Source organism: Rhea pennata, chromosome Z (assembly GCF_028389875.1).
Source record: "Rhea pennata isolate bPtePen1 chromosome Z, bPtePen1.pri, whole genome shotgun sequence".
Lineage (NCBI taxonomy): Eukaryota > Metazoa > Chordata > Aves > Rheiformes > Rheidae > Rhea > Rhea pennata.
In genome coordinates, this window is record NC_084702.1 from 79,555,442 (window position 1) to 79,696,960 (window position 141,519).

Consider the following 141,519-nt stretch of genomic DNA (forward strand, 5'->3'; position numbering starts at 1 on the left):
CCATTTAAAATCCAAGGCAAACATGTATTTGCACAGTTTCATGATACCAACTACATTTTTGCACGCTTGCGGTAAGAATTCTGTATAATTTTGCATGCTGCCATTTCAGATCTGAAATGAGTTTTTTCCCATTGATTGTAAGAGGAATTGAAGGGGACCAATAAATCATATGGTGTTTGATATTTTCAAAGGCTGAATCTGAGGTTAGTTTCCTGGCAAACGTAGTCATCCCAAAGTGTATCTTAAGTTTCCGAGCCCACAAGCAGCACGTTGGTTTGAACTACTCTCTGGCAGCTGTTGGAGTTCGTTTATAACAATCACATTGCTAAATTCAAAGTGTAGGAGTAGTTTGTCAAAAAGAAAAAAAAAAAGGAAAATCTGTCTTAAAAAAGACAGCCTTTTCGCACAGAGGCTTATTCCACTGTTTTGTGTTGCAGCAGAATAGATTGTAATGAAAGGATTTCAAGGGGTTGCTGTGGTTAATTGCACACGGAAAATAAGCAGGTGTTTTAGGAAGTCTGTATGAATTTTTGTTAAGTTTTGGAGAGAATATACCCAAGCACATCTCAGGACTATACCTAAAACCACCGTTACCTCTCGCAATGTTTCACTGTTGCGTGAAGCACTTATGTGTATACACATACAGCATGTAAATGTAAGGTAGGGGAAGAGGGCCCGAGCGTGCGGAGCAGATGGGTGCCCCAGCAGCAGCTGGTGTGCTGCACGCAATACGGCTCTAGCGCAGCTTCTGCACATGTGTCCCCAGCACTTACTGCTTCTTCCAGCTCCAGTTCACCTCCAGTCAGGGCTCCCCGAAGCGGCGGATGTGGTGGGGCTCCGAGCTGCATCCAGTCGTGAGACCTCCCCACAGGGCTGTCTAATCTTTTCTATATCAAAAATAAAGTATTTTATGTACTTCCACTGCCTAGTCCCCTTCAGCTTCAGCTTCAGGCCAAGCACCCCTAGGCCTGAGGAGGGCTAAGCAGCACCCAGTCTCCTCTGCTGCTAGTGCCAGGTAGATAAATTCTCCATGGAGGTCTGGAAACCCAAGACAACCCTCCTGGAAACAGTTAAAAATGATCTGGAGGAGCTACAGATTTTGCTTGTTTAATGCCACGCAACTGTCAGCTATGAAAGGGAGGTAAAAGAAAAGCCTCTCTCTCCAGAGAAGATGTTATATGATGGTTATTCATTGCAGGCTGAAAAAGCTGTCACTGTACCAAAATACGAGCTTACATCCGAGTGTGTCTGCCTTTAACTCAGAGCACGCAGCAGCCAGCACCCACAGCGTGATGGATGCGGTCGCGTTAGTCTCTCCCTACGAAAGGATGTGGTGGGATTAGTTTCTCTGGCCAAAATTAGCAGCAAATCAATGACTGAAGCCATCTCCCGGCCGCGCACCGTGGCCTCGCTTTTTGCTCTCAGAGCACGTGTCAGCACCCCGACGTGCGGCCCGACTCCCACCGGCTCTCCGGGGGCCTCCCCGAAGCTGGGCAAGCAGCAAGGCAGCGGATGCTTACTGTCTCGTCCTGTGCACGCATGTGGTGCTTGCAGCCTTCTCCCAGCACTCGCTTTCCTTTAGACAACCCGTATTTCCCGGTTATGTGATGAGGAGCAACCCAGCTTCTTGTGCGGCGCTGCACGGGGCTGGGGTGGATGTCCAGACTCCCATGTGGTTTGGGAGGCCTGGTCCAGGGAAACGGCGATGTGCCAGGAGCAGATGAGGAGCACAGGTCTGGACCTCATTGGCAAAGGGGAATATGGAGGGAAACGAGTGTTAAGATAGCAAAATTCAGGTCAAATGTGAGCTGTTTAGGGGTGGGACTTACTTTAGTTTTATGGAGTGTCTGTTTCTAAAACTTGGTATTGGGTTTGCATTTTACATGCCCATCAGTTTTCAACACTCAGATCTAGAGGCACTACTGGTAAAACAGAAACAAAAGCTCTGAGCTGTCCTGTTCACATTCTAGTAGCACATTCAGCATCTCTTCATGCTCATGAAACAAAGTTACGGGCCCAAAGGCAGTCTGGCCTGAGATAAACCATCCAACCTGAGAGCCACAGAGAGGAATTTTCTCTAGCTCTCCAAAATCCATCTTGCTACAATAGTTTTCTTCTGCACAGGTCTGACTCTAGGCACTGATAGACAAGGTTACATTTTGCAGATGACAACACTGCTTTTTTGCTTCTAGCAAGCAGCAGCAGCAGCAACCTTTAGTTTTTCCACGACAGTAGTGTTTCTAGGCAGCAGAAACAGTTAAGGTGCTGGACTTGGTGGGAGACTGGCTGGACCTAAAGAGTTTCTGGGCGCTAAAGGGAAGGGGTGCAAGACCACAGCCTTGTAGCCAAATGCTCCTTTGGGATCGTGCCCCAAAGGAGACCTGCCCTCTGGTTGCCAGGACTGTGGCTCTGGAGGGCAGCTCTTGGCCAGGTGGGAAGAATTGTGTTTCTTGGTTAAAATTGTATCATCTGATGAATCGTCTGATTTTTGCAGCTCTTGGAAATGTAACTTGTGTTGGGTGAGGAAGGACTGCCCTCTGCAGGGGAGCTGATAAAAGTGGATTTTGTCCTTTCCAAAGTCTGTTCTTTGTCCATGCACTGCCTGGATTAAACCCACAAATTGAACCCATAGGGGATGTAAACCAACAGCATTACCCAGGGAGAATGTCCAGCGCCAAACTTATGGTCTCCCTCCACCAACAGGCTTCCATTTGTATTACTCGTGTGCAGAGAACTGCAAGGTGAGGAGGTACCTGCAGCTGTTGATATGACATCAGGCTTTTCCCTCTGCAGGGAGAAAAAAATACATGTGAACAGTGAGCAGAGGCTGTAGGTCCAGCCTGCAAGGTGGTGACCATCCCCCCCACCTGCGAATGAAGCCCACAGATGCGTTGCCTTGCTGAATTGCATCCTGCAGGTTTTCTCCAGCAAAGCATTTAAGCACTGTATCATCAGGCAGGTCAGCAGAGTCATTTAAGTCAAGGGGGGATTACTCCCACGCTTTGCTGAGTGTGTATAGCTAAGCATGTTGTTAGCCTGGATTGGCATTTAAGTAACAGGCTGGAACAGAAAGGGAAACTTTCTCGGTTCTAGTGCCGCGATTCCATGCTGTGGGTTGTACCAATGTGTTCAACAAAATGCGAATTCCCAACTTCGGCTTTGACAATATCTTCATCACCCTCTCTGACAAAGCAGGCGGGGAGAAACCTCGTCCCATGTAAGACCGAGCTCTTCGGCCATGCCTGCAAAATTCACTGGCTTTTAGAACTCAGAAAAGCTCATGCTTTGTAGCAATATTTAAAAATTGATGTTGGAAATGCTTTATCTGTCATAGAGAGAAGCATGTGATCCAATGGGCTGAGTTCAGCAGAAGTCAGAATCTCTCCGAATGGTAACCAGCTGCTGCCACCAATTTCCTGGTTAACTCTTGCTCTCCCCCAGATGCCTGGGACACAGCTAGCAGTGCAGCAATTCACATGAGCTTGTCGGGCCTTGAAAAGTGCTGTCTTGCTCTTCAGGCCTTTGTATGCAACACTGGAAGAGAAGAATATATCCGAAAAGCTGCTACCCCTGTTTGTATTCTCCAATTTCCAGTTGGCAGGAGCAACTGAGAGGGGAGCACGAGGAATGGACTCTCCTGGGCTCAATCATGCAGACAAATACTCCCTGACCAGAGGCTCGTGTGCACCTGCTCCCAACCACAGCAAACGGCTCCCTTTGGGGACGCAGCAGGCCACTGCGGTGAGTGTGAGCTTCTGCAGGCTTTCGCTTCTGGCAGTCTCCAACAGCTTCAGCTGCACTTTCCTGACCGGGGAGCACCAACATCTTCTGTCTTCAACTGCGCCTCCTCCCCCCGAACCGCGCGGCAGAGGAGCAACTCTAGGTGTGTTTCCTTGGAGTTTCCTCCTGTCTTTTGCCCAGAATTTCTTTACCACAACAACTAACTTTCTCCTAACTTTATAACCTGGCAATTTTTAGCAGAAATGCCCCACAGTGGGGCTCAACTTTTGACTTAAGAGTGACCCTATTGAAGTTGCTCATTCACTGATCTCTTCTCTTCAGGTCACGCTTCCTCTGTGGGATGCTAATTCAACATCCCTGCCCCTTTGGGTTTCTACTCCTCCAGAGACTTCAGGAAGTCCTACTGCTGTTGGAGCTGTCAACCAGGCCCAGGGTAGAGGTAAGATCTGTGGTTTCTGCAGCAAAAAAATGTCATGCCATCTTCTGTCCTTGAATGCCTTCCAGCAGAGGTTTCATTCAACCTCAGTCCATCTGATGCAAGACAGAGGAAAATAAACTCAAGCTGGAAACCCCTGTTAGTTGAATACATTGGGTTTTTTAAGAGTCAAATTCCCTTACTCTCAGAAAACAACAGAAAAGACTTGTTTGCGAAAGCTATTGAGAATCTGAGCCATAAATTCACACTGATATTGAAATCTTGATGAAGTTAGAGTATCCATAATGTAATCTACAGAAGTTCTTCAGTATAAATGCAAAAGCTCTTCTTATAGCAGAGATTTTGCAGTTGCCTCATAACTCTCTGCCCAGCCATCTCAGAGTTAAGATATGTTAAGCTATTCTAAATCCAGATGTCTGCACATTCTGAAGAGTGATGTGAATTAGTCACCAACTGATGTAAAGAATTTGTGTTTTTTTCCTTCATTTGAGAGGTTGGGCCATGTCATTGTTTTTCTTCAAGCATCTTTTCAAAAATCAACCTTCTGCTGCAGGAGGAACAAGATTTTATGATTCAGCTAGCAATAATATGACCAATAAGAGTACATGGTGAATGACCTTAAAAGCAAAGGAGTCTAAACACGAGATGGATGAAATACTGTGGGTGTCAGTAGCTATAATACAGCTTTGTGACTATGTCATGTTAAACTGTTAATCTCTTCAATCCTCTGTCAATTCTCTTCTTCCTTCCTAGTTTTTAAACCAATTTGCCAACTTTAGCCAAATTTGACAAAGGACTAAAGATCTCAAATCTATTCAATTCCTATGAGTTCTGTGAAAATTGAGAGCTTGGTGAAGAAGAAAGACCTAAATCAAAATCTTTACTGTGGGAAAGGCAGACTAAGAGAAAAAAAAAAACTTTCATCTGTTCTTTAGGGGAAACAGGGTTCCTTGTCAGCCTAGCAGAGAGCCTGAAAGGTTGATCATTAGTGCAAGTGTAATTAGTCCCCTAGCAGAAACCTGAGCAGGCTGTGTCACACACACGTTAATTTTAGCAGAGTCCCACAGACTGCTTTCCCTTCAGCAGGCAAATGGTTGTTCCCAAAAGAAAAGCTATGACTCTGCAGTGTGGGGCCTTTCCACTTTTTGCTTCATTTCCCCACTCTTGTTTTTTGTTCACTATTGGCAGGTCTCACCAGTGTTTTTCTCTGTCAGTGCCATTCTGAAACAAAAGCCAACTCCAGTCATTTGAGATGGTTTCATGGTGAGGCACCAGTTTAATTGCCTGGGATCCAGCCCAAGAGGGTGGGATTCACCAATTTAAGGCAGCAGCAAAAGTCCTCAAGTGCAGATGCAGCAGGCTGAAGAGCCTCACCTTTTAACACATTCTTTTCAAGTCCTGACACTGGCTCTGATCAGTCCCTGTAAGGTCTGTTCTCATTCTGCAGTTCACATGCACACATGCATATTACATATAAGGTGCTGTATGCTCATTTCTAGACCTTAAAACCAGATGCTATTTCCCCGAGCACATGCAGACAGAGCAGACTCTCCTCTGAGGTGTCTGAGTGACACCTCTTTCCAGTTTAACTGAAGTCAGTGAGGTTTTAAGATTTCTAAGTTTATTGTGAGCTTAGTATCAAGACTTTAGTGGATTTTTTTTTCATACTAGCAATGATCAAACAAAGGAATGGCAATCCTAACATTATACAGAGTGATCAGAAGAGGGCAGTCCTTCTCTTCTGGACTTGCTGTATTATACTTGAAAAGTTAACAGTCTCAGAGTCACAAGTTGATGCTGCGGACTTGTGCTGGTATGGTTACACTGCTGAGGGATATGAATAGATGCAACCCTTGACTGACATGGCGACGCTGGAGTAAGGCCAGGGTCAGCACAGTCCTGTCAACAAGACGGCACTTTTGCCTCACTAGCTATTTTCACTGTTTGGTGCTGCAAAGTGTGGCTGCACATTTACGGCTGCATTTCTGCAAAACTGTGTGTGCTTTGCCAAAATTACGTCAGTATTACTTTATGGGTAGAGCTTTCTCGGTGAAGATTGTTTCAAGATTGCATATGCTTGATCGTATGTTCTTTCCATGGGTTTATTGTCCAGTGGAGGTGCATATTTCCAGATTATTAATAGTAATTAAGATGTTATTAACATTATTAATTATTTGTCTCTTCTAATTGCAATGCCTTTCGTAAGGTTGGGAAGGCACCAGCCTGAGTCTACCTGCGCTAATTTTAATCCAATTAACATAACAATGGAATATGAAGGTATTTCCCTGGGTTCCCAGCAGAAAAGTCGAATTACTAGCGGATGAAGTCACCAGGAAGGCTACGGGCTCCTCCCATGAAAACCACTCATTGCAGCTGGTACTTGTGCTCTCTGGCTCAGCTGATAGGGTGGAAGTAGTACAGTTGCTTCTGGCCCTCCACAGCAAACACATTAGTTCTACTACAGATAAGTTTGTGCAAACTGCAATTGTATCTTCCACTTGCAGCATGGCTGTATTTTAGAACTATGACGATAAAGGAAAAACAGTAAGAAGGTCGTTGGGCAGGATAATTAAAGCAGGTGGCAGAGTGACAGAGTGCTGAAGGTGAACTGAAGAAACTAGAAACTGAAGGAGGTGGAGGCAGAGGCAGGAGAGCGAGAGGCAATGCCACCTGGCTGGAGAATCTCAGGTTTTGTCACCACGGCCCAGCCCCTTCAGGAGCTCGGCAGAGCAGAAGCAACTGATGATCTGGTGTCAAACCGGTCGCTAGCCTAAGAAGACGTTTCAGATCAAAGACAGACAAAGTAAACGTAAGTTAAAATGCAGCATGTGCCAGACCAGGCTGAAAGGAACATGTTACCTTACAGTTACAGTTAGGAGTTATTGACAAAGGAATTGACTGAAATTAAGGAAGATGAAGGGACCTGTATCAATGCACAACCAAAATTCCCAAACAGGGAACACTTACAGAAATGTATGGGTATATATTTAAGTGACATCGTTCTCAGTCTCTGTAGAATGCTGTCCAAGGGCAAGCCAAAATGCTTTCCAGATGGTTGGCAGAGGAAGGGTCTTTTCATAAGGGAAAGAAAAGGTTTGTATAAAAGCATCAATTCTGAAATAGACTAACCAAAAGCTTTCTTTCTCTGTCAAGCAGACAGCATGAGTAAAGCCCCTTTAGGGCAAGCAATAGAGGTAATAGCCTGAAGCCACCTCCTTCCTTATGCCACAGTTTGAGCTAGGTAACAAAATAGGCCTTCAAGCCTTGTAACTTTAACTCGCAAATTTAACAGTGCTGCAAAATATTTCCAGGGCCTAGACCTCAATCATCTATACTGCTTAACTGTTAGCACAATTCCAGGCATGGTTCTGGACCAGAACTTTATCTTCCCAAACAGTTCCTGGAGGCAGCTGGGGTAACAGCGCAGGACACACTCTTTCCAACATGTAGCCTGCCTGGGAGCATTGTTTTGGATGGCAAAACACTTTAAAAGCAGGGCTGTGCGTTGTTCCCATGCAGGCTGGTCTCAGAGCCAGAGAATAGCCCTGCCACATTTATTTGCTAAAATGATGAGAAAGTTTAAGCAGAATAACTTTAAAAGATAGAGTAAAGTTATTAGACAGAAGTAAAATCAAAATTAGGGAAGCAATGTGAAGGTAATTGCCAGTGTTTGTTATAAAGATGTAAGAGAGGTAAGGTTTGTGGGTAGAGGTAGTATCTTTAATGGAATTGGTATAATAAAAGATACTTTATCTCTTTGCAAACCTTGCCTTGAGGTAACAATCACCTTTACTGCACAATTCTAGCTATAGTAGCATATTGTAAATAGGAAGAGTAATTAGGGTCATCTCTATATTTGAGGATTAGTCCAACCATATGATTAATTCTCAACCCATTTTACCAGAAATAAGGAGTGGAAGATGAAGATGCCTGTCTTCATCAAGCTGTAGGTACTTTCTTCCTGAGAGATGGCTTGTCTGCTTGGATCTGCACTGTAAAGATTGTCTTAGATTGGATGTAGATAAAAGCTAATGTGATTATGCTTAAATAATCATTTATTCATTTCTGTATTTTTTGTAACTTGTTCCTAATGGTAAAAACGCATACTTAAATAACCTTTCTTAGCGTTTCCCACAGAATTCAGATTAAGTCTGGTCGTAATCCATATTTTGCTTTTCCTTATACTGATGCACACCTTAATACAAGTTTCCTGATTCTGTTCAGCAGCTGTGTGTATATATATGTCTATAGCTACATTATCAGTACATATATGGGGGTAATAGTGTACATGTTAGGGCAACATTACGGAGGAAAGAAAAAGAGCCCTAAATTCAGGAGAGCAGAACACCAGAGTAATTTTTTTTTTACTTGCATTCAGTGTCAGTGAGATAAAAACAAGAACACTGAGTCTTGGTCTGGTATTATTACTGCTTTAAATAGACTATTTGGAAAATAGGAAGTATTACAGAAAGGAGAGGCAAAACTATCTGACAGATGGAAAAAAAATTATTTAAGCCTTCTGTTTAATTTCTGAGACAGACCTCATTACAATCAGTAAGTAACAGCATAAGTAAAACAGAAAAGCAAGTATCAGATTGCAGTTTAGCAAAGAGATACGTAACAAAGGGCAATGATCAAGAAAACCAAAATGAGAAATACGGCACAGTTTTAAGAGCGTGCAAGTGATTTATCACTGAAAGGAAAAAAAAACATCCTGATATATACCTCCAGATTCAGATCAGATGCCTTTTGGGATATGCATTTTAGTTCAGCACAAACTGTTGGCTTCCTCTGAAGGGGAACCCGAGTGAAACACAGTGGTCTGTATGCACAGCAAATCTGCTATCACAATCCAACAGTCTCTTCTTGTATTAGAAATTTATGAATGAATTTCTGCCCTGGAGTGAGCGAGCCATGAAACTTTTTGAGGCTGGTCCGAAGCAGTGGAAAGAGACAGCAGAGCCGTGACAGCTGGATTTAAGGAATTCAGGAATGCCAAGGGCTTCCAGGGGTTCTCCTGGCAACAGCAAAGCAACAACATCATGTGAGCCAAAAGAAACTCTTCTGTGTTGAGCACCAAATATGGGGATTGAATGTTCTCAGGAGGAGGAAGAAATGACAGCTTTGCTTGTTTTATAGCACAGGCAGTTGCATGAATCAGATGTAAATCTAACAGTCACTCAAAGGCTCGACGCAGTGATCCTTCGTACTTCATGGACTTACCAAACAACTACGGAGAGACACCACTGACGCCAGAGTGGTGGATGTGCAGTTCTTAAGTCCTCCCTTCCATTAAAAACTTCCTGGAAGTTTCAGACCCCGAAGCCCTGACAAATATCATCTGCTGGGGTGGGGATTTTTCTTTTCTGGCATTAACTACAACACAGCTTTTAAGACAGACATTCTCTCACGAGGAAGAGTTTCGCAGTGTGTTTCAGCATTCAGTATAAATGTCCACTAGACACACTGGACAGGAGCCTCAACCAGTTTAAAACATGGGTTTACAGCAAGGCTGATTTATGCTGTTTTGGTATTAAGTGCAGTGTTTTTAAATGCTTTTCATTTGGGCTGTTTTTAGCTGGGCACAAAGTCATGACCTTTCATGCTATTTTTGCAATTTTCTCTGTTTTATGGGTGCAGTATCACACTATTCAGGGATGTTTCAAAGCCGTCACAGTTGTGCTGGTACAGGGGAAGGCAACTGAGTATGTAATTCATGACAGGCCTTAAAATGATGATCAGAAGAGGAGGTTTTGGTTAAGCAGGTTCCTACATTTTTTGTTACTGCTACCATAGCAACCCTGCTTCTTTTAAGGGTACAGTGCTCATTCACATCGCTAATGATTAGAATCATCCAAAGTACCAGAAAAGAATTAACAGCCTCATAATTTTTAACCCCCGGAAAATATGTTAGAATATGGACTAAAGAAGTGATACCCCCCCCGCCAAGGGCGAGGAGATGGAAGAAGCAAGCTGAGTTCATACAATCTTACCTCCAAACAGCAGGAGAGCTTTGCTGGAGGACAAACTGCATCTCCTCTGTTAAGAAGGCTAGAAAAGTTAGAATATTAGGAACAGTTTTATGTTATTATGAGGGGATATTTTATCACCCTGCAGTTCCTCTCTGGGTCTGATTTTCTTGTTGACCTGCAGCATTAGGTCCCTGTTAGTCTCTTGCCAAGTCTTACGTTTTAACCAAACACGCTGTATATTATTGGGGGGTATATCCCAGCTCTTCAGGGAAGGGAAATGCCCCTATGGGGGTTATTTCCCGATGGATAACAGCGTTTCTCCGCCGGCATCCAGCGCCTCCGCCCAGGAGGACCGAGGCCGCCGCCCGCCCCTAACCGCCGGCCGCCGCGCGCGCTCCCCCGCCCGCGTCTCCGCTCGCCTCACGGCTCGCCCCGCCCCGCCTCACGGCGCCGAGCTTCCCGCCCCGCCCCCTCCACGCCGATTCGCCGCCTACTCTCGACCTCATTAGCATATTACCGGCCCGCTTTCCTCTCCGCCGCGAGGAAGAAGGTTCATTGGCCGAGCGCCGCCGCCGCCGGCCGGCCGGCTTCCTTCTCATTGGCCGCGCGCCGCTGTCAGTCACGGGGGACGCCCCGCCCTCCGGGGTGTCCCTCCCCGGCGCAGCCTTGTTTGCTTCATTCAGCGGTGGGCGCCGGGCGGGGCGGAGCTGCGCCGGATGGGAGCGGCTGCGGCACAATAGAACCGGCTCCGCGGGCGGCATCGCGCAGAGGGCAGCAGCGGGAGCGGGAGCCCGTTCCGGTAACCTTGCCGCAATTGCGGCGGCGTGTGAGGGGCCTCCGTCTCCTTAAAAACGCGTTGTTTGGGGGGGGGGGGGGGCGTGTTTTCTTCCCAGTGCAGATCCGTGTGCCTTTCCTCCTCCTCGAGTGCCCGTGCCCTCGGCGTGTGCTGTGCTGCGCGGCCGGGCCGGGCCCCGAGGGCCCCGAGGGCGCCGCGTTGCCGGGTGCTGCCTCGCCGCGGCCCGCTGCCCTGCCCGGCGGGCGCCCCGCGGCCGGTGAGCCGGGGTGCGGCCCGGCGCGGCCTCGCTCCGTCCCTCCGGGCGAGGCGAGGCGAGGCGGCCGTTTCCACGAGTTCCTCCCCCCGCTCCATCCCCGTTTCTCGGCAGATTTTGGGGCTTTTTTTTTTTTTTTTTTTTAAGGAGGGGGGAGCGGCGCAAACTGCTAAAATTGAGGGTGCAGCAGCTCCCACGCCTTGGTGCAGCCGTAAAACAGGGAGCGAAAGTTGGGAGACAGCAGAGTTTGAGCAGGAAACGCTGATATAACCGCTTGGTATTTTTAGAACCAGTTTCTGTGTTGGGGGTTGTTTTATTTTTTTATTTTCGCTTTTTTTTTTTGTTTTGGTCCTCTTGGCTATTTGGAAGAAGACGTGACGGTGGCTCTTTGAAATGCCGCCTTCGCCTTCGGTCCCGCTTTCATCTCGGTTTCGCTGCACCTGCAATATCGAGAGCTGCTGGGTACCAGCTTGACTCTACGAGCAGCTCGATACCTTATATAATAACGGCACGGTTTAGCTGGCTGAGGAAACCCTAAAACGTGCGGTGCGTTGGTGAACAGGTGGTTGAAAAAGGGCAGTCTTGCAGCCAAGGAGACTCCTCTGGAATTACCCTTATCGTCGTGTTCTTAGTTCCAAAAAGTTAGTAACAAACGGTACGGGGGAGTCTCCTATAGATGTAAATACCCATGCATAATTCAAAGAACTGTGCAAACTCCAAGACCCGGTGGGTAGTTGATTTGTGTGTCCGGCCATGAGCGTCCAGCGCGGAGTTAGCTCTGTTGCGTGTAGTTTGGTCTACGTGAAGTTAGGCTGTGCATGTATTTTTAAGGAAAAGCATGTGTTATCATCTCAGGACAGGATCCCTGATAAAACCGTGCGTTAGTGCTGTGAGTCAGCGGCCAGGAGCACCAGCAAGATGTGAAGCTGCTTCTTGTGCAAACTAAGAAACAAGAGACGCCGCCGTCATGCGTGGTAGGATGCTCTGCTCGGGGTGAATGCTCATCGGGTGTTCATCCTCCCTGCTAACGGCCTTCGTGCTGAAGGCACCTTTATTGCAGCAGAAGCAACGTTGCACTATTGCTTGGGCTGATAACAAACTGCGTATGTACGATTTTTCAGATTCTTCTGCAATTTAGGAAGGAAGTTTTTTTAAAGTCCCTACTGAAGTACACAACAAGATTATCAGTGGTTGACAAGCTTATACTTTGCATTATCTCCGCTAAATTAGCCAGTAGCACAATTTCTCCATGTTTATTGCTGAGTTATCCTCCCAGAAGGAATCACCCTTTTGTAAGTGTGCAGCTGTAGTTGAGAACAGCCCTGTTTCTGTCTCAGCTGATGTCCAAAAACCCTTGGAATGACGAAACTCTTGGAATGAAGAGCCGTAAGATAGCTGTGTACCTGCTCTCCAGAGTAAAGCAACAGTGTCTTTCTGTGTATTTAGAGGAATTTAATATTCAGTGTTCTTTATGAGGCATCTGCAGGATAGGGCGTGCATACATGTGGTTACCTTTACTACCATGAGTCTTCCCACTAAAACAAGTGGAACCACTTGTGGGAATAAAATCAGGATCTGACTATATTTTTTCAGACTACACCAAAAATATTGCTACTGTACTTTCCATTGCGCAGGTTAATGGCCTTTCTGGTGCTTAAGAAGAATATTCAAGTCAGATCCACTCTTGTGTAGAAAAATAGCTTTCTGAAGTTATGTGATGAGATCTTTTATGAACCAAAATTCCAATACCAAACAATTTGGTACTATTTTCCAGTTGTATCGCGTGCAGTTTGCTGATATTTTAAGTTGTTTTTAAAAAGAGGTTCTGGAATTATTCTCATTTGAACTCAGCTAAGTGTGCGTTATTTGCTGAATGCTTCAAACCTCAAAATGTGAACTGACCAAATCTGCTTAAGTACTGTAGATCCAGTTTTTCTTCCTGTTGGATTGGTTGCTTGAGGATGAGAGGGAAGAAAAGTAGTTCCAAGATGTTAAAGATCTGCTTCCAAAATGGCCAAGTTTCCACTGTTGAACGTATTGTTATTAACACTTGCCAATGTGATTGTATCTTTTAATCTGCAGATCTCAAGGTACTTCAGAAACGTCATTTAAAATGATGGCTTGGGGTGTTGCTGGAAGGAAGCCAAAATATCATTGTCACCGTTTTCTATTAACTATACCCAACAGTGTTTTGAGCACGCAGGGAATTGGAGGTGCTGCGTTACTGTGCAGAGCCTTGTGTTGTCCAGCTCTGTTGCTCAAACAAGTGTGCTGACGGGCTCCTGTTACAAACTGGAAATGCCCCCCTTTTCCTCTTCTCTCTGCAAAGCACTTACTGCAATGCTGTAGGGTAGCAGGCAAAGGGAAACCTTTCTTTGAGAAGCTCCTGTTGGGGAACACATTTGTAGTTGATATTTGCGTAGTGGAATAATTTTAGACTGCTTTATCACTACTGAAGTGATGAAACCAGTGAGTGTGTGCCTGGTTTGTGTCATGCTTGGCTAGGCAAGGCTTGGGTTTTTTATTAAAAAAAAAGAGAGAGAGAGAGAGCATAACCGTGTCGAGTTCAGAATGTGCAGACTCCCAGAACGGTTGTGATGTGCGTATGAAAGAAAAGGTTTGGTGGTCCTAGAGTAGTCGTGCATAGGAAACCAAAACCATTCTTGACCAGAAAGGTGGGAAACTCTAGGAGGCTTTAGAGTCTTCAATTAACAATTCTAGCTTGTGTTATCAAGAACAAGCTCCTGATAGCACAGAGGTCTCCATAAGTTCACTACCTGGGGAAAAAAAAAAGGTTGGAACCATTCATTTATGGAGAATTTCAAGAATACTTGAAATATTTTTGTTTAAGCATCATTCAAACTGAAGGAAGACTGCAAAGTCATCAAGCATAAATTGCTGTCCACTGAGAAATATTCCTCAGTATTAGGTATAATCCACAACTCAGGCTGTGTAGTAATTGAGGCGGATCTTGCTCTAATTGATGCTGAGCTTCCTGACTCTCTGAGCAATGTAATTGTACATTTTAAAAGTATGACGAGCCTTTCCCTTAAAAGTAGCTTTTGCAATTTAACAAATCTGTAATTGCAGCAGGAAAACATTTGCTTCCAGATAAGGGCACTTGTACAGAATTAGTAATTAGTTTGAACTGGCCAGATGCCTCCTGATAAGGTACAGCAGAAAGCTGTCATCTGGTTTGCTGAAGAATTTAATTCCCTTAAATTGTGACACAGCATGGATGTAGTAATAAGTCAAAAACTACTGGTTGTAATGAGTTGAATCTAGTGGTGTACCACAGGCTTGTTTATTCCTTACGTTGTCAAATACTGTAAGTAAAAGAAGAAAGAAAAAATCTTCATTCTCATTATGCTGACACATGTTTTAGCAAAAATTTTATTCCTCCTTCAATGCCTCTGCTTTCTTCCTAATTCCTGCTGACAGGACATTGCGTAACCTCGGAGCTCTGTGCATCTCTGGTCTCGCATCCTCCCAGCCCGCTCTTGCCCTCGGTTGACATCCTTCCCTCTTCTCTATCAGCCTCTACTCTTAAAATCACTTCTGCTTTTCCTTATGGCTAAAATACCACCATCTCAGGCCTAATCTTTTTCTAGGTAGCATTTCTACAAAACCCCTCATGACTACTTAAAAATCTTCCTGCAAAGAAGCATGACCCAATCTTTTATTTTGCTGGAAGCCAGGTATCAGTTCGGGGGCCTTTCCTGCAGACCTGTTGTTGAGCTCTTCCCTCAAATAGGCAGGATAAATATGAGCTGCTGTGGCATTAAGCCTCATGTCCTTTCCTCCTTCCCTTGAGGCCAGAGGAGAAGCGGCGGTGGCCAGGCCAGCCTATTTGCCGTTGATTGGACCGTGCTGCATCTAGAGTACTTTTATTGTCTGGTGGAATCTTTCATCTGAGAAGCTCTTGGCTGTAATTCCAAATTCTTGGTGTGAGCTATTTTTATAGCTACCCAGGGCTGCACTGGGCTCAGGCGCACGCTCCGTGGATGAGATCTTGTGGATCTCGTTGGGGCGTGCGGGGTTGGGCTGGGAGCTCTATTTCAAAAAGCATTAACCCACCCAATGGCGTGTATAGATGTAGCCTTGATTTTGAATCTAACAGGTTAAATTCTGTCAGAGGGTTAAATTTTCTGTCAGCTGTAAATCAACAGGGATCATATCTCTTGGATCTAAACTAAGGGAATGGGAGGAAAATAAAGCCCAGATTCCTTCCACTTAGCTGTAAGCATCTGAGATACCACAACTAAGAGACTAGTTTTAGGTCCCTCTAGGGCACCTCTGAGGAGAGGAGCACTTCCAGAAAGTAATCTGGCCCATGTAAGATTTGACTCCTACCCAAGAAAAGCCTCTTTTTCTTGTTGATTAGAGAGTTAATTGATGTAAAGTTAGTTAGGAGAAATCTGGGCCACAGTCTTGTTTGGTTCATAAATGCAGCAGAGTAAAGGGGTGATGTTTGGCCTACTTCTTAGTTCCTTCTTTAAGGAATCCTCCCTAAAACCAGATTGAGAAGATGCCTGCTGAGTTTTACTGGGATTGTGTGATCACGGATCATTTTTGGCTCCATATGCATAAGGACATGGACTTACAATTGCATGATAGCATGAGCTATCAGAATTAAAATCAGTTAAGACTGAATTCCTAAAGGCTGATTGTTTTGTAGCACAAATTTAATTTTGCTTATCTGATCCTGCTGTATGTATTTTCATCTGCCTTAACTCTGGCAAACCATCTGTGTTCAGTCCACTACTAGCTAGTTTAGGGAGGAATTATCGTGTTAAAAGCAACATTTGGTTGTCATGCTGGCATGACTTCCATTTGTCCTGTCTCCACGCAGTAAATTTATGTTCTGTACTGCAAAACAACTAACCACGTGAGTTTTGATCGGAACTTTCTGAAACTGGAAGGCCAAAACGAACAAGAGAGTGAACCTGCTGAATGTCAGCGTTGCTGTCCTCTGGAATTTGCAGTGGGTAAAAAAGAAACCAAGATATACTGATGATGAAAAATAGCAGATTTATACATATTCTTTAAATGCTTTGAAAGATTTTGAAGCACATTCTCAGATAATAACTTCTAAAATCAGTCTGCTGTCTTAAAAGTTGATTATGTGTAACTTTGATTGTAGCAAGGTCTTTTAAAGTACTCAATCTATTTTTAAGATAATGTAATTTTACTCCTTAATCTAATTTTTGTCTTCCATCTGGAAGAAATTAAAAATCCAAACCATGCATCTTTGCAGTCCTTAAAAATATCTCGTACCTGTTTTACTGTTCATGCATGTGTCTAGGATTTGAAGGTAGAGCTGGGGCAGGGAACCCTGGAGCACCAGCTGCGAAAGGCTGGGGCCAGCGGGGACGGGGTTGTCCGAACAGCCTAACTGCATGCCCTGGAGACCCCTTCCCTGAGGCCCTGCAAAGGAGGGAGAAGAGTTCCCTGCCGTCCCGTCCCGGGGTCTCTCTCTCTCTCTCTCTCTCTCTTTTTTTTTTTTTTTTTTTTTTTTCCCCCTCCTCTCCCATCCTCCTTGTGCCTGTATTCTGCATGATACTACACCCGGGTGATGCACACCTCGTCCTTGCCGGGCAGCAATCTTAATGAGGGTTTATAGAAGCCTACGGCTGCGGTCCTGCGTAAGGTCCTGAGCTGTGACTGCTCTTCTGTCTCTGAACGTTGTTGAAATAGCATTTAGAGACGAGTCCCTTGTGCCACTGTGTTATACAAGCTTGTAATAAATAATAATTTCTGCTCCAAAGAGCTTTCCGTTAAAAAGAATTGAATAAAATAGATTTGAAAGTGGTCATCACCTGACAGTGTTAAGAACTAGGCTTTTGAGTGGCTCTAAGAAATTTTTGAATCTATTTAGGGAAGGATTTCCTTTACTGAAAAGAGTATGCTTCCTCTGAAAATAACTTTTTTTTTCTTCTTTTTAGAATTGGAAGTCTGAAAAATTGAGGAATGGAATCCAGGTGTTCAATAATCATTTGACTGTTTTACAATTTTTGTCTAATCTAGTTGTAATAGGCCAAGAGACACGTATTCTTTCCTTTCTGTTGTCCCAGCCAGTAGATTTTGTTGTCAGAAAGGTATTGGAGAAACGCAACTTCAGTTTTCTTGCTGTACTGGCCCAAGTTGTTCTGTCCTCCCTGGCAGTTGTACTGGTGCCAGTTATGCGGGTCACCATAGAAGGATAATATTTGCGAGTGGCTATTTTCCACCCTAGGTCTAGGGTGCAGCTACAAGACAATACCTAATAAATGCCGGCTCACTGCAGCTCACAGCACAATGCTAATTACACTAGTTTCTCTGTATGTACTCTCTACTCATTAGCACACTCTGTGTATTGTAAAGACTTCTGTCTCTTTTGTCGTCCTGGCCCCAACAAGGCAATTTTAGGTGATTAGCACAATGTTGGAGTGAGGAGCCTTATCTAACATGTACCTATTTCTCTTACAACAGATAACGCAGAAATATGAATATTAGTTCAACGACATCTGTATCTCAGTGATTGTCTTTTCTCCTTCCCAGGTGCAGAATACAAAAAAAAAATGTTCTCCCGATTAAGAGTAGCTGCCGCTCCCTGCGCAACGGTGTGTCGCAGTGCACATACGAAAGAAAAAGGGAAGCCACTGATGTTAAACCCACGAACAAACAAGGTTGGTAGCGCCTATTTATCCAGCATTTTATCTTCAGCTGGTAACAGTGCAGTGAACCTTGTTCTAAGATTGAAGCAGTGTTCAGTGTTAAGGTCAAGGAACTGTACTGAGCCTCAGCCAAAAAAAAAAAGGTGCAGAAGATGGAGGAACCAGTGATTGTTTGAAGTTTGCTACCTGGAGAACTACAGTGCAGGGACTTGCAATGACACTTGCTGCTTCTGTCAGCCTGCACTTCTCTCAATTTGCTGTGGTTTACACATCTGATCTTGCTGCTCTCTTGTGGCAAGTTAAGAATTGGTGATTCTTGCTGATTACTGGCTTAATTTTCTGGCTGGTTGAATTCCAAGAACATTTTAGCAGATTAAGAGCTTTATTGCATAGTTCACAAAAGTAATTTTGAATTCAAACTTGCTAATGATAGAACGGGTTAGCCTCTGAGTCCTAGTCCTGGATTTCACCTGACAGACTGTGAATGGGAACCAAGCCACATCAGTTAGAAACATCCCTGGTCAGAGAGAGCGCATCTGAAAATAAGGTATCTGGGAGGTAGAGACGTTATATTGGTTCCATGCATTGGGAGAAATTTCTCTTCATTGGGGAAAAAAAGCTACTTTCTTAGAAGATTCCCTTTTCCAACTCTGTACCCCAATCTCCCCCTTTTTTTTGTAGAGCAGTAGTCATCTTTGGGATTATGAAATGATCAATCTTTAAACTAAAGCTAAAGAGAAATGAGATGAGATCTCTTGGCAGTTAATCCAAGCCATCTCAAGTGGTCAAGAAAAGTGACAAACCTAGCTGCCTTGAATAGGGGGTTTTATGAGGAAAGGAACTAGAAGAGCTGGACTTTCATGGTTTTGTCCTGTGCTTTTTGATGTCTTGTTTTTCTCTTCTGCTCCATTCTGTTTCCCCCTGCCCCCCCCCCTGTCATGCTTCAAATTTCTCCTCCTCTGTAAACTTCCTTCCCTTCGTCCCTGTGACCTTGGCTCCTTCTCTGCCCCGGTAATCATTGGCTCCTTTGCGTGTCCCCTGCCCAGACACGAAGCAGCACGTGCTGCCGTGAAGTGGCCAGCTGGCAGCCTAACGCCGGTGCTCAGTGTAGCTCTTCTCTCGGTGGGATCCCTAGGCTGGCTCGCTCTTCTAAGTGGCAGTTTTTTTAAAATGAAACTTGTGGGAATTTCTTTTATTTGGCTCTCTTTTTCTGTCAAAATTAGTAGAGGTTTGGCAGTGGGTTTGAAAGTTATGCGGGAACGAGGGAGGGAATCAGGCTAAGAAATACAAGCTGCATCTCTGTGGGTCCTGCCCGTAACTCTAGTGAGAATTGCTCCAGTTCTTCTTTGGGAAAGAGTGACTCCGCAGTGTCCTGAGAAGAAGGAAAGAAGACAGAAAGTTGCTTGCATTGTTTTGTACAGTATGAGACGCCCCAATATTGTATGAATGTGGGTTGCACAAATACAGCAACCCGACTGCTTGCAAAAACAAATTTGAGATAAAAGTGTTGCAGGGAGGGAAAAAGGAGGATAGACTGGTGTGATTTGGTTGTCTCAAGATTGGGTGTCTCAAAACTTTCCTGACCTATAAGCACTCTGACGTGCTAGAGGAAATTATTTCAAGCCGTGAAAGCTTTTCCAAGTGCTGATTATGCAGCAGTGGTCAGAAGCAAAAACAATAGGTCATTTCTTACTGTTTTTCTGGTGATAGCTTTTTTCTTTTTTAAAGCCTGGAGTATTTTTGTGGGGGACTGAGCACAATGCAGTATTTTTTATGTTTTTTTTGAGGAGGAGGAGGGAAGAGCAGAGAGGTACTTATTAATAGCAGATGATCTTTTTTATCTTTTTTTTTTTTTTGATTTTTATTGGCTCCAAGAAATGATACTGGCCAGAGGAAAAAACTTCCTGCCTGTTTGTTCAGCTCTGCTTTAGTCAGTCTGTCACTAAGGCAGACACCTGTTTGAACGGATCTATAAAGTGCTTAAGTGATACTGCTTGGTGGTTGGATGTAGTATGTATGTTGAAACTTAATTTGGAAATTCAGCAGAGAAATAAGTGATTGACTAAATATGAAAACTGCCTTTCCCCCTCTTCTTGTCCTGATTGTTTCGTATGTGTGTCTGTGTTCATGTGTGTATATACATATGTAAGTGTGTGTGTGTGTGTATACATATATATATATATATATATATGTATACACACACACACACACACACAGAAAGATAACGGGCTTTATCTCCTGCTGATGACTTGAGATCAGCATTTTATAACTTGTTTTTAATTGTTTATGCTTAGTTTTTATAATCTATATTGAGTTACTCTGCAAAACACGTGGACTCCATTAATGTACATGGGCCCTAAAATAAGAGCTGTAAGATGCCAGCATCACTGATAGAAATCCCCTTCCCCATCTGTAAATTAATCTGCTTTTCTACTTTACTCTCGGAGTTGGGTTTTGTTTTTTTTGCCCTTGTCTTTCCCAGCCTTAACTGGCTCCTGCAAGATGCATCCTGCCTGCATGAACTGTCTTAGGCATTTATGTTTCAAAACCAGATTTCAAATATTTATTGTCAGAGCAGCTCAGAAAAGGTCATGAGCTATATCAGTAATGCCCTTGCTGTTGCAGCCAAACAATTGTAGAACATACTGTAACTGCATTCCTGGCATCAAGTATACTTATAGTCTCCCATGATGTTTGATTTCTGTTGAACTGCTCTGTGACAGGGATTCAAATTATAGTTAATTGGCTTCAGGACCTTATATTGTGCTGGTGATCCCTACTGTGTAGAAGCAGTATTTTAAGCTTGTTTGGCACTTAGACAATTTCATTTGTTTAGTACTGGCGAATAAAATGCTATTTATGTTGTAGTAATGTGTGGGGTTCTCACTTATAGGCCAGCATTCCTCCTCCAGCACAGAGCAGGTGATAATCCTGATGTTGGTGATGTCCATGCTGCCATGTAGAATGGCATCAGTATGTCTTTATCTTCAGTGGAAATATGTGACCTATAATGTTATTCATCCATTTGTTTTCTTTTGCCTGGGGTAAATTTGAGACTTTGCATAGTTTGTGATACTTTTTGTATTTTAGTTGCTGTCTATTGGCAGTTTTCTACCTTGTGGTGTTAATTCTTGTTAATCTCTTCGTGTGTGACTGTTGTGTGCAGCTGGTTGCATTACCCCTTTTATATTACTTTGCTCCTCAATCTTGTGTAGTTACTTCATTCTTTGGTATTGCTCTTGTATCCTGACAGTGCTTCCTAAATTTTTCCCTTCATCAAATATCTTTAGTACATTTTGTATGTCCACACATATTTTTATATATATGTGCCTGGGCACATGTATATGTGAGTATGTGACACATTTTAAAAAATAAATTAAGAATTTGCTGATGGTGTCATGAATTTAAGATTTAAGATTTATCCCCAGAACGATTACTGAAGAACTCTTCTAGTGCCTGTTATCCAGATTGGCAGTCATCTTTTCATAGTATCTGTTGTCTTGTCTTTAGCTATCACATTAATTGCATTTTCATTTTTGTTCATTTCCAGCTTTTTCAGCCCAATTTATTATCCTCTATGCCTTGTTCAGTACATCACTAAAACTCTGACAGATTATCTTTGTTTAAAAAAATCAGCCTCTTACAAAGATATACGTGGTCTGACTGACTTCTGGCAAGTATCCAGACAGTGTATTTCCAATTCAGAATAAAAAAAGAAAACAAAGCTACTTGGGCAAAATAAGTAGGGCAGGACAAGAGGATGTGAGGAAAGGTCATGTAAAAAATAAAGCTCTAAACAGAAATGCTCCGTTTCTCCTTCCACTGCTCATTTCCACTGCACTGGTCTAGACATGTTTGGTTTCTTTTATTCGGAAATTTTGTAGACTGTAGCTGCTTGGTTTAGCAGCCATGGTGTAGAATAAGCAATGCCCATCTGCCTTCCTGGTTTTCTTAGGAAACCAAGATAAGTAGAATATGTAGATGTACTGAAAGTGGTGATATTTATCTTGCTGGGAATTGCAGTGTTTGAAATATTACTGGCAGTTTCTGGTCAGTGACAAAGAAATGTCCTAGAAGGCAGGAAACATTGACAGGAACTACTAGAAAGAGATTACTAGACACTTTGCATGCACACACACGGAGCCCGGAAGAAGAGTGTCACCACAAGTCTTGTGGGCTGCCCAACTGGTTTGGGGATGGAGAGGTTGTTGTAAGGAGGTCACATGGCCACACATCTGCAGCTTCTAAGGCTATTACCCGCTTCCTTGAAGATCTGCCTGCTTTTAAGAGGATTTAAATGTGGAAAGAAGATGGATCTGTTTAATCCGTAACTAGCTCTCATCATCTCCCTGTAAAGGTGCTACATGTGCCAAAATTGGTAGGGGATACTACACCTCACATAACCTCGATCAGTTACTGTGCTCGCAGCTCGTGAGTCCTTGGGGTTGCAGGTGAGGGAAGGAAGGCAGTTGTCTTGGTTTTGAGATTCATAGGGTTAACGCCACTAAAAGGGAACAAAAGCAATGGCATCTGTTCAGTTACGGATAGCAGGTCATGAGGTGTCTCTGCGGTGCTCACTAATGCTGTGCAGTTGAGATGAAACGATGGGTGATCCATTGCAATCCATTATGCTCATGATTTGCAAAGTACAGCTTTCCCGTAACCATTCGTGCTTGGAAGCAAACCCCAAAGGGGCTGGATGACCTGCTTGCTTGTTTGTAAAGGCTTCTGTTTGGGGGAGAAAAAGCTCCAGCAGAACGCAGATCATCCGTAAATGCTGGTTAGCCAAGTCTGGACAGCAGCTGCAGTGACTTACACCTGGTTCCCTGCATACAGATGTGGTACAAGAACTGCAGGTGTATTTGCCTGCAGATGCTAAGCCCTTTAAAAGCATAATAACGTAAGAACTGGGTCATTTTACAGCTCAACAGGGAGTAAGTAGATCACTGTGCCATGTCAGCTGCGTCTTGCAAGCTGTCTTGCCAGGAGATTCTGCCGGGCCCTGCTCATGGAGAGGCAAGGACAGTAAGACTCAAAATCTCAAAGAAACACAGGCGACTATGGTGTAAGAGAGCTCTAAGTATACAATTTTATTGCAATTAATATCTAGACTGCAGCTGGCCATTTTAGTAGCCCTGCTCTTGATGGGGAAAATTTAAAAAGCTTTCACTTTATGTTGTACTTGAGCCCCCTGCCTCCTGCCAGTATGAAGTGCTGTTTGTGGAAGATGAAAGATGTTAAATTCTGTTTAAAAAATGAAAGAGGAAAGAAATCGAAGGAGATCCGCATATTATATACTATGTATATAAACACAGATAAACTTTGGATCTATGTTTCTGATAGCAAGTACACCTTTGATTCTTATGAGTGAACATATTAATTTGCACTGGAGACATGTTGTGCAATAGTGAACTTTGAGATTTAGCAAAGGGAAGCACACTTAAGAAAAAGCCCGCAATCCCAAGTAAAATCTACTTTATTTTGAAAATGTAGTTTATGGTACTACTTCAAAGCCTAGGATACACTGCTGAGTGTTATGACAATGATTAGTAGTTACATGAGATCCATTTTATTAAATCTTCCCTGTGAAGTAGGCTAATTCATAGCTTCCAAACAGTATCTGCATTTGGATATATTCTGCATTTACATCTTTATCAAGGGCTTTGAATGGGATTGTTATAAACTATACTATTTTTTAAAAATGCTTCAAAGCATTTATGAGAACAGGTAAAAATATCTCTTCCTATACAGTTTTCCCTCAAGCCTTATTATTAAATTTTGTCTCACCTGATACTTTTCTGCTCAGAAACCTCACAGTACTATTTACCAGTAGTGCTATGAAGGTCCTGGCAAGGTTCTGGTCTCCTACTCGCCTTCATGTGAAGTGGGCAACTGGATTTTTTTTTTTATTTTGGTATTTATCGCACCATTAGCTTTGTGTAGCGAAGTCCACTGGTTAGGCCAAAGTAAGATCCTTGTGCCAGATAACTAGTGCATTAAAGGCACAGTATGCAATGATTAAATGGGAGCTTGTCCTGTCTTAAAAATAAATAAATAAAAGGAAAGACCATCAACACTTCTTTTTCTTTTTTTTTTCTGTAGCGTTATGTTGATTTTAGTGTGATAAATTTGTCTATATTAATTATTTAACTTGTAGTCTTTGAATGTGCTGTTTTTTTTCCTAGGTACAGTCCATGCCTTGTCTGTGTTGTCCAAAAAGGACACCTGTTACTTCTAAGCTGTAAAGAGGATTAAGGAAACTAATCTAAGCGAAAGTCAGTGCAAAACACACTGAAAAAGCCCACCCAACACTGTGGGTCAAATGAAATGAAAAAATGATTCCTATGACCTAAGCCCAAATCGTTAGAGTATTTATGTGCTTAATTGCAGCTGAAACCAATGGAAATTGGGCAGTGGAGTAGGTGGTGGGATCTTCAGTGCCTTTGAGAACATCAGTCCCAGCATTGCAAATGCCCGCGTGCCCCCTGATTGCCTGGCGGCTGACAAACAGCACTGGAGATGCTAGAAGGAGGGGAGGAGGCTAAAAAATTTGTGTAATACTGTAGCTCTTAGGCAGAGCACGTTTGAGGAAGATCTCCATCGTGCCGGGTGCTACACGGGGAGCAACCCCTGAGTCCCAAATGCAAACCAAGAAGCAGCTGATGGTCGTGGACCAAGATAATGAATAGGAATACAGCAAGCCTAGGAAAGGGCTCTGGGTATTTTATAGTGCTCTTCTGGACTAAATTTGTTATGTTCTAGTTGGAAGGAGGATTAAATTTGTGTAGGGAGGCTGATGGCATTCGGAAATTAAAATGCATCTTTTAACATAGTGTGGCTTAATTGTCATACTCACAAACCAACAGCTGGCAGTACTTAGTACCACCTAAAGAATTCATTGTGTTTAAAGTTCCTGTGACTCCAGGTACGCTGAAAATCTAGGTTGCCTGTAGGCTGAAAAAATCTGAATAAATTGAATAAACGTGACATTAGCTGTTCTGCTAATACAAACCTGAGGGCTCATTTGGTAGTATTATTGAGGACCCAGGTGGTTTATTTTCACTGGGTTTTAGTGTACAGGGAAGTTAAGAGAAAGTCATCTTGCAGTGTCTGTGCCAATAATGGAGATTAAACAGATTTTATTTTAAGGGATTTTATGAACAATTTCTGAAAGGGAGGCTTTAGGTTTTGCTAGTGAGATGTTTCAGCTGGTTTAGAGTAAAATGTTAGCTTGGTAAGTGAAGTACCACTAATAGGATTCTGGCTTTTAGCGTATCTTAGACCAGATAGATACTAATAACTTTATTGACAAGTGTTTATATATCTCCTGATAAGAGGCTAACTTTTTTTTCTTCTTAACAGCATAAATCTTTTGGCATTTCTATTTTTTGTAGTGCCTAAAGTAACCGTTAAAATACTACAGATGTTTCCCAGCTGTGTTTAGCTCCATATCCTGAATATGGCATGCATTGAGAAATGGTTGTTTTTAAAAGGTGTAAACTGATGGTGGTAACAAACTTAGGTAAGGAAAAATGGAAGACAGCTGATGCATATTTTTGCCTATTTCAGTTTCATGCAACTGTAACAAATGTGTTTACGTTCCTCGAGAATCTTCTAATGACTCTTGTGAAGGATGTAGAAATGGAACTGAAGTAAATTCTTTATAATAATTGAATTATAGTGGTAGTAGGAATTTTTCTGCTTTGGAAATAAATAGTGTAATTTGGAAATAAAAGTAACGTATCACTGGTTCAGTTGACTAGCTTCTTGATGAGTTTTTGTTTGCCTGTTTCAACTCTCAAGATAAGCTAGTGCCACAATTAATTATTTATATACTGAGTTCCAAAGATTAAAAAAAAATATCTGGAGAAAAAAAATCCCTTGAACTTCTTCAAAAACTGTTTGAAAACTGGTCAAAAAATCCCTTGAAATATATTTCGATTCAGCGATGTTCAGCTAATTTATTTGTATCCATCTGAATACTTACGGTCTTGCTGAAGAAGTGTGTCTGAACTGCGGGGAGAAGATGGCATTTGCTGTCTGTTCCCCTTGGCTTGTTCCTCGTGCCTCTGCTGCTTGCTGATTCTGTTCCCATCTGCAATGTTTTATTCCTCAATTTGTTTATCAGGAAAAGGCATCACGAGGCTACAGTGGCTGCGACCACTACACGTGACCTACAAATGACAAGCACCCAGGGTAAAAAGATGAGGAATAAGCGACAATCTGCAGTTTGCTTACAGAAAGTAGCGGAAGAATACATGAGCATAACAAGTACATGAGGGGAAAAAAAAAAAAAGACTTGCAAGTGACTCACAGATAATTAAAAAAAGAATAAATTGGATTTAATATTAAATGTCAAGTCTGTTACATTGGAAGCTAAATCTTAGACATGTATGGGATCAGTCTATTTTGGGGATAAATACTTCAAGCTTTTCTAATTTTATTTTTCATTTTTGATCTATTTTTTTCCTCCTTGAGGTAGACTAGCTTGCTTTCTGAACCTTCAGATATTTTATTACTTTAGATTATAGTGTGCAGTTAGTACCAGAAAGCAGGTGGAGTGCTTAAAACAGTATAGTCAGAATGAATGATAGTAATGACTTTGAATAAATAAAGAGAAAAATGATATAAATCAAAATCAACTGTATTTAATTATGGATTTCCTAAGGTGTAGTTGATCTGCGTTGTTTATAAACAATTCAAGTATGCTAAATTACAATGAATTATAGCCTCTTAAAACCACGTTTTCTCTTTGTAAGAAATATATATACTTTATATAAATACAAAGGTGCAAGTACTTTTACAAATACATATGAAAATCTATTCAACCATCTACAGAGGTGAAAATACATATATTCTAATTGCTAATTTTATTTTTTGTTATTCTGAAATGGGCAAATGTTTCATTAAAACTTTTTCTTACGATTTGTCTGACTGCAGATGGAATTTATAGGGTAGTTGACATAAAACAACATTTTAAAATGTTTTTTTTTTCTTTTAACATGGCAGTTAATCTGCTTTAGGTGTGGGTAAATTTGAGAAAGCGTGCTTTTGTTTTTTAATCTAGCTGCTTTAGCAAACAAAGGAATCTCAGTTTGTTAGTAGATCTGATGTTTCTTGTTTCCTTTGCTTTCAAAACATTTGGAGGAACAGCCCTCTCCCTTTGAGGTTCTGCTTTTACTGATGGATTGATAGGGCACAGAGGCACAGGGAAGTCTTTCCTGCATTTTCAGCTCCTACTTTCTCAAATACTGATTAACCATTCACTAAACCAACCCAGCTGAATAAATTCAAGTAAAGAAAATTTATTGTTTTTCTTTTGGCAGGAGCAAACTTAAATTGGAGTCAGTTACGGCCAGAATGAGGTTTGCATTTAAGCAGCTTTGGCTCTGAGGTCAGGTTTTGTATCAGCTAAGTTTTGCAAAGTTATGCCTAGGACATAATTGCCCTGTGATGGTACCTCTTTATCTACAGGTAGCTCACAGCAGGCCGTTAAGTATATTAAGTGAAGTGCCAGTCGTTAATGCCTGCTTGAATATTATTGTTAAATAACTCAAAATGTCTTAAGGATTAGAGTCATGTTAGGACCTAATGTATACTGCAATTAATTTTAAAATCAGAATATTAAAAGGTTTTAAATTATTTTTTCTTTCAGCAGTGATCTTCAGCTTTTAAAGTAAAACTCAATCCACCTTGCAACAGAGAAGAATGGCAATGGTGGGGTATTTTTGTGATTTAACTCTTTTGAGACTTAATTTGTTACAGAAAAGACCATTTGGTAGTAGAAAAATGAAGATATTAAGAAATTAGCACTTGCCCTAATTAAAGAGGAAGGACTGGTTGTGATCTCAGTAGAAGCATTAGGGCAATTCAGTAACCTTCTAGGGTCTGGCTAGATTATTAGAAATATGGACAAAAATGGAGCAATTTGGAGAAAGCTGTCATGATTCAGTGTTACTGGCTGTGATTGCAGGGACAGGGTTAGGTGACCTGTATGTTCCTGGTCAGCCTTTGAAACATTCCAGTAACCACCTGTCTTTGTTTTTTCTTTTTACTTTTAAATCTCAGCATACCTGCCGTGGAATCTCTTAGTTGTTTCCAGTTTTACAGAGGACAGTGAGACCTAGGGAAGGTGTGAGGACCCAGAGCTACAGCGAGCCGGCGGTCAGAAGGGCACCAATGGATGAGGAGAGCCCAGACAGGGGCAGCTATATCCCACCTCTGCTAACTGTGGCTCCTGCAACACGAGAGGGATGCAGGGCCGCCACAGCTGGCGGGAAACGCAGCAACCAAATTTTCTCGCTATGATTTTGCATGAGCTGGTGGTTGAAGGACAGAAGCGAGGTCTGGGTTCAGTGCTGCTGTTTGCCAAACAATGTAATAATTGCTTCTTTGTTCAGTTCTCCAGCCTGTAAAATAGGACAAGATGTCTTTTTTCTCCAAAGAGACATTGGTCCAATAATATTTGGTGTACTCTGAGCAGTGTGCATGGGTATCCTGGAAGTGGATAGTCAGAAATGACAAATACATTATAAATAGAACTGCTAGAAAAAAACTAAGTGTTTCTCACCTCTCTTTTGTTTTCAGGGCATGGCCTTCACGCTACAGGAACGACAGATGCTTGGGTTGCAAGGACTTCTACCTCCTAAAATAGAGACACAAGACATTCAAGCCTTACGCTTCCATAAGAATTTGGCAAAAATGAATGACCCCCTGGAAAAGTAAGCACTCCTCCAGCCTTGCTTTGTCAGGCTGGTAGAGGAATTGGTGTAAAAATACTTCATTGGGATGACCACACACGCTTTCTTGGCCTCCACTAAGTTTTCCGGTTGTTGGATGTTATTTTCAATTTTGTACAAACTTCGTTCATTAGTGCCTTATGTAACTAAATGAGGTTGGGGAGCAATTTTGTAACATTGCATAGTCATGAGGCAACAAAAAAGAATGTACACAGATTTGCCAGTAGCTGAGCTGCAGACTTAGGAGCAGCAGCTTTCTGAAGACCTTGCTGTTATGGTTCTATAGTAGGTAAGATTTGGCTGGCAGGTTGTCAGAGCACAGAATTATTTTTTAGCTCTGGAGAACACCAGAAAAACTTGTGTGAGTTTAGGTAACTTGCTAATTAGATGTGAAAAGTAATGTTTATCTTGTATTGTAATTGTTGCTAGAAGGAAAATACAACCGTAATATTTTGAGGCTCTTAATGAGTAGTTCTTTGAGATCAATTTTTTTTTAAACCCACTATTTGGATGGAAAAAGTATAGGATGTTTTATTTTGTTAAAATGGCATGTTCTGTTACCATTTTCATATAAATATGTGAATATTTGCACAGAAAATATGCAGCCTCGTAAAGGCAAGAGTAGCATTAGGATGATTTGAAGCATACTGGACCATGTAAAAACTCTGTCCTCATGGCAACTGAAAGATAACTTCTAAATCCATGTCATTTCACCTGCTGATCTGAAATGATCAAATCAAAGTATGCAGTAGCTGTAACCTAAGATAATCCCTAATTAATGGTCTATACACCGCCAGTCAGCTAAGCTGGATGTGAATTGGTACCTGATCGGCTGGTATATAAATTGGCAAAAATGAAGGCTTAATGTACACACTGAGTTGTGTCCTTCAAAGCGGACTTCTGCTAGGAGCTGATTAGTTTTGCAGCTGTGTTAATGTTATGATTAAGAAGATTTTACTGTAAAGACCTCCTTTTTTAGCTGAAATATTCTTTCACTGATATATTTTTTTAAGCAGTAATGAGACTCCCAGCTGTATCCTGTAATAAATCCATGGGCTATCTTATATCATAATGCATATTTGTGCCTTAATTTGTTAGCATCCATGGTATGTCATTATCAGTTATTTTTATTGCCGCTTTTTAGTACTGCTACTCTTTCCTTTACAACTTTTGTGTAGTTCTCAAAGCCTGACTTGAGAGGAGGAAGGAATTTTATGAAGATATAGTGTGAAGCAAGATTGTTTTTTTGCTTTGCCATTTTTCACATTATTTTACATAAGCATAAATGTGAAACATATTTTTTTTCCTTTGCTTTATTGCAGGTATATCTACATAATGGGAATCCAAGAGAGAAATGAAAAATTATTCTATAGGGTATTACAAGATGATATTGAGCGGTTAATGCCCATTGTATATACACCAACAGTAGGCCTTGCCTGCTCCCAGTATGGACACATCTTCAGGCGACCAAAGTAAGAATGATACATATATATATACACTGCTACTACTTTTATTATCACTTTCTCTATATACTTCTCTGAGGTTTGGAAATGCTTTATTTCATTTTCATTTGGATTCAGGTACATTAAAGTTAGGCTGGTTCACTAATAACAACTGAAGAGCCAGATTATTTGGGAAAAAAAGAACAAAAGTGAAGGGCTTCAGCCCTATTTCCGGCTCTCCCCAGGAGGCCATGCTGCACTTGCATTCCCAGGATATTGCTGTGGTTTTCTCCAGCTCTTGAAATCACATCTGTGGAGCTGGGAATCTGGAGAGGAGCAGCACATTCAGAGAAAAATATAGATTGAAAGGGTCTCTGGAAGTCATCTGGTCTGACACTCTGCTAAGGAGGGCAAACTTCAGTTAGGTTCATTAGATATATTCCTCTGCACTTCACCAGTCAAGGCAAACCTGCTTGCAGCCTGCTCGGAGACACAGAAACATGAGCACATGCACATTGGCAGATTTGCTGTAAGAAGCTCAGGGCAACGACGACTGTGTCAGAATCGAAGCTGTGACCAGTGTTTTCCCACTAGAAGTGGCCAAAGCTCGCCACGTTGGAGAGACTTACGGTGGTCTACGGAGCAGTAAGTCATTACATCTTGGATGCAGAGGCTGGTGAGCTGTGGTTTAGGGAGAGTCCTTGGCAAAGCAGGGAAGGAGAGACTGCAGCTTGAGGTGGCTCAGCATACCCTGTTGAGTGCAATATTCCTTGTATTAAAGTGATTGCTACTGGGAGCCCTTTTCAGTGATGTTGAAGCAGTAAGTGTGCTTGGTTGGGGTCTGAATTGGGTTCAGCAGTGATTCAAAATAGCAGTTCAGGTTATTAGCTCCGTGTTGAGGAAAGCAATTCAGATTGTCATTCATTTCAGCTCATTTCCATGATATTTCTATGTATTTCAAGAGCCCTCTTACTTGAGGGTTTCAGTGCAGTGCAGAAAAGGGCTAATCTTTCACTTCCCTAAGGACTGCACTGCACAGTGCAGCTGCTGTGATAGACAGTAAAAAGCTGACAGTTTTTGTTCCTAATCTAGGGCAGAGAATGTGATACATGTACATTTAGCTCTTATGTGCTTCCTCCCTGTTTCCTCTCCTCCATGTGTATTGCAGGCCAGTTTGAAAACTGTCCTCTAGAAGTTGTTTATCTGTGAATGGCAACATGTACGGGAGCTCAGGATGTGCTCCCTTTCTTTCCAGAACCAGCGCTGTCCAAGTTATATTATCTGTTACAGTCCCCGCCTTTCCCCCTAACTACAAATGTCTTGCAGCAAGTGGAATAGCTATGGTCGATTCTGTGCTTCACCTCTGCTCCTTGCTGCCTCTTTTTCTCCCCTCCCTTTTTCCTGCAGTTTGGGGAATGCTGTTCTTCTCTTCCCAGAGCAGACAGTGTGGTCAGTCCCTGCCTTTCCTTGCTTTCCCCTCTTCTCTCCTTCTGTAATGTTGTGAAGAGAGATGCACCAAGGTAAAACCAGGCTTAGGGTCATATTCCCTTCTTGCATCCTTTCAGGGAGAGTAGGTCCTGTCCCGTCTTGCTGAAACAAACACCAGAGGTGTTTTGCCCTAGTGGAGTATTTGAGCTGGCTCTCTGTAGGACTTTAAAATCCAAGTAGCATCATGACCAGTATTTTCTCTGCTTCTGATTTTGTTTTAAAGTGATAGAGTAGCCAGATAGACTTAAGCTTGTTAGAAAATTAATTGTCTTTTCACTGTTTTATGTAATTGATTTCCAGACTTATAATTTATTTTCATGAAAATTTTACTGTTCAAAATTTTGTTTTAGAAAGCAAGGTGAAATTTCTAATTACCACCTATAAAATATTTCTGGTTTGTTTTTTTCTTACAGAGGATTATTTATTTCTATCTCAGACAGAGGTCATATAAGATCAATTGTGAACAACTGGCCAGAGAATGACGTTAAGGTACTATCACTATATAATTCTTTTTTTTCTAATTGTTATTTGATCTGAGTTGAGTTCCCAGAATTGGTTGATATTTCATGGAAAAATTAACGCTAAATCAGGCATCCTTGGCAGTTGTTTGACAATGATGGCAAATATAGTTAATGAAAACAAAACATCTCTTGAACTGTGTTTTGTTATAAATATGAGGTTTACAGTTTGAGTAAACAGTGATGATCAGAACTAGGTTTGCCGGTCTTTTGTTTTACTTTATCATTCCATCTGGGAGGTGCTAGCGGGTGCACCTCTGGGTCTTATTTACTATATTACATAGCTTTGGGAGAGGTGATCGTGTCCTCAGATAAGAAGATAGAAGTGATAGCTGGGAGACCCAGGTTTTACCATTAAATCTATGTGACCCAGCTGGATCCGAAACCAGAAAAGCAGATGAGGTGGATAATACTCATCCAGACTTCTTGCTGTCCGGATTTAGGAGTGGAAATCATATACCTGAGTTACAAGCTGCTCCTGGATTCTTCTGGCCTGGATTCTTCCCACTTTGCTTTCAGGAATTTAGGCAGTAGCTTTCAGCAGACAAAAAGGAGCTCAGCAGATTCTGGTATTATCTTGTCTACTTTCTGCTTGGGTAAAATGGGCAAGCAGTAAAATGTTATCATTTCAGATTTAAAAAAATAAAAATTATTTGTAATCTATTCATACTTGGTTTAACTGTATAAACATACTTGAATTTTTGCCTGGAAAAAGCACAGTTAACATTACTCTAAGCTTTATAAATTCCAGAAATCATATATGACTTCACTTGTTTTTGTTTGCAGGCCGTTGTTGTCACGGACGGAGAAAGAATACTGGGTCTTGGAGACCTAGGTGTCTATGGAATGGGAATTCCAGTAGGAAAACTGTGTCTGTATACGGCGTGTGCAGGTATACATCCAGATAAATGCTTGCCTGTATGTATCGACGTTGGAACTGATAATACAGTGAGTTTGACTAAACTTCACCTGCCATAAACTCTTGCTATAATTGTTAAAAGTATTTAGTACTAAGAGGAGATTTTTATTTGAGCGCTTTGTTTTAAAATGAAATCAAATATTTTATTTAAAGGCAATTTGCTTTGTAGCTATATATCAGTTACTGAAAAACTCCAGTTAATGTGACAGTGAAATGGTGCATTTGGAAGTAATTTGAATGCTGGTACACTGTAAAATAGACAGGCAAATTGACCTGACTTTGAGAGGCTGGAAATGTGAATCCAATTTATTAAAGCAGTTTATTGTTCACAGTATTGATTTGTTCCATTGTAAAAGCAGCCATCACCAACCCCAAGTGCCAGCTGATATTTCTGAGTGTTGATATAGACTGGAGGCAGTTAAAGTGGCTATATAAATGCAGTATCTTTGAGAAAGGTGCAAAATGTGTTACTGTGAACACTGGGAAGTGTATACTGAGGAGGTGACTCATCTTGCTGCTCTCTCTGATTTATGCTTTTCAGACACTCTTAAAAGACCCATTTTATATGGGCCTGTACCAAAAAAGGGATCGCTCGCAGGTCTATGATGACCTAATTGATGAATTTATGGAAGCCATTACAGACAGGTATGACACTGGATTTTCCACGCAAGAATATGGCCAAAACTACTGGCAGAAAGAGTCCATGACACACTGTCCTTGAAAGTCATTTACGAAAGATAAAAAGTCATTTACTGAAGATAGGACTAGATGACAGGAGACATAGGCTGTATTTCTGGCTCTAGTCATTTTCTCTGTGACTTGGAATATGCTGTTTGTAGTTATCTTTAAGTACACACAGAACAGAGATGGAACTGTTTTAAGCAGTGAAAAGCCTGAGGGGATTTTCTGTCCAGAGATAATTGATTAAGTGCAGGATTTGTTTTAAAATAATTTGTTCATGCATCTAATGATAAGAATATTTGCCGTGTTCTGTAGGTATGGCCAGAACACGCTTATCCAGTTTGAAGACTTCGGAAATCACAATGCTTTTCGTTTTTTGAGAAAATACAGAGAGAAATACTGTACCTTCAATGATGATATTCAAGGTATGAGCTTTGTTTATGTTTGTTAACATATATGCAAAAACATTGCCTGAAAGAATAATCTGCCATGTAGATCTGTTCAGCTCTTCTCAGGTTTGTATTGCTTTTGTAGGAACAGCTTCAGTGGCCTTAGCAGGACTGTTGGCAGCACAGAGAGCCACTGGTAAACCAATTGCAGAGCAGAAAGTGCTGTTCCTAGGAGCAGGAGAGGTGAGTTCTCCTAAGGTCTCTAGGACAACAAAAGATTGTATTGTGTTATATTTTCTGGTTCTGTAAAATCTGGATGTTCACATCCTTTGAAATTTATTGTAGAACTCTTTATGTAAGGTCAGCTAAAATACATTAACAGAAGGGAGAACCTGCTTGAAGAAGACTATTTGAAAGGCACTTAACATTTGCTAGGGCTCAGTCTTTCATGTTGTTACATGGACTTCTCAAATCATCAGAGACTTGTATGTAGTAGAAGGAGATTTTACCATGAAATTATGATTCAGTGAGAAAGGTGGAAAGAAGGGGAAGCGTTGCCAGCATCTACTTTCTGCCCTGTTGCCTTCTCTGTCCACGTGGCCTCTATGACCAGCAGCAAGAGCAGAGAGGGGTACAGAAAGCAGCTGGGCACAAAACGCTAGGCCATGATTTCTTGGAAGGAGGGCTGCAGCAAATAGCTCATTCTGAGTGTCCAGCTGGATCACTTTGCTGTAGCTGCTGAACGGGTACAGGCCCAGCACGGGGCACAGTACCCAAAAGAGCTGCCTCTCTTCTTGCTTAAAGGCACGACGCTGTTGATCCCAGGAATGTGCCCCCATCTACGCAAACATTGCTTGTGTTTCAGAGCTGACCTAACAAATAATTTTTGTGGGAATCTAGAGTGGGGTGGTGTTTGTGATGACAGACCCATTTTGTGGCTCATTAAAAACAGAAGTCCTTTAATCTGTCAGGCTGCCCTGGGAATTGCAAACCTCATAGTTATGGCTATGATGGAAAGCGGTATTTCTGCTGAGGAAGCCTACAAGAAAATATGGATGTTTGACAAATATGGTTTGCTGATTCAGGTAAGAATGCATCAGGCCTGGAAATACCACAATACACATCACCACTGCTCTCTGTGGCCTTCTCACAAACAGCATCAACTTTAATGTGTAGGGCCGAGAACACACAGTAGATTCCAATCAAGAACCATTTACGCACCAGGCTCCAGAGAAGATACCAAAGACATTTGTAGAGGCAGTGAATGTACTTCAGCCTTCAGCTATCATTGGTAAGTAAGGTTATTTTCATTTCTGTATTTCCACAACTTGGTTATTTGCTGTGTTTGCTTTCGGTAATGTGGTCCCAAGGAGGTTGGTGATGATGATCTGCATTTCTGTTGGGGTAAAAAAGAAAAACCAAGGGCTATTTTCTGCTTGGAAATACATAGAGCTGAAAGTTATCTCTCAGTGTATCTTTCGCTGGAGCTGTGCTGCTCCTTCTGTGCCTTGTGTGGTTGTTAGCTGCTTGCTCCAGTCCTTGTCCTGCCCATCGGTGACCTTGCTCAGAACAACGCTGAGCATGTTCTGAGAGACTGCGTGGCCGCAATGAACCAAAACTCCAGTGAAGGGCAATAAAAATCATGTATCAGAATACGCTTCTCAAGGGAAAGAACAGAGGCAGGAACCACTGTATTTTCTGATAGACAAGAGTCTCCTAATTTGAGTAATTTTTTTTTTTTTTTTGGCCATCCTCCCTTCCTCTAGTCAGCTTTTCTGCCAGCAGCCTGACTTGAAGAAGTTGTCTGGTACTGCGGTCCCTGGTCACCAGTACCTATAAGGTCACTGACATGTATGCCATACCTATATATGTATCGATTTATAACTGTGGCTGTCCCCAGAGGCCAGATGGGATTACAAGTATTTCCTGTTACAACTCCCTTTACACGGAATCATTTCCGGGAGGGATGAGGGAAACGTTTTCTGGACTGAGTAGCTGTCCTTAAGTCTACATCTGGTGTGTATTCATTTTTATGTATTTATATCTATGTGTTTAGGTGTGGTTAGAAATGCCAATGTGAAAGGAAAGTGCGTTGTACAGTTAACACCCAACTTGGATGAATCATCCTCAGAGAGCTGCAGTCACCTCTTGCTTATCCAGGGCAATGATAAGCATTCTTTACGCACATCAATACAAAAAAGCATGTAAAACAGGCTTTTGGAGCACATTAATTAGGTGTTCCTACGAAGAATGAGATTTTTCAAGCAGCCGATATCAGAGCAGTGCTTGGTCTCTGTCTCCTGTGCAATGACAAGGCTGTGCTGGTTTGCTCAGTCTTTGGGAGTGGCAGTGGACTTCATCTATAATCGTCATCTGACCTGGGGAAGTTGAGAATTGATTCCATTTTTGTGTGTTCCTGTATACTCCAGGGGTTGCAGGAGCTGGACGGCTTTTCTCGCATGACGTGATCAAAGCGATGGGCTCTATCAACGAGCGACCCATCATATTTGCACTGAGTAACCCCACAGTGAAAGCTGAATGCACGGCAGAGGAAGCATATACGTTAACAGAGGTATGTGACGTTTTGAAACGTTGACCTATTGGGCACTTGATGATAGAACTGCTTGCTGACAGTGAGAGTGCAAAAACTCCTCAGATTATTACATGAAATTTCTTCCTGTAATAATAGATTTCTTTCTTGTTGTCTTAAAGTAACTGGAGGTGATTTGAAAAGAAATTTTGATTATTAAATAATTACATGCTGATAAACTTAAAATAGCCTAAATCCTGTTGCTTCTTTTTTTAGGAAGAGACCATTAGTTACTAAGTGTTTAGTAGCTTTGACCAATTTCATCTTTCCCACCAAATTTTTATTGTTTTAATTTCTAAAGAAACAGCTTATGTTAATAGCAAAATAGAGATTAGATACAACCTTTAAAATATAATAGCTGACACGTTCTAGATAAAGTTCTTAAGGCAGCACAAGTCCTTGTTTCTAATCAAGACTTCTGCTTTGCACTCAGTCATTTCCTAGTGTTTGCAGGTCAGTTGTTATCATTAACAGTGACCCGAGAAGACCTGTGCTTCAAGCACAGGTCTCTGCTGGTGACCCTGTGTCCTCATGTTCCTCTGTCACCACGCCTGAATCTCATACCCTGGCGCCACCACAAGTCCAAAGCAGTGAACTAAGTATAAATGCATCTCATTTTGCACTCTGATCCCAAAGTAATAACGCTGCGAGTTTGGGGGGGGGCATTTTTTTTTGTTTGTTTTTTGGTTTTTTTTAGAATGGCATTATCACCAGCATATTTCAGGGCAGGTGTATTCAAATCTAGGGCTTGTCTTTAATAGTAAGTCTTTATTCTTCTGCACAGCTTTTATATAAAACCAACCTTCTTTGAAGAGAGCCTAAGGGGAAAGAGATGGGAGGCAAGGAGGAAGTATGAAGCAGACAGTACTAGCTTTAAAACTTTGAACTGGCTGCTGATTCCTTTCCTTTAAATCTTAGGCTCGAGCTCGCAGTGAACTCACCCCTGTCCACAGGCCCCGCCTGAAGATTTCAGGGATGGGGCTTTATTTTTGTTAATACAGCCCCAAATCGAGTGACTCGTATATGTAAAAGTGAGTGGGTGGATATCTTCCCTTGTTTCTTGATGCAGAAATGTGAATTACTTCCTTCCAGTATTAGTGCAGTTCTTAACATTAAAATCGCATACGTGGTGTGGTATTACCTTCAGAGAAAAAATGGTAGAGCTTTCCCCTACAGCCAGAGCTCGGACTCGTCTGTGTTAGTGGGCACATCAGTTTGGAGGGAACTACTGCTGCGGAGATGTGCAGGCCAGGAGGGAGCTCTGGGCAGAAGTAACAGCCTCTGGACAAAATCTAGACCTTAGCTTTAAACAGTAAACGATGTTGCTTTTAAATGAAGATTGTTTAATCTCTCTCAGATATTTTGCATCTGGGGATTAGCCAGAATAGTACAAATTACTTTAGCAGTGTTTCAGGATATAAAATTCATGGTTCCAATATCTTGGTCTGAAAGTAAACAGAAGTTAATTACAGAGCCAAGCCATTAGCTGGCGAAAGAGCTGCGCTGCTGGCATCTCTGATGGTCACAGGGGGAAACTTACTGGAAAACTGTTTGAGGGAGGGTCAGCCTCAGCTTTATTTGCACATTTACAAAAGCTCAACAGAACGATGAATGTTTCCTGGGAGCAGACTTGGTTTTCCTTCATCCCATCGCTGTGTGCTGAGTCTCCAGGAGGAGGACGTATACTTCAGGGTGTCTGTCACCAGCAGGTGCAGAAGCAAGACAGATCTCGTTAGGTTCAGGTGTGGTAAAACATCTTTACTGTGTAAGCATAGCGGCGAGAGGGTCTTTGCTTTTTCTGTATTGAGTTCATACGTCCTTTCAGTCATGATTTTCCATAAACTATTGTTTGTACACGTGGGTCATTTGGGTTGCAAGTATTCCTGGTCAGTAAATGAAAGGGTGTAACTTTATTCTAGTCTTATTAGTAAATTTTCTAATGTTTTTGACTTTTTCGATTTGTCTCTATATCCAATGTTTGTTTTTATAGTGCTCTTTAGTTCTCTGAAATGTGCTCAATACAACACAAATGTACTCAGTTTACCCACAATTCACCCTTCAAAATGTAATAATATCCTTCCCTTCAAGATACAGTATCTGTATCTTGATACAGAAAATCTTCTCTAACTTTGCTTACTTTGTCATTTAACTAACAAAGTTTGGCAATTAATGATGAGAAATGTCATCCCGAAGTGTCCCCCAACCTCAGAAACAGCCTAGTCCTGGTTGGCTTGAAATCTTAGCTAAGATGGGAGGTCACTAATGAAATGAAGATACCATCACCAACCTCCTTTCGCTTACTCTTCTTCCACTAGATGGCACCTGTAAAAGCATGCCGTGCCCTCTGCCACTCTGCGGGGAGTGTGGGCTTCTTCTGTGTTTTGGTGGTCGCTGGCTTTTGATCCTGTCCTCAGCTGCATCCATGTATTCTGCACGTTGTCATTACACCCTAACGTTCAGGCCTGCTCCATGAGTCTTTAGCTTCTTCAGTAGTTTATTCTCATATGTAGTGATCATGAGGAGACTTAAATATTTTAAAATAGTGTTATCTTCATTATGCAAGAGAAATTCAATTTTTTTTCATTTACGGGCATTTGCTGCTTGAGGAAAGGGTTGTTTAGCTGGAGGATGGATTTCACGTTCAAAACTCTGGATTGGTTTTAATATTTCATGCTGATAAATATTATTTTCAAACTGCATTATTAACTCCTCTCAGAGCTCTCATTTCTCAAAGACAGTATGATATAGTAGTCCTCTCCTTGCCCCCCGCCCCGACCATCAGGTAACAAGTGACCTTTTGTACTGTACTTATATTTCAGTCTCCTGGAAGTGGCCATTACTCCGCTCTTTTTGTTCGATGTTTAAGGTGGTGGGTCCTGACTTGTGGCCGTGTTTTTTGATTAACGCTCTTATACTTAAAACATAAGTAAATTGTTTTGTATGCAAGTAATTCCTCCAGGTTTTTGCTGTCTTAAACAACAATGAATGTTAAAACAAATAGGTATCTCTCATTGCCTAGAGAGCTGCACAATTAAATGGGCATGCTTTCTTCTTTTGCCTTCCAGAGATTTGCAGGAGGAAGAGGTGCTCACTGCTTCTCTTACCTCTTCCAGGCTGTGCTGTGCTCTACTGGGAAGCATGGGTTTGGTTGTTGTCATTCAAGGATTGGAGAGATTTGAGTCAGCAAGGCATTTAAAGATGCACTTTTGTCTGGTTGCATTCAGGAGCGCTGTTTTGCCTTTTCCAGTTCGGCTGTGTGCTTGGTACATTGCTGAATAAGTCCTAAAGCTGACTGGGAGCTGCAGGACTCCGGCATCCCTGTATTTCGTAACGACGTTATTGCTCCATAGTGCAGGCTCTTTGGGAGCTGACTGGCAAAAGATGTGATTAGTCTTTCTGCCTCCGCAGGGACGATGCTTGTTTGCCAGTGGCAGTCCCTTCGACCTGGTGACCTTGAAGGATGGACGAACCTTCAAAGCAGGCCAGGGAAACAATGCTTATATTTTTCCAGGTAATAAAGAAAATTCTCTTCTGCTGGTCTTTGAAACTAGGCTGCTCGCACCTCTAATCAGACTCACTTGCTGCACTAGGCAGTGGGTGAAGCTGTACAGAGACAAGTTTCCAGCACTAAGAAGTGTAACTAAAGATGAGAAGAATGAATGAAAGACAGTCAGTTAAGGGTGGGTGCCAGGCATGGGGGACTATATATGTCACATATACATATAATTGCTCACGCAACTGGAAGTTTTTAGGAAGAGGGTGTTATTAAAGGTCTCGCTCCTGCTGCACGAGTCTCCCTGCTTGTGTTGGGGGGAAGGAGAAAGTAAGTGTCAATACACTCATCTGTGAGTTACGTCTGCGTGAGTGAGGGTGCAAAAAAAGGTAATAGGGATATTTCCCTGCCTTCCTCTATCCTTTCTCTCCCTTTCTTCCTCCAGCTCCTAAGCTCCAACCCCCTGTCAAAAGCCACTCATTATGCTAAATGACTGGCACACATGGTCTTGTGAACGTGTGTAGAAGGCCGTGGGAAGACTTTTAAAAATAACATTCTGGATGACTTTCAGCTTCTCAGCAGCAGGGTGCGTAATTTAAAACGATGTGGCCCTAATTGGCGGTAATTTTATTGTAGGCGTGGCTCTCGCTGTGGTCCTCAGCAGTGTTCGACATATTAGTGATAAGGTTTTCCTAGAGGCTGCTAAGGTAAGTGTGGAAGCAGAGTAGGCTGTAGCTTCTGACACAGGGGTGGTTGATGTGACAGGTTTTCTGAGATATCTCAAATCTTGCTGAAAAATGTATGATTTTTCTGTTTCCTTTTAGGGGGTATAAAATCAAAAAAATGTTTTTTGATCAAGCAAAATGGTGGGAAGTGACTGCTTCCTGTGAAAATTTAATATTTTTCATCCATAAACTGAACACCCAAATGCGAAATCTGTCCATGTGTAAAGGCAGCTCCCTGCCTGCCAGGAGTGAGGGCATTCCTGCCCTCCTCCTCGTTGTCCCCTCGGGGCCCCACGGCAGGCCGGGTGCTCAGGGACACGCGTGGCCCCGGGGCTCCCGTGCTGTACGGCCTTTCTGCTCTGGAGCAGGAGCTCCTGCCACGTCGGAGCAGCCGCTGAATCAAGTGACCAAACGCACGGGCGCCCCTGCAGTCGTGTTGCACTCTTGTAACTTCCACTGTTAATAGGTAACTTGGCCTCAAAAATAGGATCTCATTTCTGCTGAATGCTTACGAGCAGAATTTGCTGATCCGGACATAGATTGCTGTGTCAGCCTTTGAGAATATTGAGACTTGAGGTGTCACATTCTACTGTTTTGGGAGAGCTGTAGTAGCAAAGAATGCTCCAGCTGATTTCTCTCTTGCACCTTAGCGTGTTATTCATCCCGTTCAGGATGCAGTAAGTAGGAACTTGTTCGTTTTTCTAATTCAGGCATTGACAGAACAATTGACTGATGAAGAACTTGCACAGGGAAGACTTTATCCTCCACTGTCTAATATCAGGGAAGTTTCTATTTATATTGCTGTCAAGGTGAGTATGAAGCATAAAAGTGGACTGCACTATGTGTTTTATGTGTATATTAACTTAGTGAGTTGTACAGCATGATACTTGGACACTAGGTACTTAGGCACAAAGCACCCAGACCTATCTTTGTGCTATTAATAACACTTACAAAAATGTTGATTTTGCTGGATGCTTCAGTTTGGCGGTGATGGTTGGTCAAAATTACTCTCCTTTGATTTTTGAAATGAAGTTTCCAGATTCCTGATAAGGCATTCAGGAATTGTAAATTCCTGAATTTGTAACTGTAAAAAGACTTTGGTATTTATCTTTGTTCGAGCTGTAGAGTCCTAAACATTTTTCAGTGGAAGCACAAATTTTACATGAATATAGTAAAAGGCACAACTGCATGGTGATTTAACTTTTCAGGTTATGGAATTTTTGTACACGAACAACATGGCTTTCCACTATCCTGAACCTGCAGACAAGAACCGTTACATTCGATCAAAAGTTTGGACCTATGAGTATGAGTCCTTCATGCCAGATGTGTATGACTGGCCTGAGTCCAAGGTACACTGATGCACCGGAAGATACACTCCTCAGACAGCATCTTCTACTCTGCAGGGATCCCCTTTTCAGACCAATTTAAATCGTGACTTTTGAGACTTGTAATTTATTTTCTCTCATTTTGTTGTCTGTTTGCCTCTCCCTTGTTTTTGATTTGACATAGATTTCTCCCCATCTTCCCAAGTATCTGATGAACCATATGGGTGATAGCATCCGTCACATAACTGATAGAGCTCTCTCAAATTAATTTGAATAATGATGTTGCATTTCTACCGTAGAGCCCTCACCGCACTAAAGAATTCCAATAATGATGTTTTAGCTGCATGCATATTTTAATGAATTATAGCACTCTCCTCACTGCTGATTTGCAGAATCATTTATTTCTGCTTTTAATAATCAGCCTTCTGTCTAATTCTCCTGGTATTGTCACACTGCATCATTTGTGACATTGTAAGAGAATTTGTCAAGAAAAAATAAGGACGTCTTAAGACAAATCCAACAGTCTAATGGGCTGTTTGGTCTGATGATTAAAGAGGCGTGTGTCCGGAGTTCCTTGCTTCATTGGCTACTCTGTTTTTCAAATGTGCTTTGAGGAGCAGTGTGATGTGCACGTGTAGAATCTGCAGCAATATTTGTATTCTGAATTTTCATCACTGTGTGAAATCTTTTATTAGGAGAAATATGAACTAGTTAAAATATATTCTTGGAAAGTCTGAAAATTAATATTAATCACTTGCTGACTTTAAAAAACAAAGCTATGCTATATCCTGTAAAGCATAAATTATCCTATAAATCCTATAAATTATATCCTATAAAGGCAGACTCTGAAGTAATCTACAGAAATCTTTTAGAGGAACATCTGTGGTAGACTCCAAGGTGATGTGAAACAAAAGTCCTTGGGCACTTGTTAATTTTTTTCAGGTTCTGTTTCCTTTAAGTAAATCAGCAAGATCGTTTTCTCCCTTTAGTTTGCATAACTTTGTTTTCACAGAAGGACTTGCTTTTAATGTTTTTATGATACCTCTGACTTGAAGGGCTCCTAAATGGACTTAGTTGCCACTTTGAACAAAAGACTCCTCCCCACAAGCTTTTGAAGCTAAACCCGGAGGTGTTACAGGCAGCTGTTGACACGCACATGTACAGAAGTTTGACTGAATGTTTCTTGTGATCTCGGTTCGGCATACTCCTAGTTTGAAAACAGTAAATAGGAGACTTGAAAGATCGAATGCTTAGAAATTGTAAGTTGATCACTTGAGCCTCCCTCTCCCTGTGCAGGTTTAATTTCTCGGGTGTTTTGTATGAAGACAAAAATTGCTAGTGTAATTTTGGCTCTATTTCCTCACAGTGATAGTACTACACATTTGATACCAATATCACAATGTGCATTGTTTTTCATTTTGTTCACATCTGCTTTCGATGCCCTTCGTTACTTTATATTAGTGTGCAACAACAAATTTTCCTAGCGGCAGTCTGTGACTTCTCTAAATCTAGTCTCTATAAAAGACGATGGTATGTCAGGAACAGAAGTGAAGATGATATGCCCTCTCGTCCTTTGCTGCGTAAAGACAAAAACCTGACAAAAATGAATAAATACATATTGAAAAAGTTGTACTGGCAAAAAAAAAATAGGTTTAAAACCTGACGCCATAAACCAAAGAGATGAAGTAAATCTTGCTCAGAATTTACCCATGGCAGGCATATGCCTTGTGCCCTTTATTTACATTGGAAAATGCAATCTCTTCTGAAGTATGTAAAGTATGGCCAGCACAGAACAGGAAACACAGACTTCGTACCCCCTTAAAAAGACACCGGCTCTTGCTTATTGCCTAGTCTCTGATTTTAATATAAAAAAGTATTAGGGAAAAAAGACAGTAAACTTTTGGAAGATTTCACCTGAGCAAGGAAAGAAGACTGATTATACGAACCCAGAAAGCAGTGATGTGAGGGAAAAACAAACATATTCAAAATGGTGAAGAGCTGTCTTGTGGGGCTCTAGATGCTGCATTGCCAAGTTGTGTGATTTTATGTGGTTTGCAACGTATATATAAGTATATATACAGAAGAAAAGACCAACACACACACAATGTTTTTACAAAGAATTTTTTTCATCTATTTTTGCTATGCTTAGTTTTTAGTATATTTAAATATATGATCTTACTAAAAATTATTTATTTAGTGTACAAATTATTTTTACCTTCTGAAAATTCAACTCTTGCTGAAGCACGGACTGAAAGCCTGTTGTAGTGCGTCAGTGAGGTTCTGCATCGTTGTATTAAAGCCTATCAGCCAACGCACGCTTCCTCGCCTCTGGCAAAATCCTAATTACGTAGAGGAGTAACAGATACCCCATGCACTGATCCTGAGTGCTGGCTAAGACTGACTGCAGAGGCAGGGCAGTCAGTAAATGCAGCTCCGTGTTGCAAAATAAAGATCTACATCCATCTACTGAGCCTGATCCTTTTTCAGGCAGCGAGCGCAGCCATCGTTTATAATGAAAGGGCACTGACGGTACTCAGGGTTTCAGAACATCTGCACTTGGGAAAATAATATTCCCCGCTTGCAACAGGAGTCCTGTGTGGGGCGAGAGTGGTTTCGGTTCCCAGAGGAAGCCACCAAACAGGCAGCTGGCAGTGGCTTGTGTCAAGGACTGGGAAGATGCCTGTTTTGTGAAATGCCGTTCTTTCTCCTCCTGGCGTGGGTTGCCTGCTGTCCTCTCTACGCAGAGGCCAACAGACGCTGTTCAGAACTAGCTGATAGCGGGATTTTCCTAGCTATAAGCGTTACTAGATAATTTTTATGTAATCCCACTGCATAGGTGAGGAGAAACTCCTCATGTTTTTACTGTATCTTTGACTGTGAGGCTCCGTGACAGTCACCTCACGATGTGGCTGTAGATGTTCCCGAGGTCTGGAGTAGCACAGTCCTCACTGTGTCTCCCTAATCCGTCCCAGTTACATCAGCTGAGAGGTCCCAGTAGGCTTCGTCTGCACGCACATCTGTCTCCAGCATGTAGCAGGCTCTGTTGGTCATCTATAGCTTGAAATAGTGACACTGTAGGATTTTTGCCTTCAACTTACAGCCGTTGTTTTCCGTTTGCAACAGGTAGCGTCAGCTCACAAACGTCTGAGTGTGTCACTCTTCCATCTTTTTCAGAGTATTTTTAAGTACATAGATTCATCTTCAGCTTTGATGAACTCTTCAAATCTAATAAATCTTTGAATCAATTAGCTAGCTGTTAATTGACAGTTAACTAACTAACTAACTAACTAACTGCTCATCTTGCCACTTAGGAAGGATCCCTTTTCATATTCTACTTAAGCTGATATTTTTTTCTTTGCAGGCTTTATCAAAAGCATTTATTAGTCTGTATCAGTACAGAAAATTTTCTCAGGCAGCATGCAAAAGCAAAGAGCTTTCACCAGGATGCATTTTGTAACGCTACATAGAGTAAGTTAAGCTTATATAGGTTTTTGAAAATGTTTGCCTAAACGACGACTAGTGTTGTAGCTCTTCACACAGCCCTAGTGACTTTTGCCCTCTGAATGGTATAGAAATGTCTGTCATGTCTCTTCTGTTAGGATGCTATTCTGGAGGTACAGAACACTTCAGAGAAAATACTAAGCATCAAAAACTCCTATAAAAGTCAGCAGAGCTGAGGATGCTTAGTCTTTTTCAGGATTCATCCAAGACTTGCTTCCTTAAAATCAGCTGGAGCAAGACTGGGTCTTTTGACAGCAACGTACAGAGACATCTAGGTGAGGAGAAGCAGAAGGTCTTTAAAAAGAAAAGCAGCTAAGGGAGCATAACCTCACTTATGAAATATGCATGTTCTCCTTCAAAGATTACAGAGGTTTGTGTATTCCAAGCGTATGCCAGTGTGCCAACAGCTGACACACAGAGGAAGACTATTAAAATATAGTGTCTGATATATTTAAAACCAAAAGTGTGACTTGCCACATAAGTTGTTCTTGGATATGTTAGTTAATGGTGATGTTTCATGATGCTGTGTTTGTTTTCCAAGCTTAAAATGAAGTGATGCTTTACATGCAGATCACTGTTTAACAGGTTTCCCTGCGGTAGGTGTATGTGTTCTCTGTACTGTTTTTTCCAGCACGTTGTTTTGCAGGAGGGGGTGAAGTAATCCTATGTCACGCTCTTCTGGTAGAAACTGTAAGTAAGGGACGAAGACAGTATACCTTGTGTTTTTTTCACTAGCAGCCCTGTTTAGTGAATACTCCTGTAGGAGAACTGGGATCAGTACTGTTGTGTAGCTACAACTTTGAATTTTAGTTCAGCTGACTCTGGATTTAATTAAAATTCAAGTTGTCATCTTTCATTTGGGGTTTGCTGCAGCCTTCCTCGATGTTAAAGGTGCAGATGTTAGTCTCTCTGTGATTTAGATGAAGTAATCAACCAACTTTCAGATGGGGACAGTAAGAACAAAACAGTTTGGGCTTCAGTTCTCTCTTGGTTATAAATGCTATTCTTGAATTTAAGAAGAAAACCACTGTCATTTTAGGACTTTTTTAAAGTTGATGCTCACTGTTGCAAAGCGTACTGCTATCCTGTTTTGTAGCAAATGTACGTAATATGCAAGGACTGGTATCGTGTTGAATACTAGAGCAAGGAGAAAATCTAGAGCAAAGCTCTAGTTACACCCACTTGGCAGCTGAATTTAATTAATGCAATTCAGTTGCCTCTGGTGAAGGGACATCTAATTCTGTATGTATCTACCTTGACCTTCCTACCTACCTGTGAAATATGATGTTACCGTGGTATCAGAAAGTCTGCAGATGTTCTCGGTGGAACACGAAGCAAACTCGACACACTTTAGGCCTCTGCTTCCCGTCATCGCCTCCCCGAAGCGCAGCACTCGGTGACGATACAGCTTGCTCGTGCCTGCTCCAGAGGGATGTGTGCTAACAGCCAGGTCGCACGCGGAGAATTCGGTATCGTGTGGTGTAGTGAACCACGGCTAGAACTCATTAAAACCTCTCTTGGGTCAGGTGTTCGACTTGCCGGCACTCCGAGAGCTCTCTGCATGGTGTGCACATACACTCCGCACGCGCAAAATGGGCACTGGACTGAACTGAACGTAACCCTCCGAGTACCTCAGGCTTGGACTCACCTATCTTTTAAATAGCTCCTTTTTATTAAAAACAGAAATAACAATGCTTTTCAGACTACGCAAACATAGCAAGTTTGTCATTTTTTTCAGGAAATAGAGTAGCAAAATAATTTCTGTCTTAAGCACATCTGTCTTACCCAAGTAAAAGTAACTCTGTATTGCAATGCTTGTGAGAACAATTCCAGTCTAATCTGTTGAGGGTTGACTTAATCTAGGAGGGTCATTGCTCAGCTGAAACTAAAATTGTATTTAAATGTGAACTTGTTTTATTTCTTCTTTATAATATTGTAATTGTTGAAATGTATGTTCTGGTCTTCTATTTTCTTAGTAAAATGCATTCTCTTTGCCTAAATGACATTTGATTTTATTTATTCTCAAACAGTGATGTTTGGCCTATACAAAATTGGTAAGAAATTACCTACAGTAGCCACTTTTTTCTCATTTTTCCCTTAATCTGTTTAAAGACATTCCTGTCCCTTGTAAGTGATCAAGAAACAAAACAGGTACTTAAGACTGTTGACTAAACAAATAAATTTTTTTCTCGCAGCGGGTTTTCTAGAAATAGCACATCTAGCTGTTTTACAATACTTTAACTGGCCTCCTTAAAAGCGGACTTGAGTGCTATTTTCTGTGCTTTACCAGAGAAATTGAGTCTTACAGGGGAAGTAGTTTGTCCCTCGCCATGTGCATGCTGGAGTCCCAGGTGCTGCACTCTACCCACGAGACCACTAGTTTCTCCGTTAATACATCTGACGCCTCATGAGATAGATGTTCTGATGACAAAACATGTCTTGTGTCGTCGTACCTGCATAGTCCTACAACATCAAGAAGGGAGGAGGAGTTGGTTAGGGAGTGAAAGCTGCTGTGAATTACCAGAGCTTGTTTATTTGTGCTCTTTGCGCCTATCACTTAGTGTTTTGGAGTTTTTGCTCGTATAAAAGGAGCGCTCAGTCTGCTCGCGTTCAGCAGGGGAGCGGACAGCAAACGCCACCGCTGCGCATAGCAGGGAGTCCCTGCGATGGCAGTTGCCTTTCCAGCATCATCGTAGGTAACTGGAGATCCTTCAAAAGGGAAGTTTTAACAGGCCCTAACTTAGCTGAAACTGCAGCTGTGCGCACTCGTTTGGCTTCCCTAAATCCAGTTTGGAATAGATACAAATTCAGACAAACTGATCCGTGAGCTGGGGGTCTGGTGTGCTGGAAATGCTCCGGATCCACGGAGCACATCCCACGGGGATCAGGATAGCCGTGTGGTCGTCGTCGGGATGCAACAGCCAAGGCAGCAGTACGAGATCCCCGTTGTGGCTCGAGCGCGGGGGGTGGATGCACAGGGCGTCCGCGGGCCTCTGCTAGCGCCACCGGCCTCACCTGGGCTCACCCGTGTCCAGCTGTCCTTCCTGCGCCGCGAACGAGCGCCGGCACGGACGCCGCGGGGAGCTGACGCGATCCTCTCCCGTCCGACGGCGACGGCTCGCCCTCGCGCCCGCGGTCCGCGGAGAAGAGCCAGCGCGGCCGGGGAGAGCATCAACCCCGTGCTAAAGAAATAAAAGAGCAACGCGGGAATCGCAGCGCCCCGGGCTGCCTGCCAGAACGCGGCGCGGGCAGCGGGCGCCAACGCCAGCTCCGCACTGCAATTGCAGAGGCGGAAGGGCAGAGGCAGGGAGCGCCGGGAGGGGAGGCCGGGCCTGCGCCGCCGCCGCCACCGCCACCTCCAGCTGCAGCCGGGTAGGCGCTGAGCGCGGGAGGGAGCGGGGGGGAGGCCGAGGGGAGGCTGGGGAAGGCCGAGGGGAACCAGGGAAGGCTGGAGGGAGCCGGAGGAGGCTGAGGGGAGCCTGAGGGGAGCTGGGAGAGGCCAGTGGGGATGGCAGGGGGCGAGGGGAGGCTAGGGGGAGCCAAAGGAGGCCGGGGCAGGCCGAGGGAGGCCAGGAGAGCCGGAGGAGGCTGGGGGGAGTTGGGGGAGGCTGGCAGGGGGGCGAGGGGAGCCTGGGGGGAGCCAAAGGAGGCCAGGGCAGGCCGAGGGAGGCCAGGAGAGCCAGAGGAGGCTGGGGGGAGCTGGGAGAGGCCGGCAGGGGGGCGAGGGGAGCCTGGGGGGAGCCAAAGGAGGCCGGGGCAGGCCGAGGGAGGCCAGGAGAGCCGGAGGAGGCTGGGGGGAGTTGGGGGAGGCTGGCAGGGGGGCGAGGGGAGCCTGGGGGGAGCCAAAGGAGGCTGGGGCAGGCCGAGGGAGGCCAGGAGAGCCGGAGGAGGCTGGGGGGAGCTGGGAGAGGCCGGCAGGGGGGCGAGGGGAGCCTGGGGGGAGCCAAAGGAGGCCAGGGCAGGCCGAGGGAGGCCAGGAGAGCCGGAGGAGGCTGGGGGGAGCTGGGAGAGGCTGGCAGGGGGGCGAGGGGAGCCTGGGGGGAGCCAAAGGAGGCCGGGGCAGGCCGAGGGAGGCCAGGAGAGCCGGAGGAGGCTGGGGGGAGCTGGGAGAGGCCGGCAGGGGGGCGAAGGGAGCCTGGGGGGAGCCAAAGGAGGCCAGGGCAGGCCGAGGGAGGCCAGGAGAGCCGGAGGAGGCTGGGGGGAGCTGGGAGAGGCTGGCAGGGGGGCGAGGGGAGCCTGGGGGGTGCCAAAGGAGGCCGGGGCAGGCCGAGGGAGGCCAGGAGAGCCGGAGGAGGCTGGGGGGAGCTGGGAGAGGCTGGCGGTGGGGGTGAAGGGAGCCTGGGGGGAGCCAAAGGAGGCCAGGGCAGGCCGAGGGAGGCCAGGAGAGCCGGAGGAGGCTGGGGGGAGCTGGGAGAGGCCGGCAGGGGGGCGAGGGGAGCCTGGGGGGAGCCAAAGGAGGCCAGGGCAGGCCGAGGGAGGCCAGGAGAGCCAGAGGAGGCTGGGGGGAGCTGGGAGAGGCTGGCAGGGGGGCGAGGGGAGCCTGGGGGGAGCCAAAGGAGGCCAGGGCAGGCCGAGGGAGGCCAGGAGAGCCGGAGGAGGCTGGGGGGAGCTGGGAGAGGCTGGCAGGGGGGCGAGGGGAGCCTGGGGGGAGCCAAAGGAGGCCGGGGCAGGCCGAGGGAGGCCAGGAGAGCCGGAGGAGGCTGGGGGGAGCTGGGAGAGGCTGGCAGGGGGGCGAGGGGAGCCTGGGGGGAGCCAAAGGAGGCCGGGGCAGGCCGAGGGAGGCCAGGAGAGCCGGAGGAGGCTGGGGGGAGCTGGGAGAGGCCGGCAGGGGGGCGAAGGGAGCCTGGGGGGAGCCAAAGGAGGCCAGGGCAGGCCGAGGGAGGCCAGGAGAGCCGGAGGAGGCTGGGGGGAGCTGGGAGAGGCCGGCAGGGGGGCGAGGGGAGCCTGGGGGGAGCCAAAGGAGGCCGGGGCAGGCCGAGGGAGGCCAGGAGAGCCGGAGGAGGCTGGGGGGAGCTGGGAGAGGCTGGCAGGGGGGCGAGGGGAGCCTGGGGGGAGCCAAAGGAGGCCGGGGCAGGCCGAGGGAGGCCAGGAGAGCCGGAGGAGGCTGGGGGGAGCTGGGAGAGGCTGGCGGTGGGGGTGAAGGGAGCCTGGGGGGAGCCAAAGGAGGCCAGGGCAGGCCGAGGGAGGCCAGGAGAGCCGGAGGAGGCTGGGGGGAGCTGGGAGAGGCCGGCAGGGGGGCGAGGGGAGCCTGGGGGGAGCCAAAGGAGGCCAGGGCAGGCCGAGGGAGGCCAGGAGAGCCAGAGGAGGCTGGGGGGAGCTGGGAGAGGCTGGCAGGGGGGCGAGGGGAGCCTGGGGGGAGCCAAAGGAGGCCAGGGCAGGCCGAGGGAGGCCAGGAGAGCCGGAGGAGGCTGGGGGGAGCTGGGAGAGGCTGGCAGGGGGGCGAGGGGAGCCTGGGGGGAGCCAAAGGAGGCCGGGGCAGGCCGAGGGAGGCCAGGAGAGCCGGAGGAGGCTGGGGGGAGCTGGGAGAGGCTGGCAGGGGGGCGAGGGGAGCCTGGGGGGAGCCAAAGGAGGCCGGGGCAGGCCGAGGGAGGCCAGGAGAGCCGGAGGAGGCTGGGGGGAGCTGGGAGAGGCTGGCGGTGGGGGTGAAGGGAGCCTGGGGGGTGCCAAAGGAGGCCGGGGCAGGCCGAGGGAGGCCAGGAGAGCCGGAGGAGGCTGGGGGGAGCTGGGAGAGGCCGGCAGGGGGGCGAGGGGAGCCTGGGGGGAGCCAAAGGAGGCCGGGGCAGGCCGAGGGAGGCCAGGAGAGCCGGAGGAGGCTGGGGGGAGTTGGGGGAGGCCGGGGGAGCCAGCGGAGCTGCTTCGAGGGCCGGGGCTCTCTCCCCTCACTTGTACTGGCCCGTCTGCTTCTGCGGCCTCCACGTTGGTCCTTTGAGAGGGACTTTTACCAGGGAAGTGCCTGCCCCTCGGGAGGGAAAAACGGTAGAAGGAGCACTCCGGCAATGGGAAAACGTAAGGTTAGAAATAGAGAAGAGAGACGTAGTCGCAGTTTCAGAGACCAGAGGATTTCCGGCTGGTTAGGGTTTCGTTTTGCTTTACTATCCAGGTCACGGGCAGAGGTCCCACGCACCAGCCGGCGTGCACGTTTGCAAACCTTCCCCTGGCGTAGGAAGGGAACCTGCTGCTGGTGGCCGCCGCGTTGTCCCTTCGAGGGAAGGGGAATTTGGTCTTCCCACGAAAGCAAGGTGGATACCTGCACTTACAGCACAGATGTTTCTTTCCCAGCAGAAATAAGCACGTTCAGCGGCTTAAAACATCAGTTGCAGGTGGCAAACTGACCCGTGTAAAATGTCCATGGAAGTAACTTTCCTTGGGACGGGCTCAGCGTTCCCGTCTCCGGCGAGAGGCGCGTCAGCGCTGGCGCTTCGCCGCGACGGGGAGTCCTGGCTCTTCGACTGCGGCGAGGGGACCCAGACGCAGCTCATGAAAAGCCACCTGAGAGCAGGTTAGCGCTGCCGGGAGGCGCCGCGACGAGCGGAGGGGGAAAGGCGCCGGGAGGCTCACGCGAGGCGCTTGGTCCCGCCGCTCGCGGGGTTCGAGATCGTGCCGAGGGTCTGCGTTCGTCTGCAGGCAGCGCCGGGCGATAGGCGTGTGCCTGTCCAGAGAGATTTTTGCTGGTGTTTTTGAATAAAATCGGGTGCGTGCGGTCCTATTCGCTTCTTCGTTGTAGCAAATAACAGCAACAACCTCCCGCTCCCCCAAAATCTGAAGCTACTGTCAGATTTAATGTCAAAGTGAAGAAACAAAGTACTGATTTTTACTATTTTTTTTAAGAAATTAGGTAAGAACTGTGGGGTTCTGGCTCTTTAAAGAAGTTTGAATCCCCCCAGAATCTTTGGGGGGAAATTGCAATCATTTCATGTCTTAAATTCAAAACACGAATTCCAGCTGATGTTTCTCATTAGTCCACAGTTTCCATGTGATGTATCAACATGCAGCCACTCTCCCGAACTGCTGTGCATTTTAATGCCGCAGATGTCACCAGCTGATCCTGTTCCTTGCTCTTAGCACATTTTGCTTAGAATTAGGTAAAACTCATATCTCAACAGTCTTTTTTGACTTGTCTTTTTGATGTGTAAGTCAAAATAAGACTTGAGTGGAAGGTTATCACTATAGTGGAAACAAATGCTTAGTGGTTTGGGATTTAGTTCTTAAATATTGGTTTTATTTTCATTTCCTGCCTTCCTTTCATTTCCTTCTCTCCTTTTTGTCAAAAAGTAAGTGATTCATTTTTGAGTTGCCATGGTGTTTGCTTATTTTCTTCTTTTTTTTTTTCTGTTGTGCTAATCAATAGGTAGAATTACAAAGATTTTCATAACCCATCTTCATGGTGACCATTTTTTTGGACTTCCTGGCCTACTGTGCACACTGAGCCTCCAAAGTAGCCCTGACCCAAACAAACCACCTCTTGACATTTATGGACCATTAGGACTCCGAAACTTTATATGGAGGACTATGGAGCTCTCCCACTCACAGCTTCTGTTTCCTTACGTTGTTCATGAACTGGTACCGACACGGGACCAGTGTCCTCCAGAAGAGTTTAAAGAACTTTCTTATCTGGACAGAGAAGTACCTTCAGAGGAAGCACGAGGGAGAATACTCCACTTGGATCCTGTAGAAAACTCTTACTTGCTGGTTGATGATGAGCAGTTTGTTGTGAAAGCGTTTCGTCTCTTCCACCGCATTCCTTCGTTTGGCTTTGTAGTGGAGGAGAAGCCACGGACGGGTAAACTCAATGTACAAAAGCTAAAAGAAATTGGTAACTACTTTGACTTATCTCTTCCTCTTTAAAATTAGCTAATGCTTTGGAGACTGGTATTTTGTGGAAATTATTCCTGAATGCCTCTACAGTATCACTGCTTTTTGCTGCGTTTGCCTTGGAGGTCTAACAGCCTTTCTTACACCTGTCGGACCTGTTATATGCCTTTGTTAGACCAAAGGGGTATGTTCTGATAGCAGATGTGTTCATATTGCAGCTTCAGATGCTGAGAAGTCATCAGGAGGCAGCAGATGTCTAAGTGCATGTGTTCAAGCTGAGTGCTGACTGCAGTTTTCAACAATTGCAACAAAATCGGGTTCGCTAGCAGCAGAAACCTTTTTATGGCTGCCTTTCTAGGTATTCTAGCAAATTAGAGCTGTGTTTATGTCTCCATAATTCATTTTAATTCCATTCTCTAGTAAAAGCGTTCTAATAGATTATACCAATGCAGCAGTCTGAATCAGTGTGTCATGCTACTGCGTGTTAATATTGCAGACTACTCTCATACTGAGAAGAGCAAACAAATTCAGAAGGTAAGGTTTAAAAAGCATAACATGGCTTTCAGAGAAAGGTATGGCAGTGTATTTGCATGACTTTGTTCACTCTAATATGAAGAATGAAGCTTTTTTCAAAAGAACCTTCTATTAGTTACAAGCTTTTTATTTGTATGAAGTATGTGAACTGTCAATTGCTACTTATATTGAGGTTGTATTTTTTCAGTGAGACAGCTCTATGTGTAATGTATCTCCTTTTAAAAGATTTTGAAACCCAGCAATGATCTTAGCACTTATTGACTCTTTTATTTACCAGGAGTTCATCCAGGTCCTCTATATGGAAAACTGAAGAATGGTATTACAGTTGTTCTAGAAAATGGAGTAACTATTTGTCCTTCAGATGTCTTAGAAGACCCTATTCCTGGAAGAAAAATTTGCATTTTAGGGGACTGTTCGGGGGTGGTTGGAGATGCAGCCATGAAACTTTGCTATGAAGCAGATATATTGATTCATGAAGCCACATTGGATGATACGCAAGAGGAGAAGGCCAGAGAGCATGGTCATAGCACTCCAAAAATGGCATCTGATTTTGCAAAATTATGTAAAGTTAAGAAGCTGGTTTTGACTCACTTTAGTCAACGATACAAACCAGCTACTCAAACAAGTGAAGGAGACACTGATGTAACAGAACTGAAGAGACAGGCAGAGTCAGTGTTAGGTGGTCAAGAAGTAACACTAGCTGAGGATTTTATGACAATAGAAGTTCCACTGAAAAAGCAAAAATTGTAGTATTAGCAGGCTCTACATGAAGATATAAAGTGTGCTGGTGTTCAATGACACTTAAAACTAACGGTAGGGTTTCTGGTATCCAAATTAGTTCTGTGGTTCATGGAGAAGAGCTGCAAACTTGAGAGTGGTAGAGAGTACCAGGTACAGTTATCACCACTTTTGTACAGAAAGAAAAAAGGTACTAGGAAATCTGGAGCGTGGAATAAATCCTTAAGTGATTGCTGTAGGCACCTAGGCTGGCCAGAAATTGAGATGCATAGGCATAAGTCTTCTGAGCCTAGATGTTTCACTTACACAAAAGACTCCTGGAGCAGACCACTGCATTATTTCACTTAATACAGTCTTCAGGAAGGTTATATTCTACACGGAATTTAAAATATCTTGCCTCCGTTACAAGTCTTTGAATAACATCTATTTCAAACTTGTATACATTATTTTGTAACTATTTATCTGATTTCTATGTAAGAGGGCTATTACACTAAAACTAATAAAGCATTTATAACTCTGCTAAATATTTGTGACTGGTGATGTTGCTATACTCAAGCTGAGGAGTTTTTACAAATACTCCCGTCGCTTGTAAAGCTTTCACATAAGTAACTGTATTTTAGGCCTCCTGTCAGAGGTGAATCACTCTTAGTTTGATTCATTTAAAACTCTGAAGTGCGAGTCCTAGGTTTGCGTACCTGTTCCTGCATCACTGAAGTTTTGGAAGTGTACTCCGGTGGTCTTTAGGGAGATGAAAAGCAATCTTTCCGAATGTGTGCCTCCAAGTGTGTTTTCAAAGGCAAATTGTTCTGATAATAATCATACTATTCTGATAAAAGCATATTTCTATTGGTAGAAATACATCTAGAGGAGGAATTTCCCTTGTGTTTAGCTAGATCTGTGTCTGCAATGACTTTATTCTTTCAGTTTAAGTGATGTGTAGACTAACTTTAAATCTCTCTCCCCTTCCTCAAAGCTAATCAGACTTCAGAGACTACCACTTTCCTATATTTTAGCTCAATTTTGTGTTCAAAAATTAAATGACTGTTTTTGAAAAGTCTGCCCTAGATATGTATCCCTTAGCACGCATTCCTGAGAGCTGAAATGCTTCCTAGCTTTCTAGTAAACACTTAAAACTTTGGCAGGTATAAGTGCAGCTGCTAGAGTTTATGCTTGTGCTTTTGTTGAATTGATGATGATACATATGGAAACCAAATTTGTTTTAATTGACCATTTACCTCCCAGCTTTAAATCTGGAATAATAAAGCTATAAACATGAAAACAGTGCTACGCTTTGAAGATCTCTCATTTGTAAATGAGGTACCACTTTGCACTATCTGTTTTTAGGCAGTGGTAATCTTGACCCAGACCAAGATGGTGAAATGAGAAAGTTAAATCCTGCCTATAACGCACTATACTATTCACATTCTCTTCATTTAAAAAGTGTGTGTGGCTGTAATGAACAGCAAGCTTTGAAGAAAAATAAAAGGAGTGTGATTTCCTAATATTTGTCTAAACTGATCAAACTGAATCTTACCCTTCTAACAGACTCTTTGCCTTACTGCGATTACTGTAACTCTGAACTAAATTACACCAATGATAATGTTTTGTAACAATATTTCAAATACAGATATACGGTCTTCAGAGGAATGCTTTGATTTCTTTAACAATTGAAGCAGATCCTGACTGGAAAGACTGCAGACTTGAACAACATGGCATTTGGAGCAGAAAGTCACTGATCTCTATGACTTTTCCCTTAAAAAATGGTGTAAAGCTAGAAGAGGCTGTAGAATGCAGCAGCACGTTCTTTCCAAGCAGAAGTTGTTTTTCTTTTGGAAGATCATATGCTGGACATCAACAATAACAGCAGGTGCAAAGAGCTTGTTATCACCCTCTACTTTACGTAGTCAAAAGCAGAACAGTTTTCAGCCACTGTGTGCCTTCATACAGTGAGAGAACAACGCTGGCCCTCTCGAGCACGAGCGGCGCTCAGCTGCCTGTCCCTCCGCGCTGGAACGGCTGTAGATTTGTACCTGTAAGCTGTTCACAGCTGTGATGTGAAATTTAGGAAACAACTTCAAGGCTGTGTAGAAATCCACTGGATATGGTGCGCAAATGACAGAACCAAAGAATGGAAACGATAACAAAGCCCCAAAGCCTTTGCAGCCTAAAATATATGTCTGAGCGCTACAGCTCATCTTGCTTCGGGGCTGGATACTACCTCTCAGGAGAGGGTTTATCCACCCTAGAGGTGCATAAGGTTTGGCATTCATGTGGTTTGTTAATTGCTGAGAATTCAGGAATATCCTCGATTGCTATTCAAGTCATGGAAGGTGTGGATAGACGATACGGATGAATCAATGTCCCAGTTTGCTGCCATTGAGGAGGAGAGGCTCGTCCCTCCGTGCCCAGCTTTCCTGGTGCCCACCCAACTCGCTAGCTCAGAAGAAAGCTCCCTGCTGGGCTGGTTCGCAGCTGGGTTGTGGAGCTGAACTGTCTTGCTATGGGGCTAGTTCAAGAGCTGAACGAAGGAGCGAGCAGACGTGCTTGACCACAAATGGAGAGCTGGCTTTGGGCTTCCTTTTTTTTAAGTAGTAAGCAAGACAGCAGATTAGCTTGATCATACCACATAACTATGTCCTAAATAAATTCCTATGAGAGCAATTTTGGAGGGATAATAAGAGCAAGAATATATCTAATTGAGGCAGTAGGCCAGATCTGCTCCAACTATTAGGTGTGGGGCCTTTCTTATGTTGCATGGAGTTGACATTAGTGCTTTTTTGATGGCAATTTGTTCTCTGCAGGCCATCACATAAGGAAATACTCTTCGCAGAAAGTGGGAAGAGATGTTGCAAGTTACTTGACCTATACGCAAGGCCAGATATGGCTGTCATTTTTTAAAGACAATTTATTTTGTGTATGTTTGTGAACAAGGGTATGTTTAGTACTGAAGTTGTGTGAAATTCCTATTTTTATTTTGGATTTGATTTCTTTTAGTAATTGTAATTAAATTATAGTTTCCTATTTTTGTCAGATCTACTTCCTATGGCCTCCTTTTCTCTTTTGTGTACATAAGGGCGGATACCAATTTTTAAAAATTGACCACTAGTGAGACTTGAATTAAATGAATGGAATTACGTGTGCCAATAAGGACAGAAGAATTTGGATGATAAAATGACTCTTTTCCCTATTAATGGGTTCATCTTTCCATTAAGCATACGTTAATTATTGGAGAAGAAAGCTCCTAAGGGTTCAAGCATATATGCAGGAAATATTTTGTTTGACAGCAAGTAAGTAATGTGATAATATACTAGAAAGCTTGTTAGCGTTGCAGATGGAGGTTTGGGCAATCTCTTTTATTTGTGCAGCTTCTCAAATGGAGAGAAATTTGAGATCCTTGATTTCCCTTTTTAGTTTTGTCTTTAAACATGTTCAAAGTTAAAAATACTTCACCCTGGAGAGAGAAAAAAAGTCACAAAAACTTGTGGAACTCAGAAGTCAGTATTCTCCTTTTAACCTTAATAGGCATTTCAAGGTACAAAGGATGAATTCCTCCCATACACAAGCAAATATTGAACAGCACAGATTAAAATTTGCAGCTGTGCAAATCGCCCTTTGAGCAGCACAAGCTGCCTCAGAGGCTCAGGTAACGTTTCCTGTTCTTTAAGAGTTTTAGGCCAAGCAAAACAGTCTCTAGCATTTAGTACTCTCGTTAAGTAACTGGCTGCTGCTGGCTGATGTGCAACGATAGCATGTGGATTTGGTGTTCCAGCAAATGAAGAGACCTAATTAAAGGTCTAATTCTGCAGAACGTGAGTTACCCTCGGCTCCTAAATGAAAATGACTTACGGGCTGCTCCTGTTAAATGCTGATGGCCTGGCACTGCAGGTGGGTTATCCTGCATTTGGTTCTGTGAGGGCTGTATAATACAAAACCAGGGATTTTTATGGTGCCTAGATAGCTGTGGGGGAGAGAAAAGGGCAAGCAGGGAGGAGTTCTGCTTTTCTGATTCTTCCCTTTCCTCTCCTCTTTGTCTAATTGAGAAAATTAGGAAACATCTGCCATGACTCCCTTCAGAACTCTCTTATGCCAAAATGCAAGACCTGAGCTAAAGAAAGAAAATGTTACATGCTTTCACTTCTGAAAGTAATACTGTGGAAATGTATGCCTGCAGTCAAGGCAAGGAGAGTTTGGGGGTAAAGCAGGGAGGAAGAAATTCTGTTTACTTACATATAGGTAAAGATTTTTAAGCTTTAAAAGCTTGTTTTAAAATTTTTCTATTTGAATGTTTCCTCTAGTTTGCTTTCTTTTCAGCTGGTACCACCAGAGGGATTGCAAAAGAAGTTTATTATATTATGGGAAAGAGGAGGAGGGACGATACAATACCTGGAGATTTTTTTAACACCACAGTTGCTATGTAGTTTTACATGTAGTTGCTAACTGAATTGATGAACTTTGATAAAAGAGAATTAGGTTAAATCTTTTGTCTGTTGGGATCTGCATGAACTTGCAAAAATAGAAAAAAGCTCATGAATTGATAACCTGAAGCTCAAAAACGTTTAGCTGTTCCAAGGGTGATACAGTCTTTGTAGGAGGTGGATTCTGCTTTCAATGGATCTCTATACAGCCTGTGATCAAGTCTGGGCTCTAAATCTAGCTGTGGGAAGGGATTCAATTTTTGATAACTACTATCCAAACCATATACGTGACTATTTGTCTGTCTATGCTGAGCAAGCTGGATACATAATCTTCATTTACAAGCTTTGTTTTTAAACAGACTTTTAAAATAATTTTATATTACTGAATTATGTTCATTTATAAGGAAAATACATTAATTATTTACTTACTATGTTTTCATTCTATAAATCTAATTTCTGGCAAGATAAGACTGACTGAAATCAGTGGTTTGGCACGTAGTCACTAGAACAACTTAATACATTTGTTATTAATAATAAAATATATTGACTGGGATCTTGAGATAAAACAAGTTACAGAAGTTTGATCAAAGTAACAATTTGGGGTGAAGGAGAAATGTTGAAATACGATGTGTTAATTTAATCTCACTGCTACCAGTATATTTCAAAAATAAGTTTAAGTTCAAGGGAGTTTTGGTAGCTGGAAAATGTACCGTTTTGTTGGACATAGTATTTCTGCAGGCTTTCAAATTTGCTTTAAAGCTACAAACATCCTTCCTAATATTAGCTGTTCTTACAGCTAATGACATAATGAGCTCAGTATATTTCCTGGTGAAGTTTCTACCTGATAGCTAATTATACTTAACTTACAACTCTTCCGTGTACATCTAACCAAGTCCTTCATTCACATGTCAGTGCAGTCCGTTACGTGATTTTGCCGTGCGCCTCCAGAAGCTGCTGTGCCCAGCGACGCTGCTGGAACATCTGGAGGCTCAAATGAACCTTGGTGCAACTGAGATCCTACGGTGACTCTGGCAGGAACATTTTATTGGGCACGCTACTGAAATCCCGTGTTTCGGTTTCTCCACCTGTTAGGTATGGATGTTATTACAACTGCTCTGTGCACTTAAATAATCCTATGTACAAGCACAAATAGTTACCCCATCAGCTTGAAGCACCAAGTCAAGTCTCACTACCTCAGATCTTCCTGTCTGCTCTAGAGAGGAAGACTCTACATTAGCACATGTGTTATTATACATTCAGCAATTTTAAGATACTTAATTCAGATACTTTCAGATCTTAATACAGCACTGATCCTATAGAATCATATTTATATAAATCACAATATTAAATAATGGAACTGCAATGTCTTGTTTATAAAGAATGAGGCCAGGGAAACAAGTGTGATAATCAACAGCAGCAAAACTTCAGGGAACATCAAAGGAATAATATTCAGCTGAGTAACTGAATGCAAGTGACTTGTGTGCAGGTGAAAAAACATGATGGAAATGCCAGGTTAGTTTGAAAAATACAAGTCTTGAACACTGCACACACTGAAGAATTTGTGATTTTATACCACACTTCTGAATTTAAAGAATTTTGGAGGTCTAAGCGTTAGCTTGTTCACACCTGTTTGCTATAATATCATGAAAGACTGGATTTCCCAAAACACACTTCCCTTTCATCTACACTATTAAAAACACAATCTTGCATAGGAAGATCACCATCTATTGAAAAGAGATCTAAAACACAGTGTCCCATAACAGCAATTCACTGCATCACCTCCTCCGACATCTTAAATGGGGCTTTGGCTCACAGAGTATGCCTTGAAAACAAACTAGTGGTATTATAAATGGAAAGAGATATAACAGGTTATATTTAGATTTATTATTTGCCATTATACAATCAATGTGAATTCTGTAAATTATACTGCTTATTTCACAGTGCTTGGTGTACAGCATTAATGTTTTGAAGCTTTCATCCATGTATTTGAATGAATTATCTCTCTGCATGAGTGGGCTTGCAGCTGATTCTCCCAGAGAAGAAGTAGAAGGGGGAATAGATTGTGTTTACAAGTTGAAAAATGTTTAATGATTTTTTTAAAATGATTCTAGTGACGTACCTTGGAGAGGGAGGGGAAGCACTCGTGCATAACTAGCATTGAAACAGTCTTTGTCAGCAAATTGAGATCATTTACTTCCTTAGGAGTCTACAGTACAGGAGCACAGGCTGGTGTAACCAGTGACAGCTCACAGGCAAGCCTGTGGGGGATTTTTTGCACTGTAGTCTACGAGTATTGCACACCTGCATCAGGAGACGTATTCTCCTCTGAAATTCTGCTCTCATCTCCCATTCATAATGTTAGTTTCTAAGAAAACCTACTTCAGAAATAGATAATTTTCAATTCACTCAGCAAATCCTGGTCTTCTGTGTGCTGTGAAAAGGCCAAAATTACATTTCTCCAGAAAAGATAATGAATACAGTAATGTTACACAATACTATTCATCAGTATTTAATCAGTATCCTTCTTCAGGATGTGGAAGTGACTATAAATGGCTTAGTCACGTGAGCGGGAAATTTCACTATAGGGTGGCAATATAGCAAATCACTTCCCTTAAATCATATTATTAATTTCAAAAAATTTCCCTAGTATATTGCTTCTTACTAGAGTAGTTGTGATAATACATGCTAACAGCTTGCAAAACACCCCATCTATTTCGCAAAAAAAAAAAAGTGTTTTACAGTGGATATCATATTTCATATACCTTTCCTTTCCTATTACGTATCCTGCTGGGGTTCAGCAGCATGAGGGTAGACAGATGTAGGCTTCTAGTTTAAAACAATGAACAAAAAAATGAACAAAATGAATCTTTTGAGCTGAATTCCTTGAAGAGCTTATTTTTCCTGAGCTAAGTGATGAAGAACAGGAGAAGCAGTTCCTGCATTGGCCATGGATGCAGGGATCTGGGTTTGTTTCTCAGTTGTCCCTTTCTGGAGGACCATCACACATGCTCTTGGTACTGAGCCAAGCAGGATGCTTGTTTCTCCAGCTCCCCTCCTCCAGCCAACCTAGCACCTCATACTTTTGAATCCTAGATGCTTTGGCCCATCTCCAGCCCCCACATCCCTAACACCGCTGGTTGATGGTTCGAGAGCCACCACACTGGGTTAAATAGAAGACTTGTGGCAAGTATGGTTTAAGCAGTACTTTCAACAAATATAACTGTAGCATAACTCCCCGCTGCACACCTGCTTCAATGTTTTTTCCATTTGAATGTTGTGTGCTTAGCAGTCCCTCCTGCCACAATTTAATCTGGGCCTCACTCCATAGAGAAAAACATAATTTTGGCTTGCTTTTAGCAGAGCTGCTCAGCTTAAGAGTTGTGTGTGCTTTGAAGAAAGGATTTTTCAGTGTATTAGTATGTAATTCACTGTGCACTTGAAACTGCCACCAGAATAAATAATCATGCCATCTTCTGCCCTGGATATTTGCTCCTGTGCTTGCTCTGTCCTCTCGCTTGTGCTGGCACAGGCCTCTGTGAGGTTCTGCGATGAGCTTTATCAGGGAACTGTTCCAGCTTCAAACTAACTTGGCAAGCAGAAACGGTTGTTCTCAGCCGGATCGATTTCCTGATGCCGTTCATCACGCAGCTGCAGGAGGGGGACAGCACGGGAGCGGGAGTATGCAGCCATGGTTGGCAGAAAGTCAACTGTAGTCCCTAAAGAAGCTTTTTTGTCTAATACCAGTTGCAAGCTTGTGGCCACCGCTAGTCTTAAGGAACCTCCTCTGACTACCAGAAATGTCCATCTTCAACCCAGTCCAGGCATAACATGGTATATAGATAAGCTGCTTATGATTTAATACAGTATGCCTGCTCACAAAACTCTTAAAATGCAGTCTTCCTACTTAATAGGAATCATTTAACTGATCTCTAGGGATGAGCAGCTTTTGTAAACACAGTTTAAATGAGGTAGAATAAACTAGACAGTGGGACGACGCTGTTCAGCGCTTGCTCCCTTTGTGGATTGTACACCAGAACCAAACCCCATTTTAATCTGCAGAAACTAATTACTTGGCTTGGGTGCACTAATTCCGGCTAATTTCCCAGTGTCAGCAATGGCTCCCGGGTCGAGTATTCAAACTAAGAGGTTTTTTGTAAGGTAACAAAAAGAGCTGTTGGCTCAAGGAACTCATTAGGATACCAGAAAGAAATGGGATTGTTATGATTAATGGTGTTTGATGCTGTTTTCCGTAGGTGTTGGCGAAACAGTGAGATGATTAACCTGCCGGGATGCTCATTTCTTGCCCTCCACGCTGTGCCCGGTCCTTCTGTGCTAGGTTCATCACTGAGTCATCTGGGTATCGCACATCTCAGAAACGAGCTGCCACTGTGGACGACATCCAGGCTCAGCTGAACGTGGGAGGGGGCGTCAAAAACGCTGTTTGGTGTTTTTTCTGCCAAAACGCTTTTCCTGACGGATGCCAGGCTTGGCGGGGAGGCCGGAGGAGGCGGGTTGGGGCTTCGCCGCCTCCAAGCTGGGCATGGTTGTACCGCCAGCAGGTTGAGCTGACATGGCTGGGACGAGGAAAGGCACAGCCCTCAAGGAACGGCAAGATCACCACGTTGTCCCAGGGATGAGCAAGGAGCTCCCGATGGGGAAGGGCTTGAGGCTGTTATTTGATCTCATGAGATAAGCATGTGTTTCCATTCGGTGCTGTTTGGAAGAGCCTCCATGGTGTTTCTTGCCCAGATAATTGAGGGAAAGTCGACCTGAGTTTGGGGAAGAACAGGTAGATCCGGTGGCCATTTTTTGTGGCTCTCCCTTGCCCTTTTTGCCTGAGGTATGACCTGCTTCCAAGAATCAACTGGAAATTGTAGTTCAGTGTGTTTCCTGCTTACACAGCAATCTCAGGCATCAGTGAGCTGGTAACTTCTGCCCCCTTTCTGAGGTGGATCCGCTGATTTTGCAGTGATGTACTAAAATTCTCCAGTTGGTGACTGGGTGGCAGCTGGGAGGGAGGAGAGTTGGTGTATGTGGAGGGGACGGTTGGTGTGTGGAGGGGACAGTTGGTGTGAGGAGAGGATGGTCAGTGTGAAAAGGGGATGGTGGTTGTGAGGAGGGGATGGTTGGTGTGTGAGGTGGGGACAGTTGGCGTGAGGAGGAGACGGCTGGCGTGAAAAGGGGACAGCTGGTGTGTGAGGAGGGGACAGTTGGTGTGTAAGGAGGGGACAGTTGGTGTGTGAGGAGGGGATAGTTGGTGTGTGAGGAGGGGATAGTTGGTGTGAGGAGGGGATGGTCAGTGTGAAAAGGGGACGATGGTTGTGAGGAGGGGATGGTTGGTGTGTAAGGAGGGGACGGTTGATGTGTGAAAAGGGGATGGTGGTTGTGAGGTGGGGATGGTTGGTGTGTGAGGTGGGGACGGTCAGTGTGGAAAGGGGACAGCTGGTGTGTGAGGTGGGGACAGTTGGTGTGAAAAGTTGACGGCTGGTGTGTGAGGAGGGGACAGTTGGTGTGAGGAGAGGACGGTCAGTGTGTGAGGAGGGGATGATGTGTGAGGAGGGGACGGTTGGTGTGTGAGGAGGGGATGATGTGTGAGGAGAGGACTGTTGGTGTGTGAGGTGGGGCCAGCTGGTGTGAGGAGGGGACGGTTGGTGTGTGAGGAGGGGATGGTGGTTGGTGTGAGGACAGGACGGTTGGTGTGTGATGAGGGGATTGTTGGTGTGTGAAAAGTTGACGGTGTGTGAGGAGGGGACGGTTAATGTGAGCGGACAGTCGGTGTGTGAGCAGGGGACGCTGGGTGTGTGGTGGGACTGTTGGTGTGAGGAGGGGACGCTGGGTGTGAGGAGCGGTTGCGGGTGTGCGGCGGGCCGGCTGTTGTGCGCTCGCTCACTCTCAGCCCGCCGCCAGCGCCGCGCCAGCAGCCGCGCACCCCGCTCCCCCGCCCGCTCCGACGGCGCACGCCAACCACACGATTAAACCGCGGAGCGCGCCCGCCCGCCCGCCTCGCTCCCAACCGCTGGGCGGCGCGGCAACCGCGGGGCTGGGCCGCGCGCAGGCGCGGTGCCGCCGGCGTGGCCGCGCGCGGAGGGGAGGGGGGCGGCGGCGGCGAGGAAGCGCTCCGCTGTGCAGGCGGCGGCGGCGGCGGCAGCGGGGAGGGGGGGGGGAAGTGTTCCCCGGATGTCGCGCATGCGCGGGGGCGGCTGGACGTGTCGGCGGCGGCCCCGGAGCGCGAGCGACAGGAGCGGCGGCAACAACAACAACAACAAGGCGGCGGCGACGACGGGGGCGGCCGTAGCGGGGCGGCCGGATCCTCCCCTCCCCCGCGCCGCCGCCGGCCTGTGAGCGCCGCCCCGCGGGCCCGGCCGCAGCCCGGGGAGGGGAGGGCGGGGGGGGCGGAGGCCTGGCCCCGCTCCGCCGCTCCGGGGCCGGCAGGAGGCGAGGGAAGGGCCCCCCTCCCCCGCCGCTGCCGCCGCCGCCGCCTCTCACCGCAGCCGCAGGCCGCGCCCGGAGAGCGGCCGCTCCGCCGCCGCCGCCCGCGGCCCAGGTAACATCCGCTCTCGGCTGCCGCCCGCCCGCCGCCGAGGCCGCCCGCCCGCCCGCTCCCTCCTTCCTTCCCTCCCTCCCTCCCTCCCTCCGCGCCCGCAGCGCCCCCTCCCGCCGCCGCGGGCCCTGCCCCGGGCCGCGCACACGCCCCCGCGGGGCTCCGCGCGCGGCCGCCCGCCCGGGGCCCTCCCCGCCTCCGCCGCTTCCCGACGAGGGCGCATCCTCCCTCGCTTCCCCCCTGCCCCTTCCCCCCCCCCCCCCCGGTTATTTCCATTTCGGTGCCCTGCCTCGTAGACTTCCCCGCCGCTCGGTCCCCGGTTAAACTTTCCGCCGCACGCCGCTTGCCTCCCGCCCCGCCGTGCCCCGAGTGCGCCGGGCGCTTCTCGCGTGAGCGGCAGCGTGCTCAGTTCTCCGAAATCTGCCATGTTATTTACCGTAACAGCGAGCTCCGCGTTTAGCTTGTTCCGAGCTGGCCCCGGGCTGCTAAGTACAGGGGATTAATTAAAGATTACTCTTCTTTTTACTGTTTTTCTGCCTTCCCCGTTTCTGGGGGTGTGGCTTTTTTGGGGGGGGGCGGGGGGGGGGAGGTTTGTGACTTGCTGCCTGGTTGAGCTTTACAGGGTTTGCCGCTGAAGGTTGGTTGATTTACGGGGTAATCTGGCTGTGGGTTAGATGTGTTATGACTTAGAGTCCAAATTGCACCGCAATGAACCGATTGTTGTCAAACACGCACGGTCCGACTAGGACCGCGGCGTTTTTTGCCACCACCTCTCAAATTATCTTCCTTAGGATTGGTGTGCTACTGGCAACAGGCTGTCATATTTTAAATTATAAAAGTCATGTAGTGTTGTTATTTGGTTCAGTAAGGTAGATAATTTCGTGTAAGTTGGTGAAAATTGCTTTATTGTGCTGTAAAATTAAACATGTTTTCCGACTCCAGTGTCATGATAAGTAGGCAACTTGTCCTTCTGGCCCTCTTATCTCGGCCAGATTACTAGTGGAAGGAGTTCTACTCACTTTGCATTCGCAAGCCTTTTTTGATTTATTTGCTGCAGAAGCAGGCATATTTAATATTGATATAGAAACTAATTCAAAGAACTAAAATCTAAAGAAAAGCAGCAAGTGTCTCAACCTTATTAGAATTCTTTTTTCCCCTTCTTTTTAAGTGGATGATTCTCTGCATAATGCATTCAATTACAACTCGCACAATAGGCGTGTGGGTTTTGAGAGGTATCAGCTTATCTAGGGGAGAACAAAGGTTCTCAGAGCAGCTTGTTGGATACGGCTGAGGAGCAGCCTTCACTGCGCTGTTGTTAAGGTCCTGTTGGAATTCTAGGACTCTGTTTTTGTATGTTGTTAACCTTGTGAAAAACTCTACTTTCGGTAGGGGCTGGAATTTTCCATGCTTGCTTTGCCCAGAGGTGATTTTTTTTTTTTAAAGCTCGAACAAATGCAGAGAACATTATCCCTGTGCAGATTACAATAAAGAACAGATGTTATCTAATATACCTATTGCTAGGGTATGGAAACATTATGTACAAATGAAAAATCACATTGCTTCTGCCTGAGCGAGGTTTGACTCTTCCTTTTATTGCTTGGTTTAGCCACAATTGTTTCCTCTGTTTGTGAGGTTTTGACAAATTACCTTCTGCCCTTATTGAAAGAAGGTGTCTGCAAAAAGATGGATCTTGCAGAATGTCCTGGAAAAAGGTTCAGTTTAGGCTCGTTCTGTCCTGTGGCGTGTGGCTTTCTGAGAGTGTTCGCTCCTTCCTTTCCAAAGTTTTCATCCCCTCCTTATCCACTAGTGTCCATTCCAAAAATGAACCTCTTGATAGGTCAGGCACGACAAGTGGCTTATCAGATGTGATGTAGCACGAGTCTGAGTTGACTAGATCTGTGTTGCTGAAATAGATCCAATTGTATGTTACGCTAGAAGAATTTATTGCCCTTTCCAGTCTTGTAGTGTAATGTTTTCTTCTGTGGCCATGCAGAAGCCTGTATTGAAAAGAGGAGTTTTCGACTTGTATGCTTTCTCAAAAAACAGAGAGGGAAGGAAAACCAAAATAAAAAAATGTAGAATTCTAGAATTATGAATGTGTATTTATGTAGTCATATCAGCATGGGAGTATTAGTTGTTTCATAGTGTGTCGTCCCCCCCCACAGTCAGATTCAAAGATTTTAAAAAAAGGATTTAGGGACTTCTTTGCTGTTGTATTAATATATTGAAGATGGTGAAAAAAGTGGAACTGTGTGCAGCAGAAGTGCTTACTGTGTTTCATTTAGATGGTCAGTCTATGTAGCATTTGTAAAATGCTTTTGAAAGCAGTTGAAGTGCAGAGGTAGAAGCTGGGGGGAGTAAACAGGTTAAGAGCTACAGCTGGGCAGCTAAAACATCAGATTAGTTTCTTCCACAAACAAACAGTTACTCTCACTTCTTAATGTGGAATGATTTTGAGACAACCCTAAGCAGCAACTATTTCATCTTAAAACTCTTCTCCAGTTGCTTATATACTGTAATATATCTTTTTTCTAATTTACTGGTAGTGTGATGAGCAGAATTGATACTGATGGTGGAAAAAAAGTAGTACTCTGGCTCATGTTAGTTCTTTCTGTAAAGAACAGGAAGGTAGTGTAGTACCTGCTCAATGCCACTTCTTTTGCTCTTTAATAGTGATTATTCTTATGTCTATAAACATTTTGGTCCTGTTCACCCTTTGGGCAAGTAGATAATAGTCTAATGTGCTGTAAAGTATCTGCAGTAAGTTCACTTACTTGTATCTTCATCAAATCATGAACTGTCTTTTGTTTTATTGTTTTATGGATTTTTCTTTATCACGTTTATCATAAAACTTCTATCATGCATTATTAAACAGTAAAACTGCTGTAAGGTTTTGGGGGGTGTTTAAAACTATCAAATACATCTGCTACTTCTGACTTCTTTGTGAGTCTAATTTTGGAGGCAAGTGCTTATGCAAGATTTTTTTTGTATCCTTTACCCATGTGAAATGTTCTAGCAAGATGTCAATTTGTACAGTATTCTAATGAGCCAGTTTGTTAGCAATGTGTTACTGCATGGTATAAAAATGTTGGAAATCTGTGCCTGGGATTGTTATTGCTGGTAAATCTAGCTCCCACAGTATCAGTGGCAGCTTCAAACTGCTAATTATTATTTTTTCTTAAATATTTTCCTCAAACAGTTGCCTTCATGTTTGCAGCTTAGAAATTAGTTTTTGATCATCAGGATATTTTTCTCATGAATTGATTCTTTCAGCGTATAACTGCCCAGAATTACAGGCTGTACATCTCCACATTTGACAGTACACAGCACCGTAGGTCCTCATCTGATTGTAGTCTGTTTTTGCTACCGCAATGTAAATGATAAATGTCTGTCTGTATTTTTTTACTTTAAAACTCAGACAGTATGAATTCTGATAGTAGTAGTACTGCTACTCTGACCATAGTAGTAATGACTACTTAAGTTATGGTGCATCGTGAAGAATATTTTGCCCACAAACTTGCCGACTTGCTTGGACTGTTCTGCAATATATTACAGTGGATAATGGCCAGATTATCTTAAAGTTCTTAGTGTAAGTAGAAATGGTGTATTGCAAATGGTAAATGCCATCGTACACACTTGCTTGCCCAACATTGTTATCTTTATCATCTCTTTACATGCTTGTAACACCTGCACTTACAATGATAGCTCAGTATTAAAAAATTCTCAGGGTTGTGTATTTTGGTGTACCATCCAGCATTTTTCCATAACTGCTGCTTAAAAATTTATGTTCGTACTATTTGAAATGTTTTAAAGCAGAATACAAAAGCTAAGGCAACACATGACTCTTGTCTGATTGGTTTGCACTAAGGATCCCTAACCTCTCTCAGCCTTGCTGCCTAAGACTTCCCGGAGAAACAAGAGTTAGAACCTTGAATGTGTCATCTGGATATTAAACACATGTAAAAATCTTTCTCTCTTTGATTTTTAACACTGCAGACTGGTTAGATTTCTATCACAGTTGTTTATTTCAGTTTTCTTTTGCATGCTGTTGCAAATCCGTCTTGCATTCTTTATTCACTTTCTGGCTTCTCAGTATATTCTGCCCCGTCCCCTGCCTCCACCGTTTGACATGTTTGTCTGCCTTCCCCTCAAGCGTTTCTGGACCTTTTCTATACTGTCTATATATGGAAACACTTTTTTGTACCAGTCTGCAAGGCTGTTTCCCTTTCTGCATAAAAAGCTTTCTGAAAGTCCACTGCTACCCTGATACCTGCAGATACTTTGTTTTACTGTGCTAAGATTGTACTGTATTTCTTGGCATTTTCTATTTAAAATACAGCAATTAACATTTTGGTTTAAAAATCAAGATACTAAAAATTTTGACTTGATTGCTAGTTCTTTTGTAATTTGTCCTTAAAGAATTGAAGTCTTGGGAGTATCTCAAATTGTCTCTTGTTTGGAAAAAGCCTAATTTATTGTGGAGACTTACAAATAAAATATGTGTTAAGAAAGTGCCATGGAGGGGCTTTTGGCCCATATCTTGAAGTAATTATGCAGTAGCATTTGGACTGTCACATTTTTAGACCGAGTTTCTTGGTGAATTTGATCCCGCAGCAGCTGTGATTGGCTTAAACCCTACTGTAAATGAATAGGGTAGTGTATCGTATCAGCGCTGGGCCTGAATTAACCATCTTTCCCAAGCTGTTGGATTGCTGGTTGCCTGTATCATGTTCCTCTGGGTTATGTCCCTGACTTCCAGTTTCATCCCCAGCAGCCTGTTTTTTCTTCTGTAAGCATAATTTTTCCCTTTGTTGTTTGGATAAACAGTTGGTTGTTCGGCTCAAATTGTAAAGTGCGGCTTCTGATAGCTGTATAAGCTTTTGAAAAGACAAAGTGGATTATGTTTTGTGGGAGGAGAGGGGGAAGATAGTGACTTGCAAATGTTAAAAAAGGTGTTCATGTAAGGTTCTTATTAGTATATAGGAAAGAACCCTGAAATTCCTTTCAGAAATCTGATTTTGTAACTTCTCAGCAAATTTCAAACATAAACTAGAGAATTTGAAATGATTTGTTTGGAGGAAGAGATTTTCAGATAAGTTTTAAATTTGCTTGGCTGAATAGCCTGGGTGCGTTGACAGATGTTTAGATGAAACTTTTCATATTTTTAACAACCCTTGCATTTTGATCTCTGAGCTCTGACTTCAGTTGTCTATTACTGTAACAAGATCTCTGTAAAAGCAAGGAAATCAAATCCATGTGTTTTTTCTAATTGCAAAACGCAGAAAAACTTGATTTTTCTCCTAACAAAATGCCTGTACTCTCTTCAGAATGTGTGTGTGTGTGTGTGTGTCTGCACACTTTTTTGATTAAGGATGTCAGAGGATCCCCTTTGTTGAAATATCTCAGCAGTTCTTGGGCTTTGTGTAAGGCCTTCCAAATGATGGTATCTCTAATATACCTAGTATGCTGCATGAAGAATTGCTCCAAATATTTGGAAGTTATGCCTTGCACTGTTTTTGTTACCCTTGGTTTTTGGCACGTAAGAGCACTTGCTCTTAAGCCGTGCTAGCTTATAATATTACTTTTCTGGTGCAGCTGAAGAGATGCTGGCAAAGAAGGTGGAATATTAATTTTCTGTTCTGTATCCATTGATAATCCCTTTGGGTGAGATTTCTAGTCTGCTTTTTATACTTTGCTTAATTTTGTTTAGTGTTAGCTTGACTAGGAGCACCTTGCTTGCATGAATAGGAACGCTGTCCTGGAGCTGTTAGTTAGCAATAGATTTTCATAGTTTTTGCAGAAGATTCTGGGCAAAAACCTGGGTCTCCATTTTGTAGTGATGTTACTAAAATGATCATTATTTTGCAAGAGAGAATTTAGTAGTTGATCTGAGAATAGTGGAATAGATTAAGTCAGTATTGTTTTTACTCTGCTTTACTATGCGTAGGATAAATGTAAATGAAATGAAGGTACTAGTGTGGGAGCACAGTAATGTTACTTTCACATACAAAAGTCGATAATATATTTGATTTTAATTATATAAGATAGCATAGTGTTACAGATGCATATGTTTGTGCAATCTATTTATATTGTTCAGGTAACCATTTTTGGCAGAATTATCCACAGACATGGAAGTGAGGCATGTGGCACTAGTGTTGCATTTTTAATTTTAAACAGCTGCTTCATGTTTTGAATTTCATTGCCTAGGCTAAAAAGATGCATCACCCTTCACTAAGGCAGTGTTATGGAAGTAAGATGGACAGGAGAATTACAGTGTTTGTCCTATCAGTCCCATCAGTCTTTAAAGAAGAGTTTCAGTTAATGGTTACTTATCAGTTCTCCAAGATAGGAGTGTGTTTGCAGTAGATGCTCAAAGGTGTTCTTAATTACTTGTCAGTTTAACTTCTTTTCTTTTCCAGATTTGTCTCTTCTCCAGAGGATCTTATTCTTGTCACAATTCTTAGACTATGACAGAACAGTAGTAGTTATACACTTCTTTTGTAGCATACCTGCATATTTATTTTTTAAAATACTTTCCATAATGTGAGGTACTTCTCTGTAACTTTATAGCTTCTTATGTTAGTTTGTCCAATTTTTCTTCTCTATTCCCATCATGTTACAACAGCAGGGAGAAAAATACATCTTTTATTCCTGGTTGGGCCTCATCAGGTGAAATTGAAAACTTGGCTACAGTGTGTCCTGCTGTCGTTTTTCTTGCATTTTCTGTCTATTCTTGCTACCCTGTTTCCTCCAAAGGACTTGCGCCCATTGCTGCTTCTGTGAACGTTGTGGGTGGAGGGAAGTAAGAAGGGCTTTGCTCAGCATGTTCTGCTCTACCTATTCCACAGCATTTCCAACTTTTAGCTGTACTGTGGGATCACCTACTGAGGGGGAGTGCTAAATTACAGGAATGCTATTAAAGTCTCACGCTCACATCAAATGAATTGAATGTTAAATCACATAAATAAGCATAATGTTGTTTTACAGAACATACAACACTCCATATCCGGGGGCATGTTAGGACCTTATCTTCAAAGGCTATCTTCTAAAAATGTAACGCATTAAGATTGCATCTTGCTTTTACTTGTACATGTAAGAGTAGTAGAGTGAGAAGGTGTTAAGGCACTTCTTGAATCTGTGACTCAGTCAACGATAGGCTTGTAGAGCTACTTTGTGAGATACTGAATTCCTGGACTGTGAAAGAACTTGGCTTATCTGCAAAATACACTAGTGCTTGTAGTGCTTCAGAAGAAATATATCACAGCATTTATCAATACATGCTGTTTTGATAGCCACTAGCTGACCCCCTTGTCCTGTAAATTGAATTTGCAACATGAAAGCCAGGGTTTCTGTAAAAGAGGCCTCTAAAGGAAGGCTCCTGAATTACCACATAATTACACACCAGCAATGTGTACTGGTATTTAAAATCCTGAACAAGTGGCCTGCCTTTCAAAAGTGCTGAACAGTCAGAAGCTCCTATTGAATACTGTGGCAGCTGAGGGGTGACTCAACATTTCTGAAGATCATTCCACTTAAATAAGGATTTATTTGCTTGATCTTACTCTTCTGAAAGTCAGCATGCAAAATTCTCATTCATAGTTTTTAGGGGTGTAAGAGACAGAGCTACGGGCCTAATAAGCACTTCTTTATTTAAAGCTCTTGGCTAATATCTTTATCTAGTCACTTATTTATGATTACTCTCTTATGCATATCTGGGGTGCTGTTTTATATTTAAGGAAAATGATGTTCTATTCTGTTTTAGCTGGCAAGCTTTTACAGATTTATGTGAGTGCTAGTTGCCATGGAGAATGACTGGCAGGTTAAGCTTGACTTTTAAAAGAGGCTTGCTGAGTTGAAGTGCAAAAAAGCTAGCATTGAGGGAGAAACTTTAATAGCTAGGTAAAACAATCTTACTTAGACTTTTAGGGAATTGTTTTCCTTTGGGAGAAATGAGGTCCAAAAGCTTCTTTACAAAAGGAGAGAACTATTGCAAATGGAAAGTGGGGAGATTGTGGGTTTTTTCCCAATTATAGTATATTGCATTCAGGTTGAAATTGGAGAAAATACTAAATAGAGAAGACTTTCATTATGTAATTGTGCTGGAATTGTCTTACATTATTCCTTTTGCAAGAAGGAAAACAATGCATTCACACTGTAATTTGTGCGATGCATTAACTTTCTAAATTAACAACCCCTGGTTATTGTCGTGTGATACATTCATCTCCAATAAATAGTTGCTGCTGCTGTTTTATCTACTAACAAATGGAAAATTCCAATGCAGTAACAGGTCTTTGACCAGATGTGTTCCTTAGATATGTGAAAAAAACCTTTTTTTCCCTTAAGTATTGGAATAGGATATGTTTTATTTAAATTGCTCAGAACAACATGTTAGTTTTAGAATACTTATATTTTAAGCTTACTCAGAAAATGTAAATGTGATAAAAATCAATAGTGTATGTCTGCTGCCAGTGTTCTGAGAAAGTTAGGCTGTGTAGTTGTTAGAATTGTATTACCTGGCTGACTACCTGAAACCAGAGTTGCTTGCACAACCAAAGCAACCTTTTGACAGCTTTAGGCTTCTTTTTTAGTGATTGCACAAAACCTACTATCCTGAGTCTTTGGATAAAGTAAGAAAAAGTGCAACAACTAGTTAATTCAGATTTGGCAAAAGCAATACAGCTCTTTTAAATTATGGATTAAAGGGAACTTGAAAAGGATGAGGGCTGCTGGTTCTGAATAGAATGACACAATGAGCAGAAATCACTCCAGGTGTATTTTCTTTACAAATTAGTTTAAAGGCCAAATATGTTATGATGAACTTATGTTTAGTGTTATTAAAGCAGTTTTGTTTGAGACAATTTGGAAATGCTTTTTAAATGATTTTATTGATTTGTCTTCATCTAAAAGAAGCTTCATACAGACAAGTAAATAGAAATGCACTAACTGGAATTCTAAATACGTACAATGCTGAGTTATATAAAAGTGTGTTAAGCTAATGGCCAGATAAAAATTTTTGGCTTCTTGATTAGCAAAGAGAAATATTAGAGTTAGTCTGAAGTCAGAACATAGCTGAAATATTTTAACGGGATCATTAAGTACAGCTGACACATGATTCCCATTTATATTTTTGCTTCTTCACTATTCAAATTTTGTTTAAATCAATGTCCCTTGATTCCCAGTCAGTCTTTTTGCTTGAATTTGTCCTACCAGTAGAAAACTTAGGAAATCAATGTCACTGTTCTCCTTTTCCTGATTTAAAGCCTGTTCATCTAATAATCTGTACCTTTCTATATGTACATATTCTATGTACATGTATATAAAATATAATCTTTATTTAAGTATTATTCCTAGGGAAAAAAAGAGCTTTTATATCTAAAATTGTACAGGCAGTGTCTTAAGCATGTTTTAGCTATCATGGGACAAACAATACAGTTTTTATGTGCTTTTAATATCCTGCACTTAGCTTGAAAATAAAAGAAACAAAAAGCCACAGACTTCCTTAGAAACATGATCTGCAATTTGTTAAAAACAATTCTAATGTAGATATTTTTTCCTCCTAGGTTTTACCAAGAGACAGTACATCTAACACTTAACTTGGATCATCTCTTGTTCATCAGCTTGAAAATCATAACAGCCCCCAAAACTGACATTTGCTCTGAAAGAAAAAGCTGTGACAAATGGACAATATGTCTATTACTAACACGCCAACAAGTAATGATGCTTGTCTGAGCATTGTTCACAGCTTGATGTGCCATCGACAAGGTGGAGAGAGTGAAACTTTTGCAAAACGCGCAATTGAAAGTTTAGTTAAAAAGCTAAAGGAGAAAAAAGATGAATTGGATTCTTTGATAACAGCTATAACTACAAATGGAGCTCATCCTAGCAAGTGTGTTACAATACAGAGAACGCTGGATGGGAGGCTTCAGGTTAGTACAAGTGAAAATCAGATGTTTTCCTCCTAGTGGAATTGGAGCAAAAGTGAGTGAAACAGGATCCTAGAGTACTGAGGAAGAGTAGCTGTTCTGCTGCATTCCCCTCACCCCTGTTTGTAGGCATGTTTTTGTGGCTGGAGCTCTGGACTGCTGCGTTAGTTGTTTTTTTTCTTTTTCTTTTTTTTTCCTCAAAAGGAGCAGAAGGCCTTGAATCAGCCATTCTAAATGAGTGTGTGTGTGGCAGTAAAAAGCAGGTTCACGTAACAAATTCAGTTGTCTATCCTGGTATTTTCACTGCAAGCTTCTGTTAGCTCTGTGTTGGTCAGCAGTGTGAAGACCTGTGATCCCTTGCTGAGGTACTGCAGGGGATCTGCACTGAGGATTTATGTTAGCCTATGTCATCAGGACTTCAGTACCTGTATAGCTTGGGTTGTGATGTCTTTCTTCCAGGACAGATGTCATGTTTGCTGGCTAGCTTTCTGTTTACCCTAGAAGCATTTTTTTTTTCATTTTAGAATGGATTGGCATTCTTCTACTTGCAAATTTCTTATAGTATAGCTTAGTACCTCATTCATCTTCTTCTGGAGCAAAGATCCTTCATCATCCATGGTGGGGGAGGTGAACATACATACTACATTAAGCATAAATTCTGCTTCTGCCATTTTGTATCCAGTAATTTTTCTTGAAGAATCACAGTGTTGACTTAACCATAGCAAAACCCTAGTTGAAACTTATTTCCATTGAGTACAAATCTTCGGTAAACTGTACCACATTTTTTTTCCATATTTTGATGATGGAGAAAAGTTCTATTATTTTTCTCTTCTTCCAGCTTTGCTCCTCACTAAGTAAAGGGAAATTTCTTGCTACTTTCCCAATCAACTTTTGTGTCTAACTTTTTAGGTGGCTGGTCGCAAGGGATTCCCTCATGTGATTTACGCTCGTCTTTGGAGGTGGCCTGATCTTCATAAAAATGAACTCAAGCATGTTAAATATTGTCAGTATGCTTTTGACTTAAAATGTGACAGTGTCTGTGTAAATCCTTACCATTATGAGCGTGTAGTATCACCTGGCATCGGTAAGTAGATTCTTGATGTAAAATGGAACAGTGGGAATAAGATATAGAAATGCTTTCCTTTGATCTTAAAGAATACAAGCCTAAATTGGAAACGTTAAGTTTTAATGATCTAATTATAGATTATTCTCATATGCTCTTGTCCATCTTCTTAATGGAGTTGTTCTTATACCTTTGTTCCAAATTTGAAAGAACAGTTTGTGGCTTTTGTTTTAGCCTTTACATTGACTTCATATGTAATTCTGATAGTTAATGTGTTTCCTAAAAATAGTCTTGCATCTAGAGTTGTGTGATACAGGGGTATAGTATATGGAGTCTTTAATGCTGATTTGTGTAGACTTAAAAATTTGATGTTCAAGCACTAATAAAGATTTGTGTTTATATAATGCCCCCCTTTTTTCTTCCTTTTTTTTTTATATATTAAAGATCTCTCAGGCCTGACACTACAGAGTTCTAGTAAGTACTTCTGTTTACTGTTACATTTCTATGAGTACTAACTGTATTAAACTCTTAAATATACATTCAATTTGCTTATACCTATGTATCTTTTGGGGAGGGAAGATAAAGAGCAGGTGGAAATACATTCATCTTGCCAGTTTTGGAAAACTTTAAGCAGTGTAGGACAGGCAAATATGTTGATCAATCCTTTCAGTAAAGGCTTCATTTCAGCTCGTAGATATGTCCTGTTTTCATCACTTACAACTTAAAACCTCACCAAATAAAAACAAAAAAATCCTCATTGGGGAATGCTGCTTAAAAAAAAAAAAAAAAAGCACCTGTAGTAGTATGATACACTAACTAAAATGGGAATAATAGATGCTTATTATTTAATAAGTAGTTTAGCAAGTAAACAGTAGGACTTGCACATAAAACTTCTGTAATTAATGTGCAACTGAATGAAGCAGTCTAATCTTATTACTCCTTCTGAAAGTTATGGGAGAAATATTTGCAACTTGAGAGATATTGGACATTAAGCTTGACATATTCAGAAGTCACTGCAATTGTGCAGCTGGTAATGGCTTTATTTCAAAATGAGTGCTTTCTTTTAGAGGAAATGCATAGAGAAGTGGATTTGTGTAGCCCTGTGCTTGTACGTTATTAGAAATGTTCAAGCAAAAGTGACTTAAATCAAACTGCTAATGTCATAAGCTTTAACTTGGCTACATCTCTGCTGATTTGCATAAGTTTTCAGTGTTTTCTGAAAAATGATCTTTTATACAACATCAAAACTTACAAGACCAGTAATTAAGTACCTGTGTCTTTCATTGCCATTCCACTGTTTCTTTGCTGTGGGAAACAGAAAATTACAGTCATATTTTTGATGTATCTAAGGCTGCTTTAAAAATGAACATGAATTTAATGTAATTTGACTTTAACATGCTCAACAGAATATGTAGAAGTAAATTCTTGTGGTAGTGATGGTAGGATTTCCTTATGCTGTATGTGAAATATTATGAAATAATGGTTACACTGTGGAAGATGGAGTAGATGCTGTATAATCTTTGAATATGAATTTGTTTCTGGTCGATTACAATGGGAGTTACTTAAAAAAAGTTCTAAGGGAAACTTAAGGGATTTTTATGTGTGGCGTTCATGAATTACATTTTTTCATAAGAGGCTTATGCTTTGTATGTTTTGACCTTTGTAATAGGAATTGTTTTGTTACTACGTTAACATATATTCAGGCACTTGTCAAAAAGTATGTTCCCCTCCTTTTTAAACCATGTCCAATCACGCATTGATGGAATAGAAAACAAAATGAGATGAAAATACACTACTTTGGGGCTAAACTGCTTGTTTGAAAGCAGTAAGTAAAATAAATGCTTTGGTTTGCCATCCAGTTATGCTGTAAAATTTCCAGCTACTGGTTTTAAGTGTTTAATTTATAGGATGTTTCTCAGTGTTTCAGCAGTGTTTAAATAGGTTAAATGCCCCACCCAGTAGTTTTAATAGCACTGTTATTACTTGGAAGTAGTAGTGCAATTTATAGTTAAATCTTGCAAATATGTTTGCTTTGCATATGTAAGCGTTTGGTTCTTTGCAGCTCCATCAAGCATGTTGGTGAAAGATGAATATGTTCATGACTATGAGGGGCAGCCGTCATTGTCATCTGCTGAAGGCCATTCAGTCCAAACCATCCAGCATCCACCAAGTAACAGAGCATCTACAGAGCCTTACAGCACCCCAGCCATGTTAGCTCCTGCTGAGGCTAGCACTACCAGCACCACTAATTTTCCCAACATTCCTGTGGCTTCAACAAGTAAGATCTTTGAGATTGTATGGAATACTAAACTGTACAAATGTGAAAGGTTAAAGATGACCACTGATCTTGCTGAAAATAGGTCTTGCACAGGAAATGTATTGTTGCCAGATTACACTGATACAGTGTAGTGATAACATGATCTAGGCAGTTTTGTTAGCATTAAAATGAGGATTTACTTGCAGTTTAATTTGAATAGCCTTTTCTAGTAACCCCCCAACCCCCTTTTTTTCCCCAGTGGTGAGACTGACAATACATGAATGTTACAGGACTGTTCAGAATAGTACAAGAAGTTCAAAGATGCAATTTTAAGCTGTTGACCATTGCCAAAAAGTAATATGGCTGATATTGGAATAATTGCTGTAGGAGTGGGAGAATCTTTTATATTTTATTGCAGTGGCACGTGGGGCGACGAACTGATTTATTTGAAGATGGCAGTATTGAGAGGTTCCCAGACAGTTCTGTTCAGTATTTTTTAAGCTGAGAGAATGAGTCTTCCAGGTTTAACCTGCTTCTTTTTGTAACTGCCCACTGTGCTACCAAAGTTACAGCCTTAATTAATATCTTCATAAGTCCATTGAGGTGCTGTATCTTAAGTTTTTCTAGTGACTGCTCTATGTGTATTTGGTGCACATTGGAAGAGTCTAGATAACCAGCATCAAACCTCACACTTGAGTTTAGCCGGACAGTAGAGAGTTCTTATGTTATTTAGGCACTGTCCTACAGCCCTAACACAGAGAAATTTAGAAGGGTTTCGTATATTCTGCATTGCTTGTGTATTAAAGGTGTGTGAATAATTTAAATTATGGAGGCATGATATTTAGATTATGTTCTTCAATTTTAGCTGCTGACTTTTCTGTTAAAACTAATGAAAGTTTTGCCGAGCTGAGATGTTGTTTGTATTTGTTTTCTGATGAAAAAAAAAAAGGATAGGTAGCTTAATTTTTTTGATTTAAAAACTGTTGTGCAAAGGCGATAACTCTTTCTCATCAGTGCTATAATTGTTGGAGCCAAGTGGACAGGAATAACCTAGGTTTTAGGTTTTAGTATAAGTTTTGAATGTCTTAAATTCTGATAGCCAGACCAGCTTGAGAGTGCAGATCTACTTGTGAAACTGCTTATCAGTTTAGTGTTGATGGCTGAGCTGAAGCCTTTTAAAATCAAATTCTGTTAACCTACTCTGAAATTTCTGTAGCTTTACTTTAAACCCTACACAAGTCTTGAATCACTTATTTGAGAGAGAAGGAAGAAGAAAAGAATTTTCCCAGAGAGGAGTCCAGTGATACATGCAGGTGTGTTCCAGCACTAATTGTAAAAATAAAATACCGTTCAGTGTGTTTTGGAGGAACACATATTTAAGCGAGCGTCCTCATGAGGAGCAGTAATAATAACATGTTGAAAATAAGCACTTATTGGGCAAACTGTTGGCCTGTTTATTCAATAAAACCTTTAGTATCTCTGCTTTCCTTTCAAATTGAAAAATGAGATGTGAACAAAACAAAGATGCTGTTAATAATAGAGTTCTCTGCATACGTCTACTCCTAAAATACTAAGGGTGTCTCGGAGTCAAAATTAGCTGATTAAAAAGCATCTTACTTGAAGTTTCCTAAGACGCTCTGGGGGGTGGGAAAAAAAGTGCTGAAAACAAGCTGTATATTGCAGTGCCCTCAGCTGAGTATATTTTCCTGCCCAGCAGTGCCGAGCTCGTCTTAATTAAAATTTTGGAACGTTCCTGAATAGGTAGTGTGTTCTTTTACCAGGTCAACTTCCCAGTATATTGACAGGTAGCCATAGTGATGGATTCTTACAGATTACTTCAGGGCCTCAGCCAGGAACTCAGCAGAATGGGTTTACAGCTCAGCCAGCTACTTACCATCACAGTGAGTATACGTATGTGCACTCTTAGTTTTCTAAAACCGGTTTCCAAATGCCCAGGAGAAATAGAGGATTAGAGATAGGATGCAGAAAAACTTCCTTAAAAACCAACAACTCCTTTCTTTTTCTAGATAGTACTACAACTTGGACTGGAAGTCGAACGGCAGCCTACACACCTACCATACCTCACCACCAGAATGGCCATCTTCAGCATCATCCACCTATGCATCCTGGACATTACTGTAAGTAGTGTAGCTTATAAAATCATTTATTCTCTTTTTGTTGTTGTTTTTTTCTAATGGTGGGAACCTGCTTGTGATTATTCCTCCCTACCCCCAAAACCTAATTTCTCTTGTTATGAAACTACTGTTACTGGGCCTGATATATTCAGACAAATATACAAGCTTAATAGACTTCTTTCAGTTAAAGCAGCAGAGAAGAGACCAAAAATTCGGATAGCTGTAGTGACATCATCTGTACTATAGCTGTTTTATTGTAACTAACAAAAATAGTGTTTCCTTTTTAAAACTCTAGTTTATAAGCCTCTGTAATCTTGCAATAAATACTTCCTTTGGTCTGAAAAACATTTGTCCAAAAGTTGATGCAGAATGTGTTGCTTGAACTTCTTCCTTCAGAATTTTGAAGTTGCTATTTTTATTCTCTCGAAGTTTTGAAGTCTCATCTTAATAATAGAGTACTCTATTACTTGGAAGACATGTTTGTCCATATGTACAACTCAGTTTAAAAGAACTTTTTGAAAACTTATACAGTAAATACCTATCAGCAGAATGGTCTTGCGACAGCCAGATTCATGAGTGCATTTGGCACGCACACTTTGAAGTCTCTCTGGGTTATGAAATAAGACCGTAACCTCTCCTGTTATGGTACAGGAGTTGAGGAAGGGGGAAAAAAAATCAAATTTCTAGTGTAAGTGCCTAGCAGAGTGTGTGCGTTGTTTAAGTGTACAGTGCAAAAAAACCTTTTGAGGTTTAAAAACCAAAATTCTTAATTTTGACATTCAGGAATGGTAGAAAGCTGGAATAGTTCTGAATTTCCTAATATAGTACTTAACCAGTTAATCTGTGTGTAGCAGTCATTGTTCTTGGCTAGTCCAGGAGAGAATATAATGTAAGGTAATGTAAGAATCATTTTCCAACTTGTCTTTATGAAGAAAAATTGTGTTTTAGATCTGGTTATTAAATTTAATTATTCTGTTCTATTAGGATCCCACTTCATTTCTCATCTTACTTGTCAGAAATAGCAGGGTTGGAAAACTATGCTAGTGCTGTAGATACTCTATAAATGTCTTTCAGTGTCTTTTCAGTATCTTTCCATAATTAATATTTGTAACTGAATGGTGATACCACATAGTGCTTTTCTTGGCTGCTACCTCTTCTCACTTCAGAAAGTCTCATCTTTTTACACCTACCAACATTGTGCCTATTTTGACATGTTGTTGGAGAAGCTGGTGTTACTTATAAAACTATGTTTAAGTCCTTCCTTGTTCCATGCTGCCTGTAAGGGACCTATTTAACTTACAAAAATGGAAAGAACAAACTGAACTTTACCAAGACCGTTTTATATATATATGTTTTTTCCTTGTAAATATATATATATTTATTTGTGTGCATATAATATCTATATATGTAAAATATAATGAATCTATATATATATATTTAGAAAATCAGTTTTCTAGGGCTTTGCCCCCTCTCCTCCAGTCTTCAGGAAGTGTTTCTTTACAGTCAAGTCAGGGAGGGTGTAGAGGGGATGGGGCCAGACTTTTTTCAGTAGTGCCCAGTGATGGGACGAGAGGTAATGGGCACAGACTGAAACACAGGAAGCTCTGTCTGAACATAAGGAAAAGCTTCTTAATGTGAGGGTGATTGAGCACTGGAACAGGTTGTACAGAGAGGTTGTGGAGTGTCTCCATCCTTGGAGATATTCAGAAGCTGTCTCGACAGGGTTCTGGGCAACCTGCTCTAGGTAACTGTTTCAGCAGGGGGATTAGAGATCCCTGCTGAGATCCCTTCCAACCTTATGCATTCTGTGATTCTTTGAAGCCCGCAGCATCCTGGGCAACTTGTTCTGTGAATGGTGAAACTAATAAAAGCTTGGTTTCCTACAGTATTACATCATGTGCCCCTGTACAGTGATTCTCTCCTTGCCCAACTTGGGGCTGGGAGTGAAGCTTAAGTCCCCTTTTTGTTATCTGCTGGAGCTGGCTCTGCCTTGAGCAGCATGGATAACTTACGCTTACACTGCAGCCTTTCCTCATGGGATACTAATTGAGCTTCTTGCTCTATTTTAACTTCTGAATTTTCAGTAAGCCTGCAACAGTGTAGTTCCTCTCTGAACATTCATTTCATCTGCCAGGTTTGACTAGTATGTTGCGAATCCCCCAAATTTCTGAACCTCTAGCATCCTCTCACAAGCCTTGTCTCCATAGGAAAGCAGAATAAAAAAAAAAGAAAATATTTTTCTTCAAATATTCTTCAAATAAACTGCTTGCTTTCTTTTAAAGGGCCAGTTCACAATGAACTTGCATTCCAGCCTCCTATATCAAATCATCCTGGTAAGTGAAATCTTTTAAAATGGTGTGCTACACACTCTGGAAACTAGTAACTTCCTGCTTTTAGTCTAATTTCTTATAGCAAGTACTCTAAAATTTGTGGGGTATGTTTCCCAAAGGGGAGGGGAGAAGGAAGGAGGGAAGGAATTATTTTGTGATGAGTCTCCTTTTGAATTTGGACCTCTGTTTTAAAGCGATGTGAATTGAGCTTAATTTAGGTTCCTAAATCAAATCACAATCCTCAAAGCCACACTGAGTTGCTGTCTAGTCCAGAAGATTTCCGAACTCTGCAGCAAATTTCAATTTCCAGCCACTAGTTAATAGTCCATCATCACAGCCCGGTATTGTAAAGGGTAGGTATTGCCCTACTTAGTAGTGTGGTGCTGACGTCCTCCATGGATCAGAGTGAAGAGGCTTCACTAATCGTCACTAATTGGCACAGTTTAGGGAACCAGGCAGGCTTTGCCTTGCAGTGCGTGCTAGTGTCATTGCAGGTGCAAGGTGATATTCCAGTGTTAGCAGCAAAGCAGCTGCCTGCACAGGGAGAGCTGCATGGTTGAAAAGGTTACAAGTTTAACTTATCCATTGGCCAGTGACTAAATCAGTACCAGATATAAGTGGGCAATAAGAGCAGGCTGAATTTAACTGTAGCTAAGTTGTACTCAATACGTATTTTAACCCTATTATTTCCTCAGACGCACAAGTATTTATTTGAAAATGAAGAATTTTAAGGAATCCAAAACCTCTGATTTATCCTATTCTAATAAAAACAGAATAGTGGTTTCTTAAGACAAGTTGCAGTGCTATTGTCTTATGTGCTTCTGTTTGTTTGAAATGAATGAATAACTATCTGTGTTAATGGTATGGAAGAGCTCTCTTTTCTGATTGCTCTACCAGGCTGTTTTGTTTAAGTCGTATCACTTCAGCTTCCCCTAAATGGAGTGTATGATACTGATAATTTTCTTTGTCCTCTTCAACAAGCCACTTAAGTGTGGGCTGTGTTTTCATCTTTTGAGGAAATGGTCCACAAAGATGCTATGAGTCTCTGAAATCCCCAGTAACTTAAGGTTGTAGAAACTTTTTGATTTGTGTGTCCGAAAAGAGGAACTCTAACACTTAAAAGTGCTCACAACAGACTTTGCAGAAGATTTGAAATGCCAGTTGCGCTCAGCTAGCACAAAAACAGCAGATATATGTACATAATATCATGTTGTATTGTCAGGTTTCCTTTCTTGAATGTTTGGCATTCAGTGGCATCCTCTAAGGAATCAGTTCCCCTTCTTTGCGTGGCAGCTTCTTCCAGGAGCTATCTTTTGTTTGTAGATAGTTTTTCTTCTTAAACTAGTATGAGTTAAAAAGCCCCTCTGTTATTAAAACATGTCATTTTGTTCTGCTCACTTGCTTAATACTGTTTTTCTCTGATGCCTTTCTTGGTTGCTGATAACATCAGTATCTGATCTTTGAGACATTTTTCCCCTCTGCCCTTCTTTCCAAAGCCTGTTTGCCCTGCAGGGAGGCTAGAGAAAACTGACTTCCCTTAGGAGATAGAAACTAACCCTCAAACAGATCCTGCTCAAGATTTAAAAAAAAAAAAAAAAAAAAAAAAGTAACCATCAGCCTAGCTATGGATAGGCATATATATGCCACTCCTTTATGCTAGAGGAGTACAGAATCAAACCACAGTCATAAGGCACAAGGGTGTGGATGTCTTACACAATTGAACTAGAATGATAAACTGTGCAAAGATTTGTGAGATCATCTTAACTGTATACACAAAACACAGTGATATGTAAAGATACTAGCATTGGTATGTGATCAAATAAAACCTGCAAGCTTGTGGTCTTTCTAGCGTGTAGTATTTTTCTCTACTAGTAAATGTGTCTTTGTCCATCTACCCTTGCTAATGGGCATGTGCACTCCTACTCTGAAGCAAAAATGCAGCTACAAAAGGCCTAATCAATCATCCCTAATGGGTTTGTAGAATTTTTTTATACACATTTCAGTCAGTTAATTGTTTATCATCTTTAGCTCCAGAGTATTGGTGTTCAATCGCATACTTTGAAATGGATGTGCAAGTTGGGGAAACATTTAAGGTTCCTTCAAGCTGTCCAATTGTTACTGTTGATGGATATGTGGATCCTTCTGGAGGAGACCGGTTTTGCCTGGGACAGCTTTCCAACGTGCACAGAACGGAAGCCATTGAGAGAGCAAGGTATTCTACAGATGCCAAAAGCTTCAGTTATCTGTTGTGTTTGATAGTATTTTATGCTGTGTTTTCTGTGTGTGTCTCCCTTTTGAAATTACAAGTATGGTATGAACTTTTGAGCTGAATTAGCTATAGCAGAATGTGTATTTCTAGGCCACTACCTTAATGCATTCAAAATGTGAACTGTGTGACAAAGACCTTTAGTGCTTTGCAACTGCACGTTGCTTTTCATTGCTTTCAAAGACCATGCCTTCGAGGATAAAATTAGCAACTCGTGCCATTATGTATGCAAGCTGAACAGTAGCTCTCTGCACCACAGATGAAGTAATGTGAGAATAAATGCAATATATAAATTTGTCACAGAGGCAAAGGAAGGCTGATAGAGCTGGTTGGTTTTTTGTTCGTTCTTACTGTGCATGCTTTTTGATGTGGAAGCACAGAGAACTTAAGTGATCATGCAACTTTTTTTTTTTTTTTTCATTTGAAATGAGAAGGAATAAAATGATTCCATGTTTTCAGAACTGTTGCATTGGGACCATCAAAGTTGCATTGTGGCCATCAAAATGCTAATCTTCTGTAATGTGATCTAAAAGAACATACAGTTCTGCATTAAAACGTGACTTTGTTCCTGTACTTGAATGGCTTCCTACATTAGAACGTTTGCGGGATTTTACATTTCCAGATAGCTCCTTGAATGTGTGATGGGTATCCCAGCTCTGTGGTGCCAGTGAACATGTTTACAGCTCTTTTAGTTACTCCTTGAGTATCATTGCTTCTGCATTCTGTTTTCTGTGTATCTTACATGGTATTACAAGTGGGTTTTTGACTTTACAGCATATAGTTCTATAGAATCTGTATTATAGTTAAGATATTGTGGTTTCAGCTCCTCATGTGAGTGAAGTGTTTTTGTTTTACTTCAGAATGTAAACAGTGGTGTCACAAGCTGGTGAGCTGGAGAACTGTTCTACAGTTTTCTTAGTAAGGATCTGACTTAGAGTATGTAAACACAAGTGCATTGGAGCTGTTTTCGTTTTTAAGGTTGCACATAGGTAAAGGGGTGCAGCTGGAGTGCAAAGGAGAAGGTGACGTGTGGGTTAGATGCCTCAGTGACCACGCAGTCTTCGTCCAGAGTTACTACCTGGATAGAGAAGCAGGGCGTGCGCCAGGTGATGCTGTTCACAAGATTTATCCAAGTGCATATATAAAGGTTGGTTTGATGCTCTCAGATGAAAATTTGGGGGAAATAGCACTCACTTATTTCTTGTAAATGGTAGAGAGGGTTTTAGAGACTAAAATAAATCCAACCCAAATAATTTCACATTTGATCATTGTGAAAATAATAATAATTAAAAAATTATTTGGTCAAAAAACTCCTTCCATTTGACAAGTCGCTTAAATGACTTTTTAATAATTCTAAACTGAAAGTGTCATCTAGGTATTAGGGAAGCAACTAATCGGTATTTTGTTACAAACGGTCTCCATAGCAGTTTTTGTACTTCTAGCTTTATGAGCACGGATTATCTGTTTCTTCACTTCCTTTCCGAAGGAAGAAAAGTCAGAAACAAAGTATGTATAAATGCAACTTAAGAGTGGTTAATGTGGTGTTACAGTGTTATCAGCATGAAAATACCTAACTATTGTACCAGAAGTCACAGAAAGTTAACTGGAAACAAATACTTCTGGACAGATCCTTAAGTGGATATGTCTCTGCCAGACTTCAGCTTTTTTTATGACTTGAAATAAACTTACACACTAGCAAAATCATTTTTGAATTAGAGAGAAACTGTTTGAAACAATTTGCAGTGATTTGGGTTTTTGTATTCTTTCCTTTAACTTCAATTTTTAAAGACGTGTTGTATAATGAAAGTGAAAAAAATGCCACAAGCCGCTTTCTAATGAGAGCTTTCTAATATGAGAACAGAGTTCCTGATACATGTTAGTGCTGGGCCTGACCACAGAAGTGTAAAATGCCAGCATAGCTGAAACTTTGCTACTGCAACCGTAGGCCTATCAGTTGTTGTTATTTCTTTTAGATAGACTATCCTGTTTCAGTAAAGCAGTGAAAAATTATAAAGTTTTAACAAAGTTTTTGTTTTGCTGACTTCCATTTTTACTTATGTGCCTAACTACTGGAAGTACCAGGATTTAATTTAAAAAAATGGATTTCATCAGCCTGTAGCATCCTTTAGACTTTGATCCTGCAGTTGGTTCCACATAGAATACTGTTTTAGCCTGATCATCTTAAGCAGTTTTAACTGATTGGGTTTTGGTATGGCCAGTTGTGCTAGATAGGACTCTGTAAGAATCACTTCAGTGAATTATTTCTAATAGAAATTAAACTAATCAGGGAAAAATTACCCTTGCCCAAGTGAAGGGTCAGTCTGGAAATTACTTTGGGAGGGAAGAGTGATCCAGATTGTGGGGGATGGATGTTGAGGAGTTCTTCCCTTCCTTGGTAAATCTACATAGTACAATATTTACCCAATATTTACCCTTTTTTTTTTTTTTTAGGTTTTTGATTTACGCCAATGTCACCGTCAGATGCAACAGCAGGCTGCCACTGCCCAAGCTGCTGCTGCTGCTCAAGCTGCAGCAGTAGCAGGAAACATCCCTGGACCAGGATCAGTAGGTGGAATAGCCCCAGCCATTAGTAAGTACATGAACTGCTTGGTCTTCCCTTTATTTCCCTTCCTGTTCTCACTTTTAACAGCACACGCACACTCTCCCATGCTTAGTGCAGTAGTACAAACTTAGAATGAGGGGGCTGGATTTGGACAAGGTGGGGCTGAAGTGGTGCTTAAGTCTATATTCATTCCTTTTGTACCTGCTTTGCACATCAATTTCTCACTGTAGTCTTTTAGGGATACCGGGTATGGAAGTGGCTGCTTGTTGCTCTGTGAAAAGTGTTGCAGGGTATGTTTTATACAAGGTCAAATAGCGTAACTGTATTACTTTAAATGGAGAGATGATTTCTGCTGCTTAAGCAGATCCAAGTATGAAAAATGATATTTGAGAGCTAAGCTTATAAAAATGTTACTAAAAGTGATGGGGAGTTCTGGGTCACTAAGTTCCATACTTGATTTAAGGAAACTTAATATTAAGGTTCTTGAAGATGAGGAGGAGGGCATGACTGTATTTTTTCCTTTTTCCTTTTTTAAATTATTCTGGGCTAGAGTTTTATTGGTTGATAAATTCCAGATCCTTAAAATTATATCTGAGTGATTTTAAAATTGTGAGTATTTGTGTGTCAGATTTCTTCAGCCTTCATAATGTTTTCTGGATTCCTTGTATTGCTGAGTATGTCTTTCCAACTGTCTTAAAAAATATTGAAGGCATTTTGATGAAAGTATTTAGCTTTTATCTTAGCAAGAGGCAATGGGCAGAAATTGAACCACAGAAGTTCTACCTGATCATGAGGAGGAATTTCTTCCCTGTGAGAGTAACAAAGCACTGGCACAGGTTGCCCAGAGAGGTTGTGGGGTCTCCTTCTCTGGAGATACTCAACACCTGCCTGGACACGATCCTGTCTAACGTGCTCTAGGTGACCCAGCTGAGCAGGGTTGGACAAGATGATCTCCAGAGGTCCCTGCCAACCCTACAGATTCTGTGATCCGGTCATATGTACAATTAGAAGTTTACTTGCTGTGTTCATCTTTTTTTTTTGTTTCGTCAGAGTAAGTTACTACTGTAATTAAAAAAAAAAACAACAAAAAAAACCCCAGCTCCCTGTGGCTGATCAGTCTGAATTCTTATGCCAAAAGCACAGCATTTGACAAACTTTAAGAATAAGTGATTTTGACTGGATTTGTTAAATGGGGTTTAAGTGTATTTTGTCACATAAGATGGTAGGTTTCATCGTATGACTGCTTTCATTATTAGGTGCATTTTAACACACTTTAAAAGACTGCAGAATGATGAAAAGAAGTTTTTAATTGGAAGAGATGTGAAATTGTTGCTGTGTTCATTATAGCACAGATCTAGAAATACTGATTGTCCTTGGCTATGATAGGGAATTGCACATGGAGAAACAGCTAAGCAAACAAGAACGGCTAAACGAACAGGTGATAAGAGGCATGTCCGTGAACACTTACTTGAAACCTCTCCCATTTAGGTTTGTCAGCTGCTGCTGGAATTGGAGTAGATGACCTTCGCCGCTTATGCATACTCAGGATGAGTTTTGTAAAAGGTTGGGGACCTGATTACCCAAGACAGAGCATCAAAGAGACACCCTGCTGGATTGAGATTCACTTACACCGTGCCCTCCAGCTTCTAGATGAAGTACTTCATACCATGCCTATTGCAGACCCACAACCTTTAGACTGAGATCCCTCTGCTGCACTGCTGTGGGCCGTCACATTGTGAGGATGGTGGATTGTAAAATACAATTCTGTTTATAACCTGAAGATATATTTTACTTTTGTTCTGCTTAATCTTCTAAAAACCAGGTTTTAAAAATGTGTTTGCCGCCTTGCTCTTAGCAGAAAGAAACTGAACATGCAGAAGTTGGATTTTGGTTATTTTCAGAAATTAACTGTCATAATACATGGCTCAGGGCTTAAAGTAAAAGCTAAATGCCTTATAGAGACTTCACGGTATGCGGTTTGTTCACTTTGAAACTTTCCCTCTCTATTATGGCAACTTGATGATAAGCCTCACAGGAGCCTTTTGTATGCAAAATATATATTATATATATATTTATATCTGAAAATTCCTTCTAATAGTTATAAACATTTACCTTATAGCGACTTTTAAATTCCAAACGATTTGTGATGTTCTTTTTAGAGAACAATAGTTAACAGAAGATTTCTTCATTTTGTTGACTATCTTGTTATGGTTTTTCCAGATTATAAGGTAGAAGCTGCCAAAAGATGAGGGATGAGACATACATTGTTGGTATTGATTAGAAATAACAAGCAAAAGAAATGTTGCTTTTCCCTCACTAGTTTTTAAAAAGATGTCTTAGATTTTTATTTATATAGACACGAGTTTTGAAACACTAAAAGAAATGGATACTTTCAGTGCTGGCACTCAATTTAAGTATAACATGAAATACCCAGTCTGCAAAGTTGCCAGTTAAATTGCTTAATGAATACCTAATAGCAGGAACATATTTTCTTATCTACTACTGACTTCTGTGATCTTACTCGAGTAAATCTTGGCAGGTATTTTAAAGTTGCATGACTCTTTTTACTTGCGTATACCATTAAATCATGTATCAATATTTAGGATCTGGTTTTTGTATCTGTTCACCATTTCCACTCAGGGCAAGATGGCAAACTTGTTTTTATACCTCTTGGTTATTTTAAGCCCTATGCCATCAATGACCGTATCAATTGGCAATGACTTTGTATAGAGAATTTATAGTAGAAAAAACTGCAGATGTATTGACTGTATGACAGATACAATATGTATGCTTTCTCTCTAGTTGATAGTATAAATAAAATTATGAGAACCCTGACTTTTATAAATTTAGTTTGCTTTTATTACATAGTTCTGCACCTTGAAACCATTGATCTAGAGTGATGGATTACTTACTTTGACAGACCAGCAGCAGCAGCCAATAGTGGTAGGATTTTTCGTTGATTTAGGTTTGCCAGGAAGCAATTCCATTTTTTTCTTGCTTTTACTGCTTTTCAATAAATACATGTCCTAAGGATATCTTTTTCAACGGTTTTATGGGGCATGAGGAGGAAGTAGGAATTCTTTATTTTTCAGCATGTCTGTGGAGAAACGGAACTTAGTTAAACAGGCTCAAAATATGTGGACTCAAGTGCTGTGTTCAAGCACTGCCAGCTCGGTCTGCCTGCTGTGCTTCACTTAGCCGATCTGGCAGCACGATCCTAGCACTTAACATAAGCGGAGGTCTTGGTACAGATTATTCAGGATCTTTTTGCCAAGTTTCTTGCATAGATCTGTAGATCTGAATCTGTAGAGGGCTGTGACACACAGTGTTTAGGTCTTGCTTTTCCCACATGTTCAAATTCTTATGAAAGAAGTCTGCAATCGTTGTTTCTTCTTTACAGATGGAAGCACCGAAGATGTGATTTCAGAGTGATGGCCAGAAATGGAACAGTTTTCTCAGTATTTTCTTTAATAATGTTGCCTTCTTCAGATTAACTTCTAAGGAGATCAGTTTCTTTTTTTCTGCCTCTTATGTTGCAGCTTCTTGACGCTTGAAAAATGAGTGTTCGCTTTTCTCAAAGCCTTGGTTAAAACCTCTTTGTTCATTTTTCCTAGTCATCTAATCTGTCTGACTAGAGGAAGAGCCAAGCGTCTTCATATTCATCAGGAACATGTTCAGTAGGATGGCGCTACATCCTCCATCTAGAAGTGAGAAGCTTCTTCTCTGGGAAGAATGCATACCTGGATTCCACTTCATCCACAGCAAAAGACTTTTCTCTGGTGGAAGAAATGAAAAGCCTGACTGCGTGTTCACTGTGCTAACCTGCCTGTTGAACTGTCTGCCCTGCTCTTACTACCGGATGCGTGGTGCCGCGGCTTTTGGAAGGTGTCCAGCCTTCTGACTGGTGAACCAGTTGTAGTGGAGTGTTCACTTATTTAGGAATCCATGAGCTTATTCCCTAGATAATTTTGTCATTTCAGAAGGTGCTTATCTTGATTGGGTGCCTGATCTGTATATGGGCTACTTCACAGAAATCCTCTGTACCGTTTGCTCATGTTTCCATTCTGCCAAAGTTTGGCAGAATAAGGAGAGATTCCTTCCATCTGATGGTGTTCTTGCCTGTGTTAGTCTGAAAAGAATTTCGGTGATAAGACTGTGTTTATTGAGATTTGGCAAGGGTTAGCCCCCACCTACAGTGAATGGTACCAACAACACACTACATAGTTATAAAAATGAGATTAGAACAACAAAACAGAATGTTGACAGGCTGGTAGGTAAGACAAACGGCATTTCATTATTTTTACTGCCTTACACAGTGTTCAGATTTCTTCCTATCTGGAAACCTGTGATTTCTTGGTTCTGATAGATTCCTTTGACAATCAGATGCAATCACAACTGCTGAAGGAGAAAATACCAGAATCTTATTCTTAATTTTTAGTATTCCTTTAAGTTAATTTTGCACTTTTTAATGATAAGGCAGTGCATAATGGATTGGAAACCCTTCAGGAGCAACACATGAATCTTTGACAGTCTTACATTTGCATTTTTTTTTCCTGAAATGCAAGACAGCTACTTGTGTTTGACAGCTATGGAGATCCTGTACATGCTGTAGGCGAGGAGGGCAAGAGTGCCAGAATCCTGTCTTCTGTACGTTTTTTTGAATGTCTCAAGTTCAGTGAACTGAGCAAGTATTCCGCTAGCAAATCTATTGCTTGTGATCCCATTCTCATGTTCAGTGCGCTTAGTCCTTTCTGAGAAGCAGCTACTGCTAGCTGGGTGCACGTGTTTCTCACCCTAACTTCTGCACTTCTTAGAAAACACTGTGCTAGAAGGCTTTGTATTTCATTTCATGTGCTTGATAGCTGGGATTAGTGCCTGACGGTTAGGTGGCTTTAGCCATGACATGGTTAGTTTTGAAAGAAGGGCACATAAAATAATGTGTTAGAGATGTGGGAGATGAAACCTTTTCAATGGAGTGGTAAAAAAAAAAAAAAAACTCTTCTAAAAACAGTTCTACACAACATGTGTTTCCTGTTGAAAGGTAACATAACTGCTGAAGAGTGCTGTTTAGAAGCAGTTGCTGGGCTTGTTCTTTGTGTTACTTTTCTGGGCTTGGTAGGAATGATCTGTGTGTTTAGGGACCTGAACCCCCTGGCTGTAACATGAATCGTTGGTCAGCGGCTCTGAAATCCGCTGAGAGCTTGGGAAGTATTCTGGCTGCTTTAATAGAGAGGGACCTGGCGTACAGAGCGCGCGAAGGTCTCGCCCCGTCACGGAACGGGGCTGTAGCAGCAGTAGTCATTGAACATGTGTCCGGATCTTGTGCCTTACCTTTAAGACCATCTTACTTCTTGTGACACTTCTGAAGATGACAGCTTCCTCTCTGCGTTAGCTCAGGAACGACTGCCTCAACCTTTTTATTAGGAACCATAAAAAATTCCTATGCCAGTGTAAATAGGAGGGTCTTTTGCCTCTGAACCCTTCAAATGTTGTTTACGTCTCGATGGTGGTCTTTATGGGGACATCTTTAATCTCTTCTTCGAAGAGTAAGCGCTTTAGAAAGGACTGTCTCCTTAATTTGCATTTTTACTCTGCTCTGTGGGGTGACTGGGATCTCCGGTCACTTTAATACAACCAATTAAAGATGGCCAGATGGGTCTTCCTCTAAGTGGGATTCAGACTTCGTGTAAGAAATCCTATTTCCTCCTCCCCCTCCTCCTGCTTTTCTCCTTTCAGGCCCTGTGTGACTTAACATCTGCTCCATAGAATTATAAGAAGATGCTTCTTTGTAGGCAGGAGTTGGTAAGGACACACAATTTTGACAGGTTACTTTGTTTTAAGTAAGACTTAAAAAAATAACCATTAAGAACAACGGTCTTGTTTGATCCTGCTAGTAGCTACGGTGTGTTTCCACATCTGGTAATATTTCCGCGAGGGCCGGGGCGCTCTTCCTGGGACTGACACTCGCAGGTGGCCTGGCGCACGGCATTTGTGTTCTCCTGGAGCACGAAGCTGGTTCCTGCTGCCTCTGGGGCAGGTGGCCAACGCTGCGTTACTGGACAAGGAAGCTCTCAAGGGTGGGGCTGATGAAGAGCACATCTCCACCAGCCGGTTGGGTAAGCCTTGGATGCTGAACGTGCCCATCTCTGAAAAGCTGCTCTGGATGGTATTTTCTGGAAATGGTCGGGAAGTTGTGAGCAGTGCTGGGTCGGTGCCGTTGCCGCGTGTGCTGCTGCTGCAGCCCCAAGAGCTGGCTTGACTTTTCAGTTGTGTTAAAGTTTCGCTTGCTGAGACTTGATAGAAGGTAGAGCTCTTGTCTAAAAAAAATCTCCAGAGATTTTGGCGCTGTTGGCTGCTGTTGTGCCTTGTGTGTGAGTGATGCATCGCTCCTAAATTTACAGGACTAATTCTTTAAAAGGTCACCAAAATCATCTAGTGCTTTCTTGCTCCAGTACCTTTTTCTGTGTCTTTCTGGTGAAGTTTGGTGGCACTGCTAACTTGTGATTCAGCTGGATTGATGATAGCTGCAAAATACACACAGCCCAAAACTCACTGGGAGAGGGTTTTTTGAGCGTGAAAGCCGGGTTAAACAGCTGTTCTTTAGCCATTGCCTCTTGATAAGCGGTCAACAGAATTCCCAGTAGTTCCTTTGTAGCTTACTGTATGTTTTTCATTAGACCTAGTTTGTGGATAATATACTGTAGTTAACTTTCCTGAAATTCTGTAACAGAGTATGTTTTTGATTAAAAAAGGTAAAGATTCAAGTCTTTGGCTTCTTTATTTTGCTCAGTGGAGGACTTCTATGCGGCTGCTGGCAGCGGATGCCCGGAGAGGCGCAGCGTCGTGCCCGGCGGGGCTCTCGCAGGCAGGGCTGCGTCTCGAGAGGAGCCTGTCCTCGGCGCCTCGTTTATTCGATGCTTTCCCCCCAAAAAAGTGATGGATAAAATGCCTCGCAGCAGCATGCGCGGAGTGTGGGAATAGAGCGGGAGGAAGGACACGCGTTTGCAGCACCTTGGGGCTCTGCTGATTTTAGCAAGCGGCCGCATCCCGCGGTTGGAGAAAGGGGCGAAACGCAAAAGCCTCCGACCGCTGGGGCTGCTTCCCCGCCCGCCGAGACCGCCGGCTCTGGCAGCGGCGGTAGCCGGTGCCGGAATCTGCGGCGTTCCTTGCTGCGCCCGTGCGCTCCTCGGTGCTCCGGCTTCTCCGCCCGGTGTCCGTGGCTCCGGTGAGCACCCACAGGGCCTGGGATGCAGCACTGCAATTACCAACGAAGCTGGGGGGGGGGGGGGAATTGCTCTTGCAGTGGCTGTTGCCCTGAGGCCGCACTGCTACTCACGCAGGTGCGGGTCGCTGTAACGTGAACCAGTGATAGGAAACAAAATGTTTTCTCAACGCTGCAAAAGGTGAATCCGCAGCCGCCGGCGCAAGGGGCAGCCGAGCCGCCCCGCCAGCCGTGAGCCGCGAAATGCAGCTGGAAGCGAAGCCCTTCGGCTGCCCCGTCATCGCTCGCGGGGAACCGGCAGAATGAGCGCTTTGCCCCCAAACGGGGCGGCGTTGGTGCAGGTTTGTAATCCTTCCGGAGCCGCGCGGCTTCGCGGCTGGCTCTGCCGCTCCCGGGCTGCAAGCGCGAGAACCGTGACCCTGCGGGAAGGCGTTTGGACCCCCATCCCCACCCCAAAATCCTGCGGAAGGGCCTCGGGGGCCGCTAGATGTCCTTGCTGCTCCGCGCGCAGCGGCGCGGACATCTGCGGCGGGGCTGAGCCGAGGGCAGCGCCGAGGAGGAGGAGGAGGAGGAGGAGGAGGAAGGCTGTGTGATGGCAGGACACTGCTGCAAGGCCGGCGGCGGCTGCGTTCCCACCAAGGAGCTGCCGCCGGGGAGCTGAGCACCGATTTCTCCTGTTTGCTTTTATTTATTTATTAATTTGGTGTGAGTTTTGGTCCCTTCCCTCCCGGCCCCCCCCCCCGGCCAAATCTGTGTTACTGAGCAGTCGCTGGATGTGCCGCCCGCAGAGGAGCAGCCGCCCCGACGGGCCCCCCCGGGAGCTGCTGCCCCAAGGGAAACAGCTTTTCCCCATACCTGTGCGATAGCAGCTGATGGCATCAGCTACTCACTCATTAAAAAAAATGAAGGCTCCAATTTTGGAGCCGAGCGGTCAGCTGGGAGCAGCCGCCGCTAGCTTAGCAGCCAGCGATGCCCTCCGAGCGGTGCCTGGCCCGCTTCCAGAACTGAAGAGGGAGCATTAAGCACAAAAGAGAGAGATTTTTTTTTTGATTTCATTTTCTTTAAAAAAAAAAAACTTACAAGACCAAAATGTGATTCTGTTGCCAGCTCCTGAGCTATGCCTAACAGCATGAGAAAGTATGAGCTCTGTTTATGGCTGAGCAAAACATTTTAACCCTGGCTTATTTCCAGGAATCATCACGAGCGCCGGAACCCTCCGGCCGTGCAGCGCCAAGCGCAGCGGGCGGCTGCATCGCCTCGCGGGTCGCGGTGGGAACGGTTACTAGCGAGCAATAGCTGCAAAACTAAAAGAAACGAATCGCAGCGTTCCCCAGCTGATAGCTGGGATGTGTCACCATCCCCCCCCACCCCCCCCCCCCGCGAGGCCGAAGGCAGAGCTGCTCCGGGTACCGGCTGCTGCGGACGCTGCTGCTGCTGCTGCTGCGCGTTTAGCACAGGCAAAACTCATGCAAAACACGGCGCAACCCAAACTTGGGGCTGCAGTTAAAACTTGCTCCAAGAGCAGGCTGGTGCCCAAAACCAAACCCACCCCCACCCCCCCAAACGCAAAGCTCAGCCCTCTTTAATTTTTTTTTTTTGGTGGGAAAAGGCTGCTGCATTAGTCACCAGGCCAGTGTCTGAACCCCAGAAGTGAAAGCAGCTCGATCCGTCAGTGTCTAAGCTGCACTGCAAGAAACGGAGAAAAAAATCGCAAGCTTAAAAAATTTTTTTTTTCAAGGTGAAAGCTCAAGTATGAAACATTTTAAAAACAGAGGCTTTCTGAATCTGACCACTCACTCAGTAGATGGACAAACTGATTAAATCTACTGCATGGCACCTGGTGCTTAATCTTCATCTAACAAGAGTTAAAATTCCTAGCTGTTTAGTCACCCTGAAGTGCTCCTGAGCATGGAAAAATAAATTCACTACAGCAAATTTAGGAGAAGTGAAGTCTCAAGCCCACATCTGTCTTGGGCAGCTCAGAAATAACTGCAATGCTGCTCATTTATTTAATAAAACTTGTTGGGAAGTTTGGGATTTTGGATGGTTGAGGTTCATCTAGAAAGAATGAGGTTACACCTAACTGCTGCCTGAGGGAGCAGGTCTGAGGCCTCTTGCGACACCCCTAGAACTGCTCCAGTACCCAATTCCAATGGTTTTAAATACTCTTTGCTCCCTTTGTGAGATTTGTTATTCCAAATATATTAAAAAATTTAAGAAGAAACACCCTTTCCTCTCCTCAGCCCCCCAGAAGCAGCTGAACGCAAAGGTGGGTTTGAGGACACCAGCTCCAGGATGTCACGTTTGACAGCGATGGGCCGGATGCGCAGACTGGACCAGCTCTGAACACACCAGGGAACGGCCCCGTAGTCCACGCTTAGAGAGGCATAAAGCATCCGCAGGCAACATCTGCAGGAGGCCCCGCGTCGCTCCCCCGGGGACGCTCCTGTCCCCAGCTGCCCCTCAGCAGGTCCACCAAGTCTGACCCACTGCCGCACCGCAGCAGACGGCCCCAGGCAGCAGAGCCTGCAGGATTCCTAAATCTTTTTTCTTTTTGAAGCCAAATGGCTTAAAAATGCCTTTTTGTACTAACTTCTGTCAGTCTTACTCGCACCGGGACAGAGCTGACAGCAGCGCAGGCGCTCAGCTTTGCCGCGAGCCTCCTCCCTTCCTGAAGGCGGGCTGCGCCGTCTCCCAAGCCCCCTTCCCCGAGGGATGGGGAAGATCGCTCCCACGGGGTACGGGAACACACGTGCGACGGCCTAGACCAGCCAGCGACAGCACCGACGCCGTGGCCAAGCCGGGGGACTGCAACAGGGCTCCTCCTCCTCCTCCTCCCGAAGGCAAGACCGAGCGGCAAGCAGCAGAGAGCTGGGCTGGCTCATGGCAGAGGTGTGCAAAAGCCAAACGTCACCCTGCACCAAGCACACCCGACGAACCTCCCTTAGACTGGCAGAAAATTGGGGGGAAGGGGGAGGGTCTGCAATTTGAATTTAGGCACATGCAATTTTGCGATCAGCAGCTTCTGCCGCTGTCGGACACCGGTAAACGCAAGCGAACGGAGTTTCTCAGCTGCATCAAAGCAGCTCAGAAATTACGTTCCCAGAATATTTGCTCTCGAACGCTGCAGCGTAACTCCAGCTGGGAACTCTGCAAGGCCACGGCTGCTTTTTAAAGATTACGCGTAAAGAGAGATTCCTCGGCCGCGAGGTCGCCGGGCCGTCGCAAGGTCGGCTCTACGCCGCGCCGACTAACGGGAAGCCGGGAGGAGCTACGTCAGACACGCAGGGATTCGCTAAAGCTGCTTGAAGTGACAACCATGAAGACAGCAAAACATTCAAGTTAATGGAAACAAGTCTTTATTAAGTAACTTTTAATATCAGAAAAATAAAACTCTTATAATTCTCTTTACAGCAAATATATAATATCAGTGCTTTGGCCATCATAAGTTAAAGGCCCTTTATCATAAAATATATGGTTTTTAAACTTTACTCAAATTGAATTTATAATCCCTATGACCTCCCTACATATACATAACAAAAAGTGTAGTAAAATTAGCAAATACTAAACTATATTGATAGTTTATCATTCTTAGTTTGTGGTTTATAGAAATGGTACACGCACCTAATGTCGGTCGATTCCTTGGCTTATTAGTTGCAGTGTACAATGCAATAAAATACAAAATACATGCTTGGTGAACATTTGTTCATATCTACAAGACTGCAGCTAAAGATTAGGTTCCAATACTGACATGTAACTATTCTACAAGCAATTAGCATTAAAGTTATGCATTACATAATATGCCATCAAGGCAACTCTTATACTGAAAATCATAAAATAAAAACCGTTATTTGTAAACTTTTATACGAAATGTAACTCTTCAAGTGGAAATAAAAAATAAAATTTCTGTATATTTACTAGTTCAATACACATATAATTTTATTTTGTTTTACTGAGAAAAAAGCTTTGTCTTGTCTTGGGAAAATAATGCTTCAAAAAAAATAGAAAAATCCACCGGAACTCCACTTTGTGTCTTTTTTTTTTTGTTTTTTTTTTTGTTGTTTTAATATATGCCAGCACAGATTCGGGAACGTACTGAGGATGAAAAACCAGAAACATCCACAGGTTGAAATGCAAGAAGCGCATTCAAAAGACATTTTTCCTTATGATTGGAACGACAGTTTTGAAATGAAGTAAACTGATTGCAGGGCCACTGTCACAGCTGCTATCATGAATTATACAAGGGCACGCACGCATCTCCCCTTTTTCCTTTCCATTACTAAAAATAAAATATATATTTATATATGTGCAAGACAAATATGGATTGAACATAAAAATGCTTCACATTTTGAACTATATATTCTCTAAAGTGTAATTTAAGAACAGCTTGATCGGACTAATGAACGGAATGTCAGCATCCTCACTATTAGTCGAAGTATGTGCATCCCAAAGCCCTTATGAAATGGGATTAAGCCAGCCAGACTTTTCCACATTACATTAAGAAAAGCAGTGGGTAGGAATTCACAATTGAAACCAACACGTTCCTGATCCTCTGAATATACTACTGTCAACACGTCGAGTGAAACTGAGGTCCACTGGGCATCTTCTCTCCCCCCTCACCTTAACAGTAAGGTATCTGAACCTGCCAATAACTATCCATTTCAATAAATCAGATTATGCTTTTTTTAAAAAGCTATTTGCAATGCTGAAGAATTAGGCATAAGTTGTTGCATAAAGAAAAAAAATTTCCCAAATCTGTTTTTCAAAACTGGCAGTGTAAAGAAGGCAGCATTGGAAGTGTTGTTTGATATATTAATAATGCCACAAACCCTCCACAGCAGACCAATACTTCTATGTTCTGACTACGAGGTTCATTGCTGCCAGCACACAGAAGTAAAACACGTAATACAGATCATTTAGAAAGCCTGTAAAATTTGGTTTTCGGTTTTATAACTGATCAAGACTTCCCCTTACTGTGCCATAATATTATACCAGATGTATCTCTGCTGAACATGCCATCTGTTTAAACTGAACTGGACAGAGACCACCTAGGTTTAGTGTTACCATAGCAGCCTTTTAGAAAGTATAAATTTTATTAACAACTTTAGCCTAATCCCAAGAAAGCCCAACAGTCAGAATTCATTAGGAAGTTTACTAGAGGGTACCATTACACCCATGCCTTTAAGAGTTTTAAAAGTCCATATATAATAATATCTATATATATTTAAGAGTGAATTTGGATTGCCTGAGTAACAGCTGTCTGGCAAACGGGACATGATGGCGTTTCTTTTTCACAGATTTTGTTGGCACATTCCATGCAGAAGAGATTGTGACCACACGGGACTAGGGCCGCAATGACTTCGTTCTCAAAGCATATCACGCAGTCGTGCTTTCGCCGCGACTCGGGAGGCGAACTGGAGGTGGAGCCACCATTGGAAGAGGAGTAGCTGTTGGTACCATTAGAAAAAGCAGGGATGTATATCGGAAGGCCAGCTTGGTTGCCTGTACTAGGTGGGTCACTTCTTACTCTCCTAGCAAGCGGATGTTCCAGACTTTCTGGAAACGTTGGTGACAGGCAAGGAGTAGATGGCTGACTCCCTCTTCGCTGAGGCTTGACACTACCAGTAGGGTCGCCACCAAAGCCAGAGAGTGGGTTTACAGGTTCAAAAGGGGTCCAAATGGTTTGGGAAGGTGTTGGTAAGGAGTCATATGCAGGAGAGTCGACTGCCAGATCTTCTGTGCCCACTGAAGGCAGCGTTTCTCCAAACCAAAAGTTGCCTGTGCTGAATGGACTTGTTGGGCTGAAGTCAGCCAATCTATTGCTTCCAAAATAGGAATCTGTGGAGCCACTTCCCAAGGAGCTGGAGCTATCATTTCTATAATTAGAAATCATTCTGGTGCGGCTAGGAGGGACAGGATTAGAAGTAAGCCAAGCAGATCCAAGAGTGCCTCCTTCAAAGCTCACATCTGTACCATTGTAATGGAAATCGTTTTCTTCATTCAGCTCAATGTAGTTTCCAGTACGCATGGCTATATGCATCTCAATTTCCTCTCGGGCACGATCAACGTTTTCAGGCATTCCTGTGACTTCAAAGACTGGCTCCTTGTCTCTGCTGGGAGTGACTATGTAGGTGTGTGTCTGCTGCTGAATTCTTTTGATTGTAGCTCCTTTAGGTCCAACTACTAGCCCAACTACACGGTAAGGCACCCTGACTTGGACTGTCGTCTGACCTGGTAGGTTGGGGGTACACGGCAACCCTCCCAGGGCAGGACCGTTTTTGTTGCGTGATGCTCTGATCATGGAGAAGTGTTCAGCAGCTGAGAGAATTTCCCTTTTGGCCATGGCTACATCCTCTTTTCGTCCAGTGACAACAAAGATGGGTTCTTCTCCACGAACGGGGGTCTTAATATACGTATTTGTCTTGGCCCTTAGGGCTTTTATTTTGCAACCTGTTTAAAGGAAACACACACAAGTTTAGCAACAAGTCTAAGTTTAGAAAGCCACAAGAAAGCAATCTATTTTAAGCTGAGAATTTCAAGAAACTGTACGGTGAAACCAGAAGCAGCTGTTTTTATCTCTGCAAGCCACACTAGCAAAAGCAGTAACAACTTTTACTTCTTACTTCCAAACAGATCTCCGGCACTTAAAGCCACAAACTATTTTAGTAACATTTATTGGGCCATTTTTGTCTGTCATCTCCATTGTTCCTATCAGATGGTGAATCAATGTGCATTGCTTTTCCTCCTTGATACGAGACATAGTCATGATTATCCTAGAAATAGTGGTGGATTTAAGTATTTTTTTTTTCACTTGTTGGGTATTCTTCAGTTATTTCTAAGATTAAGCTGAAAGCCTACATTTTTGTTCTAAGCATTTCCAAAAAGAGTAAGGGCTTACAGACACATACGCATGTGCTTATATCTGCTGACACCCCAACCTTCTACTGAAAAGCATTCAGCAAAAACAAATCAAACATTTACAAGTGAGAGATGAGCCTGTATCACAGCTGCACAGGATAGAGAGGAAAGCGATTTACTGAAATTCTGCATTTGCTTCCTCTTACAAGTGTTTTTGCAACCTTACTTTTCCCTGTGGAATGAAGTAGCCGCTCCTTGAACTGTTAAGTAAGAGTTCGAGCAGTTTGTTACATGTAGTAAGACCTCCATATAATACTATGTAGTTACCAGAAGTTTTTCTCATTAGTTATGCAAATACAGCCTGAAAGATGAGCAAAGGTAAATGGAACTGAATTATAAAGTCTGCTAGGACACAGTGACAGCAGGCTCTTTCCTGCAGTGCTTACAGCATTTTTATGCAGCACATACACAAGCACCTTTTACCCATTATAGGACTGAAAAATCAGGTAGTACAAAATTAAAAAGCATGTCCATGACATGTAGGACTGTTCACTGGATTCAGTTCTAAGTCAGTTTAGCCTATATTCAAATGATTTGAAAAGCAAGTCCCAGCAACTACCATTTCAAAGGGAATCTCATCTTGAAACAACCATAAGCAATGTGTACAGACCAAGTGTTTTCAGTATCACTTCGCACGCAGACTGAAACGTGTTCCCATTTTCCTAATTTACTTCGAACATCTCCTAGCGCTCCGCAAGCATGCCAGATGATCTCTCAAATTAGCATTTTGTTGATCTCTTACACCTAGGGACATTATTTCTACAATTCAAAGCCCACTCAAGTGCACTCTATTCAGAACAATCTCCTAACAAAATCAGCAAATACGTGGACGCTGCTTGGAATACAAGGAAGGGAAAAGCCTCTTCTCCCGGGCCCCTGCACGCTCACAGCACAAAGGCTGAATCTAACAGCCTCTTGCTTCCAGGACGCAGCTGGGGAGGAAGTTCGTTATCTCCAGCAGAGCTCCACCAGCCAGGAGGGTGGCAGGATACCAGGGGCCCTACCTCCACCAGAAAGCAGGCAGTGAAGTACTGCAGTGGTTTAGGGGAAGGAAATGGTTAGGCACAATCAGATTCCAGCAAAAGTGAGCTAATGAGGCTCAAGAGTCAAACCATGGAAGACTAAGCATCTGCAGGGAAGAAACCAGAAACCTCAACCCTTCACAAAAGCCCCCCCCCCCCCCCGCAGCAGGGCATTAACGCGCTCCCAGGTAAGAGGAGAAGGGAGAACTCCAACATTAGATGCCTTATGAAAGCAGCAAAGAACCAATCTTTTGAGGCTATTACATTTCTCTACATTTAACGAAGAGGACAGCCCCTAATTTAGGGGATTTGCCTTTACTCCCCCTGTGTTTGCATTGCAACTGCCCACCGTAAGGAAACGCACTAGCCCACTTTGCATCTGACGCCTCTGCAGTTACTCGGAAAGGAGGCAGCTGCGTGGAGCCTGCCTGCGGGCACGAACAAGACCACAGTGATCCCCAACGTGAAGTTTTCGCCATAAAGCCCTCTTCACCAGGGCACCTAAAACCAAAGTCAGTAAGCTGATGTGCATCAATTATTATCCAATTTATACAGGTTACTTTCGCTTCCTCCATTCCACTCAAGTCTGTATTCTTGATTCACAGACTGCAGAACAAGCATAAAACACCCCTGCAAGCACTACCACGTGTACTGCTTTAAGTTCTTTATTATAAATCACACTTCAAAGTCTGTCTAATTCTAGCTTCCAAAGTGCCTTGCCAAAACTTCATAGTTTACACTTTAGACTAGGTTTCCCCAATCGTTTAGAAACTGAAATTCAGCTAAAAGCTTGCACCTTCAGCTTTGTTTCTCATTTCAGCTGAAAAACAGTCTTTTGGAGTTTTAACAGCTACATTTCTGAATGATTCAGATTTAAGAAGCCTTCTCACCTTTCTTTCTCAGACTGCAGAATGGCACATTGACCAAGATGAGCAGAGTTTTTCTTTTAAGGTATGAGTCACATACCTAGAAAGCACAGGCCAAAATCTGCCTCAGTTCCCAGTGGTGCCAGAACAATACTTTTAAACATTTAAAAAATGGCTTCAAAAGAAAGCTGACTTCACAGACTGTCAAGGTCAGCTCTCTAAACTTTATCTGAAAAGTTAAAAAGAACTGAAGGAAATTGCCAGATACGAAACCTGGATTTTCTGAATGAGCAGGTCAGCACAAGCTCAGTTTTGTCTGCAAGGAGGAAAAAAAAAACCCACAGCAGACTACTGCAGAGACAGTCATGTCAAAACACGAGGTCAATAACCTCACTATAGAGCTCCAATAGGATGATCTTGCTATTTGCTTTTACTCAGCTGCTGCTTCCTATCCGCTTTTATTAGTCACTCCCCAGGTGACGATATAAAGCACGGCTGGTTCCATCCCCTCTCTGACAGTTTACTGCATCCAGACACGCTGCTTCCAAGCCAACATGAAATCAGCCAGATAAGTCACGTGGCGACTGCATGAATCAAGAAGTTTCTCAATTTCCTGAGCTCAGATGCAGAAACTCAAAGAGGAGGAAAAAAAAAAAAAGATATACCGTCCCACACGTCTGCAATAAATCAGATTATTGTAGCTGAGATTTTGAAATGCAGAAAGATGAAAAAAAACTGAATGAGGGACTTGGGCTGAATCGTTGCTCTAATCAAAATTTTTTGAAGTTATTTTAAGATAACCAAAGCCTTGCTAATTAAGCATTTGGGTGGTTGTACTGAATTAGACACAACATCTCGTTTTACTGAAGTTAAGTCAATAGCAAGATTGTTGGGCTTTTTGGTTTTGTTTTTGAAGTCAGACAGTTGTAACAAGATCTCCATAAAGACCTCAAATTCAACCACTTTACACTGCTTCTACTCGATACAGATTATTTCAGCAGTACAAGCATTCATAACAAGCATCCTCAGTCATAAGCATACACTGGCACAGTTAAAGCAGAAAAAAATTACAAGTTAAAGCTTCAGTATTTGTCTGCTTAAGCAGCATATGAAGAATGGAGTCACGACTAACATCCTGAAAGTGGTACTCATCCGGTTTCTGTTGATGGGAATCCTTCTTGTCATGCCTTCTCCCTCCTTTTCCTTGAAGAGGATTATTTGATCAAACATTTTAAAGGCACTATAAACATTATACTCCCCAAGAAACTTCAGAGTAGCTCCAAAGGAGGCTATTGCTTACCTCACATGGCTATCATGAAGACTATCTAAAAGCAAAGGCTAACTTTATAGCAAATGTCCTTCAGAACTGTCATTTTAGAGGCAACAGCTCTAGATTCAAAAGATACGAACATGTAACCATCGATTTTGCTGAGCTTTATGTCAGAGTGGAGTAGTTTCAACCACGATGCCCCAGTTTTATCAAGCACTTCCTTATCAGAAAGACTGGTACGAACTGATAGGGATTTCTTCAAGTGCAAGAGTAGCAGCAACCACAGAGTGCAGGCAGTGCTCACTAGCTATGCAACACTAGCCAGCTCAGACTTCAACTTTTACCTTTTAACATCATAAACAGGATGAGATACGTTAAACCAAGCGTCAGGCGATTCACTCCACCGGGGAAACTCCCCAGATGAGCCAAGACAGAGCTAAGTGACCACAGAACGCGGCAGCAGCCATGGGGACACGGCGCGTGCCTGCCCCACCTGATCCAAGCGAACTCGCTCCCCTGGACCAAGGGTCATCTGGAAAAGCCGCAAGTCCTGCACCCCACAAACACCTCCTTTGTGCGGCCACAGCAGCGTTACTGCACCTGCGCCGAGCGGATCGGGGGGGGGATTGATTTGTAGATGCAAATCCCTTCATTACGTATCTCTTCCAAACGGCTCCTGCATTGCCCCGCTCAGTAAGGTGCGGGTGGCACGGAGCACCTAACGGCTACAGAACTGCCTCTGGAAAGCAAGCACCGAAAGCAGGACTCCGGCAGGCCGGGGACTACACCGCGCGAAAGCGCAGAGCCGTCTCAGGGAGCAGGCTGCCAATTCCCATCAACACATGCCATGTAACATAAAGCATCAACACATGCCGGCGTGCCACGGAACATACCTTCTACCAAAGAAACCAAGTCCCTAATGCTTCTGGTTAAAAAAATTAGCAAAATATGGTCTGTAAAAGCAGGGACAGATTTTATACTTGTTTTCCTCCTACAGTTATTACCAAGAGCTGTGGAGCTGGAGTTCAGGCCTGCATACACAAGAACTGAAACCTTCTTAATACTGTGTCTGTTGGATCATCTCCCCAAATAACGTATGATTTGGGGTAAAAAGAAACACACCCAAAATAGTTTATCTAAAGGGAAGTCTGGAACTCACTGTGGGCAGAAATTCAGTGAAAAGAACAGTCTTTGTGGACCACAAAGAAGTCCAAGGAAGATAGCACTTTGTGCTCTACTACTGACAGGGCACCTAGCTAAGTGGGTCAAAATTACAGCCCTCTTGGATTTCTTTCGATGCATGAATCCTGTGGGAAGATGCCAGACTGCTGAGGTTGTAAGATCAAGCGGGGAGAAGCTGCATTAGTGCTAATTCATCTCGCGCAGGCGGCAGGGTTCATCGGCAGCCTGGGTGGAATTTGGCATCCTTCACCTTGGCCCGAGAGCAAACACGGGCAAAGCGAGGATCTCGCAGAGATTGGCCTCAGCAGTCTGGTTCCACTAAAGAGAAAGCTGTAGTTCACAGGAATATATTTTTCAGCAGCTACCCATGTGATCTGATGAGACCCAATACTGTATTACTGCCTCCACTCTGAATACAGGCTTTAGCATTCTGACCACTGATTTTGTAATAAATTGACACCAAGAAACAAGGTTGTGACAGAAGAATTAGGGATATCACCTTGGAATGATTAACTACTAGCAGAGCCAGGGATAATCCTTTGCCTAGAAGGTAAGGGCAGAGCCTGGGAAGAGCCTTGCAGAGCCCTCGCAGAAGGTACAGAATTACAGCGAGCGCCAAGGAGACGAGGCAGGAAAGCGTCTTCTGTGAACCTGCAACTTTCCTTGGGGGGAAATAGCTTTAAACGTCGAGCCTGCTCAGCTGCCACAAACTCTAATTGGAAAACCAGGATGCTTGTTGCCAATGCAGCAAAGCACGCGGATGCACTGTAAGGCCCTGTGGCTGTCCCAGCGGTAACAGGGATCTGCAGAGCACAACACTGCCTACCTGATTAATTAACAAACAGAAAACAGCCTAGCTGATGAAGAATGAACGCTGTGAAGTTCTTTCAGAAGAGCTCTTCATGCCCACTGGTGATTTTTTTTTTCCTTTAACACGTACAGTGCTTTTTAGTTATTACAAGGCTAAAAAGACTTACACAGTTAATACTTTAGACAACTGCCATGTGCCCCATTTATTAAACATATGGGCATGAAACTGCATTTGAATAGAAAGTGAAATTTGATTCCAAGCAGTTTTATAGTCCCCAGTTAATAAGCCTCCTGAAGAGTTCTAGATCTACAAAATATCAATACCAGTATATTCTTGGCAATCAGTATTTCACACGACCCTAACAACTGAATTCTATCTGTACTCTAGCCAGTTCACAGACTGAATCTGGTTACTACAGCCTCTAACCCAAGACCAGTTAATTCATCTCACACTTATTTTCATTCATGGATTGAAAGATTTCAAATCCTGATTTTTTTTTCAGTTGGTCATTGAATGTAGTTAGTTGATCCAAGCAAAATGAAGAAAGTAATTCTCTAGATTTTTTGGGGCAAATCAGCATCTTTTAAAAGTGTAGATTTGTGTAATCAAGACAATTTCCCAGCCATTCAGCACTTTCATTTTAGGAATGAGGGCTGTAAAAAACATAGCTTTTACATTTTATTTGTAAACATTTAAGAGACTAGAAAGCCTGAACTTGGATTATCAATTTCAAACAGAATTTTGTAGAAGGAAATTCTCATTTTTATCCAGCCTCCTCTACAGCCAGAAGATAAGCTCACAGAGAGACCTTACCACAAGCAGAATATCCATCCTGAAACCTCAACTAAACCAACTTGCAACAGTCGCAGCTTCCCATTAGCATTCTATAGCACAGATAATGGTCTGATCATTATTTGGGTTAATTAGTCAGTAAGACTGGAGCTCCCATGTGAAAACTAGACATGATTTATGCCAATAAATTGCTAACAAACATGAATACATCAAGAGATGGACACAGTTTGCTGCTGTGATTTGCTCAGGCGCACAGACTAGGCACTGACAGACCTAGAAACAGAAGATGACAGTCATGAAAAAAGAGGAGGACAGGCTATACATGATGGTATGGATATAGGTAGATTCTGAGCCACAGCTGTTCTGCTCACCTATTAAGCCAGAGCAATCTAACTTCCTGGTGGTATTCAAGCTAAGATTTCTTGTAAGCGGCCACCAGAAACAGGCAAGTAAAGCTGACAAGGTTGCAAGATCAGTGTCTCTTGGCAAAGGCTATGCTTCAATTGGTAGTATTTTTAAAATTAAATTTTCAAATTATCACAATAGGGATGTTTCATAATGAGAATCCATAAAGTAGAGCTTATTTTCAAAGTTACAACCCAAAATGATACTGATATCATTACAATACAAAACCTGGGAGTGAAGTTCTGACTCCATAGCTTTTGAGCATAGCTATATTAATGCTTTAGACAACTGCTTTACACCGTAAGTGCTGTACATTAATAATACCTGCCTTTCACTTCTACTTGTAACAACAATACAGTGAGCAATGCTACAAGTTGGTAAATCACATCGAGCGTACACAGGAAAGGACAATTCAAGTTACAGCCACTCTGACAGGTTACTCCTGAAGAAGAGATGATGATACATAGGTCTTAAAAAAAATAAAAGTAAGTGCATTTTCTACCAAAGTCATTTTTCCCCACCTCCTGACCCCCTCATTATGTTACCACTGCAATCAAAGGCTTTTAGTTACAAATCCCTATGCCTTTCTATATGACTCATCCTATAGCATCCTATATAGTAGTAGGTATAGCAACCTACACTACTTCCATTGTAATTCTGCCCTGCTTGCCCATTTCTAAGGGCTGACCACTTTTTTTGCGATGGCTTTGCATTGCTGCACATAGGAATACAAATATGATGCATGACTTTATTACTTGTAATGATTCAGCTGGGAACCGAAATGCAGAAAGCAAAAGGCTTTTTCTGCAAGACGCTTTCCAGACAGTAAGCTCTTTAGCACCAGCTTTTGGTTTCTACAGAGCGCCAGCACGAAGCACCCCAGGTGCTGACCGAAGCAAGAGGCACCACAAATAAGGTCAGGGATTCCTGTCCAGGCTGCACGCGCCAGACACCGGGAGCCACGCAGGCCTGGGCTTGCCTAGGTACCAGGAAGGGAGACAACCTGGAAAGCTCAAGCACCTTAAGCAAAAGCCAAGGCATCACAGTTAACCACTCGGTAATGCCAGACCACAGAGAGCAAGTGATCTGGACTTTGTCTGGCCTTACTGCTGCTGAGCTGACAGATGGGAAAAGGAGGAAGCAGCAAGAGTCACAGATATGTTAGAGAAAGGTCCTCGGGGGATGCCTGCTCGCTGAAGCTCTTGCAGATTTTTATCTTTTCTGGAAAAGAAAACTGCCCTGGTTTAAGAAGGCCATTTGCAAACTTTTTCAGGAGTATGCTTACGTATATATCCCAATCTGGCTAAGAACAAAGTAGTCTGCCTGCTGACTGTTTCCTTCTGTATGTCAGGTTGGGACAATTTATCCAATTAGCAATTGCACAGAGAGGAATACTCCAGTTCCCAAGACAGATGGCAACTCAGTAAACAAGTTACATGTAGCAAAAGAGCCAGAGGGCAGTAACTTGTATTATTAATTACTTGTACTATTCTAGCACCAGATCTCTAATGTAGCAGCTGCTGAGCAAAAGTAAAAAGATACAATAGCAGAAAAACAGCAGCATAAAACAGCATTTCCCACAAATCAAAAGGAAAAAAAAAAAGTTGTTCTCATATAAGAACTTTGATCTAGTGAATGAAATGGATCGCTGTGAGCAGCGGTGACGGGATACCTAGACCACACAGGGAAGCTGAAAAGGGACCACCATTCAACACGCCTTTTGGATGTCCCGTACAGGAAGAGTACAACAGGTCATGCAAGTCTTCATCTACATCAAACAGCTCAGTTTCAAGACTGCTGACAGAACCGTGTTTTTAATCATAGAATTCTACAGTATATTGTATATTGTCCAAGTGTAAAACGAACCACAAGGCAAAAAAAAAATGCTATTGTGTCTTTGTTTGAGCAAACAGCAAAGAATTTGGCGCATGCTGCAGCGTTACTCACAGCAGTGAGGGAAACGGGGTTCTTGGACACAGGCAACACCTTAGGAGCTTAGAGGAATACCTGAACAAGAGAGGGGGAAGACAACATTCCTAAAGAGTATCTGAAATTGGAAACAAAGGTTTGTTTTAGAGCTTTTTGGCCTTTGGCTTTAATTAAATAAAAATCCTTCAGCACTTGGCAGTCTATTTTTGGGGAGTTAAGTTTGCAACACTATCCCAGGGAAAGATTTTTTTTTTTTTTTTTTTTTTTGCCTGCAACATGGAAATGGCTCTAATTTGTGGGAGAAGGGAGGAGGCAGGGGAGGAGTAGGGAGAGTATTGCATTAAGAACAAATTTAAGATCTTTGAGACATCTAACAGTTCTTTTTGTTAAGAAGTGTATTTCTCTTAGTACACTGTGATTTGAATTTCTGGAAGAGAAAGGGTAACAAGACAGAAAAGCAGGATCAACTGACTTTACTGACAACTTAAAAATCTAACACTTATCTCTGCACTAGATTAACCTGTTTTAGTGGCATGATTGGAAGCACATTAATACAGACTTCTTTTGTAAGTTTATGTTGTTAATTTAAAACATACTCTTTTAGACCACTGCAGTTTTACAGGAAAAGCAAAAGGACCAGAAGATTAGAAATTAGTATTTCAGGTTGCAAGATTTTTATTATTTTAATTTCAGCTTTATCCAAAGATCTTTCTTATGCAGGTATTCACTTCTGGTATTCATACTTAATCTACACGGTTTCTGGCAGACTACACGAAGAGAGGAAAACCCAAATCTCAAGCACGCACTGTGTTTAGTGTGCTTCCCAACCCAACAAGCCAAACAAGAGCAGCATTTATGATTTAGGATTTATGATCCCAGCTGGAGAACCTGTAACTTTCTGACAAACTTTGTCATTTGAGCTGTGTAAAGATCCCAAGTTGCAAATAGCAGCACTGAAGTGCTGTTTGTTCCAGAAGTCTAGGCCAGTGAAGCCTCAGCAGTGGTTTCAGCCTCTAGCAGACCATGGTAGCATGCTCATGTGTTTCAAGTCCTGAAACTCTAGACTCTTGCCTGAATGCATCAACTTTAACATTGACTAATGATGAAAAACAGACTTTATATTGGATTTTTTTTAAAAAAAATAGTTTAAGTTTTATTTCAGGCTTTAGAATAAGCTGTTTAATAACCTACTTGTGGTAGAAGATGAAAAAAGTGTAACTGCCTTGTCAGCTTCAATGTAAAATAATTTAGCTGAGCACCTCTTTTAAATGTGAACTTAATTTGTGATCTTCATTGTATGTGGTGATCAATTGATACTGAGATTATGTAATCGCTTCAGTGATGCAAATTAAACATTCTTTAAGTGAAAATCTCAAGCATTCTGTTTTTAAAAAACAATATCCAATTCAGACTACTTAACTATAATTATGATGACTATTTCTTACAACTCAGCTTCAATAACCAATCAACAATAATTAAACAGTTATTCAGTAAGATGACTGCAACAAATCTAGATACAAAGATATTTAGTTCTTTTGGAAAGATCTATAATTATTCTGCTACAGGACACCTATATACTGTACTCAGCTAATATAAGTACTAGCAGATTTGTTCTAGGATTGTTTTAGCATTGTTTCCACTCCCTAAGATTGAGGGCAATTGTTTTTACTTGACTGTCAGCTGTGTCAGATAGTTATCAGCCAGATACTTACCAGATGGGTTTTATTTGTTTCAAATTACAGGACTATTTTAAGTAAGGTAATCTTCTGCTCAAGAGCCCACATTCAAATAGCAAAAAGGCAGTCCAAGATCCTCAGACACACATTAAAAAAGAGTATTTCAGCTGTAAGGCTGTCTCAAGGAAAGCGGATTTGTCATTATCGATTTAAATTGGCAAAACAGGATGATATCATTCCTCCTTCTCTTACTCATGGAGGGTTTGGAGACTCCTGCCTGGTTTCAGCTTCAAGTTCTGCAGTCATCGTTCAGTGTGAATTATTCTTATGCAAGAACAAGAAGCATTAGACTTCAGAGTTAAGTAACTCCAACCTGATTGCTATCTTAGGGGAAAAAATATGAAAAAGCACACTATTGACAGCTTTATCAGTGATGTAAGTGCTCTGAAAAATCATGTTATTCTGACAGTCATAATGCTACAGTGGGTTAGCAAATACTCTAACAATCATCACCTGGCTACAATTTAAGAAATTTACTTAACACTGGAGACAGTTAAGGCACTCAAAGATGTGAGAGGTCTCTACAGGACAAACTTTTGTCCCTTCCAGCATCTTTCAGGTTTTCTATTCACATTTTTAAACTCCATCCTTCTTACTGCATTATTGAAAAAAGTTTTTAGTGTTTTAACATATTTTTGCTAGTGTAAAGGGTACACTGGGGACTCTGAAGATACCAGTTATACTGGCCAAATCCTTCTCAAGTTGTCAAGGCCTGCCAGGCCATGGCAGGATTGCCACAGAAAATCACCATCAGCATGTTTATCTGTAGGAAAAAGTTTTCAGGTGATCCAGAACAGACTTTTGCAAGTCTTTCATGAAACTCAGAGATGAGGACAAAAACTCTTAAGTTAGATCTCCATAGATCTTTTTAGTTTAGCTGCATGCTTATATAGTTTAGGGTATGCTCCCTATCTTAACTCTTCTCAGCAGCTTTCTTGCCACCAATTTATGATCACTTTTTTTTTTAAAAATAAAACTTTCTGTAACTACTGCTATTGACAGCAAAGAGTTCTGATTAGTAGGATGACTGGCCAACTTACTGACGGCTAGATTCAACAGCTTGCTCGGATTCATACAGGAAGTCTGTACAATGCCATGAATGGAATCTAGTTTTCCTGGCTCCCAGTCACATGCCTTAACAAGAATAAGAGGATACAAATATCTCTTCCTTTGTTGTTCACCTTTGAGATTCCTCCACTTCAAAGACTACAAAGAATTACATTATACTACTTGAACCAGTGCCTGTTAGCTTCTTTATTTATTTATTTATTTATTTATTGGGGGGGGGGGGCAGTGCATGAGGAGGCATGCAGGCGGAATAAGTCAAAGTTGAAAACATTTGAAATGTTTTAAAATCCCACAGCTTTTAGAAATACTATAGTTTGTTTTTTAAAAAAGAAAAAAAGTCTTATCTAAACCCTTTTCAATATTTTTAAGGTGATGTAAAGGCTTCCAGTGGCAAGACATTAAAATATTGTCACACTAAAACAGCAGCTTCATGTATGCAAGAAAGCCATAAATTGCAACTTACATTTCAGTCAGTCTACACCCTTCGCAGCTGTGGTCTCCCTCATCTGAGCACAGCTCCCAGCCCACACTTGGTAAGTACAGCTACACAGTACTTCTTTCAATTATTCCTGCACTTGTGTCTAACCCATGTGGGAATTTATGATACAGGTACCTAGAGTGGGGGTTGTGGGAGCACCATGCTGCTATTTGAAGTGCTATATTTATTTTTTAATAACTTCTGCATAATTGAGAAATGCCAAATGCAAAAGCCATAAGGTTTTACTTGTCTACAGATTTCTTAAGAATCAGGCGCTCCTTTAGTCTGATAAACCGTGTTTGAAAATTCTCTTCCTCTATGCTAAAAATTAATTTTGGATAAAGAATACTGTGGATTTCCTATTATCATTATTCTTTCAGTTAGAAGGTTAGTACTTACAATAGACATGCTTTCAGACATAGCAGTGAGGCCTCCAAGAAAGCCCAAATCAAACTCAGCATTCCTGGTATTTCAGAACTGATGTTTTGGGCATTGCAGACATTGCAGGTTCTTTTTATACATTGCAAAGCCAGCAATAGAAAAAAATATAAATTTAATCTGTGGAAAAAAATCCATCAGAAGTGACCATTCAATTGCATCATCCTTACATAATTACATATTAAAGAGTATTACAGCACAGAGAAGCCAGGCATAAAGTTTAAGTGGGATTCATTCAAGATAAAGCAACTGGTTATGAAGCATGTTAGGAAGAGAATATGCTGCATCTTTGTTTACAGATAAAGCAGATAGAGCAATCGATGTAGGATGTGGCTCCGGAGCCCTGCCCTAGGCAGGAAGAGCTGTGCTACAGCTGATGGTGCTTTGCTCTAGGAGGGCACAGGCACATGCAACGCAGGTGAGAGACAGTGAGACCTTCCTGTGCCTGCACGATGAGCACATGTGCAAGCACAGCTCTGGGCAAAAAAAAAAAAAAAAAAAAAAAAAAAAGGAGATACCTAACTTCTATTTCTAAAAAACTTGGCAAAGATTTAGCTGCACGAATGCAAATTGCACGTTTAGTTCTCTAAGTGTTAAGTTCTCTCAAGCGACAACTTTGAAGGGCCTCCTTAAACAACACTTGCATGCAGAGACACTTGGTAACAATAGGGAAAAAAAAAAAAAAAAAAGCTCAACACACACACACCCAAGATCTCTCTATCCCTTCTACTCATTCCTCTTTCATAACTGTATTTTTTTTTTTTTATGACCTGATCCTCTCCACAGAGGCTAAATATTTTATCACAAGTTAAACAGTGTGACATCAGATAAGAAATAAAAGCAGAGGCAGCAAATGAACTGCTCAGGAACAATGATCCTATTTTTATGCAAACCCTATCCTCTTGTTTAAGTGACTCAAAGTACCCAAGAATACACTACAGAGAATAGTCCTGAGGGGTGAAGAATAAACGATATAGTCTAAGAGGTCCTCAAAGTCCAACACTCTGCATTTCTCTTTTAGAGAACTGTAGCAATGACAGTTTTTCAGTTCTGTTTTCCATCCCCAATGGGGCACAGGCAAGGTCTTTAGTCATTCAAGCATTATTTCTTGGAAAAAAGATTTTTTTTTTTAACTTCCAAACACAAATGGCTCGCCTGCTCCCATGTGCACACTTAGGAAAAAGCTGCCTGACCAGCTTGCACGGGTTGATATACTGGAGGGTCACGCTACTATGTAACAATATATAAATATTTTAGAACACGGCGTTAGCGGAGGGAGGTCCGAACCGACACGGGCAGACTTCTGCAGTTTGAACCGTGGTTTTCCCTTGACGCACACAGCACCTTCCCTTGACCCCAGCTGCTGAAAGCCCGCGGCGAGAAAGCACAAGGCTGCGGAGGCTCCGGGGCGCAGCGTGCATCCCTCCAGTAACGCGCTGCTTTAAGCCTATTTTACTGCGTGTTCCGCGCTAAGAAAAGAAAACGGCACGCAGCCTCGTGTAGAGGCCAGACCCAGCTTAACAGCTCACTTTCTGGTCCGATCAGCAAAGGAGAAACAAGTCTCAAACCGACAGAGAGCAACCCAAAAAGGGAACAGAGAAGCGACTAACTTGTCTGGATTTACACACACCCGCGCTCTGCTCAGCGCGCCGCTTCGCGCATCGAAAGCGCTCTGGAAGTCAAGGCAGGCGCCTTCCAGCCCCCCGGCTGGACACGGGCGCGGAAGGGGCATCGCGCCCACTCCCGCGGCCGCGAAGCCACGCGCGAGGCCGAGCGCGACCCGGACGCGGCAGCCCCGCGGGGCCGCGGCCGGCAGCCGCCGCGCGACGCGGCCTGGAGCTCTTCGGAGGAGGGAGAGGGAGGAAATAATAATAATTTTGTGGTGTAAACGACGAATAAACAAACAGCCGCTGCCCCCCCCCCCGCACCCCTCCCCGCTCGCTCCCTCCCTCCATTTTGTGCCCGGCGCGCTCACCCTGGCGGCCCACGATCTCGGCCACATGCTCGGAGCTGGGCACCGGCACGCACTCGGTGGTGTTGACGCTCTTGCGGCGGAGCAGCGCCGCCTGCTCGCCGGGCAGGCTCCCGGCCGCCCCGCCGCCGCCGTAGGCGTGGGACAGCATCGCCGCCATCATGCCCTGAGGATCGTCCGCCGCGTACAGCGCCGCCGCCGCCGGCGCATCGAAGGCGGGCGAGAGCAGCACCGAGCCGAGCCCCGGCAGCAGCGGCGGCTGCGAGGAGAGCAGCAGCAGCGCCTCCTCCTCCTCCTCCTCTTCCTCCCCCGCCTGCTCCTCCTCCAGCTCCAGGTCCCCCTCGTCGCCGGCCTCCTCTTCCTCCTCCTCCTCCTCCTCCTCGCCCGCCCCGCCGGGCGCCGGCTCCGCCGCGGGGGGGGCGGCCCGCCGCCGCCGCCGCCGCGGGGCCGCCTCGCCGGCTAGGCCGCGGCCGCGGAGGCGCAGGCCGGCGAGGCGCTGCCGCAGCAGCCGCGTGTCGGGCGGCGGCGGCGGCAGGGGCAGGCGCGGCGGCTCGGCGGGCTCCTCGGCGGGGGAGGCCGTGGCGGCGCTGCCGCTCGGCATGGCCGGGAGGGGATGAAGGGGGGGTGGGGCGGGGCGGGGGCGCTGCCGCGGAGTCCTGCCGGGGCCGGGGCCGGGGCCGCGGCCGAGCCTAGCGGCGCGGCGCCGCCGCCATGCCGCGGCGGGGCTCGGAGCGAGGCGGGGCGGCGGGCGCGGCCTGGGCGCTGCGGCGGCGGCGGCGGCGCTCAGCGCTCCCTTTGTCCCATGGCGCTCCCCTCGGCGGCGGCCGCGGGCGGCGGCGGCGGCGGCGGCGGCGCGGCCCCGCCCCGGCCGGCCGAGCCGCCGCGCGATTGGCCGCCGCAGCCGGTTCCTGGGCGGGGCCGCCGGGGGCCGCGGGGCGGGGCTTAGGGCGGGGGAGGGGGGGGGAAGGGGGAGGGGCGCCCGCCCCGGGCTCGCCCGACTGTGACGGCGGCGCCCGCGCCGCGCCGCGCTGCCTGAGGCGGGCGGCGGCGCCCGGCGGCTTCCGCGGGGGACCGAGGTGTCCCGGGGCCCGGCGGCCTCCCCCGGGGGTGGTGGCCTCTCTGAGGGGACAGGCACGTCCCTGAGGGGCTGGTGGGCTCCCTGAGGGCACGTCGGCCTCCCCGAGGGGACAGTTGCTTCCCTCAGGTCTGAGGTGGCCTTCCTGAGGGCATGGTGGCCTCTCTGAGGGGACAGGCACACCCTTGAGGGCCTGGTGGGCTCCCTGAGGGCACGTCGGCCTCCCCGAGGGGACAGTTGCATCCCTCAGGTCTGAGGTGGCCTCCCTGAGGGCCTGATGGCCTCTCTGAGGGGACAGGCACGTCTCTGAGGGCTGAGGTAGCCTCCCTGAGGGCATGGTGCCCTCCCCGACAGCACAGCTGCATCCCTCAGAGTGCATGGGCCTCCCTGAGGGTGCATTGACCTCCTCAGCAGCATGGTCATGTCCCTCGGGGCCTGGTGGCCTCCTTGAGGTCATACCTGCCTGCCCAAGGGGACAGTTGCATCTCTGAGAACAGATCAGCATCCCTGAGGGCACACTGGCCTCCCCGAGGGGACAGTGGCATCCCTCAGGGCCCGGTGGCCTCCCTGAGGTCCTATCAGCCTCCCCAAGGGGACAATTGCATCTCTGAGGACACGTCAGCCTCCCTGAGGGCACATCGGCCTCCCAGAGGGGATGGTGGCATCAGGCCCTTGTGGCCATCCTCGGGCTGCCGCAGCCCCTTGGGAGCATGGTTGGCCCCCCAAGGCCAGGCTCTAAGGGGGCTGCTGTGCCTTCCTCCCTCAGCAGGTCCCGTTGAGGGGCTCAGTCGTGCTGTGGGGCTTATTGCCACATCAGGTCAGCTTGTTTTTTGAGACAACACTCCTTGCAAGCCGGCGGAGAGCAAGTAGTTTTCTCTACTGGCATAGGAAGAGTGAGCTTTTATCCTTCCCTCTTATCGCACTACAGTAGTGGTTTTCAGCCTCTGCTCCTTGGACCCTGCAGGAGTTTCAGAAGATCTGTGGAAGAAAGCTAAGAAAAGCAGCTCTGTTGCCAGCAGGTTTAAATTCGCTGGTGAAATGTGTGCAAATCTGAAAAAGATAAAAAATTCGCTGGTCTTTGACAGCTGCTCTCCCTTCCCCCATTTAGGATCAAGGTCTATTCTTTCCTGCTGAGGTGGTCTTTACTGAACTATGTTGTTTAGATTCTGCTACTTAGTAGAGCACAACGAAAAGCGGTTATTACATTTACTTTGGCCGTGGTTTCAATCAGCATAGTGTCAGATAATGAGAAGGCCGGTGTGGTGAGCGTGCAGATAAAGTCACATCACTCACTTTGGTTTATTTGTCTCTGCTATGCTTGTCCAAACAATTAAAAGTGTCTGTCAACTCTTGTGGGGAACTCACGTAATATAATGCAGGGTGAAGCAGGAGGACACGGTAAATGATTTACCGTGCTGGATGCACCAAATTTAAGTTTCCTTTATGACGACTGTAGTGGTACATCAGTTGCCCAATTTTAGCAATCATAAAGTCAAAGAATAAAGATGTGTATCAGAGACACAGCCTCTCTATTAGAAATGGTGCTAATAATCATATCGCATATGTAGCTTGAGAACCTGAATGAAATCAGAGTCCTGGATGGTAGAAGATTTAAAAAAGGATACTGTTCTGTGCACTGTTATTCAGTTTTTGGGTGGGTTTCTTTTTCTTTTTTTCTTTTTTTTTTTTTAGGGGGGAGTCGTTTTAGACACTGTGGCCTCATATTGTGAAGGCTCTTTGATGCAGGAACTATAAGTCAGGAGTATTAAATCTTTCACTCTTATTAAATCAGACTTTTAGTGCATGTAAATTCAAGTCACAAACAGTTGAAAACTTCAGACAAAACATGAAGAAACTTGTTTAAAAACATGATGACCCTTTCATGAAGAATCAGAAATCAGAATTGACTTGTTGACACTTAGAGAGAAACGATGGCTGGTGAGAGGGTGGGCTATGTGGAGTGTAGAAGATGAAATCTCTTAGCTTGTGTTTCATGCAAGGGGAGAGAGCCCAGAGAGAAACGCAGAGGGAAGGCTGACATGGTCATCTGCAACGGGCTAGACAGTGATTTTTTGCAGCAGCATTCTGGATTGATATGAGTGGAGCAGAGTTGTTCTTGATGTGGTCAAAGAAAATCACATGCAAGTGATTGAAAAATGAACTAACGGGTGCCAGAGCAAGAATCTAAGCTGTGTAAGCTGTTCCTTAAAGACGTTACACAGGCAAAATGTCCTTGAGAAAAATCTAAGAAGCTTGAATAACATGCAGCCGTGAGCTGACAGACAATCATAAGATGTGAGGGAGAAAACTGAGATTTTAGGTGGGATAGAAAGGCTGAAGTCTACAGCGCAATGATAGGTCTGTGCACTGTCAGCAAGGGAAGGGAAGATTTCCAGAAGAGGAACATGGTTTCTATGGTGTTATAGGTGGCCGGCGGGTCAAGGAGAAGGAGGAGGGAGCAGTGGTTCTGAGATCTGGTGAATGTGGCAAGAGCAGAGCCGATAAAGAGTGCTGCGGAGGAAGATGTTTGGAAAGAGAGTGGGACTGAACCGGAGCAAAAGTGTTGCAGACACTGACAGTTGTCAGCACATGCTGTTCTCAGTGGCCGCAAGTCCACATCGTAAAAATCACCAGGGGTGTTAATTGGCACCCTGATGGTCACTGTTCACAGTGAGACCAAAGTCCAAATTACCCTGTCCTCAGAGGTCATCTTTGCAGGTCAGAGCTGAAGTGAAGTTTTTCCTTGCTTTACTTACTCTTTGTATGGAGATGATTTCCAAGGAACAATACTGACAGCATAGCACCCTTACTGAGCTCTAAGCATTTAATTGCCACTTTAAGTAGTAAATAGATAAATCAACACAATAGTCTCTGTATTTACTTGTAGAAAATATTTTTAAAGGCTAAGATTAGATAAGTGCCAATATTAAGTCATTGGAGGCAAAAAAAAAGTCAAGTCAGTCAAAAAACCTTCTTGGAAACATTTTTTGAGCAATGCAGGCTAATAACAACAATGATACCTCTGATCAGAGGTAATAGTCGTAAATGTCTGTATGCAGTAATAGAGTTTTTACTCTCCCCATCTAAATTTACTCCGTTACCCTATAGAAAGCCTCAGTAATGACTATCTCAACACTGTTCTTAGACTTCAGGTTTGACAATTTCAAAATTGTCACTGATTACCAAAGTTACTGAATATTTTTAAAACCTCCATTAACCTTTTTTCCTATGCACATGTTTGTTTCCGTGCATAAATTACTGGAATTATGAATGCAACATTGTGAAACTGCCTATAACAGGCTGGCACAATTGGCTTGAAACAAGCCATACATTAAGCGTTGTTAGTTATGAGAAGAATAAGAAGGGGTTCTCACGCTGTAACGGAGCTGAAAAGTGAAACTGAAGAAGAGAAAATAAAGATAGACTAGCTACAGGGAAGAATTCTCCCTAGGCTATGGATAAGGTTGACAGTGGCTTTTACATTATTACTGCTTTTTTTCTTTGTCAATAAAATCCAATGTAGCGAAAGGCTCAGTTGGATCTTTATCATGTGGGGAACACGTTTGCAGAGTTGGTTGAGAAATGCCACCCTTCCCTCTTCTCTTAATAAATCCTGCTCAAGTTCAAATGTCTCCCTTTTATATTTCATTATGTGTTATATTTGGTGTTCTGTAGCATTCACTTAAATCTAGAGTTGTGCTCCGTGGGAAGTGTCTTGCTGTTTATGGGGCTTATTTCTGATTTTGTAGCAAAAAAAAAAAAAACATATGAATATACTATTTAGATAGCATTTCTGTTCTTGGGCCATGCCCCTATGACCTTTGCTGAGCCTGAAGCTACTCCCGTACTCGTGACGACATGTGAAGAGCAGGCCATCTGAAAATACCATACTCTTAGTATTACAAATGTGTTCAGGCGGTTTTTGAAACCCATCTAGTTCAGAGGGAAATGCTCAGTATTCCATTGTACATCTGCCTTAGTCAGACCGTAAGTATTTACAAGCATAGGATTATGGGATTTGCAAATGTACCTAGCCTTGGATGACCTGGAGTCCCTTATTCTGATGGTTGTGGCTGGAACCTGGAATCCCTGTTCTGTGTTACATAAAATCCTCAATTATGGGTGTTGACAGCTCAAAATGACTTCAAATTTAATCAGTATGGCTTCATAAACAATTACTTATGAAGGAGAAAAGTAATTTGAAATAGGTTGAGGAAGTGCTTTCAATCTTTGGAATCTACCCTCTATATATATAAAAAAAATCTTTGTGAAAGAGGAAGGTATGGATGGTGAAATGTGTCTTTTTTCTAATATTTTTCTCAGAGAGAGGGTGGGAAGGTCAGGTGCTTTCAAATGCATGTGAACAGAAAAAGTTGGCTTTTCAGCCTTATCTGAGCTACAGATCTTGGAGCATCAAAGGAATGTCTCTTCCTACAGCACAGTGCATTAACTTGCTGAAAGTATGGACACCTGGAAGGACCTTTTTCCAGGGGTTTTCTGGATTCCACATTTTTTCACGCAGTCCCTGCAGGTGGTTGGGAGGTGTCCAACAATGTGGGGGAACAAGCAGGGCAAGACAGGACTATGATTTTCCTTGTGAGGCCGAAAGGGAGAGAAAGCAGAGGCTACTTGTACATGGTGTTTTTTTCTGTGATGTGCCTCACAGTGCTGATTTCTGAGTTGTCCAGACATGTTAGAGTGCCGGCTAGCTTCCTTCTGGCCTATTCACCGAGGTCTTCTTCCCATGGGAAGTGGAGTGCTGCAGGGAGTGGGCAGGGCAAAAAGGAGGTAGTTGGTGTGTTCGTAGATCTTACTCTGAAATAAAATTGCAAGGCAGCCAGGGCACTCATCCAAGTCTAGGAGTTGGCGAGTGTTTTTGGGTTTAGTGGTGGCTACAGAAACCTGTTCAGCCACTCCCCCTCCCATTCCCTTCTCTCCTCATCCTCCTTGTGATCCATCATCTGGTCCAGTTCATGACAGGAAACTGTTGTTTTGCTTTGGAGAAAGTGAAATCAGACCATAATTGTACATTAAATATAGATATAATATATTGTGTCTTGAAATACTTGTTCTTAAGTAGAGTAAACGGCAATCATATTGCCACTTTATACAGACAGGCTCTGCTATTTGGTCACAGTTCGTGAAGCCCTCTAAGGTTGGAAACAAAACCAGAGGGTTTTTGGCAACATTTGCAAAAATATTATGAGGAGGATTAAGTATGAAACTAAACTACAAAAGGTAATGATAGATTCTTCATTTCTTGATGGCTTGAAATGAAGAGAGGATGTTTTTCTGGAAGATATATTTATACACAAATTACTAGGTTACAGCCATGGTAACTGGATGAAATTCTGTGTTTAGATTAGATGGCCTGGAAGTTCCCTCTGTCTTTGAGCTCTGTTAAAAAGCCCACGATTTCAGCCAGGTCTGCCATTGTTATTAATTGCTAAATAAGTGAGAAGCATATGAAGAAAAAATTAAGACTATTGCGGTGGTGGCATGCATATTTTGCTGACTTTTATAGGGTATTTTTCTCGTTTTATTTCCAGGTTGCATACCAGATGTTAGAGCTGGGCTGTTGGACCGTTTCATGATGTTTTGCTTTCCATTTACCAGATAATAATTTTCTTTCTGTCATTACTAAGTCACCAGGTAGAAGTGGAATCAAATTGCCCTTTGATCTCTTGCTACAACGTTTCCTTTACCTCCAGTATTAAGAGTCATCAATTTTTCAAGCACTGAACTAATCCCCGTCCAGAAGCCTGTGTTTTAAAGAATCCCTTGGATTCAAATATATTGGTACCAGCCCATAAATCACAATATGGCTTTCCCAAGGATGAAGATATTGCTTTCCCAAGGGTGAATGGTTAATACCAGTGACACCTGCACAAGTGTTTGGTTTATCTTCATACTAAGGTATTTTATTTGCCATTTTCACAGTTTTGCCGTTTTCAATATCAACCTCTATATCTGAAACCAGTGTTCAGGGCAGCTAAGGGCTCCTAGGCATTAGAAATGATTCCTGGAGGAAAAGAAGCTTCTTGTTCCAATTTGTTGGAGTATTCAGATCCATCCTGGGTTCTGTGTAGCAATGGGCCTGCACTTTGCTTTTCAGCCAGATTCATTAGGCTACTTCTTTCCTGGCACTTGCCTTCCTCCCTGGTGTGCTGCCTAGGACTGATCTTTGCAAGCTGTTCCCTTATTCCTTCTCCCAAATTCTTGACACTTCTGTCAGATTTCTCCATTTTTTCCTATTCCAACCTTCACTCCTCTTGTCCATGTTGTGGAAACAGTCCTCTGATTCTGCCTATTTTCTTAAAGTCGCTGGAGTTGAGAGATAAAGGACCAGCAGAGTTTTCTGTGTAGCATTCAGGTAGGGCAGAGGCAGGAAGGTGACCAGGTTAGGAAGCCTTGGCCCCTCCATCTGTGAAGGGCAAGATTTCACTAGCAGGATGAGGAAATAGCTGGAGGCACTTGCTTTCCTATAGCGTATGAGGGGAAGTGCAAGCCAACAGCTTGGGGCGGCCAGGTGTGCTCGGAGTAGCCCAGCCGTGATCTCATGCTGATCAAAGGCTTGGAAGTACTACAAAGCCGAGCGTCATCCCGTTCTGCTACTGTCATCATTATATGGAAGTCAGTAAGGAAAATGCAATTACTCCTTTAGTTGTAGACATGTAGGAGGTTGCTGTTGTGTGGTTGGGTTATGTGAGAAAAAGCTCCTCCCATAGACACACAAGCCCAGCAGAGCAATTGCAGGTGGTGAAACCCAAATAAGACCTGGAGGGGCCCCAATAACCCAATCGGAGAAGTGAGCCCCGGCCCCACAACCCCGGCTGTGCCCCCAGCATCGGCCCCTGCTTTAGGGGTGAGAGGCATCGGCGTGAGCCTGCAGGAGCAGCTCTCTGGGCATGTCACAGACGGAGGGGTGACTGCTCAGGGGTGCAGGGCACACGTGCGATGCTGGGGATGAGCATTTTGGGATTGCTCAAGACTTGTTATGGGGTGTTTCGGGGAGGAAACAAAGGTTGTTTGGGAAGAAACAAGCTTGGGAAAATAGAGGGAAGAGGAGATAGAAGGGACTGGTCAGTATGCTTGCTTGGCCACATCCTGCATCTCGTCTGTGCTGTCTGTCCTGCCTTCTCGCTAAACTCCATTTCTGACTATTTTCCTGGGCGAGGGGCTCTCTGTTTTGTGTGCACGTGTGCCGGCGGTGCCAGCCACTGGAGCGAGCGAGGGTGTGTGAGTGAGCGTGTGATCCCGAGCGAACCTCAAGTCCGGCTAGCGGTGAGTATATGCATATATTGTGCATGTGTCTGTATTTCCCTCTAAGAGGCCTTCCTCCTCGTCAGCTAGAGAGGGGAACAGGCTGTTGGTACTGTTTGCAGGAGTGCTGAGTATTTCTGGCTGTGGTAACGTGGGGCTGGCCGTGTGTGTATGTGTATATGGGTTGTGTATGTGTGTTTGCAGCTGTGTCGGAGAAGCCTCTTCATTCAAGAGCCGGTGCGGGAGGAAATACAAGGGAGCACATCTTAAAATCTGTGGTGTGAGTGATGCTACCAGGTACCTGGGGGCATAGCGGAGGAGGGACACAGGTTCGATACTTTCCCAACATCCTTCAGCAGTGAAGGCTCAGGAATTGTGTAACCTTTATTTTTCCGCTCCTTTTGAGAGGGAGGGAGCTCTGAACTCTGTTGTTTCACAGGGCAAGAAAACTGCTCCAATTTACTTCTTTCAGAAAAGGGGCAATTTCAGCGGGTATTGTCTTCTTAGAGCGGAGAGCTTGTGTGGTTAAGAGGAACAGTGAGCTTTTTGGAGGATTTGGGAAAGACTTTTTAAACTCAACTTGACTTCTGCACCTTTGAGACCAAGACTGTATGTAGCAGGTACCTGAGGAACTGCTAGTGAGTAACTTGACTAAAAATGCACTGGTTAAAATCCAGACCAACTCCTCTGAAAGCAAAAGCATCATTTTGGCTGGCTGTTGGTGTAAATGTGAGCAGAATTTGGCCAAACCTCTCTCCTTGTGTACCCGGTTACATGCCCAGCAACCAAGCTAGTTTCCTACCAAATGCAGACTGGGAATGTGCCTGGGAGGCAGATGGCTTCTTCTAACAAAGAAATAGCTGAGATAATGTCATGTCATCATAGTCTTCAGCTTGCTGATATCCTCCTGCAAGGCTGAGGCACCAGAACTGCATTAAAAGAACAAAACAAATAAAAGGAAAGAGATTATGTAATATCAGAGCCTGCAATTGATTTCATGGGAAAAACAAAGATATCCATAATGTGTAAGCGAGCTTGACCTGTTGGATGATGATACGAGGAAAGGTTTGTACTTCACTGGAAACCCTGGAAGGTGGCTCTCAGAGCCCTTGCGCAAACCTCATGGGACGTTCTTGCAGTATGAAGCGTCAGAGGGACGTGTGGGTCTATTGAAATATTGCACTTATTTTTTATGAGCACAACCCTTTCTTTTGCATGTGTTGATGCTGTGGATTGATTTTGATTTTTTTTTAAGCAATGAATCTCTATTTTTTTTTTGCCTAAAGAGCTATTTATATACAAACTAATATCAGCTGATGAAGTGTCTGAATTATTGAGGTTAATTATTCATGGCGTGTGTCATTTCCGTCACATGGCATTACTTCCTTTCCTGCATTGGACAGCTAGGGATTTTACCCAGTTTAATAAGACATAGCAAGCAATAAGCATTTTTGAATGCTTGCAAAAGCAGGTGTTTCTATGAAAAAATGCTGTTTCCTAGACATGCAAACACACCCATGTCCCTGCAAGTGTTCAAAAAAAGATGACTAAAACAGCAGGTGGTCATATTTAAGTGAACTGCTGTTCCGGATTGAGGTAAGTGTCACAGCCCTGTGACTTAGGAGGCTCATCCAGCTTGGTAAGACAAGTGTCCACCTCTTCCCACCAGCTCGAGGGAGCAATGTGTCTCTGATGGAAATGCTGGGCGGAGTGGAGGGGCAGTAGCAGCTCTCTGCGGGAAGGCAGGCTCTTGCTTCTCTTTCTTTTTCTCACCCCTGCGTGACAGGAGAAGAAGCAGATTTTTTGTAGCTGTGCCATTGATGTCCTGGAGATGCACAGTCTGGTCGTTTGTCTGCTTGATTTTTAAGCAAAAGAACCGCAGTCACCTCATTTAACAGAGTCTGGATACTGTGGCGAGGAGTGCCTCGGCAAAAAAGAAATTTCTAGTATTGGCCCAAGCCATGGACGTGTATCATGTGTCTTTAACAGTGCTTCAAGATCATACCATAGAAATTAGAGGAAAGAAATAATACATTGGACCATACTGTCCCTTGACTACCAATATGTTATCATTTCCGACTGGAGAAGGGTCTCTTTTCCAGAGAAATTTTGAAGAAACACAAATATCTTTCTTCAGTGACATTTCAGCCAACCTCCAGAACAATTTCGACTTGAAAAAAACTGAAAAAGAGACAGAGCCTTTGTTCTTCAGCCAAAATCTGCTAGGTTTTGTTCAAATCACTCATATTTATGAAAATATGAACATAACTGCAGAAAGCAGACTCGTTTTGTCTTTAACCAAACCCCCTTTTTGCAAACACTGCTCAGCTGGAGTTTTAGATCGCCCTATACGCGCATGCGGTGCTTGCTCCTGTTTTAAGCATTCGGTTAACAACGCTGCCATCACCTCCTGTGCAGACTGCAGCAGACCAATACATTCCACCAGTAAGAATGTTTTTCAGGTGGTCTAATTCATCCCAAGCTTAGTTTTAGTCTATCATATAGGCAATTTAGAAGATACGCTGATACAAAATCTATTTAAGCACACATTGCTGATAAAAACACCTTTTTTTGGAGGCTTCTTGTAGCCTGAGAGAATATTGCTGGCATCTGAGGAAGAGAAAACATTTTCTTACCTGCAGACTGCTGAGTGTCCCAGAAGTTCAATTTGCTGTAGAGACAGTTACCTTAGTCAACTTTCTTAGCAACCCAAATGACCTGGGGCAGTGATGTTATCTTGACCTCACTCAGCGTGGAAACAGTTGGTATCTAATACATTTAATAGATTTCTGAGGTCAGAAGAGACCGTTATGATCATCTGGCTTGACAGTTACTGCAATCAATTGTGATATTTTGGGCTTCAGACTGTAGCTGGCAAGGGTCAGAAAGGACTTTTTCCCCCCAGTGCACCATCAGTGCATGTCTTCTGGTTTTTGTTTATTAGTTTGTTGTCATGTTTTGTTGCTTCCTGAAGACATCAGAGACTGGTTACAGCTGGCAGTGGGACGTGGCAGGGCCCCATGGTGGTGCACAGAAGCAGGAGGGGTAACATCTCACGGAGGTGTTGATAGCGTTGGCAAGGCAGGAAGCTGTTGGGTATCATTTTTAAATGCCCAACTGGTATAGTTTGCTCATATGACCTGGGTCAATCTCATACCAGATACAGGGTCAGGAAGAAGTTTTTCCCCGAGTCAGACTGAAAGGGACTTTGGGCCACCCTCTGCGAGGTGCGCTATGGGTGGCTGGCCGCAGTCGGCGAGGCATTGCTCTTGCGGTAGGCTCTGCGCCGGTGCAGAGTTCAGGCACGGCTGGCACGTCTGCCGGTTTTGTTCTTCGCCCGTGGCCCCCAGAAGTTCAGTTTCCTGAGAAGTAAAACAATTCAGCCTGGCTAAAATCGGTTACTATAACGTAAAGGAGGAGCCAGATGGATTTTGGTGAATGGGAGATGGAGGAACCTGATCTGATTGACTTCATTAGCCTCACACAGTGAAGGCTGAGAAATTAATAGCACTGGCTATATTATTTGACCCTCCAACTTATTCTTAGACATTGTGGAAATATCATTCTCGTAATTAGAGGAAAAATGAGAGCGGAGCAAACCTAAATGGGCAAAATCTTGTAGCCTGTCAATGGCAGCCTGTGAAGGGAAGGAGCGAATGGCCCTGCCTGGTTTGCTCGGGAGCGGGAGTTCGTTGTGGTTGCTGCAAATATAAATAACTGGATCAGCACAGAATCAACAGTTTTGTCCCATCTGTATTAGCTTTGCCAGCTATGCACTGTGCATATGTAATTCTCCTTATAATCCTTTCTCGTACCCCAGCCCTTCCTGTCTCATAATGATCTCATTGCATAAGAAGCGGGTTTTAATGGGGTTATAAAAGGGAAATACTTCTTCAGTCCATTGCCATTGGAAGTCTCTGTGCGGAATGATCCCAGAAAGCCAAGATTTTCTCCCTGTGTGCCTAAAAAAGAGATGGTGAATGCCTTCATTTCAGGTGAGTGAAAAAGCATTGCTGCAGACCCAGACCAGTGCCCCGGACTGTGCCTATTTTGTGGCAATGAAATAATGTCTTGCGCTTGACACTACAGCTGCTGTTTTACACCTCACCGGTTTTAATCTTATGAATAAACAGTATACTAATTGTTTCAGCTTTCAGGGCAGCAGGGTTTGTAAGGCAGCCTAGTCATGCCAGGAATTTAAGTTTATGTAATTCGCTCTCTGCTGTGGATTACAGGCATGTTGTTGTCCGGCTATCTGAAGCATAAAACGCTCCGCGGCAAGGCCGCTCAGCGCGGGGCGAGAACCTGCCCGGCTGTTTGGCTCCCCGCGCCATGGTTGGACCGTCCTCGGCGGGCTGCGAGCCCGGGGCAGCTCCTCCCGCCGCGCGTCCTGGCACCGAAGGCGAAGCGCCTTTTGATTTCTGCTGGAGCATCTGTGTAGCCCACGTCCGGGCTGGAGGCCTGCTGGAAAATGCTACTGTAGCGAAAAACATTTCAGGTAGCTTTGCAGGAAATGCTTTCCAATGGAAGAACCCCCCCGGGAGCCGCATCGACGGTGAGCACGTGTGCAGCGGGAGGAGCCGGCTGGTGAGGGTGTGCCGCATGCTCGGGTTTCTGTCCCCGTGCAGACCAAAAGCTACCGTGAACCTCTCGGACTTCGCGTGGATAAAGCCATCAGCAAGGCAGAGGAGAGCATGGGGCTGGAGTAACTACATAATGAAAAGGAAATTAAGGGTGTTTGTACAGTAACATATATATATATATATATATATATGTATATATACACAATACTAATAATATATTCAAAGCGCAGAGGGCTTTCCAGCTGGGAACAGAAACGGGATAAAGGGGTTATTCCAGCCATCTATAAAATGCAGCCTTTGCACTCCTGCCTCCAGCTCCACATGGCCAATTTTAATGTCTCCCTGCCAAAGGCTGGCATCTTCTCCGCCAGACTGTTTCTGTGGGTGTTTCGGTTTGCTGCTGCTCCCCCGACCCCTCCGTCATGCCTGGGGAGTCCACGGTCGCAGAGCATCGCGCCGGCGGCCCGCCTGGCTGCAGGGGAGCTTGGCACTGCCTTTCCGACCGCCTCGCCTGCAGCGACGTCTCCCTTCCTAAAGAATAAACAGAAACACACCGTCTCCTTCGGTTTTCGCTTCGTCTCCCCCTCCTGTCTGTTCGTTTCCTCTCCCTCCCGCTGCTTTTGCGCCATATGGTCCCCCTCTCCTCCTCATCCTCTCGACAGTGCTGTCTACTTCTCTTCCCCTCTGGACCCGCTCAACCTTGCCGATGCTCATGATTCTTCTTGCAAAGCTCAGGAAACCTGATATTTTTATCTATGTCCCGGCTCCTGGATTCCTGGGATGATGGGTGAATTGCAGCTGGGTTTTTTTATGGTTAAAAACAAGTTTCTGGACTCAGCACCTGCATTTAGAATATATATTGCCTCAGGATTTTTAAGGTAACAAAGTGATTTGGGTGGGAGTTCTCCTCGATGTTTGAAACCCGGCTGCCTTTTCCCTCTGTGCTTGCAGGGGTAATTTCCATTTGCCTCCTGCCTTTCCTCTCACCTTGCTCCAACTTTCTGCTGACTGGTCTGTTCTGTCCTCCAGTTTGCAGTGGGTTTTCCTATTTCATCTCCTCTCACTACTTCGCATTGACCCTTAATAATCTAATCTTTCACTGTCAGCTGAGTCCAGCTTCTTCTGCAACGAAAAAGGACATTTTTATAAGCAGCTGGAGTGAACAGGAGGCAAAGCAGCCTCCTGTGCCAGCCGGCCCTGGACATGTCAGTGGTGGTGGGAGCCTCTGCGCTGCCACGGTCCTTCAGCAGCATGAAAGCTTTCATAGGTGTTTTAATTAAGAGAGTCATCGTGACGTAGCATTAACATAGCCTTTCTTGTGGGAGAGGAGTTTCATTTATCTGTTTTGGGGATGTCGGTCATTATAGGACCTGCCCCAGTCTTACTGAGAAAAGCCCAGCTGTATCCATGAAATCTGAGGTGGCGACAGAAGGACCAGAAAAGGCCAGGAGATGGACAAAGAGGAGAAGGGCTGTTCTGTCAGCTAGAGAGCTCGATCACAGGGAAACGTCCAGGTGAGGGAGGTATCCAGACAAGCCCTCCACTGCAAGACAGTCAGTACTTTTGGCTTGTTAGGTTAATGTAAGTGGTGAGATGAGTGTGTGCACACAGGTGCCAAGGAGTTTTGTTTTTTGAAGGCATCTGCTCTGCTCTTGAGAGGCTGATGCAAAGGGAAGCCATCACACCCTGTGTCCCTGCGGGATAGCTGCCATCCCATATCCACCATCTGCCTGCTTCATTTATGGATGTGGCATCTTGTTTTTACAGTTACAGATGGCTTGAAAAGTTAAATCAACTTGACACAACCATGGCACAAAATTCTCCCTTCCCTCCCACTCGTGCGTGTCAGTGCAGCCCATTACTATCAATCAGACTTTTCAGTGTTGACGGATGGTTATAGTCAGCTAGCACAAGATGCTGGAGTTAAACAGGCTGCAACGTTACACAGATTCACAGGATTATAGCAAGCTTCAACATCCTCATTTTCCAAGCTACGTTTGAAAAAAAGAAAAAAAAGCTTGTAAACTTTCATCAGCAAAAGTCATAGATTTGGAGATGTTTTTTCCTTCAAAATCTATCTGGCCTAGAGCAATGCTTATGAGCAGATATGATCCATTGCTTTTTTCTTACGGGAAGAAAGTGGGAAATCAGACTCAGTAGCTTTTATTTTGAGTAAGGAGGTCTGGCTAGAGATGAAAGCCAGGATCACATGGCTGCAAAGCTCCTACCACAGGAAAAAGTAGGTGATTTACCTTTTTCTGCCAGAAAACAACTTCTTTGCCAAACAGTTAATGCCAGGGCAATGCTGTGTTTCTCTGCTGCCCAGCCAGAGCGGTTAGACAGCGCGTGGCATTTCAGGGAGCTTCCCTGGCACCAGCATGGTCGGGGCAAGGAAGGGGTCTCGCCACAAACAGCACATTCCCCGTTTGGACACGACTGGCCAAAAACATGGGTGATCCAGATCTAATCCTGCTCTCACTGTAGTTAATATCAACCCCCCATTGACTTCAACGGGAGAGTGAGTGACTTCCAAACGAGAAACAAGTTCCTTCTTTTTTAACCCCCCTCCGGCATTTGTTTTTGTAGAGAGCAAAGGATGCCTGAATTAGACATGTCCATCTTAACGTGGCTCTCTGGTTGTCTGGATGGAAGTGTTTCAGGGACAGGGATGTCTTGCTGATCCGTGCTAAGTAAGGTGCCCTCACTGGTAGTTGTAGAATAGTTCTAGTCTCCTAAAAAGTTTCACTCTTTGCTTTTGCTTTCCAAGAGATGGCTAAGAGAGATTTGAACCATTGGTATCTGGTCCAGTGAAAGCCATGTGCGTGTAGATAGCGTACGTTGGCCTGGCAGTGCCAGGGAGGGCGGCAGGAGGATGCGCCGTCTGTGCTGCGGCCTCTGCGCAGCGACCCGGTCCTCTCGCCCTCTCCCAGGCACGGACGCAGTTGTCAGGTGCCAGCTTTGATGACAGCATCTGTTTGACCCTGATAGTGATAGGGAGTGGAAACACAGACCTCAGAAAAACCAGAATGAATCCCGCTGTAAATCGAGATCGTTGCATGTGTGGGACACACAAATCAACCCATTTTTCAAAACGTAAATAAAGCTTGCTCCTTCTCCCCAAAATGCCATAAAAGAAGGTATTGTCTTCATTGGAAATGTGAACATTTTTTGGTCAGAAGTGCTTGACACAGGAAGAAACAGAGCACGTGGCTGTGAAGATAACACACTCGAGGGCATTACAGAAGTCCCAGAGTTAGCATTAGCAGACCTGGCAGAGACATGAGGTGCAGAGACCTCGTGCAAATATGTTAGCAGTGATCTCAAAAAGCAGCATAACTGCGTTACTGCAGTGTCCTGCCAGCAGTTAGTTTCCAGACTAGGGCAGGGATTTACGTACCATGCTGCACTTTGCCCAAAGCTGCCCTCCCTCGGCCGTCCCGGCATGCACCCACAGTTTTGTGTCTCAGTTTAGCTGTGGGTACAAGCAAAAGTCTTAGTATTCATCTTGCTTGTTAGACTGATCTGAAATCTTTGATAACAAGTATTGTTTGGAGCCAAGGATTGTGCGTTGGTGTATTTAGGACCCTCACACCGTGTGGCTCGTTCCTGCTGAGGAGCACTTACAGCATCGTGCAGGGGCGACCCAGCATATTTGCATTTGAACTAAATCCTAAGAAGTGTGCACTGATGCAATTACATTATTTTGAGACCTTACTGGCATTTGTATAGTTGCTCAGTTCTTCCTGCATTGCAGAAAAAGATGATTTTGCCTTAAGCTCCACCCTCTTGGCCCTTGCACCACCCAGGCTGTCCGTGCCACCCTGGCCACCGGGTGCTTGCCATCTCCCTCGGTGCAGTGGTGAGTTTTTGGAGTCTAATGTAATGAGATGCTGCATGAGGAATCAAGCCACATCCAAACAAAGAGATTCAAATGGAAGAGATTTATCAAAACCTGAGCCAAACCCATCAAAATCCCATTGGAGAGGCTCTCTGGGATGGGAAGGTGGAGCACTTATTAGCAATCTTGTTCATGAAGACACCTGCCCAAATCCATGTATATTTTTTCTTCTTCCAAAGCAAGATAATCAGTCCTTGCCTCACATTTATGAATGTGCAGAAGCTTGTGCTGCTGCATGACTATGCAAACTAATAATAACACCATCATTCATGGAAAAGTGATGAGTTGTGATGCCGACTCCACAAAATGTTTTGTTTTTGAGAAATGCCTGGCTTCTGCGCTATTTCATGTTACCCAGCAGAGATATCAGAAACTGGGGAATGGCAAACCTTACTTGAGATCTTTTCTTTAAGACGCAGGTGCATTAGGAAAAAGAGCAGAGGATCAGGCCATTTGCCTCACATATGAGATGCTTGTTCTTGTGGGAGAGCTCCCTGGGGGAGGTAACCACTCCAATTTATATGATTAGAGACTGCTACTCCTTTTCTGTATGGGCTCTTTATTGCTCATTTCCCCTCCTGAAGCTCTTTCTAGCAGTTGGCCACGCTCAGCGTATGCAGAGCTTGGAAAACACAGCAGTAATGTTGTGAAATTATTTTGAGAAAGCAAGTGGCAAGTGGTGTGAACAGATGTCCCCGGGGAAGAAACAACGGGGAGATGGGGCCGCACTGACTATATGTTCCTCAGCAAGCATGTAGCCATAAATAATTAACTAATATTGCTCAAACTATTGTTATAGCGTTGATAGGTTTTTAAACTGCTTTTGTCTGCTTTTGGCCTTTCTTATGGGAAATCTGTAAGGAATGCAGTGGAAATCAACAGATTTCCAGTAATGTAGCGCAGTCTGTAATGAAATTCCCCTCTAAAATGTCCAATTCAGGCAATATCTATTTTTCAAATGGGAGTAGAGTTCTCTAGGAACAACAACACATAGCCAAAAAAATGTGCAAGTAGCCTGATGCTTCCTCAAACTGGGGTATTTAGGTTTGCCTCGAGGCTCTTGTTTTGAGTAGGGGCTGAGCTCACACGTCCTCCCCTCTCCGCTGGGAATGTCCCTCCTCCTGCAGGACTATTTCCATGGCGTCTGAAGGATTGCAACTGTATTGCAGAATTTCTCAAAAATTTGGTGGCTGCAAAAGACATTTTGAAGCTCTCCCGGGGGTGATCGGCTGGGGGTGGTCAGCGCGGTGCTTGGGGCTCAGTGGGGCCGGCTGCTGTCCGAGGGGAGTGCGTGCAGGGCTCGGGGTGTGATTTTTACATTGAAGGGTCCTAACGTACACTTCTGCTGTAGTGCAGGTGTTCGAGTGTATATAATAAATGATAATAAGCAGGCCTTTGACACTCACTGAGAGATACGGATGGGAACGGGCGGGGGAAAATGACACAATGTCATTAATTACTGTGTTTCCAGTAACTTTGTGATTTCCTTGCAGGCTTAACTCTCACTTTGGAGGGCTCAGCTTGAGAGCAAAGTTGACGTTTTACCCGCCTGTTGCTTTAGAGAATGATTTAGCTGCCTGTCGGGCCTGATTCCCGGCTTATTGAGGCAGAAGCAAAGATTCCCGTTGACTTCCATGGGGTCTGCTCTCCCTGGGGCATCACCTCTGGTGCGACCAGCTCAGCTTCCCCTGCGCTCTGTGGTTTTGGGGCCGGATACCTCATTTGCAGGACCAATGAATTCTGAGTGAGCACAAAACGAGATCTGAAATAGGGGTCGTTTATCCAGCCGCTCTTTCCTCTCTCCTCCCTTCCGACAAAGCTAACATTTCAGCAAGGGCTAACATTAGTGCGAAATAATATTTATTTCTCACTGTGACTCCAGGGGCACAGAGCGACCTGAGGCACCTTCTTGTGGCACGTGGAGCAGCTCACGCTTCGGTGGACACCTGCATTCTTCCCGGTGAGAAGGGCAAGAGCTCCGCTCCCGAGCCTGCGTTCAAAACCCTTCCTTCCTTCCCCTCTGCCTTCCCAAGCGTGCTCCGAGGGTTGGTACATGTTAGGGTGCCAGGACGGCATGCATGACACTAACAGATGTAGAGGCAGATAAGGTCCTTGCCTTGTTGACAGATAGGTGCAAAGTTCTCCATCTCTGAGTGCTTCAGCTCAAAGTATTATTCAATAATGTTTCAGTAAACTGGAAAATTTGTAAATGTTTTGGCCAATAGTCCTGTTGTTTCTTCAGTTGTTGAAGAGGATGGGCACTGAAAATATGCGTATAAATGAAGCGCCCACTTGCAGAAGTTTGCAGTCTCAAATGGCCATGGTTTGCTGGTGTCTCATCTAATGTTCAGAGGAGGTGCAAGCTGGGGGCAGGACGTTACCATCTCAAAAGCTGATGTCTGAAGGGTGCAGAGCAGCTCCCCAACTCCACAAATGAATAACGGCATTTGCTCATCCTTTTTTTCCGTCCAGATGATGAGCCTGTTGTGGTGGGGTACGCAATGTGCTAACCTGCTGCCCTAGGAGCTTTGCCTTGGTAGGTCTTCTCCATCTCTAGCTTCTCTGATTCCCATGGTAGCAGAAAAATAATTATTTTTCTGCAATGGCAGACAAATAAATGCAAACTTGGATACGTCGGTATTTTTTTCCCCATTTTTTTAGCACAGCATGGTAAAACTCGGCTGGGTGACTGTGGATACATAAATATAATCTTCAAAGCCCTGTGGGTTGGCTTGGACAGGAGCTGGCAGGGAGAGAAAGGTGCAGCTTTGCAGGGCTGGGAAGGGATGCAAGTCCCTGCGGAAGGATTAGGCCTCTACACTTCTTCCTCTGTTAGAAAAGCTGGACTTCAAGATAACGAGAAAATTTCAACTTTAGCAGTAAAACTGTAGAGAATCACGTTCACCTTCCCCTGGTCCCCACGTTCAGCCAAAACAACTGTCAGCTTGGAATATTCTCAGAAAATGGGAAGGGGGAAATGTAGTGATTTATTGAAATCTGCTTTTTTGACTTTTTATTTATTTTGAATCCTGTGGCAGCAGCCAATAAAGATGGCCCCAAACAGAGATGAAAGTGTGGTCGGCAAGCATAAATAATAATAATAAAAAAGTTGAAATAGAAAGACCTTCTGCTTTCAACATGTTAACCGCTGAGGTGTTTCAATGAACATGGATCAGCTGAGAAGAACAAGAAAAGAATGAAGAGTTTCTGTAGCCGGCTGCGGATGGGGGTCATTTTCTATCGATTTTTTTTTATGGAAAACTGGGTTTTTTGGTTCAGTTTTTCCCTCTGGAAATATTGATTTTCCATAGAAGTTTTTTCTTTTTTTCCCTCTCTATATATATAAAAAAATGCATGCTCCAGGTCCTAGAAACTGGGGTATGGACTGTAATGCAGAATAAGAGAAGCTGTAGTTTGGAGGCCTCAGACCGCTGGTCTCTTCTGGTCAGGCTCTCAGCTCTTCCTTCTGGCTGTGGCCATCCTCTCCCAAACAGGCAGGGGGAAAGAGAAACTACCTTGAAAATCTGGCATGTCCATATTTAATTTTTATTCTTCGGTTTCTTGAATTTCCCCCCCTCCCCCAAAATGAACTCTTCTGTATGGTGGGAAGGAATAGGCTGCCTATCAGCAAATGCACAAAGTGTCACCAAAGTGAAGTCACTTCTGTGCTGGGGGCTTTGCCACCAGGTCACTTGGGGACAAGGACATGCTGCAGGACATGGCCCGTAATAAAAGACAGTCCCGATCGTGCTTTGTGTGCTCTGCTGTGTTTGTTAACTTATCTGAAAGTCTCTTTTACTCATAGGAGAGAATAACTGTACCTTCTGCCACTTGATCTAAGATACAAAAAATCTGAGCAACAAAACAGGCTTTCTCTCGTGCTTCAATTGCCTCTGCATATCACCAGCCCTTGCTCTGTGCACAAGAAAAAATGATATGCCGCAATAGCTAAAGATAACTGGGCAAATAAAGGATGGATTTAAAATAAAGCATAAATATACTAAAGAAGTTGCACATGTTCTATTCCTGACATCTCTGCAGGACTTTGCTGAGTGTAGCCTCAACCTGATTTTTTTTTTTTTTGCTTTGTTTGGATTTAAGATAAAACCTCCTTTTGAACACAGTATTTTTAGATTCAAAATACAGAATGCCCATTGTGGGTAGTGGCCTTGCCCTCAATTTATTTCATTTTCTGTCTCTGTTGTTTGGCCACACTATAATCATCTTGCGGCTTGTGTTCATGACATGCTTATATTTACCACGCAACGTGCAGACTGGTAAGATATCTTGTATAACACCAGCATGTTTCCACTGCTCATTGCAGGAATAAGCTGGCTGATTCTGGAAAGCAGTGAAAAAAAATGCTTATTTAGTAACTAAAGTGAAGCACCTCCCATATGAATTTTGCACCAGTTTAAAAAGTGGGTGAGAACATTCTTGCAAGCAAAAGGTCGTGCTAGGTAAAAAGGCAAGGAGGTAAGGACAAGATTCCCGTGGCTTCAGCTGGAAGCAGAATTTCATGGGAAATTCCACAACGCGGGCAAGCCGAGCCCTGGTGTCCCCCGTGGCCGGGAGCGTGGCCTCCTTGCCTCGAAAGCGGGACCGCTGTATTTTGTCTTGCCAGAGGCACGAGGCAGCGGGGAAATTATAACCCTTCTGCATGGCGATGTATCGAAGCAGATCTGGTCAGCTCCTGCTGGAGCAGCCCTGGCAGGACACATTCGTGGCAGCAAACTCTGGAGATGGAGGATGGAGATCCATGATTTAGGGGTGAAAAGAAAGAGAGGTTGAGCCCAATCCAGCCTCGGTGCTGCGGGAAGCGATGCATTCAGAGAGAGTGCTAATAAAAACCACCCAATTCCGGGGTTATCCTTTCCGTGCTCCTGGAGGAGGAAGCCAAATTCCACTTTGCCCCATCAGTGAAGGCAGGACTTGGCTCCCATGCCTCTCTGTGCTGGGCGTTACTGAGCGCAAGGCTTTACGCACCAAAAGTCTTATTCTGCTCTTGTGCTGAACATCAGCAAGACGTTGGGTAAGATGCAATTTCGCCATGACATCAGAGGGTACAGGAATGCGCTCACGGTGATGAATACCACTTACAAAAGGCTGAAAACAGTCGGTAGATACATGTTTTCCCATAAATTGTATACCCATAATTTAGGAAAAGATCATGATTCAAAACCAACCTGACATTATTTGATCAAGTTTTCTTTGAGTAACGAGTGGCTTGCATGCATTGCAAAGAAAGGAACATGCTGAGTGTGTATTTGCCTTCTCCTTTGCGTCCTTGGTAGATGTGTGTAATCAGTAAGAATACAGTTAATCAGGAATCAATTAATCTTGGCTGCCTTCCTCCCAGCCCTCCTGAGCCGCAGCCGCCGTTCCCACTGAAATAGGTATATATGAGCATATATAGGCTGATTGGAAGTTTCTAAGTGATTCTGCTTCTGAACTTCCATAGGAAAAAGGGAGTCATGGGCTAAATCCCCAGTCTGAAAATAGCTGCACACTCCTTCTGTGAATCGCCTCCACGGCCCCATCCCACTCGCTGGGACAGGGCGAGGGGTGAAGCCTCGTGCTGCACATCTGTGTGAGTGCTTTTGGCAATGGAGGGGAGGAGGCACAAGAACGCTAGTGCTCTGCGTTTGGGATTGCATGGCTCCCGTTTGTTCCTGGGAAGCACGTGGACATGCAGTTAGATGCATGTAACTCATCCCACAAGAATGTCTTTGAGGGTGCAAGCGTGCTCGTTGTCCACCAGCTTTGCCCCCTCTTCAGGCAGTCCATGACATGGAGCTCCAAGGAGCAGGTCTGCTGTGGGCAGCATTGGTGCCAGGAGATGCTAAAACCTCTGAGACAATGTCTGATGGACACCAATTTTGCTCTCAGATTGCTATCACTGGGAAGAGGAAAACTTTGGGAGTGAGGTTCTCCTGCTAGGGATATAGGGGTCCGGGCAGTGGTGGGCTCTTGTGGTTGGTCCTCAGTGTCCTCAGAATCTTCCTTTGAGTGGCTCTGAGGGCCCCCGAACTGCTATCACGGTGCCTTGGTCTTCTCTAAGCATCTCCAACTGGCAGAGGTGTTGATACCACTGGGTACCTGGTGCATAGTTGGGTGGAAGGTGGCAGGTTCTGGCTGAAACATGACCAGAAGGAGATGCACCAGATCTGAATTTGTATAGACTATGATTTCTGTTTTCTCCCTAACTCTATTGGGAACCTGGGCTTTAACGCTAGTTATTCTGGAGCTGGGACCTTTCGAGAGATGTCGCAGAACGGCTGTGAGCCCAAGAGATGAGAAATCAGGCTTTGCACAATGCTCTCCAGCCCCTGAAGTAAGTCTCTTCTTTTTATTTTTTTTCATGACATCTGCCTGCTTCTTGTTAGATAAAATTTTGGGAGAAACCTGCCAGGCTTCTGGCAGGATTTCAATAAACTCAGTATGGTCCCATGTTGTGCTTTAACCGTGGATACATTGGCAAGCAGAAAATAAATGTTTTCAAACCTTCCTGCTCATCTTGAAGCTGGTGAGTCACTGCGGCAGCCTTGAGACGCGGTGGGAGCGTGGTGCCCGCTGTCCTCCTCTCTAGCAGTGGAGTTTCAACTGGAAAAGCTCCCCGTGCTCCTCTTCGACCCCTGCTTCAACTAGCGATATGCCACTTTCCCCATAAATTGGATGAAGGCGGGGAAGAAAAATAAGTCTTTGACCTTTACCACACCTGATCAGCCACGTGTATTTTTTTACAGGATGAAGTTTTTGGTGTTTAAGGGGAATTTTGGTTGCCATCTCTGTGCCTCAGAAGAGACTGATGATGGTGATGCTCCTCCGTTACAGGGTTCATAAGTCAAATTATGGCAGAACACTCATAAGGGAGGTCCTGGAGATTACGGGACCTAAATGTGGGGTTTTGTGTTGGCCTGTTACCTTGTGAGAAAGATCTGTGACAGCGTGAGGCCAGGTACCTGCTGGCTAAGAATAATAATTTCTGCCCATAAGCTGCAGATGGGGAAAGTCAATCACCTAATGCTGTTGCACCTCTTTTAAAGCAGATAAATGTCCTTCTAATTTGTTAGCATAATTACTGCAGCTTTGCATAGTATGGAGCCAATAATGCCTTTCTCAATAGATTATAAGTCTTAAATAATTCTCCTGGAAGATTAATTCCTCCTCCTAGTATTTGGACACCTCTCTGAAATGTATTTGCTGAACTCAGCTGAGTGTCATTAGCTTCCCCGCGTGAGTATCGCGGCTGCACTGCGATCTATTGACGTCTCTTTGGAAAGGCTCCAGCATCTTTGAGTACGAAACATCCATCTTTCCCTTGTAAGTACGTTTTCAGTATGGGTCAGAGGTTTCATCCTCAAAAAAAAAAAAAAAAAAAAAGAGAGAAAGAAAAGACCATACCAGCAATTATCAGGGAGGAAAGGTTTTAAGTTTTAGACTTTAAATTTAGTTTTACCATGTCATTTGTTCTTTTCAAAATAAAAAGTCTCTTCCCCCAGCAAAAAACAGCATAATGTAGAAGACTGTAGATGTGATGTTGGTGCTGGGGCTCTTCACCTCCTTTGAAACTGCTTTTAATTCTATTGCAGACTGAGTTGCATTTAGAGACAGTTCAGTCCTAAAGCTTAATATGGATTTAAGATGACGAAACACCTCCCTGGACTTTTTAGGCCTGATTTTTTGCTCTCCTTCTGCCTACCAGAGTTAATGCTGCAGTGTCAGCTGCTTTGGCTTCTTCCAGGTATGTAAGACAAGAGAACAAGTCCTGAACCCAAACCTTGGATCTGGGCTTTTCCCAGGTGGAGGCTTCGAAATCTAGGTCTGAGTGCCAGCCTTGCAGGGCTTTGATCTGCCCTATTCTGCAGGAAGCTTCATGTTGCAACAGCACATTAAACCAGGCTCTGAGTGTTTATTTAGGCCATTACCACCAGTGCAGCTGTCAGAATAAGATGTGCAAATCCTCACTAGCTGCACTTTTTTTTAAAAAAAAAAAAAAAATGTATGACTCCCTGCACAAGTCACCTGTGGTGTCCACTTTGCTCTCTCAGCTCTCCAGGGCCCATGATGGCCTGTTTAGGTGGACGGTGGATGGTAGAACCCACCTGGATGCGATCTTGTCCAACGTGCTCTAGGAGGCCCTGCTTGAGCAGGGAGGTTGGACTAGATGATCTCCAGAGCTCCCTTCCAACCTCAACCATTCTCTGATTCTGTGATGGTGGCTGCCCCCACGAGCAAACATCTGCTGTGATGGCCACCCTTTGTGTGGCTCCATGATTTGTCTGATCCTGGCTTCTGGCTAAGAGGTGGCCACCCTGGTGCTAAGGCCAAGGGTGCACACATATCTACC

General features: G+C 43.5%; 4 protein-coding genes across 12 annotated transcripts; 3 read left to right on the plus strand and 1 right to left on the minus strand.

The window, feature by feature from the left end:
* The first annotated feature begins 10,835 nt into the window (after nt 1-10,835).
* ME2 (malic enzyme 2) lies at nt 10,836-47,667 on the plus strand. Of its 5 annotated transcripts, none has more exons than XM_062599678.1 (16): nt 10,836-10,948; nt 17,739-17,866; nt 28,442-28,575; nt 29,916-30,065; nt 31,937-32,012; nt 32,828-32,989; nt 33,502-33,605; nt 33,957-34,066; nt 34,176-34,273; nt 35,002-35,115; nt 35,207-35,321; nt 36,460-36,602; nt 40,029-40,131; nt 40,750-40,820; nt 41,549-41,647; nt 42,047-47,667. In XM_062599678.1, the coding sequence occupies exons 2-16, from the start codon at nt 17,759-17,761 to the stop codon at nt 42,194-42,196; spliced, it is 1,737 nt and encodes a 578-aa protein (XP_062455662.1). In that variant the 5' UTR covers nt 10,836-10,948; nt 17,739-17,758; the 3' UTR covers nt 42,197-47,667. The 5 variants fall into 5 exon arrangements, with proteins under 5 accessions (XP_062455662.1, XP_062455667.1, XP_062455663.1 ...); XM_062599679.1 differs by lacking the exon at nt 10,836-10,948 and adding an exon at nt 12,204-12,301; XM_062599680.1 differs by lacking the exon at nt 10,836-10,948 and adding an exon at nt 27,923-28,231 and having other exon boundaries at nt 17,799-17,866.
* A 1,171-nt stretch (nt 47,668-48,838) lies between these two features.
* Nucleotides 48,839-55,272, plus strand: ELAC1 (elaC ribonuclease Z 1). 3 transcript variants are annotated; one of them, XM_062599618.1, is made up of 5 exons: nt 48,839-49,036; nt 51,765-51,903; nt 51,985-52,163; nt 53,013-53,477; nt 54,288-55,272. In XM_062599618.1, the coding sequence occupies exons 3-5, from the start codon at nt 52,007-52,009 to the stop codon at nt 54,758-54,760; spliced, it is 1,095 nt and encodes a 364-aa protein (XP_062455602.1). In that variant the 5' UTR covers nt 48,839-49,036; nt 51,765-51,903; nt 51,985-52,006; the 3' UTR covers nt 54,761-55,272. The 3 variants fall into 3 exon arrangements, with proteins under 3 accessions (XP_062455602.1, XP_062455603.1, XP_062455601.1); XM_062599619.1 differs by lacking the exon at nt 51,765-51,903 and having other exon boundaries at nt 51,944-52,163; XM_062599617.1 differs by lacking the exon at nt 48,839-49,036 and adding an exon at nt 51,607-51,675 and having other exon boundaries at nt 51,765-52,163.
* A 10,257-nt stretch (nt 55,273-65,529) lies between these two features.
* Nucleotides 65,530-95,005, plus strand: SMAD4 (SMAD family member 4). Of its 3 annotated transcripts, XM_062599686.1 has the most exons (12): nt 65,530-65,707; nt 75,265-75,630; nt 76,537-76,711; nt 77,135-77,164; nt 78,753-78,968; nt 80,729-80,848; nt 80,975-81,085; nt 83,365-83,415; nt 85,441-85,624; nt 86,657-86,825; nt 88,130-88,268; nt 89,730-95,005. In XM_062599686.1, exons 2-12 carry the CDS (start codon nt 75,382-75,384, stop codon nt 89,939-89,941), a joined length of 1,656 nt encoding a protein of 551 aa, XP_062455670.1. In that variant the 5' UTR covers nt 65,530-65,707; nt 75,265-75,381; the 3' UTR covers nt 89,942-95,005. The 3 variants fall into 3 exon arrangements, with proteins under 3 accessions (XP_062455670.1, XP_062455668.1, XP_062455669.1); XM_062599684.1 differs by lacking the exon at nt 80,729-80,848; XM_062599685.1 differs by lacking the exons at nt 75,265-75,630; nt 80,729-80,848 and having other exon boundaries at nt 65,532-65,707.
* Nucleotides 95,006-99,497: 4,492 nt separating this feature from the next.
* MEX3C (mex-3 RNA binding family member C) lies at nt 99,498-116,951 on the minus strand. The gene is made up of 3 exons (XM_062600528.1): nt 116,811-116,951; nt 116,354-116,720; nt 99,498-101,913 (listed from the first exon to the last, which is right to left on the minus strand). Exons 1-3 carry the CDS (start codon nt 116,949-116,951, stop codon nt 100,688-100,690), a joined length of 1,734 nt encoding a protein of 577 aa, XP_062456512.1. The 3' UTR covers nt 99,498-100,687.
* Between the last annotated feature and the right edge of the window lie 24,568 nt (nt 116,952-141,519).

Excerpts from the sequence above, each read along its gene's own strand:
- ME2 (XM_062599678.1), top strand. The coding sequence starts at position 17,759 with ATGTTCTCCCGATTAAGAGTAGCTGCCGCTCCCTGCGCAACGGTGTGT. Across the intron at positions 32,013-32,827 it reads GGCCAGAGAATGACGTTAAG|GCCGTTGTTGTCACGGACGG; the intron begins GTACTATCACTA and ends TTTTGTTTGCAG. Across the intron at positions 33,606-33,956 it reads ATGGAAGCCATTACAGACAG|GTATGGCCAGAACACGCTTA; the intron begins GTATGACACTGG and ends CGTGTTCTGTAG.
- ELAC1 (XM_062599618.1), top strand. The coding sequence starts at position 52,007 with ATGTCCATGGAAGTAACTTTCCTTGGGACGGGCTCAGCGTTCCCGTCT. Across the intron at positions 52,164-53,012 it reads GAAAAGCCACCTGAGAGCAG|GTAGAATTACAAAGATTTTC; the intron begins GTTAGCGCTGCC and ends GCTAATCAATAG. Across the intron at positions 53,478-54,287 it reads ACAAAAGCTAAAAGAAATTG|GAGTTCATCCAGGTCCTCTA; the intron begins GTAACTACTTTG and ends TTTATTTACCAG.
- SMAD4 (XM_062599686.1), top strand. The coding sequence starts at position 75,382 with ATGGACAATATGTCTATTACTAACACGCCAACAAGTAATGATGCTTGT. Across the intron at positions 75,631-76,536 it reads CGCTGGATGGGAGGCTTCAG|GTGGCTGGTCGCAAGGGATT; the intron begins GTTAGTACAAGT and ends CTAACTTTTTAG. Across the intron at positions 77,165-78,752 it reads CCTGACACTACAGAGTTCTA|CTCCATCAAGCATGTTGGTG; the intron begins GTAAGTACTTCT and ends GGTTCTTTGCAG.
- MEX3C (XM_062600528.1), bottom strand. The coding sequence starts at position 116,951 with ATGCCGAGCGGCAGCGCCGCCACGGCCTCCCCCGCCGAGGAGCCCGCC. Across the intron at positions 116,721-116,810 it reads GCCTCCGCGGCCGCGGCCTA|GAGGAGGAGGAAGAGGAGGC; the intron begins GCCGGCGAGGCG and ends GAGGAGGAGGAG. Across the intron at positions 101,914-116,353 it reads CGAGATCGTGGGCCGCCAGG|GTTGCAAAATAAAAGCCCTA; the intron begins GTGAGCGCGCCG and ends TCCTTTAAACAG.